Below are 124,053 nucleotides of genomic sequence, written 5' to 3' on the forward strand. Positions count from 1 at the left end.
TTCATCCCATCTGCATCTTCAAACACAGTAGAATCATAGAATCTTTTAGGAAAAGTGGCGTCCCACCAAGTCTCCAGGAATGGGACATCCACTACCTCCAGTGGGCAACCTGTTCCAGTGTTTCACCATCCTCATAGTAAAGAATTCCTTTGTAATGTCCCATTTAATTCTACTCTGCTCTAGCTTAAAACCATTCCTCCTTGTCCTAGTGCTACATGTCCCTATAAAAAGTCCCTCCCCAGCTTTCTTGTAGCCCCCTTCAGGTACTGGAAAGCCATTAAAAGGTCTCCCAGGAACCTTCTCAAGGCTGAACAACCCCTATTCTCTTAGGAGAGGTAGGAGAGGTGCTTCACCCTTCTGATCTGATATGACCTTTCTCTGGACCTTCTCCATCATGTCTGTGTCCCTCTTGCATTGAGGGCCCCAAAGATGGACATCCAGTCCAACCAAGATCATTGAGTTCAAACATCTTGAGGCTGGGTGAGTAAGAGCTCCAGCTCTCATCTCAAAGGCATCACCATTAAGTAGAAATGGGGGGGAAAGATTGAAAGCCAGTCCAAAGCAGCTCTAGACCAGCTGCTTTTGAACTACCTGGGAAATGTGAGGAAGGAACCTCAACTTTCTTAAAATGAAATCAGGTATTTGATTTTTCTCTTTAAATAAATTGTTTTGACTCTTTCAGTCATTTCTGCAACTAAAAGCCACGTACTAATTGTTAGCATTTGGGTGTTGTTTTCCCCAGGTGACCTCTTTGCTTGACATGCCACATGTGTCCTCCTTCTAGAGCAGTGTGGACTGTGTCCCTGCATGGGAACGGCCTCAGGGATTGCTGCAAGCTGTGTGCTTGGGCAGCACTAACAGGTTGCTGCTCATGGCCTTGCACCTTCCTCCAGCTGTCCAGCTTAGATCCAAGAGCCTGCAAAAGCTCCTGCAGGCTTTGCTTGAGGGTAACAACATAGTAAACTAGATCTGACCCCACCATCAAGTTTAAGCTGAACATTTTTTTTCTCCACCCTTGAGAATATTAAGCCTCACAATACCACTAAGTCTGATTTTTGAATCTCTTGCTCCTTGCTGGAGACTGCGGCAGTGGGGTACAAGGGCAGAGCTTCATTCAGTCTTCATAACCTCTCCAGTTTTCTAGACTTGATTTTGTTTCATGACAATTGGCATATGATAAACTGCCTACTGAAGGCCATTGGTAAGGGACTATCTTCCTTTGCCACATGAGAGATTTTGCCCTGTCTACAATTTGTCACAGGCTACTCCACGGGAAGGCAGCTTTACCTGCCTAGTTGCATACTAGGATATTGCTACTCTGAAAGATGAGTTTCTTTGCTCAAGTGGCAAGGGGAGAGAAACAGAAAGGTCACCAGATTGTTTTCATTCCTCAAGAACCTCTTTGGGGTTACATCAAGAGGGTGGCCAGGGCCACACTTGAGTCTTGAGACGCGATCAAAAACCTGTTTCTGGTCTCATGTTGTAGACCAAGCCCAGGCCAGTCCCAGGGAGATTTCAGAAAGGGTTTGCTTGACTCAGACTCTGCAAGAAATCCTAGTGAAAACCTGGAGCATTCTCTTCTCCAGGCCGAACAACCCCAACTCTCTCACTCCCACAGCAAAGGGGTTCCAGCTCTCCCATCATTGTTGTAGTCTCCTCTGGACCATCCACTCCAACAGGTCTATGTCTTTCATACACTGGGGACCCCAGAATTGGACACAGTTTCACCCCATGTCACAGCAAGGCAGAGCCCAAAAGCACCAAGTAGTGCTCACATCCCTTCTCCTTCCTACAGCTGCCTTCTCCTGCTTCAGCTCCTGAAAGCTGAGGATTAAGGAAGGGGCTTTGTGCACAGCATGTGAGACAAACTACCTCTGAATAATTTAAAGTACATTTTCTCAAGGCATTGAGCAGACTTGAGCACGTCTGATTTTTCATTGCTTTGTATTATGCATGTAAGAGACTCCAAATTACAACTATTGCTACTCTAATTTCTTTTAAAGTAACTGCCTATGGGGCACGGTGTATACAATTTAATTTTCCTTCACAGTTAAATATCCTTTATTTCAGTGCTGATCTCCAGCAGGGAATCCTGACACCCATAAACCAGGAGATATTTTTCACTCTCCTACAAATGTGACTCAAATATGTACTGACTGCAGAAATTATTTTCAACCTGCAAATAAAGAAGGCAGAAAGAGATGGCATTTACCCTGACAGATGTCTTGGAGTTTAATATTAATGACATTCCCAGGTTTGCTCCCAGGAGGTGGCACTAACAGTTGTGGACTTAATGATTTCATCAAGAACAAGAAATCATGAAGTGGTGTCACTGGTTTTGTGGTATCATTTATTCTGGGTCAAGGGGGAAAAGAAAGTTAAAGAGTCTTATTTCATTCGGTTTCCTTTCTTTCATCTTCTTTCAACAGTGTGGTCCTGCAGTGAGTCTGAAAATGTTGGTGAAGTGATAGGATGAGAGGAAATGGCCTCAAGTTGCACCAAGGGAGGTTTAGGTTGAACATTAGGAGAAACTTCTTCACTGAAAAAGTTCTCAAAGACTGGAACAGGTTCCCCAAAGCAGTTGTGGAATCCCCATCCCTGGAGGTGTTTAAAAGAGGCAGCAATGTGGTGCTGAGAGACATGGTTTCACACCAGACTTGGTAGAGTCAGGTAATGGTTGGACTCGATGATCTTAAAAGTCTTTTCTAGACTAAATGATTCTGTGATCAATTCTTTGATTCTCTCACTGTGAGACTGCTATAGTTAAGAATAGGTTTTGTTAGTAACATACCTCTTAGTGTGGCTCTGGTGTTTGGCAGCCCAGCCTGCCCTCTGCTTTGATGGGGCCAAAGCTCTAACTGACCCATCAAATCAATAAAACCAGACCAGGCTTTGATTCAGGTTTCCAATGCTCCCAGCCTCACACATCCTAACCAGCCAGTTCTGCAGTGGATCCATCACTGTCATGGAGGAGATTTTTTCTGGAAAGAACAGCAATTTGATATTAATAACTGGCACATCACTCCCCTCTAACAAAGCACTACACAAACAAGAGGGATCTCTACAGAGTTGCTATCAAACACCAGAGGCCAGAAGGGAAGCAGAAGAGCCCAAGTACCACAAAGCAGCCTGGGGCACAGTTTGCATTAGTTGACAGCTGGTAAGATTAAATTGTTTGGAGAAGAACAGCAAAATCTTTTTCCTCCCCCCAGTACTATTTTAATCAGTGGGGCAGGAGAAAAGTGAGCCACAAGGCATCTATCACCAATTAATATTTTTATAGATAAACATTTATAAAGCAACAGATATTTCTACAGAGACTTCAAATCCCACCATAGGAAGCCATAGAAAATGAGACCAAGGGCTTAGAACAGGTGATGTCTGCGTATGCCGTGGTGATAGAAAATACCCATGCTGATTGTGAGACGGTTTCTAAGAACACATGTCTTCAGAATGTGTCCTAATGTCCTTAGGACGAAGTTCTTACTATGAGGGTGATGGAACACTGGAACAGGTTGCCCACAGGAGGTGCTGGAGGCCCCATTCCTGCAGACATTGAAGATCAGACTTGGTGGTGCACTGAGCCACCTGATCTAGTTTAAGATGTCCCTGCTTGCTGCGGGGGGGTTGGACTAGATAACCTTTAAAGGCATCTTCCAGCCCAAACCATTCTGTAGTTCTGTTATTCTGTGTGTTAGTGTTTGTAAAGCATTTGGAGATCTGACAAGGAGCAGTGTAGCAGTATGGATTATTTAAAGCCAGACCCTGCTCCCAACAAAAACATCAGCAAAACTGGTGCCTGAAGATGGTTTTCAGGATTTCTGGGTGCTTCACCTTCCTACTTCAACAATATTTAACACTGCACACACATCCACATGCATATATATGAAAAGTAATAAATAAGACTTAATAATTACTTTGATCATACAGCTGCACTATTCTGGGAATCATTTTATTGCAGCTTTAAGGAACAAATTAGTCTTGTCAATAACTGCTGAGTGACAAGTGTCTGAAGTGTCATCTCCTCCTGGATGGTTCCTTCTCCCCCTCCCCTGTATTTAAGAACAGAGCAGCACTTCTCATTTGCTCTTTCTTTACATGGAGAAGCAGAGCAGACAGATTGGGGTGTGGAACCTTCCTCTACTCTCTTTCTTACCTCCTCTCTTTTTTCTCTCTCTCTTCTTTCCATCTCTCTTTTCTCTCCTCTGCTTTTTCTCTCTCCAACAAAATCAGGACAAGATTTTCCTTTCATTTCCTCCTCTGTTCCCCAGCAGGTAGGGAGGGCTGTGCAGATTCAGATTTTGCTTCCAGGTATAGGCAAGTGTTTTGGATGAGAAAACTCAGCATCCCCCAGAGCCTCATCCTTCAAAATCACATTTTGTTCCTCGCCTGAGGTCTCATTAAACTCGCTGCCTCCTCCTTGTTTGATGTCCTGTGTTGCAGGCAGTCGCATCCATGCTCTTACTCATACCTGCAGCTAAAATAAAATGCTTCTTTGTAAAGAGACTGCTTTGCACAGAGCTGACAACTGCTCCTGCAATGGAAGCTGTGGATACAGATGTAACCCACAACAGCACCTACCGCTCTCAACATGCTCTCAGCCCTCACTAGGCACTGGCCTTTTTCTGGCTGGGGACCATGCCCTCTGCTAGCTCTGAGACAACATTTTTCCCAGTGTCAAGGCTCACCTTACTGGGAAGGAAAGCTCTTTAATTTGTTTTTCTGGCAGTTGCAAAAGAAATGCAGCACAAACAGTTACTCCTGCAGGGATTTTCTAATTGAGATATCAGGTGGTTTAAGATGAGCTGGGGCTAAGCTGCCTGGAAATCAACCTGACAGAGGAGGCTCAGCTCTCCCTTGGGTTGTGAAAACCTTCCCAGGGTGCGATTTTGGGTTAGGAAAAGGTGTGATGGAGAACTTGAGCACTGCAGACAGACCTGTCAGCCTCTCCCTCCCACTCGGTGTGCTGCAAGGTGCAATGTGACAGAGATATCACCAACCACCCCACAGAAAACAATGGATATTTGAAATATTTTTGTGTCAGCTCTGGCAGGAAGGGCTGGCACACCTCACTTCTCATCCATCCTCTTACACAGTCCCCGACAGCCGCTGCTTTCTGCTCTCTCACAGCCTGCCGGAAGAATGACACCAATCTGATCCTGCTGTTCTTTAGTCTCTTGACAAACATTATTTGCAAATTACAGCCCTGGAAAAGATCTCACATCCCCAGCAGGAGCCAGGGGAAATGAGGAGGAGATTGTGAGCTCAGCCCCACACAACTGTAAATATGCAAGGAGGAAAGTGCTGATGGAGAGGTTAAGCCTGACCCCCCCCCCCCATCAGGCTCTCAAAGCAGATGTTCAAAACTCTCAACTGGGGTTGTTTGGTCTGGAGAAAAGGAGGCTGAGGGGAGACCTGCTCACTCCCTGAAAGGAGGCTGGAGCCAGGTAGGGGTTAGACTCTTCTCCTAAGGAACAAGTGATAGAACAAGAGCAAATGGTCTCAAGTTGCACCAGGGGAGGTTTCGATTGGACACGAGGAGCAATTTATTTCCCAAAAGGATTGTCAAGGCCTGGCCCAGGCTGCCAAGGGCAGTGGTGCAGTCCCCATCCCTGGAGGGATTTAAAAGCAGTGTAGATGTGCTGAGGGACATGGTTTAGCAGTGACCTGGCAGTGCTGGGTTAACTGCCAGGTCCCTTCTAGACAAGCAATTCTATCATTCTAAGTCACAATCCCTGAGGAGAAAGCTGTCCCCCACAGTACAAACCTCACTGCCACATTAGCAGCCCCATGTCCCCTTGGGTATATTTGGGTAAATGGTTTTTTGCAGCCCTTGCTAGAAACAAAAGACAATGCCAGCCCCATCACCAGCCCACAGGCACAGATCCAGCCCAGGTAAGGCACCAGAGTTGTGTGGGGTGTCTCCAGGAGATCCACCCTACAGCAGAAGGTGACCCCATGGAGGGATCAGTGATTGATACAGTGAAACAAAATCCATCCCCCATCATTTATTCTGAAGATCAACTTCATCTCCCCTAAGAGGGGAGAGATGCAAACTTTGCTGTGCTTGCCACTGGTTTATTGGGATGCCCGAGGTGTCATAGCTAAGGGGCTCTGAAGCTCAACACAGCCCCTTTCTGCCTTCCTCTTACACCAGCAATCCTTCCTCTTGCTGAACCGGGTTAATATTTCCCAGTGTGAATAATTAATACAGCTGGAAAATTAAAGTTGTAGGTGTTTGGTTTCTTTCCCAGGAGGCTGCTGTTGTTTGATTTTGTGGTTTTACCCACCAAGCTCTGCCAGCTGTAGTTGTGGGCTTTGTAACCGGCCCCTTTCCACATCCTGGGAGCACCACAGAGGTGCTCAGGTGCTTAATTAGGGGCTTAATTACCTTGAAATATGACCTCATTTCTGTTGATTAACAGTAGCCCAAAATTAAGGCTTTCCTTAAGGAAAACCCTTGCTTAAGGGCAAAAATATTTTGCTTGCCTGCTAGAAATTGATGACGAATTGAGTGAAGTAGTCTGCTAAACTGGACTCAACATTAGGGACAATCCATCTGTATTTAGAATCACATAGACAGAGAAAGCTTTTGGTTGGAAAAGACCTTTAAGATCATCAGTCTGGTGCTAAACCACAACCAAGCTTGTGATCCCTCCCTACTGATATCACATCTTTGAGAGCTGGCTGACTTCTGGGCATTTTTCAAGTGCCATTTGTTTCAGTTCTGCCGTTTCATGTCTCTGCTGCAGGGATTATGTGGGGTGATGAAAATACAGAGCAATGAAAATGCAGTTCTGGATTAAAAATAACATCCCCGTGGAGCACTTCATTTTAGAGTCATTTTTCACACAAATTATGGGAAAGGTCTCATTTAATCCTTTTCTAGATGGAAGAGGGATTGTATCTCTGTAAACAGGGATGTAGCACCATAAATAACGCCTTGCAGCTCGCTGTCCCTGCATGCATACACTTCTCCACAGAGTGAAGATCTGCTTGCAGATAAGATGGAGAGTTTATAAAGCAGGATAATTAATAATGCTCTACATCATTGCCTACCCATTCTTCCTGCCAACCTGCAACAGGCCCAAAAAAATGACAATTAGTAGGGAACATGACACAGAAATATGGCTCCAGCAAAGCACTAACATCTTCCTAAAAGTTATTTATCTCTTAGGAGCAACTGGGAAGAGAACTGTTCCCAACAGGTCTGTGTTCTGAGCCTGTCCTACCACGTCACACACTTGCCTGCTAAATCTGATGTTAGAGCAGGTCTGGGGCTGATGGATGTCTGTTGTGCTTCATTTGCAGATGTACGATTAAAGTCGGTGATCATAGAGTCATACAACTGTTGAAGCTGGAAGAGACGTTTGAGATCATCAAGTCCAACTGCCTGCCTAGAGCTCACAACCAAAACAATTCTATGATTCTGTGTGTCTCAGATGGGGAAGATCCTCTGCTCAATGAGAAGAAATGGCCTCAAGTTGCACCAGGGAAGGTTTAGACTGGATATTTGCAAAAATTTCTTTACTGAAAGAGTGGTGAGGTATTGGACTAGATTGCCCAGAGAAGTGATGTACAAAAGATGTACAAAAAATGTGTAGACATGGCACTTCAGAACATGGTTCAGTGGCCATGATGATGCTGGGTTGATGTTGGGACTCGGTGATCTTAGAGGTCTTTTCCAATCAAAACAGTTCTATCATTCTATGACCCTGCCAGCCCAGGTCAGGAGAACTCCATCCCACCCCAGCTGCTATCTTCAGGAGCAGGACAAAACTCCTTCCTTTTTGACCCTTTAGACACTCTTTCAACATCACTAACAATCAGACAAGTTGAAATTTTGCTTTTAAGATGGCCATGGCTCACATTTCTCACCCCAGAGATTAGCCAGCACAAAAGCCAGCAAATCCCCTAGCCTATGTCTGGAGCTTATGACCATCATTTTCTGAGCTTAACCACATATATCCACAGAAACTTTACTTCTGTTCTCCTCCCTCAGGTGGGTTTTGCACAGGCTCAGAAATGTTTTACCAAGAAACCTTTCATCCTCACTATCTGAGGCAAAAATTCCCTGTTTCCCAAAATATTCATGCCAAACAAGTGGTCCCCATCTGCCCCATCATCCCCTCCTTGTGCCACCACGAAACACCGTCATGCTTCTTCAGAGTCACTTCCTGTTATTGTTGTCAAATGGTGTGGAAATAATCTTTTGGGGAACTCACTTGCTTTAAGGTGAGTGTTTTATTACTATTGTTTGCCAAGCATCCTTTCTTCTCTTTTCTTTTTTTTTTTTCTTTTGAGAAAAGCCATCCTTTTATATCGTTGAAAAATTCCCACAACAAAGTTCCTCCTCTGAACTGCTGTGACAGACATCACTGCCCTGACCTTTCTGCTTTTTAAGAAATGGGAAAATCAGAAGAGAAGAAATGAAAACCCTGACAGAAATAGAACAATTCAGGAAAAATGATTGTTAATAGTTATTACTATTTCCCCATCTCATTTTTTCAGCCATGTCTCCTGAGCCTGTCCTACATCTTTGGGATGCTATTTACAGCTGCTCATACTGGTGCTGCTACACCCAGGAACAGCAGCTGCACTTTCCAGCCCTACAGATGGAGGGGAAGGTGCAGCTGTTGTAGTAGTTATGTGAGGGGTGGTTCCTGGATGTGGTGATGCTGGAAGAAACAGAATGCTTACCAGCTCCTTTGCCAGTGCTTTTGTATTTGAAGTTGTCTCTGATTTTAGCAGAACAAACCCAATGGACCAGGTGATTCCCGTGGCTGAGTGTCCCCAGCTTGACAGAGTCCAGCTACCTCCTCAGGTTCATGAGCAGGCTCAGCCCCAAGGGTGTTATCCATGATGGTACCTGCATGATCATGGTATTAGAAACCAGATGCAAAACCAAAACAACAATAACAACAACAACAACAAAGAAATTAGTATGTAAGGGGAAAAAAGCTAAAAGGAGCAAAAGAAGAGTGATCAATGAGTTATCACATGGCACAGTATCACAGTATCACCAAGGTTGGAAGAGACCTCGAGGATCATCGAGTCCAACCTGTCACCATAGACCTCATGACTAGACCATGGCACCAAGTGCCACATCCAATCTCCTCTTGAACACCTCCAGGGACAGTGACTCCACCACCTCCCTGGGCAGCACATTCCAATGATGACTGACTCTCTCGGTGAAGAACTTCCTCCTCACCTCGAGTCTAAACCTCCCCTGGCGCAGCTTGAGACTGTGTCCCCTTGTTCTGGTGCTGGTTGCCTGGGAGAAGAGAAAGGCAGCTGCCTTCCAAACCAAGATCAAACACCAAAGAGGTCCTTCTGAACAAACACAATTAAGGATGTTGTTGTTTTCTTCTTCTTCTTTTCATGATTTTATTTTTCTCCCCTCAAAATCATCAGTAGTTGTCTAATATTGCAGAAATTGCCTCTTTACTAGTGACAGCTGTCAACCACCCCTGGCTGGGGCCTGTGGGGCTGGAGGCACAGACAGCATGGGGTGTTGGCTTTTTTTCCTTTTCTATCTATTTTTATCATGAGGGAGCTATAAAGATCAGAGTTGGGCAGAAATCCTGCCTTTTCAGAGACTATGGAATGAAAAGCACCTCTGGCATTTCAGAAGCAGTGTGAAAAAGCGAAAGTGAGCAGGGAGCGCTGGATATTCAACCACACTCAGACAAATCATAGGATCATTTAGGCTGGAAAAGATCTCTAGGATCATCAAGTCCAACCATCAACCCAACACCACCATGCAAAGTGACATTATGAACTGTAAATTCCAACTTGATGTGAGGTGGGCATGTTCAGCAGATGGAGACCTGACACATCCTTGTTTCCTGTCAATCCTCCACTCGTGCCATGGTCAGTTGTTTTCATACAATGCACAGTGTCAGTGAGATGCTGGTTATTGTAATTGGCACCATAGTGCAGCAGGTCAGCTCCAGTGCTGGGATGGAGCCAGAGAGCCCTGACTGCACCAATATGATCATGCCAGGAGCAAGTGGGAGGCTTGTTCTTGTACTCAGATACCAGACAGGCACTGGATGAATGATCTTTTCTTATTACCATGATCTTGTGCAAAGAGCATCGAGGGTCTAGAGAACAAGTCCTTTGAGGAGCAGCTGAGGGAATAGGGGCTTTTCATTTGGAGGAAAGGAGGCTCAGGGGAGATTTTATATCTCTCAACAACTCCCTAAAAGAAGGTTGGAGCAAGGTGGAGACCAATTTCTTCTAAGGAATGAGTGATGAGACAAGAGGAAAAGGCCTCAATTTGCACCAGGCTGGACATGATGAAAATTTGTTCCCCAAAAGGGTTGACAAAGCCTGGATCAGGCTGCCCAGGGCAGTGGTGGAGTCCCATCCCTGGAAGGATTTCAAAGCTGTGTAGACATGGTCCTGGGAGACATGGTTTTGTGTTGAACTGGCAGTGCTGGGTTAGTGGTTGGACTTAATCTTAAAGGTCTTTTCCAACTTAAATAACTCTATGAGTCTAACCAGATGTCTCCACAGCTGCAGAACCTGTTTGTGGTCCTGGTGCCTGCACACAGCTGGCACATCTCTCCTCAAGCTCTCTGCATCTCTTCCCTTTTTTTAAATATTGATATTCAGATGTCCATCAAGATAAGAGCCTAATGTTAATTCATGCATCAGCCAGAGCCCCAAAGACAACACCTCACAAGGAGGTTGGGCAAATCCAACTTTTGCTCCCTATGAGATTGTCAAGAATGAGCTTTGCCCATTCGTAGATACAACAGGTCCTTGCAAGAAAAGAATGTGGATTTCTTTAAGGAAGATCAAGCAGCATGGGGTCCTGGGCAGAGGTGGGATGGGGGGAAATCAGTTTGTTAAAACATGATGATTTAGGTGTGGCGGTACAAGGTGAGGCTGGTGCTTAACAGGGAAAATAGAGGGCGTATCATCTTTGGAAAAAAGGGGAGATATCCCAGGAAGAGTTTAAGCATGTTTCTAGGTCATGCAGGGAAAAAAAATTAGAGAGGCAAAAGCCCATTTAGAACTTAGACTGGCCACTGCTGTAAAGGAGAATAAAGAATATTTCTATAAATATACTAATGGCAAAAGAAGAGGCAAGGACAACCTCCACTCCTTTTTGGATGCAGAGGGGAATATGGTAACAAAAGATAAGGAAAAGGCAGAGGTACTTAATACCTTCTTTGTCTCAATATTCAATAGTGGGACAGGTTGTCTTCAGGATAAGTGGCCTCCTGAACTGGCAGATTGAGCCAGGGACCAGTATAGTCCCCCTGTAATCCAGGAGGAAACGGCAAGGGACATGCTGGATGAGGCACATAGTCCCATGGTCTAGTTGATTGGATAGGGCTGGGTGAGAGGTTGGACTGGATGATCTTGGAGGTTTCTTCCACCTGGCTGATTCTATGATTCTATGAAAATCTCAGTCCAAGCAGGAGATCTGCTGTCATGTCTAACCCCATCAGATGCTCCTTGTTAGAGGAGGAAAGGCCTGTGATTAGATTGTGCTGTAACCTTCAAGAAAAACTGGTCTTTGATGAAAAAAAATGATTAATTGCTGTCTCTTCTGGGCAGATCACATTCATCTGAGGCAAGGCAGCAGCCAGCAGCCAGAGCTGTTTGATACTCTGCGGGTGGGACAGATGAAGCCACAGAGTGGAGCCAGGTAGTCAGCTGAAGAAGTTAAAAATCTCTTTTGTGTGTATATATACATAAATACACGGGTATCTTGGGCTTGAAACCCTTTTTCTGCTGTCCAAAGAACACTGTTTTCTATTCAGTGACCCTTTGTGAAATCCCCTGAGCTCCCTCATGCTCCTGCTCATGCCTTGGTTTGCATGTGATGTGTTCAGGACATTGTGTGGATGATGCGGGAAGTTAGTGATGTCCCAGAAAAGGAGGTTTCATTAACAAATGCTTCATCAGTGGCAGTTTGGTGACAGCTTTTCCATGGATTGTGGCTGAGGGAAAGCAGGTATAACACACATAGTCTGCTCCCTGGACAGTTCTGTGATCAAGAACTGAGAATCATAGAATGATTTGTGTTGGAAGGGACCTCTGGAGATCATTTAGTCCACCACCCCCACTTCCCATGCCCCCCTACAGTCAGCAGGGACATATGCAACTAGAGCAGGTTGGTCAGAGCTCCAGACAACCTGACCTGGAATGGTTGCAGGAATAGGGCATCTACCACCTCTCTGGACAACCTAGAACAGGGTCTCACCATCCCCATCCTTCTCTCTAGTCTAAATCTCCCTCTTTTAGTTTAAACCATCGCCTCTTGTCCTGTCACAACAGGCACTGCTCGAAACTCTGTCCCCAGGTTTCTGATCAGCACCTTGGAGTCCTGAAAGGCCACCAGAATGTCTCCCTGAAACCTTCTCTTCTCTGGGCTGAACCAGCTCCAACTCTCTCACAGTAGAATGCTTCCAGCCCTCCCACCCTTGCTGTGGACTCCTTTGGCCACACTCCAACAGGTCCATACATACATATACATAGAATACATACATAGAATAAACCAGGTTGGAAGAGACCTTCAAGATCATCGCGTCCAACCCATCAACCAATCCAACACCAGCCAAACAACTAACCATGTCTCTCCTGTGCTGAGAACTCCAGTGTTGGTCCCACCACTGCTCAGCAGAGCAGAGAAAAGGGGCAGAATCCCCTCCCTCCACCTGCTGGAATGAAATTTGTTAGCAAACTGTTTCTAATTACAAGTGCTTCCAGGCCCCAGCTGTCCCACACATGATGCCAGGCTTTGCTGGTGGCTGGCTGGCAACCAGAGATGGAGAGCAACACTTTCCCAGCTCAGCTCCTCTTCCCAAAGCTCCATCCTGGCCCTGACCTGTGGGAGGAAAACAGATTTTCAAGGGGGTTATGATCTCCCACTTCTGGGCACTAAATGCTTCTGATCCTCTTTGAAACACATGCACTTGCTGAGGATATCCCTCAGCCATAAAAACCTGTCAGATCTTTCTGATACCCAGGTACTCAGTTAATAAAGATTGTCTATAAAGTCAGACACCAGACATTGTGGGTTTATTAAGATCTAAGCTCTGCATTCAGGTTTATTACACCCTTTATAAATTATCCACCCAAACCTCTTTGTTAGGTCTATAACTACACCACAGCCCACATCTAAATGTATTGTATTTCCAAGACAGTGAATTACCTGGTCTGGTGAAGGGGATGGCTCCAACTTTATTTAGTCTGGAGAAAAGGAGGCTTGAAGGGAAATCTTCTCACTCTCTACAACTCCTCGGAAAGGGGCTGTAGCCAGGTGGGGGTTGGTCTCTTCTCCCAAGGAACAAGAGATAAGACAAGAGGAAACAGGTTCAAGTTGTACTAGGGGAAGTTTAGGTTTGATATTAGGAAAACTTTCTTTCCCAAAGGGTTGTCAAGGCCTGGAACAGGCTGCCCAGGGCAGTCCCCTTTCCTAGAGGGGTTTAAAAGCCATGTAGATGTGATGCTGAGGCTCATGGTTTAGTGATGGTTTAATGGCAGTGCTGGGTTAATGGTTCAACTTTTTGGTCTTAATGGTCTCTTCCAAAGAAAAGGATTCCATGAGTATATGAAATTCAAAACCTTTATCAAACTGAGTACCTTTTAGGGAAGCAAAGACATTGCCCAGCAGCTGGTTTGGGAATCATGATGTAAAACAGTCTCTGGGGGTGTCCAGCACAGCACCTGTACAGAACCCAACGCTGCTCATCTGCAAAGAGAAAAATGCATTGTCTTACAAAAAGGACCACAAGGACAGTGCTCTTGAGCTGACATCAGGCAGAAAATGAGGGACACCCACAGGCTACAAGTCTGCTGGTGACATGGTGGTGATGGAGTTGCCAAGGTCCTGAGTCCTGCAGCAGCTCCTTGTGATTACTGATGATTTATTTGTTACAGCCCCGGTGTGTTTTGAGCGTGAAGGAAATTAGTCTTTGGTCTCGTGTAGGAGTAAAGCTGGTGAAAATGGGGCAGGAGTTGGATGTTCAGGACCAGTGTGATCTGTCCTGACCACTTCTGTCTGAGAGAACAATGACATGGCTTGAAAACAAGCCACCACCCTCCAGACAATATATAAGGCAATTATAAATATGTGGAGAAGACTTGAAGTTTGGCAGCACTTGCCTGATAGCACCTCACCCTGACAGCTGACCTTAGCAGGCTCTGCAGCATGTAAATCTTGATCGCTTCCTCTGTTTGGGAAGCAGAAATGTCTGTGTCCTGACAGCTCAGGTCCTGCATGGTTTGCTGCTGCTATAAATATTTTACAACCTCCTGCAGTGTTGCTGGAGGAGATGGTGCATATCCTGACCCCTTCCCACACACAAACTACCTAGGCAGCAAACAGACAAAGTGGCCAGATCTGCTCTTGTAGCAGCCAGCCAAATGCCACCATAAATGAGGAGCAGCACTAAAACTGCTGAGATCTCAGCAGATGTTAGTGCAGCACCTACACTTCACAGGCCAAATCTCTCAGCCAGAGAGCAGCTGCACGAGGCCAAGGTGGAGGAGGAATGAGCTCTCCTACATCCCACCCAGCCTGCCTCAAAATGCTTTTGAGCTTGTGGCTTGAGAATAAAAGAGCCACCTTGGAAATGACAATGAAAGCTGAGTTTGTCCTTTAAAAGACACATCTTTGAATACATTGTCACTTTTTTCTCCATGAAAACTGTGTGTGCTCACACCCCAGAAAGCCAACCATGTCCTAGGCAAGCAGGTTGAAGGAGGATATTCTGCCACCCCTCTGCTCCTCTCTGCTGAGATCCCACCTGCAGTGCTCAGCCCTCCTCTGGAGTCCTTAGCACAGGAGAGACATGGACCTGTTGGAGCAGGGCCAGAGGCAACCACAACCATAATGGGAGGGCTGGAAGCCGTCTGCTGTGAGGACAGGCTGAGACAGTTGGGGCTGTTCAGCCTGGAAAAGAGAAAGCTCCAGAGAGACCATCTGGTGGCCTTTCATGACTCTAAGGGGCTGATCAGAAAGCTGGGGACAGACTTTTGAGTAGTGCATGCTCTGACAGGACAAGGGGTGATGATTTGGAACTAAAAGAAGAAGATTCAGACTGGAGAGAAGGGAGAAATTTTTGACATTGCAAGTGGCGAGACCCTGTCCCATGTGCCCAGAGCAGTGGTAGATGCTCCAGGCCAGGGCACTGAGCAACCTGCTCTAGTTGCAGATGTCCCTGCTGAGTGCAGTGGGGTTGGACTAGGTGATGTCCAGGGGTCCCTTCTGCTTTTCTTAGCAGAAATTAAAGCATATTTGTGTATCTATTTTAAGAGACCGTGACCTGGAAACAGCTTCTTGTGAATCTTGTAAAGTCCCTTACAGACCTTATCTGCTCTGCACCTCATTGATTTGAAACATGTTTTAATAGCCATGGTTGGACTTGATGATCCTAGAAGTCTTTTCCAATTGAAACAATTCTGTGATTCTATGATTTTTAATTCCTATGTGAGCTGCTGGGTAATTTAAGCCAGAATTGTGCATTTGATTAATTCTGTAACTTTTATCTCCAGCTGACAGTTCCACATCCAAACTGCTGGAACAAGTTTTTGCCTTCAGCCCTGAAAGATTAGATGAAAGAACACACTCCCATTGCTGTTGATGGAAAAAGCTGCCTAGTCATGGAAGCAGCCCAGAAATGGGGATAAAAATGCTCAAAACAGATAGCAAGGAAGGCAATGCTGTGACCAGAGCATGATGCAGTTAACAAGGCAATTAGAAATCTAGGGAAGAAGAGGAAAAGTTGTCCGAAGGGTTTCAGCCTCGGAGATTCCTGGTGGACTCTTTCACAGAAGTTATCATGTCTGCAGAAATTCAGATTTTCTCTGAATAGGTGGAAACTGCTTCTTCTCTGGCACAGGTGCTCCCTGTGCCCCCCTGGAGTGGGACATTATGGGATGCTTGGGTGGGACAAAGGGATTTTCCAGCAGCCAGTAACAAGCAGCTTTCATTTATGTACTCAGGCATGTTCAGTGCTAGGAAGTTCCGTCCAGCCTCCAAACCAGTGATGTGACCCATAGAAAAAGATAATTTGATATTTTGTTCTTTCCTACATAGAATCAGAGAATCATTCATATTGGAAGAGACCTTTCAGATCATCAAGTTCAACCATTAACCCAGCACTGCCAGGTCACCACTAAACCATGTCTCTCAGCACCACATCTACACAGCTTTTCAATCCCTCCAATGATGGGGACTCCGTGACTGCCCTGGGCAGCCTGGGAAAGGCCCTGACAACCCTTTTGGGGAAGACATTTCTCTTAATATCCAACCTAAACTGAGGGGGGAGGGGCAGGGGCAGTGGAGTTTGATTGGAACCCAAACCAAGGCATCAACACTATCACTGCCTGCTGCTGGAAGATGTGACCAGTGTCCTTCTCCCTTGTACTCCAGGGTTAAAAAAAAAAAGGAAAATAAAAAGGGAAGAGAGAGAAAACATGGTCTTGTTTTGTTGCCATAGCAGCCTTCTGGATTATTTAGAGTGATAGCATTTGTAAAAATTCAACAAAGGGTGGAGGATCTCTTGGAAATGGGAGCAGATGTATCACTGCGTGCCATACGCCACTGGGACAAAATCTATTGGCAAAGGCAATGCCATCAGCAGGAAAGGCTGACCCGCATTGTGTGGTGGAAAATGTCACTTTCCCTAGATTACAGGGTAGGGCTCTAAGGCAGAGAAAATGAGGTTCTGCTCTGTAATTGCTGGAAGACATGCTCAGCACAGAGCCGAGCCGCTGCCGGCAGAAGGTGAGCTTTTTCACCCCTCCAGAGCTTGATGAACCACCATGTAATAAAAAGAAAAGGTTGTTAGCATTAAAAATTAATTAACCTCGCATGCAGCTTAATGGAACTTGCTCCTGAGAAATCCTGCCTGCAGAAGTGATGAATTACAAGGGTCTCTGTGAGAGCCATGAGTAAGAGCACCCTTGGAAAGCCACTGGCTTTATGCCCCAAGATGCTGCTGCAGCAACCACCGGAATGACAATAGCTCGGTGCTACCAGATCTAACCAAGGGGCTGCTAAAGGGGGTTTGGAAGACGCAGATGTCGCTAAAAAGGGGGATTATCCTGAGCAGGGCTTGGGGCAGAAGCCTGCCAGTGCCAAGGAGGGTGGGGGAGAAGCAACCAGAGGCTTCACAGAGATGCTGTGGGAGGAGGGTTGCTCTGTGGTTGCAGCCTTACCACATCACTCCAGAAAAGCATGGCCTGAGGTTCCCCATATCTCCAGTGAACACACGGGTCATGCCCGAAAGGCACCTGAGAACAGAATCAAAGCCAGCCCATCCAGTACTTGAGAGGTTGGAAGTCCAGTGAGAGGGAAGCTCTCAGAGGTCTCCTCTTGTTTGGATGAGATAGAACCACAGGAAAGACTCACAAGTTCACCAAGTCCGAGCCCAAACCTAGCACTGTGAAGGCAATGAGGAAAGCTTTGGGCAGCCCTGGCACCTGCCCCAGCACTTCCTTAGATCTAGTCTAAATCTCCCTTTTTAAACCCATCACAAACCCTGCTAAAATTGTGTCCCCAGGGTTTTTATTGGCCCCTTTAAGTCCTGAAAGGCTGCAAGAAGGTGTTTCTGCAGCCTTCTCCAGGCTGAACAACCCCAATAGTGCATCACCTGGGGCACTGTTGTTTAGGAGGAACTGGCTTTTGTTCTGCCTCCTTTCAAGGGAAGCTTGCTGGAAGTCTTAATGACAGCTTGCACTTTGGAGCATAACTTTGGTACCCTTGCAGCTGTTCTCCCCATCCTATCAAGGCATCAGCCACCTCACATCTGCAGGACTGTTCTCTGAAGCTGCCTTTGATGGAAAGGCAGATAAGCAAGAACTCCCATCACCTCTCACTTTGTCAGCTGGTGCTGCTGAGTATCACTATGTGCTCACTCCCTCTCTGTCACAAGCACCACACCTGGATTCATTTGCTCTTAAGCTGAATCCTCTGCCACAGGGAAAGGCCCCAGGGAAAATTTACCCACTTCCAGGCATGGCAAGATGTCACTGTGTATGGGAGGAATCAGGAGCCCACCATGGCTTTGGAAGCCAGGCAGAGCAGTAGGAAATCCCAGGAGAATGCCATGGCCAGCTCCATGCCACGTTGGAAGTGTCATGTGGGGTGCGGGGCAATGAGATGAGGCTGGTGGGAAATCAGTAGCTGTGCTGAAATTACCATTCTGCACATGAAGGCAGCCCCCTGCCAGCTGAGTGTGGATGTGAGGAGTTACTTTGCCCTACATGAGTGTTTGTAGGAATCAATAGCTATTATCTAACCACAGCAACCATAGCAAAGCCAAATAGATCATTTTTTCCTTGGAAGAGACAAAGAAAGGAAGTTTTCTTGCTGAAAGAACAATCCTGAGCACCCAAGCACGAGAGGCTCTGGTTCCATCAGGCTGCCTCCAGCAACCCACTGGTTGCTCCTGACCCTACATCCTGGAAGCAGGAGGAGAACAGTCAGAGACCTGATGGAGCAGGACCCAGGGCTGAGGACCAACTAGGAGAGGAAACAACCAGGACCATGTCCATGGGCAGCAGCTGAAGGCACAGACCCTGTTCAGCCTTCTCAGGGGCTCACTGTACACCTAGGGCTTTGCAGGAGCTTCTGCTTTGCTGCAAGCAACCAAATCCTAGTTTTGCTTCCCCACTTCCACAACTGCAAAGACGTCTCCTAAAAACTGGAGAACTGAAATGAAGAAACTGCAATTAAAACCTGCATTAGTTGCTTATACTAGTCTCACAAAATTTCACTCTCTAGACATTTCTTTGATGGTGATGGTTTTCAGATGGACACTGTTCCCAAATGTCATGTCAGCTCAGACAATGCTCCTGCTACATCCTTCAAACAGCCAGACCCTGGACGAAGCCAAAGCTGTGCAGAAGCCAGGGACAGCTTTGGCAGCTTGGCAGGCGCTGGCTGTGCAGGGATGAATAAAAGATTAATCTCCACTTGGGCAGGAGAAGGGATGGAGCTGCTGCAGGATAGGCAGGAAGTGGGAAATATGGGGATGAGCAGTGAGAGAGGATCAGGGAAACTAGCATGGTCACCAAACAGAAACCTTTTTCCCTGCACAAAATGTGCCTTTTGTCCCACCTCAGCTGTTCAGATCTGTCATTTCATGTGGCTGTTCCTGGAATGTAGGGTGCTGGAAGCATCACAGACACTGACAAGTCCTGGCAGATCCTATGGCCTGTGATATAAAAGTGCCACCATCCCACCAGTGTGTGACATTTCCTCCTTTGAGACATCTCATGTTGTATCAGGGGAAGTTTAGATTAGATGTTAGGAAAAAAATTCTGCACCAAAAGGATCACTAGGCACTGGAACAGGCTGCCCAGAGAAGCAGTAGTCACCGTCCTGAAGGGGTTTTAAAGACATTTGAATGAGGGGCTTAGGGGCATGATCTAACAGTTGTGTGCAGGGAGATTTTAGGTTATGGTTGGACTCTATGGTCTTTTCTAACCAGGACATTCTATGATTTCATGATTCTATGCTTCCACAATCTGCAGACCTGCAGGAAGTCTTTTGTGGAACCCCAGACAGTGCCAGGTCTGAGGGACCTGGGCAGGTGTAGATTGGCTGCCTCAAATCCCACTGGGCACCAGGAGAATATAGAGTGGAATCAAATCGACTCAGTGGAGTGATACTGGGAGCTGAGGTCAGTTAAAATTACTGCATTGCTTTCTGGAAATGGGATCAGTGAGAGGGCAGAAGGTTAAGCTGAGAATAATTGAGTGGCTTGTCCCAAGTATGTGTATGGAAAAAAGAGGTGTGGAGTGTTTCTGCAGAGGAGAAACTGGAGCTGTTCCCCTGACCCTTGCAAAGCTTTAAACAAGTGAAAGACCCTCAGGGAATATTTTCTTTGGTGGATTTTATACTTCCCCCCCCGGCCCTGTTTGGGAGCCAGCTATACACATACCACCTCCTCAAATGGCTTCTGAGCTATTTCCATGTCCTCATACAGAAACGGTGCTTTCAAAATACTCACCTTTAGCAAGTGTCCTCACTGATGCCACACTGCTCTGCTTTCTGCTGCTCCCTGGGCCTGTGAAGAGGAAAAATCATTCCTGTCTCAGGGCAGGAAACTCCTGGGAATATGTGGAGCTGGGTACCCCCAACTTGATGATGCTCCTAGCCTCTTGATGGGGCGAGGAGACACCCACTGCTCTCATAGATTCAGAGAATCATTTAGGTTGGAAAAGACCTTTAAGATCATCAAGGGCAACCATTCACCCGGCAATGCCAGGTCACCATTAAACCACGTCCCTCAGCACCACATCTACACAGCTTTTAAATCCCTCCAGGGATGGGGAATCCATCACTGCCCTGGGGAGCCTGTTACAGGGCTTGACAGTCCTTTTAGGGAAGAAATTGTTCCTACTGTCCAACCTAAATCTCCCCTGGTGCAACTTGAGACCATTTCCTCTGTTCCTAGGGAGAAGAGAGCAACCCTCACCTCACTCCAACCTGCTTTCAGGTAGTTGTAGGGAGTGAGAAGGTCTTCCCTCAACCTTCTTTCCTGCAGACTAAACAATCCCAGTTACCTCACTTTTAAAGACCTGTTCTTCTTTGGGCATGTTCCAGCACCTTAATGGCTTTCTTGTAAAGGGATGAGGACATAGTTGGAGGCAGAGGGAGGGCAGAGGTGAGGAAAGGAGCTGAAAGATTCCTAATGGGTGTGCACAGAGCCCCTGACCCATTGCTGGTCCCTGCACATGGATAGCCCAAGGCCAGCTGAGATTTATTTAACAGGTCCAGTGCCTGCTTGAGATGTCCATAGGGATGATGGATTGAGCTGCAGCTGATCTCAGTAGCAATTCTGCCAGCCCAGAGGCCAGTAAAAATTACCTTGTCTGCACTTTCCAAAAGAAAAAGTTGCTTTATTAAATTACCAGGCTGTGAAAAATGTATAACATGTTCTTCTCAAGAGATGAGAGCCACATAAAATTTGGGTTCATTTTGACAAGATACCTTCAGTGAGTGTAAATCACTCATAGGTTAGTTAACCTTTCCTCGCAGGCAGTTCCACAAGTTAAATGACAAAGCTCTCCCTCATCCTGAAGATTTTTCTCTGAATTTGTGATGAATTTGGGTATGCTAATGTATTTTTTTTTCTTTCTTTTCAGGGCTAAAGCAGCACAGCAGCTTTACTGCCATCGGTGCAGGATGTCACTGGCTCTCTACCTTGTTTCTCCTCAAATATTAAATAAAAAGAAAAATGAAAATCACAGAATGGAAAGAGAATTTTATTAGCCATGGCAAATGATGCCATGTTTTGGCTGCACACTCAAAGCAGGAGATTAGGCACCTGCTGGTGCTCTCTTCCATTTACCATGCAAAAAGGATGGGATGATGGATATGGATTTGAGCGGCAAGCAGGGGCCAAGGAGCAGCATGGGGAGAAGGGAGGGCACACACTGAGCATGGACGGGGTCACCAGAGCCCAAATATCACAAAGACCTCAAAAATCTCCAGAGAATTCAGAAATCCACAGAAAACTCAGAAAGCCCTCAAACTGGCCCCAGCCCCATGGTTTATATCTACAATAGGAATAGCATCCAAAACTCATGGGACTGGGAGATGTACAGGCCCCCTGCCCTGTCTCAGGTGGGATATTAACCTACTCTCCCTGTGCCAGCTCTGTCCCACAGGGCTTTATCTCGATTGAGGTCTGGAGGCAGTGATGACAAAATGAGTTCTTTTAATTCAAAGAGTAATTATCTGAAATTATTATGTACTTGTAAGGCTCAGACACAGATTATCTTCTCCAACACCCACCTGATGGGAAGGCTTTGGGTAATCATCTGTAGTACCCCACAACCACCACTATGCCCACAGGAGTTTCACCCCTTTGTGACTGAAGGAGGAGGATGAAGGTCTCTACGGGGTTTGAGCCTGGCTCTGCTCAGCTTTACTCAAGGTAGGGAAGCTGCACCAGGGATGGAGAATCCTCTTTCTGTTCCTCAACTCCAGCTGCAGCATTCTGTTCATGAAATCACCATGATACCATAAAAATATCTCTATAAGCTTAGACGTGTTTTACTTATGTCTTAAAATCTGTAACGTAAAATATCGTCATTTTTAAGCCCACTTTGTAGCAGCATTTTCCACCTTCAGGGCAATGCGCTGGGGCTGGAGCTGCTCCCTGTGCTACTCACCCCTGCAGAAATTGAGATAAAAGGGGGAAAATAAAAAAGCTCTCTGGTTTCCTACAAGCAGGCTGGATGTGTCATTAATGTCAGGAGGAGATTTTATGGGCTGTTGAAATGGTTTCTCCAATGGGCTAATAATAAAAGATGGTTTCTCCAGGCTTGCTGGAGCTGTGCTGGTAACAAGAGTAGGGATTACAGCGAAGGTGGGATGAGCCTAGGATGGGGCAGCTTCTTGGTGAGGTTGGCAATGCCTCTCACACCGCATTTGGGAAGTGATATGTCAAGTACATGATGGAACACATCCTGAAAGATAAACTGTCAAGAAAAGCTGTACAATGACACTGTTAGCAATACAGGGGTGATAGGAGAATTGGAAATTTAACATTCAGGGAAAGACAACCCTGCAAATGCACTGTTGATGGTTGGACTTGATGATATTAGAGGCCTTTTCCAACCTTAATGATACTGTGATTCTATGACTCCTGCTGTGAAAAGAACAAAACCAATGTGCTCCTGCTCTCCCACCTATCAGTCCCTCCCAACATAATCCAAGGTTTCTCTCAAGCTGTGCAGGGATCATATTTTAACTGTTCACTCCCAAGTTCAGATGAGGTTTCTGTAGGAGCTTTGCTGCCTGCAATTAACACTTGTGACTATTTTTATAGTGGGATCTCAGCTGGGTGTTTGAAAGTCCTTGAGTGGAGGCTCAGACGTGCACTGCAGCTTTGGGAAGTGCATTGCCCTGAGCCTGCAGGATTCTCCTGCCTTCCATTCCCCAATTCAACAACAGCTCCACAAATGCTTCAGGCTTGGGGCAGAGTAACTGGAAAGCTGCCCAGCAGAAAAGGACCCTAGGGGTGTTGATCAAGAGGTGGCTGAAGATGAGCCAATGTATGCCCAGGTGGCCAAGAAGACAAACAGCATCCTGGCCCAGCAATAGAGTGGTCAGCAGGAGTAGGGCAGGGATTGTGTCCCTACACTGGGCACTGGTGATGCCACACCTCAAATATTGGGCTCAGTTTTGGGGCCCTCACTGCAAGAAGGACATTGAGATGATGGAAGCGGTCAAGAGAAGGGCAACAGAGCTGGTGAAGGGTCTGGGTGCATGAGGGAACTGGGGTGGTTTAGCCTGGAGTAAAGGAGGCTGAGGGGAGACCTTCTCACTCTCTACAGCTCCCTGAAAAGAGGTTGGAGCACAAGACAGGGGCTTGGTCTCTTTTCCCAAGGAACAAGTGGTAGGACAAGAGGAAACAGCCTGAAGCTGTGGCAGGAAATGTTTAGGTTGAACATGAAAAATTTCTTCCCCAAAAGGATTAATCTAGGGGAGGAGGTACTAATTTTTTTTTGTATTTTCATCAGTATTTCACCCCATTTTGGTCACCAGACAGGGCTCACTCTACTTCCTCAGGAGCTTTATTCCCTGGAAGCCAAAATTCAGTGTTCCTGCTTTTGAAGCTGCTTGGGTGATGAAGGATAATTAGTAAGGAAGCACACGTGTTAAGACATGCAATTAACACCCATTGGGTTATAATTTACGTCTCATCATTCTGTGCAAAGTAATTAATATAGTAAAAGATTATTTATACCTAAGTGCCTGGAAGGCAAAGCTAGCTCTGCAACAGAGAGGAAAGCCAGCTGCCCAACTGTGCCCTAACTGGGCTGGAAATGCAGTACAGACAAGGAGAGGCAGATTCCAGCAGAAATCCCTCTTGAACAGATACTGATGGTTTGGAGATCTTCTCTTCTGGGCACCTTTAAGCGGAGGAAAAGTTCTGCTGAAGGGCAATGCAAGGCACCTTGCTGGTCCCAGCTCAGCCCTCTGCTCCTCTTTGGGGCTGCCCATACTGTGTGACATGGGTCCCTTAGAATCACAGAATGGTAGAGGTTGGAAGAGACCTCTGGGTATCAAGCAGTCCAACACCTCCTGCTAAAGTAGGGTCACCCACAGCACATTGCCCAGGATCACAACCTCCAGGTGGATCTGAAATCTCTTTAGAGAAGGAGACTCTACAACTTCTCTGGGCAGCCTGCTCCAGGGCTCCAGCACTCTCACTGCAAAGTGTCTCCTTGAGTTCAAACAAAAACTCCTGTGTTCTAGTTTGTGCTCATTGCTCCTTGTCCTATCACTGGGCAGTACTGAGAAGAGTGTGGCCCCATCCTCATGATCTGCACCCTTTAGCTATTGATGAACACTGAGAAGATCCCCTCTCAGTCTGCTCTTCTCCAGCCCCATTTCTCTCAGTCTTTCCTGAGAGGAGAGAGATGTTCCTTGACCCTGCTGAGGCTTTGGGCAATAGGACATCAGATTTATTAAGTCCTAATGCAGAGACCTTGTTTCCCATCTGGTAGCAGTTTTTCCTTGTCTTCTGGCCATAAGCCTAGAGCAAGTGAAGCAAAGGCTGGACCTTCAGCAAGCTTCCAACAGCCACCGGCAAGGTGGGGTAGAGCAGAACATGAGGCAGCTGGGACAGGGGACTTAAGCCAGCCACCAGTGTCACTTGGAAAGGAAAATGAGACCAGATCTCAGCTCTAACTACAGTCGTGCCTATCACCAGTTTATGAGCAAATTAGCAGGGACTAATCTGTTCTTCAGAGGGTGCCCAAGCAGTTAGACCCCACAGTTTAACAAGCTTTCAATCATCAGCTCTGTCCTGCAGCTGGTCCCCACCAGCACAGCAGCCAAACACAGCATCAGTGCAGACTCCTGCTGCAGACTCCTTCCAGATCATGGAAAGAGGGAATTATTAATCCTCAGCAGGCTAGGGAAGGGTGCAACATGTTCAGGATGCTCTAGGATGAGGTTTCCTTGCCCTGTCCCTGTTGTTTCTGGAGCTGTATGCCCTGGGACGGAGGCTGAAGGCAGCAGGGATGAACATCACCCGTTCCCCTGCCAAGACTCCCTCTGTGGCTGCTCAGAGGCAGATTTTGTTTGCCTTGGCTCTCTGTTTCCATGGCAATTTGCTTGGGAGCACCACTGCAGAGGGAGCATCCACACAGGATGTACCCAGAGAAAGCAGGGGCAGCAAGGATGGATGCAGGGTGAGATGGCGCTGCTGTGTCTGACCCATGTTGCTCTTGTGAGCTGGCACTGGGGTGGGCTGCTGGGTGTGCCCTTTAAATTGTGGAGAAGTAGCACAGTCTTTGACTTTATCATTCAACTTACAGACTGCTGCACAGCTTCATGTTCAGCTTCAGCTCCTGTTGGGCTCGTATGCCCTCTACATATATCATCTGGGCATCAAGGAGCTGTGTTAACCAGTAGATCCCCAACCAAAGGACCAGATGCTGCTGACATCCTCCAGCAAGGACAGAACAGCTGGGCAGGAGAATAAACACAGCATCTTCGGCACCAAAACAGCTGTAAGGGCTCACCTGACCACTGTCATTATCCGTGAGACCCCACCTGCAGGGCTGGGTCCACCTCTGGAGTGCTCAGCACAAGAGAAGCATGGATCTGTTGTAAGGAGGCCATAGCAATGACAGGAGGGCTGGAAGCCCCCTGCTGTGAAGACAGACTGAGAGAGTTGGGGTTGTTCAGCCTGGAGAAGAGAAGGCTCCAAGGAGACTTTCTAGTGGCCCTTCCGCACTTCAAGGGGCCAGTCGGAAAGCTGGGGACAGACTTCTGAGCAGTGCCTGTTGTGACAGGACAATGGGTGATGGGTTTAAACTAAAAGAGGGAGATTTAGACTAGATATAAGACATCTTTTGTACCATGGCTGGTGAGACCCTCTAGAGATGCATCATCTCTGGAACCATTCCAGGTCAGGCTGTTTGGGGCTCCAAGCAACCTGCTCTAGTTGCAGATGTCCCTGCTGACTACAGGGGCGTGGACTAGATGAGCTCTAAAGGTCTTTTCCAACCCCAAGCATTCTGTGATTCTATGATTCCACCCAAGACAAAAGACAAAACCCGGATCCTGAGAGAGCCAGGTCTGTCTGGAACAGTCATAACGTGCTGAGGAGGAACACAAAGTCTCCCTGGGGCTGTGGCCTTGTGCAGAACCTCTCAGAGAGGCTTAGGCAAGTGACCTACAAATAAGACGTCTGCAGGTGCCACAAACAGGTCCTGCTTGGGCTAAAACGAAGCCTCTGCAGGAGGTTTGGTGCCAGAATTGGCGCAAGAGACTTTCAGCAAAACCATGTTGGAGCAAGTGTAAAATAACAAGCTGACTACAATAGCACCTTTGAAAATGGGAAGCTAAAGAGCTGTTCCCAGGTTTGCCATGTGAAATGAATCTTACCAGGAAACCAACCTCAACAGCAGAAGTCTGCTCTGCTTCTTCAGCCACAGGTTGCTGCCAGCATGACCCCAAGGCAGAACGGACACGGTCAGGAGTGCTGGGGAGCCCTGTTTTCTGCTGTCAGGCCGGAGCTGAATATTTCACCTTTGGAGTAGAAATGAGTATGAAAAAGCAGAATAAGTCATTTACTGGAGGCATCCTGGTGCTGAGTCCCTGATAAATCTGTCTGTACTTGTACTCACCACAGAAGTTGCTCTGGATTCTGCTAGAGGTCTGCATGGGGATATACCAGGCACCAAGCTGACCCACAGCCATCCCAAAAGGACCAAATTTGGTTTGCCTTTTTTTTATTCTAGCACAGCCTGCACCAAGAGTGATTGCCAAGGACCCTTTTACAGTCATTCCAACTCCTGGATAAATGGTATTTTTTTTAAGGCCATGAAGGATTATTGCCCTTCATCAGGACTGGAAATGCTCAGCTGATGTCAGCACAGATCCCACAGTTTTGTCCATCTGGCCCTGAGCCTGCCTTGGCATCACCGGCCCTGGGATTCATTGTTGGGCTGGTAACAGATCAAGAGCATCTTCAACCCTCTGAACAGCACTTGCTCCTCAGCCTGGTCCATTGTCTCTCTCAGAGCTCATCTGCACCACGGTGGATGTTCAGTTTTTGCCTTTCCCCATGACAACAGGACCTCACGTGTGCATACATCTCATCCAGGGTGCTTGTGCTCCTCCTAAAGGTCACTGCAATCAATCAGAGACATTACATCTCCATTCAGGCAACATGGAAACTTGAGAAGGCCTCATGAAATAAGGCATAAAGCTCATTCTTCAGGGAGAGATAAGCACTAAGAGGTATAAGAGGGACAGCCCAATAACAGCACCTTCAGCTGCAAGGACCCCAGCTGGTGGTGATTTATGTTGCTCCATGATGGACATGAGGCAGAAACAACCAGTACCTCTCCCTCTTCCCTTCCCTTGCTCAGACAGGACTTAGTCAGGAAGGATGAGCCATGGAAAGCTGTCCAGCTCTGTGCAGTGTCTGCTCAGCTGCTGCCCTGGGCTCAAGTGGTGCTTGACAGTGCTGGTGGTCATGGGAGGTGTTTGTCAGCAGATACTTTTCACTGCTGCTTCCAGAAATTGTGTTATAAAGTGTAATACAAGGCATGGAATTGGGAGGGGGGAAAAAAGAGCAAAGAGAGCTCTCCAACTGCAGCTCTGCCAGCACATGCCTGCTCTGAAGGCCACATGGGCCACCTCTCTGGGGTAGGGAGCTGACTGGTGCTTCTGGATCTCAGTGCCGGTGTCTCAGGTGAAGAACAGGAAGCCCCAAGGATCTGTTGCTGTGTGATGCTCAACCCTGTTGTAGGCATAAGTCAGTCCAGAAACACTTGGTGTGTCTCACCGTAGTTGGAGCCAGATGGTGATGAGGGCTTTGATGTGCTGATAGGGGTAAATGGCCCAGTGATGCTCCTGCTGAGTACCATCTTCCCTGCCCTGAGATGGGTTTTTCCATTATTTTCCATGACTGTCATCACAAGACAGATTTTTCCTGTGTGGAAACTGAAGCAAAGCCACCAGGATGCATAGGATGAAGGCAGGAGGAGCAGCAGAAACAGGCAATGTGTTGCAAAACCCATTTCTCACATGTGGATGCATGGCCAGGCACTGCATAGGTCAGGCATATGTCTTGGAATGCCTGGGCACAGAGCACCCCATCTCAGGGTAGATGTGATGAGGTTTGGTACCCAGCCACAGCTTCTAACCCTGCATCTTCTGCTCTGACATTCCTGCATGTCCAACACCCAAATATCCAGCAAACCTCTGGGAGAGAAAATACTCTGGAACATTTTGGAAACCGCTACAGGGAAGGCTTCAGGGCATCTCTGAGTTATCACAGCAGGAACATGGCCACATCTCAGAGCACCAGCACTGAAGTGCCTTGTGGCATTTGTCCTCCTGGCCCAAGGCACTAAGAGCTGCTGCTCCAAGAAGAGCCTCCAAAGCCAGTGGCTGCAGATGTGAGGGCAAAAGCCAAGCAGCACTCAGGGCTGGCAGCTTCACATCTGGATTCTGCTGCAAAGGAAGTAATTAACAAGAATAATCACACCAGAGCAGCAGCACGCACAGGAGCTGAGCACATTTTATCAAGCCCAGTGTGCTGGCCAAGGAGATGTCTGCCTTCAGCAGCACCAGCAAGAGCAAACAGCAGATGGATGTAAAAACGCTCTGCAAAAGGAGAGACCAAGGCTCTGGGCAGAGCTTGGGGACCCTCCCTCCAGAGCAGAAACCAGGCTGATTTTTCAGAAGAGATGAATAATTCAGTGGTGGCCTGGCAGACAACCAGCACTGTCCTTTTCTAAACCCTTCCCTTTGCAGAACAGCGATAAACTACCCCAGTTACTGGTGTGGGGAAAGAAGCAATGCTCTAAGAAAAAGATGAACAGGTCCTCTGTGGCTGTCCCCATCACTGTGACTGCCAAAACCAGAGTGGGGCCAATCCTGGCATCCATTACCTCTTGTCCCATTTGCTCCCTGGCATGGTGGCAGCTCCTGCTGCACTGGCCCTGCTGTATGGTCACAAAACTCCTCTCCACCACCTCATCCTCACAGGATCTGAAAAATCCATATAAAGTTAAATGAAATCACCTGAAGCACCCCTGGGAGCTTACAGGAAGGGCTCAGGTCCCCCTCTTTCTTGCTGGGGATGCTCCCCACCTGCCACTGCACTGGGGGACAAAATCAGGTGCAAATGGTGGGACCTATGTGGGGACATGGAACCTTGTGAGGGAAGGCAGGGGGCAGCAGCCACTCACCCAGTTTGCACAGAAGATTTGCAGATGGATGTTCAAGGCATTGAAGTTTGAATTTTTGATGGTGTCTGATGGTTTATTTTTTAATTAAAGCTGTGCTTGAGCAGGAAGGGCTGGAGCTGTTGCTTCTATGGCTGCTCTGTCCCAGCAGATGCTTGTGGTTGGTTTGGATGCTCCACATCCCATGCTCTTGGGTATGATCAAGCTAAGAGGGTACTATGTGAGAGTCTGCTCCACATCCCATGCTCCTGGGTATGGCTGAGCTGAGCAAGTACCTCAGGTGAGGCTGCTTCACATCCTGCATTCCTGGCCATGGCTAGTGGGACCTCCTGACCTCACTGCACCAACCCAAACCAGAACTACTTGGGAAACAATTCCTAATACAGAGGCTCACTGGTTGGATCCAGCTGGAATCAACCTGAACCATTTCTGGGAAAGAGAGACCAAGAAACTCCTGTTTTGGATGGATGGACATATCACAGTGGTGATGGCTGAATTGGTCCCTCCTTGCGTTGCTCTCCACAAGAGCCCTGTTCTTAGCCAGTCGCTAAATCAGGGCATAAAAGCAGATTTAATTACATTAGCAAATGGCTCCCAGGAAATAATTGCCTCTTTTATGGAAGTGACCTCATTAGGCACCATTAAATTGAGCAGTAACAGAGACATCTGGTGTCTCTGACATCACTGCACCAAGGGAGAAGATGCGACCATGTCCATGCTGCTCTTCCCAAGGCTTGGCCATGGGTTATTTTTCTTCTCCCACAGTCTGATCTTACACTCATGGCCATGTCTGTGCTGAACTGCCCAGTGCTGGTGTAGGATGGGCTGTACCAGGGAAATCTGGACCACAAGTTGTGCACAACCCCACCACACAGTGGGCTTTGACAAAGGGAAGATGGAAAAACCCAGATGAAGTCCTGAAGGATTCAGGGCTGCATAGGCTGGAAGCACATCTAAATCCATAACAAGGCAGCACAGTGTAAACAGAGAGAATTAATTATCCTGCCTGCATTATTTATTATTCTAATGATTTCTCATTTTCTATAATGATTCATTATTTTGTATCTGCTCCCTTCTGTGGCTCTTCATTCTGAGTGCCAAGTGAACTTCCAGCCCCAGGTAAAACAAGTCCTCCAAAGTCCTAGAAGGCCATTTGGTGCCCAGTAGGTCATCCTTCTCAGGAGAGATTCCATACCATCCTGGACACAATCCTAGGCAACCTGCTCTAGGTGACCCTGGTTGAACAGAGGGTGGGTTGGACTACATGGTCGCCAGAGATCTCTTCCAACCCCACCATGCTGGGGATTCTGGGATCCTGTTTCTGACCTGGGGTGAATGAACAGCCTCCTTTTTGGGGATGAGGAGGAAATTGGTGATTGTGCTCAGCCACACTAAGTGACCACACTGGTCTGCTCTTCTGGGGCTCTTGCTGCTTCCCACCCTGACCACAGATGCTACACCTTCCCCTGCAAATAGTTCTCGTGAAGGTGCAAAAGGGATGGAGCAGAAAGAGCCCAAGCACCTTCCTTGGAAAACCTGAATCTGTGTTTGAGAAAAGTTGTTACCTGGGAACTGAAGGTGGAGAGTGGACAGAAAGATGAGCTGGGACTGCAAACTGAGTCGATAATGCAGGATGAGTTGGGAATGTGGAATGAGCCGGGGCAGCAGGATGAACCAGGGCTATGGGATGAGCTGGGGCAGTGGGATGAGCCGAGCCTCGTCCTTAGCTGGAAGTAGGATGCAGCGATAGCAGCAAGTTGAAGGTCTTCATGTGACAGCCACCTGCCTTTCTTCCAGCTCCTGCAGCAGCTCAGTAACCCACAGAAAGCAGAGATGGGCAGTGGAGAGCAGAAGTGCCTGTGAATGAGCGTGAGCAAACAGAAACAGAGCAGGGAGGTGACTCCTGCTTTTCCCCGTCTCCCGTCGCTGAAGCTGGAACCGGCATTTTATGAGTCTATCGAAACCAACATCAAACTCAAGGATTCCTCCCCAGGCAGGACATACCATCAAGGATTGCTGTCAAGAAGCCGGTGGCTCCAGTAGCCTATTTCCCCAGAGAGCTCCGTGTCAGCCCGGGAAAGCAGAGCAGCCTCGGCAGCACTGCAAGCGATTGCCATCTAGAGGCTGCTGAGAAACCGACGGCCTCAAGCCTGCCCACAGCCCGAGCTGGGCAGCACCTGGGCACGGCGGCGTGACTCCATGCAAGGCTGAAGATAGCTGTAATGTCCCATGGAATCCACCCCAGCAGGTGCCCTCCGGCCCCGAGCAATGTGGTGGCTGGGATGGGATGAGGAGAAGGTGGTGGCAGTGAAGTCTCTGCCCTTCAGCCTGCGCTGGGGCAGACTGAAAAAGAATGGAGCTGACAATGGTTGGATTTGTCAGTCCCCAGGATGAATCCCAAAGATCTGTAAGAGCAAGGGACAAACTGGTGTAGGACAAACTGGATCAGGGATGCTTTTGTGCCTGCTCCCGAGCTCCACTTCATGAGAGGGCAAAGGGTAAAGATGCTCCAAAAAAGATTAGGTTGCAAAGATGCAACACCCACCTCCACCCCACCCCAAATACATCATTTCAATATTGCATCACCTGTAAGGTTTCTCTTTCAACATCAGGGTGAGCCTGCAGTCTGTCCTACCTCCCATTCTCAGGTTCTGATGTGCTTAGGGAAGGTGTGGAATGCTTCGATGTTTGATTTTTCAAAGTTAATTGCAGTTTAGATCTCTATGCTTCTTGGTATCACAGTATCACCAAGGTTGGAAGAGACCTCAAAGATCATCGAGTCCAACCTGTTGCCACAGACCTCATGACTAGACCATGGCACCAAGTGCCACATCCAATCCCCTCTTGAACACCTCCAGGGATGGTGACTCCACCTCCCTGGGCAGCCCATTCCAATGACAAACAACTCACTCAGTGAAGAACTTTCTCCTCACCTCGAGTCTAAACCTCCCCTGGCACAGCTTGAGACTGTGTCCTCTTGTTCTGGTGCTGGTTGCTAGAGAGAAGAGACCAACCCCTTCCTGGCTAAAACCACCTTTCAGGTAGTTGTAGAGAGCAATGAGGTCACCCCTGAGCCTCCTCTTCTCCAGGCTAAACAATCCCAGCTCCCTCAGCCTCTCCTCATAGGGCTTGTGCTCAAGGCCTCTCCCCAGCCTTGTTGCCCTTCTCTGGACACGTTCAAGTGTCTCAATGTCCTTCCTAAACTGAGGGGCCCAGAACTGGACACAGTACTCAAGGTGTGGCCTAACCAATGCAGAGTACAGGGGCACAATGACTTCCCTGCTCCTGCTGGCCACACTATTCTTGATGCAGGCCAGGATGCCATTGGCCTTCTTGGCCCACACTGCTGGTCTTCCAGTAAAGCCCCAGGCTGCTCTCCTGGGGCAGCATCATGTTTCATGCCTTCACCAGACCCATACTTTGCAGCTATGTGAAACCCAACCAGGCACCAGTTGTTTCCAGAAGCACAAATAATCAGGGTCTCAGCAAGTTTTTGAGACCACAGTTGCCTTGACATGCCTCCACCTTCTGGGCTGCATTTCCTTACCAACGTGTTTATTGCCTGTGCTGAGAGCACTGTTGGTCACCAGCACCAGAATCCAGCCTGAAGCATGGAGAGGACGCTGATGGGGTACTTAGGTGATAAATGAGTCGTGCCTCTCATTCATGGTGTTTGTGGAGCATGAAGTACTCATTTTTTAAAGCACCGGCTTCCAGAAAAGTCAGCAGTCAGTTCCTTTCTGTAGGCATCTCACATCTGTGCTGGGCTGAGGGTGCAAATACCACTGCAAGCCCAAATGCTTCCAACCTGGTCTATTCTATTCTATTCTATCTTACAAGAGGAACTTAAGGCCTCCAGCAAAGTCTGAGATTATGCTTAAAACCAGGCATAATTTTAAAATATGAAGATTATTTCAACACAGCTCTGCACCTCAAGTATTGTTTTCTGCCCCTGATGGCCTCTATGCAAAGGGGAAAATTTAAAATAAATTAAAAAAAAAAAAAAAAGGTGGGAGAATGAATTTAGCCATGAAAGCTGCTCAGATGCTTTGATGGAGGGTTTATTTACTCTCAGCACTGGGGATAACCATGCTTAAAACAAAGCCCCACAATGCACAAACACACAAAGACAAAGCACCAGTGAGATGTTCAACATTCATCCAGAAAAAAACCCCACACCTTTCCTGGAATCTATCCCTGACCTCCCCAAGCACATGGTTTCATTCCTCCCTTCATACTAACAAAAAAAAAACAGAGAAAAAGGGCACAGCAGGAGCAGCAAGGTGACCTATGCCAGACCAGCTTGGTCTGGTTTCTCCAAGATGCTGTACACTGCAAAACAAGCCTTTTCACTGTGCTAATACATTAAAGCTGGCTAATGCCCATGAGCATACCTGCAGCATGAAGGAGGGCAATGGGCTGAGCAGCACTTTGTGCCATGGCAACAGGGAGTATGGCAGAACATCATCTTGTGGGTTATGCTTGCTCAGGCAGCAGACAGCCCCAGTGTCCTGAATCATGAAGTACCTCTTCAGAGGGATCCGGGCAGGCTGGGTTGACAGATCAAGGCCAATGGGATGAGGTTCAACAAGGCCAAGTGCTGGGCCCTGTACTTAAGTCACAACACCATGCAATGCTTCAGGCTTGGAGAACTGGCTGGAAACTTCCTGGTGTAAAAGGACCTGGGAGTGTTGTTCACCAACCAGCTGAACATAAGCCAGTGTGTGCCCAAGGGACCAAGAATGTCAACAGCATCCTGACCTGGATGAGGAACAGTGTGGCCAGCAGGATTAGAACAGTGATTGTCCCCCTGTATTCAGCACTGGAGAGGCCACTTAAGTACTGGGTTCAGTTTTAGGCCACTCACTCCAAGAAGGGTGCTAAACTTGGGGTTCAGCTTTATAACCATAGATGTTCACCCAGCAGCATTCATTTTGGGCTGATCATGGTGATACTTCACTGTCTAAATCTCTTCACCCTTTGTAGGTAGAGTTATAACCACCTCCTTAAGGAGCAAGCCTGAACAGAAAGGCTTTCTCCCAGACTGCAAATCCAAAACAGCATCTTGGTCTTGCTGGAGGACCTCACAGAAATAGCATCTTTCTTTGCCTACCTTAGGATGCACATGAAGCCACCTCACATGTAACTGGGAGGGCTCAAAGCTTCAGCCTTGCCACTCTGTGGTTGCTGGTGAGCTTACCCCAGTTTTTAACCCTTTGTAGCCAAGTCTTCCATGATACAGACTTCAGGAACTCAGATCTGCCTAGAGAGAAGGGCTGGAAGAGTTAATTAGCTGCCTGCTGGCACTCAGTGACTATTGCTGTGTGGAACATCCCAATTATGGTACTATTAACTTTAGTTCTCTGGAAATTCAGTGATTAATAATACTAATAATTCTACTGACCCCAAAGTAATTGCAGAATATTAACAGAGAAAACTGCTTCTAATTAAGCAATACCAAATCCTTCCATTTTCTATTTTTCTAAACCTCTACTGCCCTCTCAACTATCCCAGCCTAGGGCTTCCTTGGCTGAGGAGATGGGATGTGTGATGGGGTAGAAACTGCTTTTTTCTATCCCTCCAAGAAAAGTGACATCCCTGGAATGCTTCAGCATTTAAAAACTCAAAGCCTGTACAAACCATAATCTTGCACTCCATAAATGACTTCTGATGGGAAGTCATTGTCTTAACCCCCAGCAGCCAGCACTGGTCTCTGAACACATTGCTGCAAGCTGGAAAGCAGCAGAGACACTGGAACATCAGCTCCCTCAAGCCTGGAGTCTTTCCATCAACCCAGGACTTAATCACAGAGCTGAATCAAAACGGTAAACATTTCCCTCTAGGAAAGCTCTTGAGGATGATAAAAGAGTCTGGACGGCTCCCAGCTTTGCATGGAGGAGGCAAAAAGATGGGAATGAATTGAAAGGAGATGAAAGTTTATCAGGAAAAAAAAATACATCAGGAAAAAACTCACCAACTGACCTACCACATTTCTATAGGCTTTTCCAGAGCAGGACAGGCTAAAGAGATGCACTCCTAGAGCATGCAGGATGCCAGGCATAGCAGTCACATCACAAATTGTCCCTTTGATGCTGGTTGCCTTCAGAAGGAAAATGTTTGTGGTTTCTTCTTCCTTCTGCTGCAGACAGCACTGAGGCTGGGGGCTGGGATGGGGTGTCTGGGTACTCAACAGAAATGCAGCTCAGGATCTGCTGGGAGCCACACTAAGAGCTTTTGCAAGCAGGGTAAGAGGCAGAAATGTTCCTCTTCCCAAACTGGGAACTGCCTTTCCCTGCAGGGTGGTCAAAGAAAACCCAAACCCCTTCAAACAAAGGAAACAAAACAGCCTAGGGTGTTTGGAGGTGAAGAAAAGGCCTTAGGTCCCTTTAGCACTGCTGCTGTGCAAGCATCACTGCTGGCTGGCAGGACTCTGACTCAGCCCCAGGCAGCCCCAGCTCCTGCCTTCTTCCTGCCAACCTCTGAAAATGATAATTTAATAAAAGTTAGTGCCAGCCCTCCTGATCTGAACGGCATACCTTTCCAAATGCAGAGTAAACAGAAGTCCAGCCCCAGTCTGTGCTGGCTGCTCACAATGGTGCCAGGTGAGGCCTGAAGCAGAGCAACAAAGAAAGCTGAGGTAAGCCCTGCTGATACTGAAACCTAATGAGGACAATGGCTGGGTGCTGCAAAGCACCTTGCTCTGGGCCCTGCAGCTCAGTGAGGACAAAGCCCAGGTCGTGCTCAGCACATGAACAGCTGCAACAGCTCCTCCACATGGCCGTTTGGCAGGGGGCAAATCCCTTTCCTGTCCTCCTGTGCCTCAGACGATCAGCGAGGCAAAAGGGACTAAACCACCACCAAAATACAGAACTAAAGAACTGAAATGCTGCAGGCTGAGAGTTTCCTCCTCATTTTTTTTTGTTGTTGTTCTAAAATGCAGCAATGGAAAACAGAAGGGTAGAGAAATAATACTGTCCCCAAATTGACAATTTCCATTTGAAAAATGACTAGGGATGAAAAGAAAATTTCATCTTATACAATGAGGTTCTCAAACTTCCCAGCTTTCATATATTGCATGAATACACTTCATACATATGTATTTATATGTGTGTGGGGGTATGTATATAAAGGCTTTGTATTTCAAAGGTTAGTCCTCCTCTTGGCAAGGGATCAACAAACATTTTCCTCCACAGTTTACCTCCGAAACACAAAGTGACAATTATCTCATTCAAACACATCACTATATGTAAGCAGCACTTTAAAGGCACCTTTCTGAGGTCTTTTGTTGCCATTTTATGCTGTTTCATTCAAAATTCAAAGAAATGTCCCAGAATATAGAAAATGCTCAAATTTTGCTTGCCTTGGAGAACAGAGAGTTGTCTCTAGAAAGGTCAAGAGCTATTATGGAATTTTGCTTTTCTTCATAGGTATTTAAGAGCAATGATAAGAAAAGTTTTACAGTACATACAACTTTTGAAAATTTAATAAATTGTGGGTGAATAAAATGTTGGGGGGCAATTTCAACCCACTACATAAATAAAATAATTCAACTGTCTTAGTTTCTGGGAGGAAACAACTGACCACTAGCTAAACTGCACTTAGCAAGGGCTTGGAGCAAAGCAGCCTCATCATTTAAAGGCTAAGCCTTTAAATAACTGGGTGGGTGTGTGTGTGTGTGTGTGTGTGTGGATAGGAAGAAGGAGGAGGAAAATAATAAAACCAACAACAGAACACCCAAAACTCAAACTAACCAACCCTTAAATCTTGTTCTCCCCTTTTAAACCCCAAATCTTGGCATGCTAGAGCATCATGAGATGGGATTGTCTTTACCATGCACATGTCCAACAGATGCATCCTGCCTGAAGGGACAGCCTCTAGTAGGTGGTCATGTCCAAGTGGGCTGGTCAAGACAATTCCAGGAAAGACAAAAGGACCTGAAAGCCCATGTAACCCCTGCACAGCTCCTTGCTTCTCCCCATGGAACTGTAGCTGGATCTCCACAGACTGTCCTCCATGCTGACCAGCCCACCACACTACCTGGGGCATGATGAAATGTCCAAACACTCTGTCAACACCCATGTGCAGATGGTCCACAATTGGTTTGTTCAATAAGCCAGATATCTGCAAGCTTCTGGAGCTGGTATTTTTTGTCAGGCTGGTTTTGGGGTTTTGCTTTTACTCTGGCATGCCAGATTTATGGAAACAACATCAAAGGGCCTGAAAGTGCCAGGGATGTGCGATATGTGTGCTGGACCAGCCACTACCCTCTGGCTCTGCCAAGCTGATTGATATTTATTAAAGCACTGGCAAATACAGGAGGTGATAGCTACATTAAGATCAAATTCACAAGTCAACAGTGAAAATGCATCAAGGCTGACCACTTTTCACCAGCTTCCCAGTAAGCCTTGCTCCTTCCCTCCCAGAGAGTGAGGAGAGAGGGAAGTAAGTGAGAGTCAGCAAAACTCACCAAATACATCAGAACAAAAAGCATGCTGAAAAGCATGAATCAGAAAATACTCACATGGCTGCAGGTTACCCATGTCTTGGTATCCTTAGGCAGCTGAAAGAGTCCAGCCATCAAAGGAGAGATGACCTCCCTCATGAGAAGGGGCTGAGACACCTGGGGTTATTTGGCCTGGAGAAGAGCAGCCTGAGAGGGCATCTGATCAGTGCTCAGCAACAGCTAAAGGGTGGAGGGTGAGAGGATGGGACCAGACTCTTTTTAGTGGTGCCCAGAGACAGGACAAGGGGGAAAAGGCACAAATGGGAACCTAGGAAGTTCTACCTAAACATAAGGAGAAACTTCTTTGCTCTGAGAGTGATAGAGCCCTGGAGAAGGCTGCCCAGAGAGGTTGTGGAGTCTCCTTCTCTGCAGAGATTCCAAACCCACCTGGTCATTGTGATCCTGGGCAAGCTGACCCTGCTTTAGCAGGGCGGTTGGACTAGATGATCTCCAGAGGTCCCTTCCAAGCCCCACCATGCTGTGATTCTGTGAAGGCACTGTTGCCACAGCTCAAAGTTAGGGGTCGATGTGGGGACGAAAAGCTGTGACAGGATGCAGGAGGCCTGAGGAACAAATAAAAGGTGATGGTTTTTTGGAAGAGACTGAAATGACCATTATTTCATCCTGCCAAATCTCCAATTAGGATTTGAAAACTTCAGAGACAGAGGCCAAGCAGCAACAAGGAAGGTGGTACAGAGGTTTTGTTCTATTATCTGTTAACACTTTCATACTAAGAAAAATTACTATGAAACAAGCAAATTAGTGGAAAAATTGAAAACACAGGATCCATTCTTTAAAACACACAAAGTATTTTTATAGCTAACTGCAAACATAGCAATAGACATTTACAAGCTCTCTTAGTGCATATTTACACTTACTTTTCTGTTTTCTTTCCTAGAATTAAAGCTGCTGTAATCTTCAAAGGCTTTAGGGCTGTTTCAACAGCTGAATTACAAAACAGCTCAGGCCTAAATTACAAAATAGATTGGATGGTTTAAATAAAGAGGAAAAATTAATCCACAATTCACTTCAACATAGATTCATGTAGGGAGGATTATTCACCTGACATATTTTCTAAGGTTGTGAAATGGCAGTTGTTTGTTGGGGTTTTATTATTATTATTTAATTTTATTATTTCTTTATTCTTGGACATTTTGGTTCCTGGAGAAAAGCAGCTAACCCATCACTCATTGCTCACCTTTTAGATCCCAATCTTGCTGAACGAGAAACTGTGTTGAAGCCATTTGTCCCCCAAAGCTCCTCCTCTACACCTGGAAGATAACTAAATGACAGGACAGGAGTCCTGAGTGACTTGATAAACCCTGCTCCACATACAAAACAAAAAGGGTGGCTACTTCCTAGCTCACTCCAGAGACTCTCCATTTACTCCTGCATCTCCATCGCTGATGCTGAGCAGAGCCCAAATTCAACAAAAGTGTTCAAAGACTTCAGAACTTGGAACAACACAGGTTCTGCTTGAGCTTAGAGAGCAGCTAGTCACCCTTCTCTTAAATCTCAGTACATTAACACAACTCTAAAGGTGTAGTTGGGCAGCAGAGTGCAAATCAGAGTGGTTTTGATGCTTCTGAGAGCCTAAGAGATGATATTATTGAAAGTCAAGACTCTAAAACCAACTTAGAATACAATCTTTTTGGAAAAAAAAATGTATTTTCTTCATAAATACAGTACAATTACATTTTACAATGTCTTTTTACTTCCTAGACATAAAAATGCTATTTTTTAAAAAAAGAGTTCCTATACAAATACATGAAAAGAGACTCCCCTGCTGCCCACAGCCCCCCACCCCGGCATGGAGCAAAACCATCGGCCACGGCGTGAAGCAGCACAGTGAATCCCAGGCTAACCTGTGCCAGCCCTCACAGAGAGAGAGAGGAAGCCAAATTATCCCTGGGGATTTGCTGGCCCTGACTGCACCAGCTTTCTGTTGCCACCATTTTCTAGGCAATGGGAAAAGCACGTTGTGCGGCCACGGGTGTTGGGATTCACTGTATGGGTGTCATGGTTCATGGCGGGTGGGCTCCTGGAGCAGGAGGTGTCCTTGGAAATGGTTCTGGCCTAAAACTCTGCAAGTCTCCTTGCTCAGGCAGCCTCCAAAGCAAAGCTAATGCCAGTTTTCAGCCTCACTCCACAAACCTGCCAGCAGAGGCCACACAAAGAATTTCAGCCCCCTGACAGTACTTTGCTGACCTCAGCCACTCTTTGCAGTCTCCCGACGAGCATCTAACAGACCCCTCCCGAGCCCATAGATAGAAAACTGCTGCTCTAGACCCCACAAGAGTTGCCAGGTAGGAACTATTTGAAGTTAATGATGACATTGGGCCAGATGGGAACGAAAGTCTCTAGATTCCAGGCAGTTCTCTGAGATGCCAAATCCCAAAGAACTGCCCAAGGGAAGAACTTGTGAGTTTGGCCACAGTAAGCAGTGAAAGGAAGAGAGGAAAAATAACTAGATTTGATTTTCTTGTTTTGCTCTACAAAGAAGAATATGTGGCTTTCTTTATAAAAGCTACAATTCTGTTTCTAATACCCGAGTTTAAGAAAAACTCTTAGTCTAAACTTTTGGTTTGCAAAGAAGGTCATTGCAATCATCATGTTTCTAGTAGGAGGTGATTTTTAACAAGCTCTATGGAAGGAAAAGGAACTAGGTCTGCAGTTTGTCTCCTTAAAGCAGTTTATGTTAAAAAACAAACCAAAAATCTGTACAGAGGGACTGAAGACTATAGTACACATCTTCCTCAAAGCAAGCAGCTCTTTTACATTCACATCAGGATGGCTCTGAGGAAGTTCAAGGGAAAGAATACATTCCTGATGGCTCCAAGTTTGTCCGCACAGGAAAATGACATCAAACTTCCATGTCCAAAGTTTTGGGGGTTCTCCTTTTGGAAGAAATCAAAACTATAAATGAGGCCAAAGAACCTGACCTAAGCAATGTAAAACTGCACCATCTTCTTCCAAACTAGCTTCCACAGGCACAGAATGGCTAAGGCTCCTGCAATCCTGATGGTTTGGACTGTCAGAGACCACCTGGCTTCCATTTCTGGAGGAGACGGTTGCTGTTCATAATCTGTATTTTACTCATAGAAAGCTATTCTGTCCTTTTTTGTTTGTAAAAATAGATTAGAGTGGCACTCAGTTTGAAAACAATGAGCTGCAAGGAGGATAAACATATTATTTTTACCTAGTCCAGCTGGGAAGCCAGTATTGATCGGGGAAAATCAGTTTTCTAAAGCAGCTTTTATCTCTAAAGCACGTAGACATTTTTGAGTGAACGTGAATAAGGCAAGTTGGAACTGTTTATCTAGAGCCCTGCAGCTGCAAAACTTCTCTCCTACTGATGAAAAGTACTTGTAAAGATGGAATTTAATTTTTCCTGACTTGAAAAGAACAGAAAAGCACTCAGATATCTCTCCTCCCTTCTCACACAGACACTCAATGGCATTTGATCTCCCTTACTGTTCATTCTCAGCCCAAACCACAAAATAGAATACAGAAAATTATGCTGAAATGGCAAAAAGATGAACACCTTGAGCTAATGAGAAAAGCTTTTTCTGCATTTCCAACTGTGAAGAAGGAAGAGAAATCACTTCACATCATCCAGAGTGGGCATTACTTCATAAAATGGGATGGAATTAAGCCAAGAGAAATAAATGTGAGGCATTGTCAGGGATGAGAACAAAGAGACTGTGAAGAGTTTGTCTAGAAAAGAGGAGAGAACTAATTTGGATTACTGGAATATACTTAAGGAAGGTCTACCACATTGCCCAGAAAGATATTGTCCCACAGGGCAGAGACAGTCAAAGTCTCAAAGTGAAGCTCTGAAGCATCTTAAGTAGTGGTGATGAAGGAAGCTCATCCTGCCTGTTAGAGCAGACATAGGCAAAGCCAGGCCATGTAGGCTTAGCTCACACCTCACCATATGCATTTTCCCCAAAGATCACGAACAAGCAGCACATCTGCTGGAAATGATGGGAAGTGCTTTCCTTGGGGTTTAAGTGATTATCACTAGAAGACAAACAGAATCCAACTCATGGCTTATCTTTAGCACCGCTAAGTCACCAGTGCAGCAGAGAAAAGGCACCTCCTTTAGCCTCCCAACCCTCCATGGGAAAATTCATGTATTTTGATCTGCTAAGGACACTTCAACTGGATACCATACCTGTAGTGTCAGCTAAGTAGGAAATGAGGACATTCATTAACTGTCTGATGATTAATTATTGATTTTCCTTATGTCTGGGGCAAAACAATCTGAAATTAAAATCTGGCTACTCTAATGCTGCACAGAAAGCTGACACCAGCCAGGTTCCCAATGTGTGACCATTGGCTAATTAAAGATTTTAACATTCAAGTAAAATGTAGTACTTTTTAACAGAAATTAATATTGAAGTGTTTTAATAAAATGCAACAGTAACAAAATAAACTCATTTACTTCTACTGGACTTAGTATCTCCTTGTACCATCTGCTAGTTCCCCTAAGTTTGAAAATGTAGCTGATGACTTAAACATTTAGCTTTCTTCTGTAATGCCTCTGGGACCTTCTTTAATCTGCTCTCTCCAATCAGATGGAGAAAACAAACAAACAAAAATATCTTGTAAAGAAAGAATTGACTATCCGAAATTTTACACAAAGCTTCTCTTTAAAGCTCTACCTCCACAGCTTTGCTATTTGAAGAAGGATTTTTATCTCCTCATGAAGGAAGGACATAGAAAGTAGGAGGACATTTGAAATACAGACAAATCTGCTACACAGAATGGTCTCCACAGATGCAGTAGATGACGTTGCCATCACTGAAAAGCAACAGGGCTTGCCACTAGCACTATGGTACATTTGGAATAGTTCCACTAAAGCAAATGGAATTACAATGGCAGAAGTCTGATCTAAATGAACCTGTAAACTCTCCTTTTTAAATTTATGTAAAACATGAATGCAATATATTATTTGCTATCCACTGTATATATTATTGAAAAAGTACTTAAGTATTAAAGTGTGGCAAATCTTGCAATGAAACTAAAAAAGTGTGAAATTGGACATTAATCACCGGAGTCATTTCCTTTAACAAAAATATAACACAATATGGGATGTTAAAAGAGCAGAATGTTACCACACTGAAAATGGAAATCTTTCCAGCCTCTGAATGTGAAAAAACCTACTCTGAGCTCTTACACTGAGTATAAAGAGAAATATCCCTTGATCACAGCTCAGATTTCAGCAGTTTCTCAGAACACCTGTATTGTAAACCCATGTGATGCTGACAGCTAAGGCCCTAGTTCTGATCATTTTAAGGCTGTTATGCTCACCTTGCTGCAGTCACACTGGACATTTAACCAGATGTCAGAGCAGGTACTTCTGTTTAAGACACTTTAAAAATACTGAAATGAAATATCAGATATAGTGCACCTAAGTTCTTGGGGTTTCTCCAATGTTACCAGATCCAGTACTTTAAAAAGAAGAGGGGAAACTTTCAAAGAACAAGTGTTACGGGTTTTTTATAATTTAGAACAAATTATAAATTAACCTGTCCATACTTTTGAGACATAATATACAAGAGCAAACAGCTGAGTGTTCTTTTATTACTCAGGTACTACATGGTTTTTTCCCCAATAAAAATGTCTTTTTTAAAATGTCTTGCTATTTTATCCCAGCACAGATCCCGGTCCAGCCTTTCAGATGAGGTATTCTACCATCTCTCCATCTGGGAGGTCCTGCCCCATGGCCTGAACAGGAGCTTTTCTTTCCAGAGTGCTGGAGTGGAAGAGTGGTCCATCTATGTGATGAGGAAAAAAAACAAAAAGAGACAGACAATCAGAGCTGTAAATCCACTGGGGTTAGAAAAATGATGGTAACAATTTAAAAGTCATCATCTATCATTGCCCAAGAGACAGCTGACAAATTATTTTATTTTAAAATATTCAGTTCTTCAGGTATGTAGCCAGCCAGCCAAATAAAGATATTTTATCAAATTCCCTTTGGGTATCTCTTACTGATACACAATGGCATATAAAACTGGAGCGACTGCATTTAAACCAATGTAATCAGTGTAGACTTCCTCCACCAAACCTGTTTCCCTGTCTCCCTTGATGCCCATGAAACAGCATAGCATGGGCAAGACACAGAGCAGAGCAGCCAAATCCACTCTTCCACAAAGAGCAGCATAATTGCAATGCGTCTGTGAGTAGAAGAGGCAAGGTTGTGTAATCTGCATTGATTTGGCAGAGTGGGCTGGAAAATGAGCAGCTCTTGCCAGCTCGGAGCTCTGTGGGAAGCAAATTCAGCTTCTGTGACAGTCACTGTCAACTGGATCTACTTGTGCCAGCGCTGAAGTCGCTCCTGTGGCTGGGACAGTGTAACAATGAGACAGCGTTATCACCAGTCACCTTTCCTCCTTCTGCCTTCCCCCTACTGAGTTCCACTTTGCTATGAATACCAACCAAAATGCAATGGCCACTTTCTACAGCTCACATGCTGTTTAAACCCTGCACACTAATCAATTTACTTCAGAGTAGACACTGACTCAGAGACTACCCTGAGATTTGCACATACGCGTTCAATTCTTCAATCTCACCATCCCTCTCTACCCCGTATGTCCGTGCTTATGCTACCAGTCTTGAAGCTTTTTTCCTTCAGGGTGTTTGAGACCCCTCAGGACAGTCAAACTTGCCTCTGAATCCCAACGTTCCCCACAAAAACTAACTCTGGATTTTTTGAACGAAGAAAGAGATGGTAGGACCTGCACCACAGAGCAGAACCGATTGTGGGTCAGTGGCAAGGGTCCCTTTAGAAGAGCAGCTAAGCTTTGTTACCTGTTTTGTCTGCACTGTAGGCCAGATTGGTACTGGGAAGTCGTCCTGCTGTGGGGGCTGCAGTGGAAGGTGCAGCTTTGCTTTGTTCGCTGCCCCGGTCAGTCTGGGTACTGCAGTCTCTGCTGCCTGTTTTCGAGTGGGCTGACAGCAATGGGGTGGAAGGAAGGACAGGAGAGGGGGTGGAGGGAATGGATTCAGAGCGATATTCTGTTCCCAGCAGAACACCTTTGTGGAAAAAGGGAAGGAAATTTCACAATCCAAGAAAACTAACTGGTACAGGGTCTACACCTCTCTGTAGTGCTTGCTCTAGGATCTGTGCCTCAGCAGACAGTGCTGATTTGCCTCCCTATAGTACCTTTCACCTCTGAGTGCCAAAGTACCTGAAGAACAGCAGTATCCTCATGTTGCTGCCTGCAGCTGTTCAGGTGGGCACTAACACCTTCCCACTGTCTCTAAGCAGTGGTTGGGTAAATCCACACACTCTAAAATCAGCTGTGACTGATTCTCATTCACATTGCAAGGTCTTTCAGTCCCACAGGAAGGGCTTTTGGACCCAACTTCTCCTCAGACAAATAATAAATCATCTAAGATTTGCTTTGGTACAACTTTGCTCATTTTCTCTGAACAATGGTGTCCAGCCATTCCAAACAGCAGTCATGTTAGTGCAGGCACAACACTACAGAATAGCAATCCTGATTAGTATCTCTGCTCCTACTCAAGAAGACTTCAGACACTTTCAGACAGCAGAAACAACCCAGCTGAAAGCAGGTGTTTGGGAACTCTGAAAACAACTCTTAACTCTTAGTCAGGTATTATGTTGGGAATGGAGGCTTACGTATTTTAATGACAGAACCTGGACATCACAAATCACTCTTTCCCAGGAGCAACTATAACAAGCAGTTGTCCAAATGTGTCCCATCTCGTAGTCAGCTTTCATTCATGCTAGGCCAGCCGGTCCATCTGTCCTGCACTCTCCTTCTCCTGCTTCCCTCCCCTCTAAGCAGTGACTTTGTAGCTCTGCATTGTCACTGGTATTTAAAACTTACCTAGGCTGCCTTTCCAGCTCTTGTCCTCCCTTTTCTCCTCCAGGATGGGAGTGCTGCTCAGTGTTGATGAGTGGGACAGCAAGCCCGAGCCAGCATTTGAGATGGACATGAGGGACTTGGCCGGTCTCATGGAGGAGAGCTGGTCTGTCTTACCAGGCTCCTTCCGGGAGCGCTGCTGCAGGACTTTGATCATGGCATCCTTCTCGATGATCTGAGCGTGCAGAGTCTTAATCCTTTTCGAGAAGCACAAAGAAGGACAATGTTTTTGTACTCCTGCCTCCTTGGACTGATGCTTCAGTGCCCCCATGGCTGTGACAAGGACTCACTTAGGCATTTGGGGAGGCAGAGAGGAGGATGTCAGTGAGCTTACTGCTCACTTGCCCACCAGAGCAGATCATGCATAAGACTTTCTGTATACATGCACAGGAGAATGGCACTGAGAAACCCACCTGTCCTTGGCTACTGGAAGCTGCTCTAAATAGCCATGAATGGGCTTTGAGACAAAGCAGAGGGTTATGGGCAGGACACGAAACCAACAGAAAGGAAGAGACTTAACACACTTGGAGGCATCTGCACTGAACCTAACCGCAGGGAAAACAGGTCTGAGAGATTGTTAAGAGGTAGCTGGAGTTTGGGATCTGATGAATATGCCCCAAACAGAGAAGAGGAACAAGCCAGATGCAAAAAAATCTAAGATAAGATTATTTTATTTTTGCATTAGTCCTCAGTATCAAGACAGGTTTTGAATTGCTATGTAGATGCTTCCTTGGCCAAATGAGTGTCTGGCATTCTGCATTCTTGCTATTGGTGACAACACAAGAATTTCTGGTTCTGAGGCGTCTACCCAGGCAATTAATTTAAAACATCTGTCCTAAAGCAGCCAAATAGGATCAAACTGCATTTTACCTTCCCTCCATGTCGAGACATCTTCTGTTGGCAAGCAAGATCTCTTCCTCCTCCTTCTGAATGCGAGCTTCCAGCGAGGTGTCATAACTAGGGTTAGGCGAGTGGTTGATCACTGTCGTGTCCCTGAGAACAAGCAGTAGAACAGATAAGTAACAAACATGACTATCTGCTGAGTTTGGGCTGGGTCAATCTACTGTCCATCTTAGGCCAATCTATAATCTGATTCTATGATCTATAATCTAATGGGGGGTTGGACTAGATGATCTCTAGAAGTCACTTCCAACCCAGTGCATTCTATGATTCATTGTACTACTGTAAACTGATGGATGAGGCAAATCCAAGGACACGGGGAAGAAAAGGATGGTACCACCAAACACTTTTCTTTAGTTAAAACAGCACAAACTTCACTTCAGATAAAAAGTTTTTTCCCCATCCCCTTCCAACAACAGCATCATACAAAGAATCTGAATATCAAGGCAGGGCTAAGCATGGAAGTTTCTTAAGCAGCCTGGTCCATAAAACTTGGGAGTGGGCTGAAAATAGTTTTAGACTGAGTCTATATAGTGCCTGATGTAAACACTGTGATAGCAGTTCTGTTCACTAACCACAACATCGTGGAGTATTTCACTCTACTTGTTGCTGTTCAGTCAGAACAGAGTCACTGTGCTGTGTCCTGTATCACTCTATGACTCATAATATCAGGAACATGATACTGACAGAGATGTGCATTAATATAACTAGAAAAAAAAAATACAACACACAAAAAATATGGAGCTACCAAGAGCTCCAACTGACTGTAAGAAATCTCTTCTCTCAGACCCTGCAGGTCTAAGAACTGTCCAGTCAATGTGCCTTTAACTCTGCAAAAATTCAGATTGGGAACAGCAAAGCACCAATGTGAGCAGCCCAAGAAGGTAATTTATTAAAGACACCTAATGCCACCCAGACTCCTGCCTGGACTGTGCAGCATCCTTCCTGCAGCTTCAGCTTCACAGAAAAGGGAAATTTGTGCACAAGTTGCCACTAAAATTGGTGGAATCCCTCACAGCCTATATTTGTGAAGGTTCCAACGGCATATTAACTTGCAAAAGTATGGATATTGATGGAATACTCTTTTTTAGGGGAGAAGCAGCTAGAAGGAAATGGAAAAACAGAGGCTGGCTCACTCATTTAGAAAACTTGGACAGGCCTAACACATCCTCTCTCATTCCATGATAAACAATAGACCAGGCCCCTACTTATCAGTGCATGCTGAAAATGTAACATGGCCTCTAAGGGCAAGCAGTAGCAAGAGCCTGTAGAGAATCTCTGGGGAGGTGAAAAACCATATACAAAAAGCATCAATACCCTAAAAAAAAAACAGCCCTCTTTTGGAGCAAGATAAGATAAGTGTTTAAATACTAACACAGCAGATCTGCAACTTTATCCCTGTAATTCTAGTATGATCTTACGAGCTAGGAAGCCAGCTGTGATAATATCCCTGTTTGAGTCTGGTTCTTGAAGCAATCTAAAATAAAATCTGCCATCGAGAACCAGAAAGTAGAGAGCAGTGAAATGATATGTAAGTAATACCTAACACTAAAGAGCTGCACTCTGATAACAGCTCTTGTTTACCAATTAGCTGAAGCACTTGGGCCTATTTACAGCCTTAAGTGTTTCTGTACAGTTGTGTTGGAATGTAAGCTTGTTACCAAATTTCAGACACCCTTCCCACCCCCACAAGCAGTGCTCTCCCTACACAGCAAAATGTTTTAAGCAGATTTCCCAGTAGATGTTTCTGGTTAGTAACCATGTTGAGGACAATACCACAAAGTAATTTGCAAAAACATTCTGGAGAACAAGCAAGCCATTCAGTGTGAACAACATGAATCACCAAGCTCACCCCATCTCACATGACTTCAGCAAGGACCGATTTCTGCTTTAAAAAAATATATAAATAAACCCACCCCTCTTCACATATACCTATTTTTGTACCAACAGCTTCTAGGAACAACTCAGAACAATTGCATTCTGGAAAGTGGCTCCTGCATACGGAGGAGTCTTCCTCTGGAAAAAAGCTTCTCATTGTTGGCAATTGCATGGCTCCCAGGAAAGGCAGCCAAGCTTCGCTTGGGATGCAGAAGTCTGAGAATCTGTTCAGACCACAAGGCATGGTGTCATGGGAAGGTGGTATGACAGCATTCCTTGGTGGGAAATACGGCATTGAACTGGAAAAAGAAAATAATCTTTGCACTACAAAAAGTCTTGTTTACCTCTGAGCAGCCACAGTTGCAGCTGCATCCAAAGCAAACTGTCTCATCACACTCTCCTCCAGGTATTTCTGTTCCCACTTGGTCATGTCAGCTTCCAGAGCAAGAATCCTTTCCTCCTTCTCACGCAGGAGTTCCATAAGGGCGGTGGCATTGTACTCTGAGACATTGGCAGCCTGAGATGTACCCTGACGCTGATTTTCAGAAGTGAAAAAAACAACAACAAAGTCTCAGGATGCATCTGCAAGAGTCAGGGTTGGTTTGTTTGCTTTTTGTCTGAAGGACAGAAGTTGGTCCAGAGCAGTACTGGTGTGATGCAAGAATTCCCTAGAGCAAAACCATGTTGGGCAGACTAGGTGATGGTAATGGTCTTGTTGAGAGCTTAATCTGAAACATCTGCAGGGGCAGTTCAGCCTCCCTCTGTCAAAACCAGGAAACAAACTCACATAATGCAAAAAAGGCTCCTTCTATTTTCCACATATTGGAGCTCAAAAGTCATAAAACATCAAACACTGCTCCCAAGAAAGAGAGCTTTGCTTCCAGCACCCACGCTAGAGTGCTTCCTGGTGCCATTCCAGAGCTGATCGATTTTAACAAGCAAATATCTAAGGTAGAAAATATTCCTCTTAAGGCCTTTTTCCATGTGCAAAGCCCCACGTGTGTCTGAGAACTAGATTATATACTGCTCAGGTCTGATGGCTGCACCCCATCCCTAATTCATGAGGTACACAGACATTCCAACACCATTCCAGCAAAGCACTACAAGAGTTACCACACATTTAAAAAAAAAATACGTATCCAAGAATGTTTTTAAAGGATCTGGTTATTAAATCAATATGATCAGTGTATACCTGAGGATTAAGTAGCTGGGGATCAAAAATAATCCAGGTCTAAAAGCAAGATTTGGAAGACAAGCAGTGTTTCAAAACAGGCGAGTAGAACTTTGCTGAGCTAATAGTTCAGCTGATCAAAAGCATAGTTTTATATGTAAGATATTTGACTTAAAGAAATAGCTTAAAAGGCAAGAAATATGAGCAGACAAGTTATTTCATGTTCAGCTCAGAATTCTTAACCATGACAAGAAAGTGTTTTGGGGGTTTTTGTCTTGACAGAGTAACTAACCTTCTAAAGATAACCCAAAAATTCACTGCCCTTCTTTCTTGTGTGGTGTAGGGCAGAGTGTACAACCCTACAAGACACAGTAGGTACCTGCTGCATCCGGAGAGACTCCAGTTCTCTCTCCAGCCGGGTCCTCAGCCTGTGTTCCAGCTGCTCCCGTTTCTCACATGCTGCCTGCAGCTGAACCAAGGCCTGCTGCATCTTCTCCACCTTCTCAACATAGACCTGCTTCTTTTTGAGCTGAAACAAAGGAAGAAAATGCAGTAGAAGTCAAACAATGAGAACAAGTGACTGAACTTCTGGCTTTGCATACACTGCAGAGCACGGAAAGACCAGCTGGGAAGAACACATCCAGATGACCGGTTGGACCTGCAAGAATGGGTCTAGAGTGCCACAAAAATGAACAGAGGGCTGGAAGCCCTCTGCTGTGAGGACAGGCTGAGAGAGTTGGGGGTTTTCAGCCTGGAAAAGAGAAGACTCCAGGGAGACCCTCTGGTGGCCTTTCAGTATTGAAAGGGACTGATAAGAAAGATGAGGACACCCTTTTTACCAAGGCCTGTCGTGATAGGACAAAGGGTGATAGTTAAAACTAAAAGAGGGAGATTCAGGCTGGAGAGAAGGGAAAAAAATTTGACACTGAGGGTGGTGAGACCCTGGCCCAGGTTGCCCAGAGAGGTGGTTGATGGCCCAATCCTGGAACCATTCCAGGTCAGGTCGTTTGGGGCTCCAGCTGCAGATATCTCTGCTAACTGCAGGGGGTTGGACTAGACAATCTGTAATGGTCCCTTCCAACCCAAACCAGTCTATGATCCTACGACAGCCGTCAGCATTCCTCAGATTGCTACTCTGGACTCAACACTCAGGACATCACAGGTCTTTTTTCTTAGGTATATTTGTTCATTTTGTCCTTAGAGACCGCATAGGAAACTGAGGTAATTATCTGTTGCAGCAATGGGCTAGAAGGGGCACCTGGGTTCACAACAGAGAGTGTCTGTGTGATTTGACCCACGTTACCAAGGTAATTGTAGCAAAGACAACACTTGGAGCTGGTTTACAAGTTTGGAACACTTTTAAGTGCAAAACTGAAAACTGCTGGCAGAGTTTTTAGGAGCTTGAGCAGAATTTCAATCAAAACTTGCTGGAGCTTACTCCAGTCCTGCAACAACAAAATAATTAACAGGCCATGTCTAGCGTGTGCTTTGATCCTGTGTTCTCTCCACACTGCAGGCAGATTTATTCTAGTAGTCCAGACATTCATCTTGGTCATCTTGACCCAGTGTAACCTGAAAGGTTCTACTCCACTCCTTGCCCCTGTTCTCCTATCCTCCTCCCTTGATCATCCTGCAAACCAAGCTGCTCTCCTCATGATAAGCAATGAGACTCCCAGTAACTGTCTTAGCAAGGTTAATCCACATCCTGATACTCTGCACACCTATGGACATAATTTTCTGTTAAGGAAAAGATAATCACAAGTGGCTGGTCTTCTGCAGCAAAACTGGGGCATTGCTTTTTAAGTTATGGTTGTCATAAACCCTGAAATACAAAAACAGCAGGAAGAAGGAAACTTTTCCTAGCCAAAGTCTACAGAAGCACAATGTCAAACACAGGCTCCCTTACATGAGTTCAAAGAGCTACTCTACAGTTTCATGGAAGAAAAGTCCACTGAGGGATAATAAAGACAAAAAATGCCACTCTTGGCTCAGAAGTCCTTGGAAGTGGAAGGGATTCTCGGAAATAATTGCTGTTTGTTGACCCATTCTGACTGTGCTCCCTAGGACTCTGCCGTAAGTTTCTGTGAAGACAGGACACGAGGCTTGCTAGGCTTTGATCTGAACAACACAAGCCATTCTTATATTGCACCTTTCTTCTGAGAAGGTCTTATGTGTTTCTTCAAAATTTTCCCTTTTCATACTCCTGTTCCTTCAGGCAAACCAGAGACTGTGATGTGAATAGCAGAGAGAGCAAAAAACCCTCCAAACACTATTAATCCCAGACATAGTATCCTTCTCTTCACAAAGTCAGCAGGCATCTAATCTCACAGCATGAATGTTGCTGCCCTAGAGGATTTTCCCCAAACAAGTATTTTATAATAAAAGTTACAATAAATAGTGAGTAATCCAGCCAAAGGCTTTCCCACCCATACATGTGCAGCAGAAAGGTATTTTTATTCTTGGATTGCTCATGATTTCAAGCAGGGAGGGACAAGAACCTTTCACTACAATTTAATATTCCAGTGCTGCTCTGCAGAGAATCAATAAAAATGTTATACTTAATAAATCTTTTTATTCCAAATCATAGTGCTTAATAACACTGATTTAAGCTTTGTCAGATTCTAATAAAGCAGAGATTAATGCACTAGTTTTACACTTAGATTAATAGCAGCTCAAAGTTGTTCTGTAACTAGCCAAAAATTATAAACTCTGTGTCAGCAGAAGAACCCAGCAATGGAGAGCACTCAATATCTTGGTTTTGCATATGAGCTTACTGACATGCACAAGAGTAGGAGCAACCTAATAAATTCACCAGCAGCAGTGTATTATGCATGGTGCTGAATAATAACCCCTTTAAAAAAAAAAAAATTCTCCTCCCTTAGTCTGCTGCACAAAAAACAGGAAGGAAGGAAGGATGGACATTTGATCTCTTATTATCTACCACAAAGCATTTGAATTTCGGAGAAGGTTTTTAAACATGCAGGTAAAATTCTCCTCGCAGAAGGCATCACTGACAACATTTTACTAGTTTCATAATTAATAAACCTGAGTATGCCTGTGTGTGAATTAACATTTTGGCCTGTGCTCAAAGAATACCAAGAGCCCAGCCAAAAAAAGAATGAGAACACAAAAATTCCACTGAAATATTCACTTTGAAAATGCTTCCATCAGCCGAACCTGCAGGTGAAATGTCGCAACACAAGCTGTTGCCCAACGTAGCGGCGCTGCCTGCACATGCCTAACCCATGCATCAGACCTAAAGTACAGGCATGGCTTGTTCCATGGCTTTTCATAAGGACAAGGTGGATTTTTCATAGCCCCTTCACAAAATAAACTTCAACTTCCAGCATCAGGAAGAGTTAGGAATGTTAGAAATCCCCAAATCATATCCATTTTTTTGGGACACATGTTCAGTGATCTTTAAAGGCATGTCTGCGCTCCAGATCGCTCAGCTTTCCTCATGTGCCTTTTGACATAACTGCCCTTCCTAGATCAGATTATTTCATTTCATGTACTCGTTGCACACCACATATTCTAGCAGTGTGGTTCATTTCCAGCTCTGCCATCTACTACTTTAAGTACTTCTGAGGAACAATTTACCTGTATGTGAACCAGGATTCTCCAGAAGTGCTACCAGTGAAATTTTCATCTGTCCTCTCAATGTAATCAAGGATCAGGGAATAATTCTTTCAAGCACAGAGGGATTTCATTACCATACATTGAGAGCATGATCATGTCTTCCTACGACAGGAATTGGATACAGTTTTCTGAGCATTGCCAGGATGCTGCAGACATAAGTGAGATGGGAGAAGTTAAAAAAGGCAGTATGCTGAGGCTTGTTCCTGGTCATTTGCCATAGATTCCCCACCCTCTCTCTTCCAGCAACGAACCAAAACTCAGTGCCAAGGGCCACAGCAACACCTACCATGGGGGAGATGGCATCAAAGGACTCTGGAATTTTCTGCTCTGCAAGAGGCCTTGCAGTGAACACGTGCTCTAGACAAGAGTTCATTCCTGAAGCTTTACGAGGATGCAGTCACACCCTTTGGTATAGAATTTTAAATCCATTTGACAGGATAGTAATTTTCCTTTTGATGGTGCTGCATTTGACTAAGAAGCAAGCTCATGCACATGTAATGTATTCTAACTGTTTTGCCTTGAAGGGTGTGCTCTGAAAATGCAAAGCATTTTACTCACAATAATGTCTTTATTACAACACCTCTTTAAGATGGTAAGATCTCAAATAACTTCAGCACATGTCTGGAAAGCACAGCAGAGAACTTCAGCATGACTGTATCCCTTCCTAGCATTCCTACAGCACATGGCACAACTTTGTGTGCATATCTTCTCCAGGTCAGTCCCTGAATGCTTTGGAAAATGCCCCAACCAATAAGCAGAGGTCAGGCCACAACTCTTATCAAGAAGATTTTCTCATTAAACCACTGTAAACAAGAGCAGCCACTCTCCAGTTCAAACTCACTACAATGTTTACACAAATTCTGTATCACAACCGAGGACAAGAAATTACAGCAGGCAAAGACTGGGTTGGGACTGCAGAAATCCAGTACAGAATAATGTGAATTGACGGAGAGAATACTCCTGAAACATTCCTTGGCTTCCTGATCAAGGACTTCTTTCTTCATTTTATTTCCTCCATCCCTTGTCAAGATTACTTCCTGCATTTGAGCACCAGCTGGGAGAAGCAGAATACACTTGGGATTCAGAGGCTCCATTGCTCACAAGAGTCTGGCTTACCTGGAGAACAATCTGTTTCCAAGTTAGGTAGAAAGATTCACTGCCTGAATATGTCTACACACCAATATCCCTGAACTGCACGTCTTCCAGCAATGGAAAATGAATCAACCACTCTAAATAAATTCACTGAACCCAGAAAACTGAAACTGGGCCTTCTGAATCACAGGACAAAAGATTTCCCAAGACAACATAACACCCGGCAGCAGGCTTCCCTGATACAGAGACCATTTGCATGGTCTGAACATAATGGCCGAGGAGAAAACCTTCCTTCAGAAATAGGGACATTTGCTTATTACTACAATTGCCCATCAGAAAAGGGCCTAACATGCCAAAATCAAACAAACTCTGTTCTTGCATTTGCTTTAGGCTTTAACAAACCACTTAATCTCTTCCAGAGATCCTGGGCCCTTGGCAAAAGTAAGGCTCTGAAGAGGGTAGGAGATTTCACGCACACAACACAGGGAGCAGGGGTATACAGGAATGAGGAATTTTCACTGTCAAATCACAAGAAGCAAGCGAGATGGAGGCTGTAACATTCTCTGGACTGCAGCTGCCTCTGCAGGACAAATGGACTCTGGGACATTGCAGGTGAGGGGGAAGGAAGGATCTTCTTTTTCAAAGAGATCCATTGCTTCCAGATGCATTACTCAGCAAAGAGTTTTTCTAGGGAAGGAAGCTTCCTGCCCGGCTAGCAGTGATTCAGAAACTCTCACAGGCATTTTGACAAACCCAGCCATTATCCTCTTCGTCTTGGACAGCTCCCATTTCAGCAAATTGGTAACACTCGGCAGCATCTGCTCATCTCCCACCCACTACTTCTGATGTCTTTAAAGTCCTTTGTTTAACACATTCAGGGTGTTTTCATTACATTCTGGGTTTATCCTAAAGCTGAATCCGTTCAGATGCAGCTGAAAATGTGTTTCCCCACAAGAATGTGCCTGCTATGGCAGAAATGCAGTTAAAAAAACAAAAATGAAGAGACAGCAAGCACATTTAAACCACCTCTCCCTTATGCAGTTGGAATATATTCCTCTAGGATGCCTTTGAACCCTCAGTTTGTTTGAATTCAGGCCCAGTAAGGCACCACAGGCCTCAGCAAGAACTCATGCTGAAGCAATTTGGTAACACTACCCTTTTGCTAGGGAATTGCATTTGTGGCAGGGGAATGCCATAATGTCTTCTCTCTGTTGGTGTTAAAGTAAGCTTTAACTCTCAAAGCCATCTCCAGAAAATGACCGAGAGGCAGAATATGAGAAATAGTGACAGGGCAATAAAAAGCTAGCCCTGTGTTACGAGAGCACAGGTCATTAGAGACTTGCACACGCATCAGCTACAGGGAAGAAAGGGAGTTTTCTCTCTCCACCTTACCCATCCACAAATGATAAGCCATTCAAAAACTGCCCTCTTTAAAAGCAGCTTTGGCCTGAAAGGAATAGTTATGTGGCTCTAAGAGTTTAAGCATTTAAGTGAGATAAAGCTGTGGAGGCTCAGATTATCTTTTTATAGACACAGAGAAGTGACTGGGAAAAAAACAGACAAGCCTTCAAACATGCAAACTCTCCTTTGGGTCTCTTCCCTACAAGCTAGAGCTCTGCTCTGAAAGTATCTCTGACAATAGATGTCACTTGGAAATGAATATTTCTACATTTCCCCAGAGACAGAACATTCTGTGTTATCAGAGCTAGTGTGCTATTTCTCTCCACAATAGCTGAGTGGGAAATGAATATAACAACTTAGCTCTGATAGCTGGTTTATGCTGAATTCTGATGGCTGAAACATCTCACAGCTTCCACATACAAGTCACTTGCAGAAAGGTATTTAATTCAAACTTCTTCCTCCCCAATTTGCACCCATTAGAGGTGATGTCTAGCTGCTCTTTCCACTGCAAGGTGTGTGCAGGAACATGGCAAGGAGTAGCTATTTATAACTTCTCAGTGGTAGGCACTATTTTTCAAAGCTGTCTCCTTGAGGCACTCATTAAAACAGTGGCTTGTAAAGCGGTGGAGTGAAGGAATGAGTTACACTGCTACGAAAGAAACCACAGTCTTTTTTAAGTTAAACTGTGGTCTTCCACAGCATGAATTACCAGGATAAGTAGAAATGACCAAGTTCAATAAAAGTTCTGGAAATTCCTTTTTTTTAATATAAAATCTAAAAACAGTAGCAATTGTACCCTCTACATTCAACAGCTGTGGTTAGATAAAGTATTTGGCATCAAACTCTCTCCTGCAATATTACAAGCCTGGTGAGGACTCAGAGTAAGGCAGTGTTTACCCAGTCCTGGGCTGGGCAGGATGGTCCTTTGTGTAAACTCAGCAGTTCTGCCCTTGACCCACAGCAAAGCAAAGTTCAACCATATGCTCTCTTTGCTGAAGGCCCTCAAGGTGGATGCTAGCAGATGTTGGGTAAATCATGGTAATGTGACTATTTTCAAAGCTCACACATACAGGCCATCTGTGACCATCTACCACCTGTAAACCTGCTGCATGCTGCAGTCATTCAAATGTTCACATCAAAAGCTTGATATAGGTTAGACATCAGGAAGAAATTCTTCCCTGCAATGGTGGTGAGGCACTGGAACAGGTTGCCCAGAGAAGTTGTGGAGGCTCCAAGCCTGGTAGTGTTCCAAGACAGGTTGGATGGGGCCTTGAGTAACCTGATCTAGTGGGAGGTGTCCCTGCCTATGGCAGAAGGGTTGGAATTAGATGATCTTTAAGGTCTCTTCCAATCCAGACCATGATATATGTTTTGAAACCAACAAGAATTTTACCTCAAATATATTCACCTCAAGTTCATTGCTTGTAATGATTTGAAGTTTTGATGTAAAAAAAACCAAAAAACCCAAAGCAGACTAATAGTTCACTAGAAAAACTTTTAATAAGCTGCTGACTTACGCATAAGTGCAGAACACCTCCCAAAGAGAAGAATTAAAATGAGAAGTGCAAATAGGGGTCAATTACTGGATATCTTTATACAGAGAAGTAGTAAAGTTTAAATATTACATATAAAACTTACTTAGCAAGCCTGTTCATAGACATATTTAAGCTTGTTTTAAATATTTGTGATCACTCACCCATTTTAGCACTTGGCAGAAACAAACTCCACACTGTTGAAAACTTTAATGGCAGCTTGTTCTAAATTTCAAGTCGCCTCACCCCTGCTAACAGACCAGGGAACGTCTACTGCTTCCAAATGCTTCACACTATACTTCACTATCTCCAAGATCATTTCCTTTCTCCATCGCATTTAGCATCTCTTTCTCACTCCCCTCCATCTTACTTGGGTGCTAAAATCCAGTATATATAAAAGCTCCTAAATCTCTATAGGAGTAGACAAGTATCAACATTTTACAGATGGGTGGTATTGTCCAAACAGGCAATTCAGGCAAAGGATTTTAAAAGGAATCTGGCAGTTCTAATTCCAATGCAACATTGAAATTCAGTTACAGTGATGTATGGCTTATGGCTCTCATTCAAATGGCAATACCCTTTTTATGAAGACTCTGGTGCATATAAGGCAAGGCAACTCTGATTAGTAGGAAGTCAAAACAGAAGGGGGAAAAAATAAAGCTGAAAACCTTACATTACAGGATGCAACAACTGAAATAAGCACACCCCCCTCAGGCCCTGCGCCAGACTGGCTGCCAAACCTTAGCCTAAGAAACTCCACCCTCTTCGGCAGTCTGGAAACTCCTGACATTTACAGGGACTAGTAACTCAGATTAAGCAGGAATTAAAGAAATACTTGACAAATTATCCATGTATCTTGGTCACTGGAAGTCACTAACTTAAGCTGACATTTACAGGCCCTTCTGAATGGTGCCCTGAGCGATGAACAGTTTGCTTGCCTGTCTTCTGTAAAGTCACCAAACAGCTTGGAGTTTTGAGAAGTTCCTACAATTTAATACTAAGGAGGCAACAAAGGCTTTATAATCCTAAGTATTTCATTAAAAAGCCATTTAGGAAACCTGCAAAAGTGATTCTTTACCGCTTCTGCTTCCCCTTACTCCCCCCCCTCACCTCTAGGAAAAAGCACAGTTAATTCCTGCTGCCTCACTGAGACGCTTCCATATTTATCTACAACAGGAAGGGTGGCACTTCCTGCACACCCGGGGATTCGAGCAAAGGTTGGATGCTAATGACCACAAGCCCTCATGCAGGGCACTTTACTCCAGATCAGCAGATCTGTGGGTTTTAAGCTATCATGCAATGTAGCCCAGAGTTACTTACTTATTTTACTATTCCACCTAGGCAGAAATACTCTGCAACAGCACTGAACCCAATTCTTCTACTGAAACAAGAGAGGTCTTTTGAAAAGAAAACACATAATAATTATTACCCCTAAAGGCTTCAGCTTCACTGTGAGGGACCAATACTGGTTCCTTCACAGAGGCTGAGCCTAGACAAGTGCTGTGTGTGCTGGTCTGGATGATTACAGCACCTCTACACAGGTTGGCTCCAAGTATGTGAAGAGGTCCTGGGAAGCCCCAAGGATGTCCTGTGTACTTAAAGTTAGTTACACAGCAGATTTTAGCGTAAGGTGCTGAAAATTGAATGAAAGCCAGAGCTCCAATACACCGCAGGATCAAATGACAGAAGACTTTTAGAGCCAAAGAGAATCATGTCACATTTAAATTACCCTATAACCTAATGCTCCCTGTCCCCCTGAGCAACAAAGGTGCAAGTCAGCCCTGCCAGGAGATGCTGCAATTAGTGAAATCAACTGACTTGTCAACTGTGTGCAAGGCTGAGTGTGGCCAGAGAGGTTTAAGCATTTATCTGACTCTGGTCTTCTTTTTTTAGTTCTGTAATTTGCATTGCACAGAACCTGGTTTGCCCAGTGATGGACCACAGCCTGGTGATGCTAAGGGCTGTACAAATGAAAGCTCACTGCCCTGAAAGCTCACAGCCTGCGTCTGGGGCTGGAGGCAACAGGTGGAAACATGCATGTAGAATAGGCCAAGCCAAGCAGTCTGGGTTAGTGTGAACAGCAGTAGGCTCTGCTCCTAGCCCCTGCCAACTATGTTGTGAGCATCACACCAAGGAATGCTTCAAAGCTGCCTTGACAGTGTCTGCAGTGAAGGTGAGGACAGTGTGAGAGAAAGCAGAGAAGTGCTTGTTTGGGGTGGGGAGGAAGGAGTGGTTGGAAATTGAGAAGGACAAAGATATCCTCTCAGCAGCAAGGGGAGAAGGGAAACAGAGTTGGGTAAACCACGGGCTCAATGACCTTAAAAGTCTTTTCCAAACTAAACTATTCTAAGATTAGTATGGAAGAGCAACTGTCTGAATTTGATGTGGTTGAGAAAGGAGAGTGAAGTGGAGCACTGGTGAAAAAGGCTAATAAGGTGTGATGGCAGGTAACTCTTCAAAGATATCCTGAAAGAGCTGAGCAGGTTAAAAGAAGGGTTCTGCAAGGGGCAAAAATTAAGGACAACGGAGAAAGAAACACAGGAAGGTTCAGGGGAAGGACTACTGAGGTAATTACAGATCTTAGCAAAGAGCAGGCTAGAATTAATGAGGCAGCTACATTGGTACCTGGAAAAAGAGGAAGGCAAGCAAGACAAGAGAAGGATGTTCAATTTGTATTTGGTCACTTCTGTCTTGGCACAGTGGGATTCTAAATGGAGAAGAGAAGCAGAAGTAGGCAAGGGGAGGGCTTGAGGAATGTCTCTGAAGACAGCAAGATGCAGGCGGATATGGGCACAGCGCTCAACTGCAGGTGATGGTGAGTGCTGGCAGGCAGGAAGAATGCAGAATTGAAGGAGAGAACAAATCTGCAGTGGAGGAAGTGTGCTTGGTCATGAGACTTCCTCCAGAGACTCTCCATGGAGGAAGAGTAGGAGTAAAGGAAGCAGAGGCTGGGAGTGGGAAATGGAGCTTTTGAGAGGAAAGGAGTAGGCGGGAGGAAAGAGGACAGGCACTGTGACACAGAATGGCAGCGAGGTGAGAGCCATGTGTGAGTGGCAGGGACAAGACTACAAAAGAAACTGCTGTGAACACTGCCCAGCTAAGCAGCTCAAATGTATTACCCTCTCCTGTGAGGAAAGGGAGAGAAAACAACCAAGGTCATGCCCAGTTTATTATAAATACTGGGCACACATGGTGATCTGCACCATGCAGCGTGATAACCTGTTGTAAGCAGAACACCTGGCAAGGGGATAAGCTGCATTCATTTGATATTAGTTAAAAGTCAATCCAGATCTGAACTACTGCCAAGTTCAGGAGGTTGCCAGGGCTGGGAGTTCAGTTCCAGCCCACTTTTATCAGTGGAAACAAAAAGAAAATGAAACATGGCTGCTTAGACGAAAGCACTTCCAAGGAAATACAGATTTGTGGCTTATCTGTGCACAGTTCAGTGGTTTAGCAAACCAACACAAAGCTAAGCTGATAGAAACAGCTTTGAAGCCAGCAGATTACCTTACAATATGCACAACACAAGCTCATTCTCACAGCCACTTTTACTGGAATCCAAAATACCCTAATTTCTCACTCCCAGCATCCTTACCTCCTCCTCCAGTTTCACCACCTTGGCCTGAGCGTTGTTCAAGGCCTGGTCTCGGATCTCGATGTGTCTCCGTTGGTCCTCGTTGGTGGAGCGTGCAGCAGCCAGTTCTATTTCCAGTTTCTCTTTCTCCCGCTGTGTTTCTTTGTCTGTCAAAACAAGTGAGACTCATCAATGGCCAGTACTCGTCTCTACTCCAGCTTTCAGGAGTCTTTCACTGCAGAGGTGAAGGAAAGATTGTACTGGAGCTTCTCACGAAAGAGAATGTAAATCTAGTGCTAAGGGGAAAAATAAGTATATGGCTTTCAAGGAAGAGGACTTGTAACCCTGAAAAACAAGCATGGCACCTCCAACTAACAATGTGCCACAGCACTAGTGAGAAGGAATAGAAGGTGCATCACTCACACAGTTAGGTAATTTGCTCTGATTATGCAGATAGGTAGTGAAACCTGGCACTTCTTTACCTCTGAGCTTCCAGCAGCGGAAAACAAACTGGGTAATTTAAATATCCTGGGCCGGGGAGAGGAGATAGCAGACTTCTGTGCCTGAAAAACTTGTGCTCCTTTTTTTCCCACTGAACCAAGAAACAAGAAGGCTGTTCTGCCTGGGGCAGCTGTCCTCGTTCTCAAAGTAACACCCAGTTGTCCCACTTTACTGGCAGTACCTTCAGAGGAGTCAGAAAATAAGTGAGCAATGAAAACTCCTCAGTCTTTTTCTACTGCCCTTAAAACTGACTCCCTCAGCCAGAATTGAGGCACATACATCTGTCACTGCTCAAAGCAGTCCTACAGCTCAAGAAAGCCTTTTGCCCACCACTGTCAGTTCATATCTCATGCTTTAAAGTCACCCCAAAGACAGCAACCAGTCCTTTCCTGCTGCTCTCCAGAAAGAGTTGAGGCTAGTGGGAGCAGCTATGTTTGAGGAACAGGGCAACTGCCTTCATGGAAAAACATAAATAGGATAAAGTAACTGGGGACTGGAGACTATCACACAGGGGTGTAAAGCAAAGCCACAACACAGAGCTGACGTCCTCCATGTATGCTGTCATTCCCAGCTCAAGCCAACCAGCTACAATGATAACATTAACACACTTACTGGGTACAAAACCACAGAATACTCCCTGCAGTGATCTACACCCAGCGCTGATGACACCAGAGAAACTGCATTCCAGAAAGCAATATCCCACGACAAAGGAATGAGGACAAGGAGTGGAAGGCTTGAAAAACAGGAACTAGATCCTGGGTGTTAGGACAGACTGCATATGAAGCACACAGGCCCATTTGTGCAAGCATGTGCATAACTATATTTACAGGGCCACAATTATTCCCTTTCTTCTGCCAGCAGAGAGCCAGAAGCAAAGCTTTAGCAACAGAGTAGCTAAAGATTCCCTCTGCTAGGGAATCAACGCAGCCCACACACAGGTTGCAAAACAAACCTGTCCACCAACAGAACTCTGCAGAGCAAACTGGCTGCAGCTCAGAGCTAGCCTGTGACATAAGACAAGCACAAAAACTAATGTCACCTTCTGCCTATTCTTCCCCATCTCTCCCATCCCAGTATTTCTCCTCCACCCAAGAAATGAGCTGCTGAAAGTGCCAACACACTAAAATATATTACAGAAAATGGGCAGAGATGAGATGGGGTGGCATTATGCCAGCAGGTATCAGTCACTGCTGGCAGTCTATTTTCTTAATCTCTACATGCCAATAGCAAGGCTTTTGGGGGTTTGTCCCAGATTTTCCCCACAGGAGTACTGCTTCACTTGACAAGTGCCTCCAGCACCCCTAGAAATGCTGGGGCTGATGACATGTAGCACTATGGTTTCCACATCCATCCAAAAGGAGAAACTGAATGTGAGGCTTCATAGCTTTGACCTCCACACCTATGAACCTCAAAGTCCATCCAGTCTGGATGTGAGACTAAACTCACAGACTTTGCACTACCACAGGGAGTTTTGAATTCACATTCTGTCAGCCATCTGCTTACAATGTAAGCCACAAGGAATATGCTAAAGACAACAAAAGAGAGACAGCAGCACTTGTCAGAGTAGAAGCAGTGTGTGTTACACCACTGAAAATCCCTATTTTGCAATTTTATTCATTATCTTTTTATATCTGTACACTATGAGATGAGAGAAAAGCTGGCTTTTAGTTTGCCTTGGAATAAATCCACTGTTGTGGACAGAAGTAATGACCCTTACCCAGCTCAGCACACTGCAGGCTGTGTTCATTCCCTTTATTTCTGTTGAACTAGATAGGGTAGTGGCAAATTAAAGAGGAAAGAGATAGAAGACCTACCAACTTCCAGTCCTACTGGCCTTAACTCATTCTAGGACTGTTGTCAGTCTGGACAGGTTTAAGTCCAAAGCTATCAGGGGACAAAACAGGTGGACAAAATACCCTGCAGGTTATGGGTTAAATACACAGTTTAACTGCAAACTCCACTGGCTCCAAAATTTCTAACAGACGCCATCAGAAGGACACTACACTCTTCAATCCCTCCTCCTTTCCACAGGCACTTTTGGACTGTCACTGCCCTGACTTCTGTCCCAGCAGAAACCTGACAAGACTGAACTATGGTAACCTGCTGCAGTGTTATCCTTCCCAGGATGACTGGAGCGTTTCTACTGACCCATGATGACTACGTAACTCACTCTGTGCGAAGAGCTGAGAGATGGTTTTGCGATTGTCTTCAGAGCCTTCAAATTCCTTCTCAGCAAGCTGCTTGTTGGCTGTCTCCATACGTTCTGTAACATATTTCAGCAAAAGGAACTTTAATAATAATTACGAACTTCCAAGCATTAAGTGACATCTGCTCAAGACATTTCTAATGCAAGCAAGGGGAATGGATCTCCTAATTCTACACAGCAGAAAGTAAAATGCCTCTCAGAAGCTGGCACGCACTTTTGAAATGCTTCTAGTTATGTCCTTGAGAAAATATTCTCCATGTGACAAAACAGGTTAAATAGAGTTCCAAAGAAATGACTTTAAACCATTCTAACACATAAGAAGTTTATTTTTTTCCATTCTTATAAATCCTAAGATGCCTTATTTTTACCATCCAGCTAAATTTCACCAAGCAATTAAAAAGATCCCCTTATAATTCTCAACTAAATCTTAATAGTGAAAAGATTAAATCACTGTTGTCTGATCACCTGACTTTAGGGAGAAGTGTAAAACCCTGAAGTACAGCTTAACAGTTCTGCTGCTGCATCTATTAGGAACTTACATGTCTATGAAAATAAGAATGAAATGTTTATGCTGTGCTTTATTATGAGTAACATTTAATGTAGGCCTTTGTGTACTGTCGTCCTCAACAACGCTGGGCAACATATAGCCTTCCTTCTTGGAGGCAAAACAATTCTGGGAGCACAGCCTTGGTAATGACATGGGGCAGTGAGAGCAGATGACACAGAAGCATAGAACTGCTGAATCCTTGTGGTTGGAAAAGACCTTTAAGACCATTGAGCCTGACCATTATCTAACTCTACCAAGTCTGGTGCTAAACCATGTCCCTCAGGACATCACATCTCTGCACACCTCCAGGCATGGGGATTCAGCCACCTCCATGGGGAGTCTGTTGCAGTGTTTGAGAACCCTTTTAGTGAAGAAGTTTCTTCTAAAATCCAACCCAAACCTACCCTGGCACAAGTTGAGGTTATTTCCTCTCATCCTACTACTTGTTACTACATAGAAAAGACTGATCCATACCTGGCTCCAACCTCCTTTCAAGGAGGCATAGAGACCCAGGTGGTCTCCCCCTCAGCATCCTTTCCTCCAGGCTGAACAGGCCCAGTTCCCTGAGCCACTCCTGTCCATGCAGGACAGTCAGAAGTCTTTCATTAAAAAAATTAAGTTTACAGTTTAAAAGATTGATTGTGCACCTTTAAACATCTCCAATTGCAGATGTTTTTTGCCTCTCAAACTAATGCATAAACTTTTACCTCTGTTAAGGTCAAATACCATTCAACATCACTCTTCACTGCCAGCCATCACATTGCCTCAGCCTCTTAGCAAGAGCCAGACACTAATAACATCTCACTCTGGAAAAGGAAGGGAGATCCAAAAAACCAGATGCCTAAACTGATAAGGACTGACAAGACCTTCAGGAAGAACAGACATTCTGCAGTTTGTGTGTCAGTGCAAAAGGGTCACTGGACAGGAAATGAAGTGAACGTGCCCGGTGTGGGATTAGGCAGTCAGCAAAAAAGTCTTTCCATTTGTATAAACTCAACAAATTGTACAAATTGTCTCTGGGATATAAGACAAGGGAGAATTCCAGACTTGCATCTGGTTTATGGTATTTGGCTTGTCAGATGTTTCTTCTCAATGAGAAACAGGCTGGAAATGTGAGACAACAGCACTCTCCTAAACCTGTCTTTTCCATACTGCTAGCAAGAGCTTAAAATCTGAGACTACTGAATACACCAGAGTATCCTGTCATCTTCTGCTCATGTCAGCTGGCACAGTGAATTCTGCAGCAAAACACTGACCTGCCAAGAACATACAACAATTTAAAATAAAAATTTTTTAAAAAATAATCACTAAAATAAGGAAATTTTACTTCATTCACCTCGTAGATCCCTGTTGAAATCATGAAGCCTACGAATTTCTCCTTCCAGCTTGTTTCTCATGGCCTTTTCCAGGGCATCCCGCTTAGAGGATGATTTCTCCAGGTTTTTGTATGCCTCTGAAACTTGCTGAATTTCTGTTTCCAGCTGCAGTGGAAGTGAAAACAAACACTATTTTATCACTAATAATTCTTTTCATTCTGTTTCAGAAGGGAGATTGCTTTCTTCCAAGTTTTCTTTATTGAAAGAAACCTACACCTATAGCAAAGTGAAAACAACCATCTCAGGTTTGTGATGGATTCTTCTGTATAAAGAATACTAATGGCTGAAGCACAGAGCCAGGCTCTCTTTCCAGGTTCTAACAGTTCCTCATATATGAAAAAAAATTAAAAAGTGCAAATGTAGTCTGTTTTTTTCTAAGACTAGGGCAGTTTGGCCACTACTGGTTGTTTGGGGAGGGGAAAAATGTAAATAGCTAATGTGATATCAAGTTGATTAAGTAAAATAAAACAGAAAGGCAGTTAGAAAAAATGCTAGTGGCGCATGCTGTCTTACTGATGAGCTTGCAGATCTGTAATTGTTGTGGCCCCAAATTCACAACAAAACCTCCTGACATTCTGTGTTTACACTTCTACAACTTAGAAGTTGTGCTTTTTCAAGTTCCATTTACTAAATGGAAAGAAGGAACATTTGCAGCAATGTATGTTAAATCCTTCCTTTAGCCTTCAGTGTAAAGATTCTCTGGCCACCCAGAGGACAAGTTCACTTGTAGCCCTCCACACGAGTCATGAAGTATGGATTCACAGAACAGCATTGTCTATAGTGAAAGATCAACAGGAGGGTGGAGGGAAGTACATTTTTATCCTTCTTTCATTCTCAGGAAGCTGTCAAACATTTCTTTAAAGCATTTCCTGGCCAGGAATCTTAAAAACAAAACAAAACCCCACAAAGCTAACATATGTCCCTGGAAAGAAGTAACACAGGGAATGATGAGTGTGGAGAGCCACACTGGTCACCTGGACTCACAAAAGCATTTTAAGCAGCCACACATTTTTAAGGCCCTGAAGACTGCCCAGTACAAAATGCACAGCAAGGCCCACAAAGTCCTAAATTGCAAGTAGCAATTCACAGCTGCAAGGCAACAGCAAAGCTGACCTGCTGCACAGCTTTAAACCCCTGGTCAGCAAGATGTTACTCCTATGAGGCTGGAGTGCAAATACCTCTACACATGCATCCTAATGATGGGTCTTAACAGAATACTTTCGGTTTAATATGTTTTAACATCACTTACTCTACTTATTTCAAAGCCAAAGGTGGCAAATAGCTTGGTTCAAAACAAGCTATGAAGTTTTCATGGAGCCTATGTGGTATTGAGAGTAACAAAAGTGTGTCAGTCCTATGGCCCAAACATCTGATGTAGCCATAACAGCCATACTTGCCCTGCACACTTTTCTGCCAGCCAGTTCGCTAACGATGTCCCCTGTTGCCTCCTTCAGTGACTATGATCTTGTGTCATTCCAAATAGACCCTTCCTGCAAATCTATAAAGCTTTTTAAACTGATGGGAAAACTAAACCAGCTGCTATCCTGGACTTAAGAACACTAGCTTTAATTTAACCAAGCAAGCCAAGAAGTTAGCCTCTTCTAGACAGCTGACGAGGATGCTCTTTTGAGCACAGTCAATAAGCTGTTAGAATAAAACTGAAGGCTTTGATTCTGTCTTCTGACAAAGTCAAGTTGCTGCCCAGAGGGACAGGCTACAGACTAAACAATCTGCATATAAAAGACTCTGAAGTAGATGATCAGTCCCTTAGGCAAGGAATTTAACAGTTGCAGATTGGATGATTCAATTATGGACAATACTAAGACACAGGAGAGTGCCTGACATCCAACCCCACCCACCTTCTGCAGCCGGGCCACTTTCTCATAGCAACCATCCAGTTCCTGCCGTAGAGACCGATTCTCTTCTGACAGGATTTCCACCATCTGCTGGGCTCTGGAAACTATGGCAAAAGGATCTACTGGCATCTGCTGATACGGAGAAGGTATCTGCTGAGCCCGGGACATTACTGAATACGAATCGCCTTGCTGCTGCTGTGGGCCTAGGAAGGGCTGGCATAGTCGGTACAAATCTCCCTGATGGACTTGGTTGGACAAGAATGGCTGCTGGGTCCGTGGCAGAAGGCCAGGGTCTCCCTGGCTTGGAGTCAGAGGTTGCTGGTGCTGGGAAGGGGACAGCCTGGATGGTGGTGGAGACTGAAGCAAAGTCAAAGATCCCAGGGATGTCAAGGAAGAAGTTGGGCTGTGGTGGTGAGGTGGTCTTTGTTGTAACTGCAGCTGCACATCTGGGTTCTGCCTGGAAAACAGAGTGCAGAAGCTTCAAAGTCATGCAGCAGACAGTGCACAAATCAAGTTACAAGGCATAAGATGACCTGTGTAGCTCCTGTGCACACATCTTTCCACACAAAAGACTCATATATGAAGTTTTCCTCATTTTTGTAAGTTTCTTTAAAAAAAAAAACACAAACAAACCACCAAAAAAACCAAAGCAGCTTCAAAGTCACAATTTAATTCTCAGAAAATAAGTACACAAAGATCTTTCTTCTTGAGTTTATTTTGCACAGAAATAGTAAGAGAAACTCCATCAACAACTACTGACTAAAGTTATTTTTAGAACTTTTCTCCACACTTTGTGGATAAAATGGCTAAACTGAGCACTATTAGGAATGAGCTTTTTTGTTATGGTCTGAAATGTGCAACCTCCCAGAGAGAAAATAAAAGGACTTCAGCTTTCTGGAATATCAACCAAGAAGCTGCAGCCTGGTCAAATGAGACACTTAAAAAGATCTGAAAACAAACCTAAGAATGAGAAGCAGCCTTTTGATTCAGAACCACCCTCAGTCCTGTGGAGAAGGTATGTTTACTGCTCCTAACAATAACCTCTACAGGATATCAAAGACAGACCTAGCAATCCATAACACGCTTGAGGCTGTCACAGAACTAACTCCAAGCTACACCAGCTCACATTTCCCAGGCACTGGAGATCCCCAGCTCAATTTCTGTTGCATTAGCCAAGTAGGAAATCTCTCTTAAAAGACTGTGTGGGTTTATCGTTCTTGGATGACCTAAGGAGGCAGGGTTTGCTTCCTCCTCCAAAGACATCCAACCTTTAACTTCTCTATATGTTCTTTATTCTAACAACTGAAGTCACTCTCCACACTGTAGCCAGTATCTTCTTAAACACAGAGCACAGCCTGGTGCAGACCCAGTTTGGCAGCTCAGTATGTTCTGAAACACTCCTGTTGTGATAAAATTTCCCAGCCTTTGGGATACAGTTCAACCCTGCAGTTGGAAAAGCACACACTGTTGCTACACCTGGCCAGAATAGCTTCTGTCATGATGGCTGCTACAGAATACCTGGATGTCTGCCTTCACAGGAAGGGCCCTACATACTGGCTTTGCAGAGTGCAGCAGCAATACTGGGTGTAGAAGACAGCCCACAGCATAGTTCTCCCACCACACCAGGAGCATTAGTGGCATGTCAACTGACAGCAGCAAGCGTGAAGCTGAACTGGGAACTAAAGGGTTACACAATGGCCTTCTCAGCTGCTGTGCAAACACTCAGCATCATCCTTCCTGTTCTCTGCAGAAAGAACGCATACACTCTTCATAGAGTCCAAAGAGGAAACGTCTGCATTACTCACATCTGGTTGGCAGCACATGTAGGACCTCATACTCAATTCTCAGCCCAAGGTTTGCTGTTTCAATCTCATGCATCTTACATCTCATTTTCCTTGCTTTCCCACAGAAAAGGTGCAGAGCAGCTGTCAAGCTGATGCTCAAATTCCTAACAGGGGGACAGATCTAGCCATTATTCTTTGGGGAAGAACAAATAATTACTGCTCTAGTCACTGTTTTTCTTTCTCTCACACTTGGGTGACTGTGATCCCTGCCAGTAACATCATTTCAGGAGCTGCGTTACCCCCCAGAAATGCTCATCTGCAGTGTGAGGATCTCAGGGGTCATGCAGAAGAGAGATGTGTAATTAATTTCCTCAGGAATGCTCAGTTTAGTAGAAGCAATTTGGTTCTTCCCCTCCTGGGAGGTCAGCTCAGCCACCATTCCATTTATTTCATTACCATTAGTTGCCAATTCTCACGATGAAGAATGAGGCAAATCACATGCCACACTCAAGGTTACCTGGTTTGTCACAGGTGGTTTCCAGCTCCTTTCCCAGTTCATCCAGTTATGTGCAGAGTTAAAACCTTTCATCTTGAGAAACCCCCCATCAGCTTGAGCTGATTCTTTACCTAATGGCCCACTCCTCTACTTTGATTTTACAATCAATTAGAGAATAACCTTGCTGTGACAGTTAAACTGTGGTGACCTGCAGAAGTTTGATCAAGAAATACATTGCTCCATCTGCCTCATGGATGCAAAAAAACCACCTTCCCAATTTGGAACCTACAAAATACTCTCTTCCAGTCTGAAAACACTGGGAGACTGAGTTTGCTGATCTCAGTGTGTTAATAATATAAGGCTAATGAGGACTATTTAGATGCCAATTTGAGCTACTTGACTAAAAACATCTCATCACTCTGCCAGCAGAGAACCACAGGCAGAACCTCACCATTTCTGCAGGACCTGAGCCCTAATGAACACGCGGACGGCCAAAGGAAAACAGCAGCAGCTACATTCTGAAGGGACAGTCTTTGTACTGACAGGCCTGGTAATGACTTTTTTTTTTTTTTTTTCCTTTTAAATAACCTACTGTAAGGAACAACTCTAGGAAATCATGGCTGGGTATTTCTAAACAAAATACATTTCCAAGATTTCCAACATCTTGGCGCTCGCATCCGAAGCCTCTTGTCATCTTGAAATGATACCAACCTCGTGGGTTCGAAACACGAGAGCTGGGAGCCTCTAGTTCTGTTGTAATACCAACAGCGTTAGATCTTCCAAAACGTCACAAAGGGGTTTATATTCCCAGCAAAACAAGATAACACAACTGGGGTAATGCATCCTATTACATTGAAAAAAAAAAGGCACAAACCCATGATTTTAAATCCTTGTAACTTCACGGTGACAACCAGACCTTCTACATACGGCATTCAAAGAACTTTTCAGCATCCCCACTACTTTGTCTTATGAAATATTTATATATATTTTGGGGCTTTAAAATACCTGGCTCTGAGACCTCGTAACTTAACATGAGAATTGTGGAAATTATTCTCTGGTAAACCAATTTGGGACTGGGAGATTCAGAAATAAACGTGCACAACTGAACTTCCAGATTTGCTTTGTTTGGAAAAGGCCTTTAAGATCATTGACTCCCAATTATTATCTAACTCTACCAAGTCTGGTGCTAACCCACGTCCCTCAGCACCACATCCCTGCATCTGTTAAACACCTCCAGGGATGGGGAATTCGACCACTTCCCCAGGGAGCCTGTTCCAGTGTTTCACCCTTTCAGTGAAAAAATTTCTTCTAATAGTCAATCTAAATCTCACCTGGGTGCAACATGAGGCCATTTCCTCTCATCCTATTGCTTATTACAAGAGACACCAATACCCACCTCACTCCAACATCCTTTCAGGTAGAAGGTGGTCTTCCTAGATCCTCCTTTTCTCCAGACTAAACAATTTCAGCTCCCTCAGCCACTCCTCTCAAGACTTGTTTTCTAGACTCCTTGCCAGCTTCTTTGCCCTTCTCTGGACTCACTCCAGCACCAAAATGTCCTTCTTGTAGCAAAGGTCCCAAAATTGAACCCAGCACTGAAGGTGTGGTCTCACCAGTGCAGAAAGACAATCAACACTTCCATTGCCCTGCTTGACTACTGATCCAGGCCAGGATGCTGTTGGACCTCCTGGCCGGTATCGAGATTTTTTGAAACACTTAATCCAGACTGCAAGTTTTTAAGGTATACATCACTACTGGGGTCACCTAATAGAATTGCTGATAGAATAGTAGTAAAAACTTCCTTCCATGAGAGCTCAGTCCTTGAGTAACCCTGCAGCAATAATCAAAATTACATCCCAACTAACCACTTCATGCAAAAATGCAGCAGCAAGACTCTCCAAATACATGGAAAACAGAATTACACAATCTCCTTCCGTTTGCTGCAGTCATAAAAGAGCTGAAAACCCCACATGAAGGAAAAAAGCTCAGAGCAGTAATTTCCACAAGCAAGTCTGAAAGCACAACTTTAAGAGCACAACTTCTTTTTGGAGACTGTATCATGCACAGATCTCTGCTTCCCTGGTGCGTATCGGAGAAATGCACCACACGGGCCAAATACAAACCTGGATTTATGGTCTTGCAACCACAAGGGTCACACTGGCGTTTAAGTCATGAAGACAGAGATTTGGAGTAAGAGCAGCTCTGCAAGCAAACCTCACCATCAGGAGTCTGCCAGGATTGCAAACATCAAGTCACGCAGAAGATTGGCGGGTAGAGCCACAAAGTGAGGGGGGCAGAAGAATGATGAGATCAGGAAAGGTTTCTGGCTCGTTAAAATTTTTCCTGCCTTCCCAGCACCTCCTGCCTGTTTCATGCTCAAGAAACTACAGTTCCCCTCTCCTCCCCAGCTCTCCTGCACAAACCAGGAAACCCTGACTGCGGGAGGGAGCAGACTCCACTTGATTAGACCGCTGAAATCAAACCCATGCATTTTTGTTCTGCTCCCTAGTCATACCTGATTATCCCCCACTTTGATGCTGCTCAGGGGAACGCAGTGCACAGAAGTGATTTACTAATTATGGGACAAGTTCTGCAGAACTCCTTCTCCGAAAGTTTCTGTGAAGTCAATGGGATTAATCACCACAGCAGGAGCTCAGCCATTTGGACTCCCAGCAGAGGATGGCACTTGAATCAGAGAGACAGCGAGCTTCCTCTGCACCCAAAACTACATCAACAGGAGTCCTTTCTCCTCATCTCTCATTGTTCTGGCACAGGAGGGCTTCCAAACCCACGGGACACTGAGCCCAAGGCATTTCTCTTCTCCTCTTAGACCTGAAGGTTTGTTTTCATTGCCGATGCTAAAGTGCAGTTATTAGGGAAGAGAACAGGATTTTGGAGCTTCACATGCTGCCAGTCCCACTCTGAACCTTCTTTATATTTCCAAATAACAGCTCAGATGCCTCAGGCATGCACAGTATTTACATTAAACCAACATCATTAGGAACATATATGTGTTCCCAAACTTACACCGCCCAAGAGCAGGTGAGGCAAACTGTTTGCAGACTGGTTTAAACTTACCACACAGCCCCATTCCTTTCCCAGACTGGGGAGGGTGAAGCATGAGAATGCTGTGAATTCCCCAATGTTTATCTTGCTCAACGAGTTTTATTTAACCGCATCGTTAGGTCACCCTCAAATTCCCCTGAACAATGAGGGGAAAAACCCGCAGAAAAGGGTGTGGCTTCACCAGCAGAAAGAAGGGGCTTTGTTTCCTTGACGCACAGTTCAAAAAATGCACACATTTACCAATCCAAATTAACCCAGAGGAACGCAGAGCTGCTGCACAGGAAAGCTGGAGGCTCTGCAAACACTTTATCACTCCAGCCAGGCTGCAAAGACACTCGTTAGCACTGCCTGGTGCGAGGCAAACACGCTCCCCAAAGTTGTCTTTAAAATCCTCACACCATTACCCAGCTGCACCTTTAGTAACACAGAAGGTTTCTTGTCTAAATGACAGTTTCTCTTAAAGTGTGTGGGAGAGGGAGGGGAATAGAGGACTTGCTCCTTTCCCTTGCTACCCTGCTCTGTAATTTATGGATTAGTCTTGCAATTGTTCTACTGCTGCAGCATTTGCTTGCAAAGGAAACCTCTTCTCTGTGAAGCTATTTAGGTTAAAAAGTAACCTCATTAGATTCTCAATGCTTTGAAGACAAATTTCAGTTGCTTCCCCTACTGGAAACCTTGCCAGCTGAACCTTTCTCCTCCTCCCCACTCCCCCCCCCTCCATGTTCTTTCAAAGCAGCCAGGATCCATCCAATACAGACAAAAATCACCCTGTCTAGAGGAGCTGACTGTTGGCGTGTTTTCAAATACCTCTCCTTGAACAGCAAGCGTGCTATGTTTCAGACTCACTACATGTAATATTATGAGTATTTCTGATGCTGCAGAACCATCCAGGATCTCTTTCCTGTGTGCATAGAGACTTGAGGCCTTTGATTTTTCAAAATCATTTGCAACGAGCTTCTACAATCATTACCCCCCTAAACCCTTTACTTCCCCTTTTCCTGGCCTCTTTATTATTTATTTAGCCAGATCAAAGGGCCTTTTCATCAGGCTTGTATGCTGCTGAAGTCATTTCAGATCACAAACAATGGTGGACGAACTCTGAAAATAGCTCTCCATAGGACTAGGAAGGTTTTGAGCAGCTTCACATTCCCCTCAGCACAGACTCTGGTCCCAAATCAGACTGGGTTTCAGGATCCGCTCAAAACACAACACAATATGCGCAAGCACAAATGCACAGAGACCTCAGCATTTCTCCTGTTGCTCCGTTGTATCACCCTTTAAGTTTCAAAATGAGGCCAAAATCATTATACCAAATCCCACCTGGTCTTGGAGAGTGATAGGAAAGAAACAGGTATAGCAAAGCCTGCTCTATTTTTAGCCCACCTGAATAAAACTTCATCTTTACTCACATGGACACCAGAGGTTGGCGCAAGCCAAATCAGCTCCTTATCTTAAAGGAAGCCAGAACAGGCTGAGATTTCAAACGATGCAAAGGAAATCAGCAAAACCAAGGCTGGGATGAGATACAAAGCAAGCTCCACTTTCCATTCCTACACTTGGGTCCACTAAAAATAACATCTGAAGAACTCTATAAAGAAAACTCAGGTGATTTTTGTTTCCTGCACCATAGTTGCTTACATTTCACTTTCTCCTTTCCTACATAGCATCTAGATGCAGTTTAACCCTAAAATAAATCTTTTGTCTGAGCAAATGTAATTAAAGAGCAGCTTAAGCCTTTCAATAAGTAACTGCAAGGTTCTCCAATGAATCACACAATAACTCTGGCTTTTGTGAGACTTGGAGCTTCAGCATTAAACTTCCCCATGCCGCAAAACCAAGCCGGCTTGTTTTGGTTTGGCTTTTGTTGTTTGTGGTGTGGTTTTGTTGGGTTTTTTTCAGGTCCCTCTAGGTAAGCTACTGAAATAGGATACAGTCCTTCCAGACACAATCTGTACCTGAACTCAATATGTCACCTCACATAATAAACCATCTTCTATATCATTTATTACAATAAAGATGGGATCTTTCCAGGAAGAAAACCTCACAGGAGTGAGGGCATTGGACTGAGTTCTATGCTTGTCTTCCTCATGGAGTTCTAGGATCTTGCTTACCTGACTGACCCATACTCAGGGGGATGCTGATACCTCATCATAGGCCCATCAGATCTTCCCTGCTGGCTCATGCGATGATCACTATAGAAATGTCCCGAGTCCTGAGGTTTGCAGTTCATAGATGGGGTGGACACATTTTTGTAAGGATACTCCGGAGGAGGACCCCGCTGCTCCATTCCTTTCATGCTGGGCTGGGAAGGGGGCGGTACTGAGTTCTTGTAGAACTCATTGGAGCCAGAATTTTTGTAAGGATCACTGGACTGCTGAGGAGAAAGTGGAGAGAGGGGGGAGAGCGGTGCACTCGTGACAGGAGCGTGGGCCTTGACACCACTGGTGGCCAAGGACAGCTGCATCAGCCTCTCACTCAAGGAGCGGACATGCCCTTGCTTGAGGTCCTTAAGTCCTTCATCCTGATGGACCTTCCCTGGGCTCACCCGCTGAACCGTGGGCCGCCCTTCAGTCCTCATTTTTTGGTTAGTGACCCCTGTTACATAAAACGCTGCCCCAACACTAGCATGTGGCTGGCCCCTGAAATACTGTGACTGGACTTTGGCTTCCTCATAGGTCGGGAGATCCTCACTGTTCTGAAGTCGCGGGGAGAGCTGCTTCTCCATGATGCTGTTGTCCACCTGTATCTCCTGGCCCTGGGGCTCCTGACGGGCAGCATGAGTCACAAGCTGGTGGTCCTGGGAGCTCAGCCCTTCGTTCTGAGATGCTGGACTCCCGGTGCTGTTGAAAGGGGGGGCATTTCCTGTGGCTTGCTGGTGTAAGGCAAGAAGGTTACGGTTGTCATTTGGGTTTCCGTATCTGAGCTGCTCCTGCAGCAGGCGTTGTAAAACTGTCGTAGCTGCTTGCTCTTCTGAATTCCTCATCTCAAACTGTGGTGCCTTTTGGGTGGAATGTAAAAGCTGCCCTTGACCTAAGGAAAGGAGACATGGTTATTAGCGCCTGAGTGGATCAAGCAAGAGGCATTTAAGAGCAATGTCTTGAAATACAGGAAAAAAGCAGGTTAGATTACCAAAGGTTCCCATAACAATAAGGGTCATTAAGGCCCTTGACCTAAGAAGGACTTGCATGCCAGGGGGCAATGCCTGGGAAGGTGATGAAAGGTGACTTGCAAGTTTATAGCAATATCAATCAAATGCAGGCTGTGGGGATGCATACCAATCCCTCAGACAGCAAGGCTGCTTTCAGGCAGAAAGGAGACATAACTCACAGAATGCAGGTTAAAATGCCTAAGCCCTGTTTGCTTTACACTAAGGGCTATCAACAGTGAAATACACTTCCCATATTTGCAGGCAGACAAGGATTAAAGGGTGAAATCAGCAATTTGTCAGTTTTAAGAAAAAAAATATAAAAAAAGAGAGAGCAAGCAGATGGTTCAAAGTAAGTAAAGATGTCTCTAGGTTAGATTGTTTAGAGCAATTAATGAATACCTTGTTAGCCAGCAGGTTTTTAGAGCTGTGAAATAGCCAGAGTGAGATCAGCACCTGAGTCTCCCTGCTGCAGAAAACACTACATACTGGTGAGGACTCTGCAGCTTCCTGCTGTACAAAGGCAACCAAATCCTCACACATCTAAACATCAGCAGCTGAAAGCATGCAAATACAAAAGGAGGAGAAAGTGTTGTCTGATCTAAGGTACAGAAAAAGCCCTCTGAGTGGCAGGAAAAAAACCACTGTGTACTAGTGGGAAAAACACAAAGAGCCAATGTCAAGCACACCCTAAATACAGATTAAATCAGTGACCAGCAGTGATTATACTTTGCACAATCTCCCAGTGGAGTCAGGAATTTGTCGTGGAAACTCAAGCCCATTGGCCTTGCATGAGCTGAAATACCCCAAATTAACAATACCTTTGAGACATTCAATTAAAAGGAGAGCTATTTTTGAGAATAAGCTTTAAAGAATCATAGAATTGTTTGGGTTGGAAGAAGACCTCTAAGATCATTGAGTCCAACCATCAACACCACACCACCATAGCCATTAAACCATGTCCCAAAGTGCCAGGTCCACACATTTCTTGGACACCTCCAGAGATGGTGACTGCACCACCTCCCTGAGCAGCCTGTTCCAATGTCTGACCACTCTTGTGGGGAAGAAATGTTTCCAAATATCCAACCTAAACCTCCCTGGCACACTTTCAGGCCATTTCCACTCCTTCTAGCACCTGATACTAGGGAGAAGAGACTGACCCTACTTACTTGCTGTGCAGGGTGCAGCTCTGGCCTGGCAGTAGACTGCATGTTGGTATTCCAGCATTTTATTTTGAGACCTGTGTTGTCCCTTAGTATAAGAGCACTTGTTCCTAACAGTTTGTTCTATGGCAGAACCATGGATGGACTGCAGGAGTCAAGAGACCTCAAGGGTCTGCTTTGTTTTGTGTCTCCACAACCACCCAGTTTCCTCCCTCAGGCCAGCTCACAGCAGTAGTCTACCCCTGTAACAAAAGACCTCAAGGCATCAGGCAGGCAGAAGCCCTCTGCAAATGTTAATGAAAAGAAAGTTAAAATCCATCTCACTTCAGGCTGTCACATCAAACCAGGAATTCAGGCTCTGGTAACTGGCTTGGAACATGATTCTTCTGAAATACTATTTGAAGTGACACATACCTATTTCCTTCACTTAGAGTTCCTTGGCAAGAAGGAACAGTACTGCCACATGGGGGGACACACACGGCCTTCCTCCTGCAAGTCCAAGCTCTCCACTCAGAGATGGCTTCAGTCTCCTCTTCTGTAGGCCAGATCACTTGACACTTTCTTCGCTTCCAAAACAATTCTGTGGAAAGCATTGAAAACATCGTTTTAATCAACAGATGAGACCCTTGAAATAATAAACCTTGGCCCATTCTAAATTTTTCTTTTGTAGCTTTGTTTTCTCCCACAGCTCATCAATTTGGATCCCTTTAGGATGATCAAACCCCCCTGTTTCTAGCAATCTTCTCCAGCTGCTGCTTTAATCATGACAATTTCTGCTCCAAGATAAAATGATGCCAAGTAATGCTCTGTCCCATCTGTGCCTCCAAGTGAAACAGTGATTAAAACTCGCTAATTCTTTAACTCCATTGTTTTAGTTTTTGCTCAGAATGAAAGCTGCAGCACAGATGATGATACTGTGTGCTCATGGCTCCTTTTCCAGTGGTGCTGAGTTTTTCAAAATACATCAGCAAAAATCCTTTGATGAAAGGTTTTACACTTTATAAACTTCAACAAACTATGCCTCAGAAATGACAGTGAAAATGATCAGTATATGAATATTAGTTTTATTTTACAGGCTGGGAAAGTGAAGGGAAGAAAAGGATACTGACAAAGCATATACCAGAAATATATTGCCGAGCCCAGCTGTAATTCCCAAGACATTCTTTAATTACATTACTTTTCTCCTTTAGAATATAAAGCACTGAAGAAACATTAACCATCGAGAGGAGAATTGGAGAAATATATTTCAAAAACAGTATTTAGGCACATTATCCAGGAAGCAGTTGTATCTGCTAGTGAAACTGTCCTAAAGAAAAAGGCAAACAACACAAAAGAAGCGGAATGTACTTGTGCACACAGTGCGCTTGTACTTCCAGGGCAGGCAAACAAACCAGAACTAGTGAAATCAGAAATATTCATTGAGATGTATAATTTAACTTAATTTCCTGGAATGTTGCAAAAAATCAAGTGAGCAGATGTAGTGAAGGAATGCAGACATGGATACTTCTGTCTCTGTCTTATTATGGCACACATCCACACCCAACAAAAATTATCTCCGATCTGCAAGTTAAATACTTGAGGTGTCAACAGCAATTTCAAGGCACATGAACAGTATCTAACCAGAGAACAAGGCTGTGTTGTGTGGTATGGTACTTCAAGATGGTGGTTGAAAAAAACCATCTAATGTCAAATTCTTTACTGGTGACTTAGCTTGAGAGGGATATATTGAAAACAGCTGCCAGAAAATAGGCAGTAAAGAACCTTTAAACCAGGCACTAAGATAGCAGATAACTAGAGCAATTGCTAGCCTCTTGTCCCAGTGTTGCACAAGTTAAGGATTCCTTGTCCCCCTCATACCAGGATCATCACTGACTCCACTTTTTTTTCTTTAAAAAAAAAAAAAAAAAAAGTTGCCCTAAGCAACCTTTTTTATTAGAGCATAAAAAGGCTTTTATTATGCAATATGATGCTGCCTTTCCACCCAAAGATTTCTTTTGTCTTAACTGGAAAAATCTAAGGGGGTAGGGGGGAGGAGATGTTTATTTTTTTTAATACAAAGATACAACCCAGCTTGAGATTCTGCCTCTCTGCCTCACAGATTTTCTCAACAGACAAATTCAATCTGTGCATGTTTAACTCCTTCAAACATTCAGGGATGCAACTCTGTGTGCAAGCATTTTACACACAGCTTTGACTTCACAGCAATATAAGCTCATTCTGCTGATCTGATGATGGGAGGGCACAGTTCACACTGAAAGTATTTGCTGGAACTGAATCCTACTAATTTTAGTGCGGAAGCAAACTAGGAATCAGCCTGGAAATCCAGAACAGAATGTGGACTGATGTACCATACGAAGACATTCTGGCCAACAAATCCACTTTTTAAAATACCAACTGTTAGCATTAAGCCTCTTTTGCACACACCCCCAGTTCTATCCCATTATTTCTAATTAACAAAGAAAATCTTGTGCAACTAACTTGGGTGGCAGCATTCCTGGAATCTACTTTCTGAGCGAGCTAGAAACCCCTGGCAGAAGCAGTGAGTTAACTCTTCTATGTAATGAAACACAAAAATGAGCAGCACAACCGGTACTGAAGCCCATGTGTTATTTATCTGGACATCAAATTCTGCTTGCATTCAGCTCTTCCAGCAGTTTCAGTTCTCAACCTGCCAAAGATGGAAATTAGTGAGGTGCACTAGCAAAGCTGTTATGACAGAGCTGGAAGGAAATCGGAATAGATTCTGCCGACATTTTAAACAGACAGATCGGGGGTTTAGCCTCAGTTTTTTACAATGCATAAGGCTGAATTCAAACTCCTAAAAGCTCTGCAAAAAAGTAGATGCCGCACTCTTCATAACCACAAACTCTAGACGCACCTTGCTTTCCAAGTGGAAAATTCAGGTTTAGAGCAATTCTATCCCAAGAAACCACTGTGAGACAGATTTCCCCAGACTGAATCAATTTTGCAGCCTGTCCCTGAGCACTGCAGCCCTATCATAGATTCTGAATCATCCAATGGTTTGAGTTGGAAAGGACCTAAAACATCATCTAGTTCCAACCCCCTTGCCATGGGCAGGGTCACCTTCCACATGACCAGGTTGCTCTCATCTTACTACCTTATTTAACTTCTAGTCTGAAATTATTCAGGATAACTTAATATTTGTACATTCTTTAGTGAAATGTCAGTCTAGAACTAGTAGCACTAACAGAGGAAATGCAAAGAATGTTGCATATAAACATGCTGAGATCAAGAATGGGCATCAAAGAGGAGACTGCATAGGTACTATTTAAGGAAGAAAAGACCCATGTTTGCAGGGCATTGTGTAAAACACTCAGTAGCTGAGGCTTCTGCCTTAAACATCATGTAATTATGCACAGGAACTTTGCCAGTCCCTCGTGAGGAAGAAAGATTAATGAAGAATTTCAAATTATACCACTGCCAGGCTGTAAGGAACCAAAGCAGAACATTTCTGTACAGCATGCAAATATTTTTCAGCATTATAAAAATAAACAAGCTTAGACAAGTGAGCTACTCACCAGTGTTTCATGAGTGGCTATAATGCTATAGCTCAATTAACACCATGGAGCAATAATAACCTCACAAGAGAAGAGAAGCATCTTTCTTGAGCTTGTGAAATGAAGAGGAATGCTAGAGCTTCTGTGAGGACAGCCTGCACATACTTGCCCAGAATTACTGCTTAGCCAAGAAGCTAATTAGCTTACACATCAGGTGGGATGGGAACAGGTTCACCACCTCAAAACGGCTGCAGTACAGTTAAACACTTTCAGTTTTACTGCTAAATTTTGTGTTGCTCATACACAGTGACAGACTTCAAACTCATGCAGTGAATGTTGGTAAGAAAGATTAGTTCTCTGTTTTCCTGAAAAGATATGCATGTGCTACTGCTTATCCTTGGCTGGCAACAGGTGATGGGATGCTATCAGTGAGATGAAGTCTTCAGTTGTTTTCTTAGGTGCAGAGTTATCTTCAGACACACCTGCACACTATAATAGAGAAGTGGAACACAAAATGGAGATCATACAATCATTGTGGTTGGAAAAGACCTTTAAGATCATTGAGTCCAACCATTACCTAACTCTACCAAATCAGGTGCTGAACCACATTCCTATGCACCACATCTGTCTTTGAAACACTTCCAAGGATGGGCATTCAGTCACCCCCCTGGGGAGCCTGTTTCAGTGTTTCAACCTTCCAGTGAAAAAGTGTCTTCTAATATCCAGTCAAAACCTCCCCTGGTACAATTTGTAAGCATTTGTTCCCCCCCTGCCTTTTTTTTTTCCTTCCCCTCTCATCCTATTATTTGTTACAAGGGAAGAGACCAACTCCCACCTCACTATGACCTCCCTTCAGGTAGTTGTAAAGAGAGCCAGGTCTCACCTCAGCCTCCTTTTCTACAGGCTAAACAACTCCAGTTCCCTTAGCCATTCCTTGCAAGACTTGTTCACTAGATCCTTCCTCAGATATTGCCCTTCTCTGGACCTGCTCTGGCACTTCAATATCTGTCTTGTAGTGAGGACCCCTAAACTGAACCCAGCACTCAAGATGTGTCCTCACCAGTGATGGGTGCAGGGGGGCAATCTCTTCCCTGGTCCCTCTGTTAGCATAGAGAGGATCAGCTGTGAAGTGCCCAGGCAATCAGAGAGAGCAGCGCAGAGGCTGACTCACCCACTGTTTAATGGAAATGTGCCTTTGCTATGTGGCCTGTGCAAAACCCAGCAGCCTCACTGCCTGGTCCTGCACAATTTGCTTAACACGGTCTGTGAGACTAGGAGTTCCAGACTCACAAGGGCAAAGTCCAAAATTATTTAATGAAGAGTGCAGCTTATCACTGAATGCTCTTTGTTTCATTTCAGTCCTACCCAAGGAGGAGGAAAGGACAGAATACACACTAGGTTAGCCCTTCAGAATCAAGGTTCCCAACATCTGTTGCCAACACCCAGACCCTCAAGGAGCACACAGCAAATCCCAGAGCTGTGATACTGTTTTAGCAGCTGCTCCTAACCCAGAGTGGGTCTCAGGCTCCTGCCGTAAACACCTCCCCAGCTTTCACTGAACCATCCCACCCCTGCTTGCCTCAATCTGCTGACTGCAGCTCAGGTGATCTTGGAGGGTGGCACTGAGCAGGTGCATGGAGCAGCACCAACATTACTCATCTTCATACCTGAAGGACAGAGTCACTGGGCAAACAAGAAAAACCTCCTTCTTTTAACTAAAATCAAGAACAATGTCACCCAGAGGGGTGCAAATAATACACATACTCGGTATATTAGATCATCAGGCAACCACAGCAAGAGGACATCACAACACCCAAAGATTGATCATGGTTCTAACAACTCTCTGGGCCAAATCCAGTCAACCTTCAGGAAGGACTAGACTGCCTCACTGAGAGCCACTAACCATTCTCCTCAGATACTCGTGGTATCAGGATCTGGGCACAAAATGGCCCGAGAAAGCCTGGAAGGGCTTAAGAAAAAGCAGCAGGGCACTTGGCCTGGCTTGGGGTAAATAAGTCACAGGACATAAAAAAAGAAAGACCCCCTCTAAATAATATCTCTAAGGAAAAAATCTGAGATTAATTTACTTGACCTTTGAATTACTGTTCTCTCGCTATAAAGCATCGATTTCTTCACAGGGAAATTGCTGTAATCTTCACTAACATAATTCAGGTTTTATGTTACAAAGGGAAAAAAGATAAAAAGAAAAAAGAGCAAGAAGAATAAACACTTACAATGAGGCTGAAACAAACAGGAATGCTTCATGGCTTTGAAGCATTTTGATAAGAATGCTATGGAATTTCAAGTTGCTCCGTAAAATTTCAACCATCAGACGGGCAGGAGGATTTATCCTCATTATCCCAGTCTAATAGCAAAACCAGTCTAGGTACATTCATCCAACTGGTTTTATTGAGAGTATTTCTACATGAATACGCCACACCATTAAAATTCTTAATCTGTTGTGCAGCATTATCCATCACTGCTCACACATCTGCAGAGAAACAACCCCTTAGTGCCCTGTCCTGTGCTTTCTGCATATTTAATGAAACACTAATTCCAGCACAGGTGACAGGAGCTCTGCTATTAACTTCATAAAGGCCAAGATCTCACCTTTTAGATGTTGCCTTGATAAAACCAGATCAAGCTCACACAGGTTTAGTCACATCAGGTCTTATTTCTGAGGACTGACTCTCAGCGCACAGCAAACAAGATTCATCTGCTTCAGACTTCGCAGATTTCCAGTAATTACCCTTCTAGAACTGGGGAACTGGTGCAAATCCAGGCTGCAATTTTAAGTTTTGTTTTGTCTTTTAAGAAAGCTCCACTTCTTGCTGCTGCTAGCACTCAGGCAGCGCCCCGCTTCTGTCGTCAGCAGGCCCTGTCCCACAACTATCCCAAGTATGCCTCCGCACCATTTTCATTGCATTGTGTGGTTTCTCCATTCCTTTGCTGATTTAGTCCAGGCCTCTCCTCGGGGCTCTCAGATAATGAAAACCATGTGAGAGTAAAATGTAATCTCCAAACACGCAAACTAGTTTCATGTGCATTATCAGAAGGCAGCAAAACGTTGACAGTGCATCATTTGTCCCTACAGATAGGATCAGGCTGGTTTAATTGCTGGTGAGATAAAACCAGATTAAAATCACCCTCTATATTAAAAATAAAGTCAACATTCGACCCTAAAAGTCCTGAAAACAATGGAAATACAATCCCCAAACAAGTATCCCTGTCTTATGCTACCTTAAGGTAGTTTTTCCTCAATATCAGTTGCAACACCCTGCAAATTTGTATGCAAAGCCGACACAAATAAAAAACGCAGGTGGAGAAGTGTGTAGAGAAGAGAACAATCACTCTGGCCTAACTTTAGCATGGAATTTTCTGGCTTTTTCTAGCATTACCACAATTTAAACTATTTTAAGCCCCCATACGGAGGAGCTCTTTTACAGAATTTAACAGGACTAGCCACAGAATAGGGAAATCGAGCAGGCATGGCTCCTCCTCTGTTCAAAGCGCTGGTGAGTTTTGTCTTTATGATAAGAAACAATTAAAATACAGGTAACTTCTCAGGATCAGTAAGCTAGACAGCTGGCAACACTCAGTCTGAAATGCTGAAGGAAGGAGACACCCCTAAGAGGCTGAGGGGAGATTTCATTGCTCTCTACAACTACCTAAAAGAAGGTTGTAGTGACGTGGGGGTCAGTCTCTTATCCCTAGTATCAAGTGACAGAATGAAAGGAAATGGCCTGAAATTGTGCCAGGGAGGTTTAGTTGGACACTAGGAAAAACTCCTCTAGTGAAAGTGTGTCAGGCATTGGAACAGGCTGCCACCAAAGGTGGTATAGTCACCATCCTTGGAGCTGTTCAAGAAGTGTGCGGACCTGGCACTTCGGGACGTGGTTTAACAGCAATGTTAGTGTTGGCTTGATGGCTGGACTCAATCTTAGAGGTCTTTCCCAACCAAAACAGTTCTATGATTCTAATGCAGAGCTGGGACAACACAATATCATGAAGCAAGCCCACTTTGTGATCTCATGGGTAGCACAAGTAAAAAACAAAAAAGCAGATCCATCTTTTTAAAAGTAAAATCCAAGACAGGATCCAGACCACCACATTTTTTCAGAAAGTAAGGATGCAATAAAAGTGGTTTTGGTGTTGCTCTTTTATCATAACCACCTGGGCTTTTCACATGCACCTTGTAAAAAACCTTTAATGACTTGTAAGATGATTAATTAAGCCTCACCACCACATTGGGAGGAAGATGTTACTACCTTCGCTTTAGTACAGCATGGATTGGCTAAGTCCTGGCCCTCATTTAGGGTTTTGTTGCCACAATTATGTCACTCAGGGAACTGATTTCTTTCAATGCAACTATTCCAGCAACCACTCAAAAGCAGATGCAGTTACACTGGGAAATAATTTGGTTTAGGTATATTACTTAGGAAACCTTTTGTAAGCCATACCAGCTTAACTTCTTCCTTGCTTATATTGACTTCATCACTACTAGAGATTTTCCATTGTTATTGGAGCAGCAAATATTTTAAGCACAAATCCTGCCTAAATAGTTTTGATCAAGGATATAGGTAGGCATCCCAAAACTGGTGCAAGCAGAAGGCAGGGAACCTTTCCAAGTATTTTCTAGGAGATACTTCTGCAAGGTATTCCCAGCAGCTGCAGAAAAAGAAAGTTAGAGCTAATGATACTCCCTTAATGAAGGAAATGTACACTATTCATGTTTTGATGGTGCAGTGTCAGCAACTAGGAACACATCATTATCTTATTCCACTTTAGCACTGGGATGTACTACAATGTACTACAGTGAACTTCTCTGAAGGCACAGAAACCACAGTTAACACAGATCTCAAATATTTAACCTTGCCCCAGCTTCAACTCAGAAACAGCAGGAAATGCTCAGGCCTCTTTGGGGCTGGAAAACCTGATGCCTTGTTTCTGAAGTGCTCCCTCAGAGCCATCTGCCTCACACAAGCACCATCTCCACCCTGAACTCCAGCCTTTTGAGATGGCTCCATAGAGACACCCCTTCAAAATGCCACCTAAGCAGTTCAGTATGGGGCCAGTGGCCTCTCATACAAATTTTCTCTTGCCATCCCCACTTGCCCAAATCAGAAATGCACTGATCTTTCACCAGGTGGTAAATCCTATCTTCCCCCACAGCTGCTAAGACTTTTTAATGACATTTTCTTTTTTCAAACAAGATCTGAATGCTCCTCACCCAACCCCAAATGGGCAACAGCAAAAGCTGGGGGTTTTATGTAACTTTGGAGTGTTCTTTTCTGCCTGCTCTCTACAGTTACCTGAATGAGAATGGAGAGACCACATAACCACTCTCAGTCTCTTCAACCTTTCCCATTCTACAGTAAAAAGTGTTTCAAGTTGGTTTTTACTTACTATGAATATCAGCATTCAGTTGTGATGACTTCAGTAAGATACAGGTAACCAGCTCCTTGTGCACTTCCACAGGCTACCTTAAACTTTTAACTTTTGGTTTTAAGTTCTGTGTCTCCAGAAATACAGAGGAGGTTTCAGCTTGCTTTCTTTTCCAAAAGACAATGGGAAAATTAGGAAGATCTGTTTTCCACCCTGTTTTTCCCAAGCTCCACGACAAGACTGGCTAGCCCTAGTATGAAGCAATAAAATTTGTTTCAACTGAACACAGAACCACCCAAATTAGACCAGCAGGAAAAGTCCACCAAACCCTGAAGCGAACAAAGTCACTGAAATGTGGAATTACTTTCCTTGAGGGTTACAGTAAATAATCCAAAGAGATTATGTAATTCTCTACACAAACAAGTTGTGCAGAAGCACGAAGCATTTTAAAGTAAACAGAGACTACTATGATACAACTCTTAGACAAGGTCTAACAAATGCTCATTAATTCATTAAACAAATACTTAAATTGGCTTAATTCACAGACATTCATGTAAGATCGGCTCAACAACTTGGCCTACAATTAAACACTCAAAGTGCTTTGCTAATGCAAATCATAGCAAGACCTTTAAAAAACAATTTTATTAGATCAGTGAAATTTTTATGGTTTAAACAAAATCTTCATTCTGCATTCTAACCAATACCGATGGACGTTCTACAGTCCAACAGTAATTACCAAGGAAAATGACCAAAGACCTCTCCAAAGTCCCAAAGATATTAAAATATTTAGTATTTTAATAAAATAAAAGGTTATTTTAAGCTTAGACACAACCAAACTAGACATCAGTCATACTGAGAGAGGATGAGACAGTAAAAAAAAACACCAAGTATGAATGGCAGTATTTATCTCTGAAGCCCTTCTGCAGGGCCAAGAATGCAGACTGCGTGCCAGTAAAATATGAGACGATTCAGCTCTTAGCAAGAGGAAAGAGCACTCCCTCTTCCAGTGCCAGCCCAGCAACACAGGAGCTGCTCACAACACAGCATGACACATCCAACAACCATCATGAAAGGATGACCACAGCTCATGATCCTTGGGTTCTCCAGCACATGTTCTTCCTTCACTTCAGCTAGGCACCTCACATAACCACTACTCCAGCAAGACATCATTTCAAGACTTTAAAAACTGACTTCCCACAGGCCTTTTAGTTTTCTTCTCAGTTTCAGACTTTTTCTATTGATTCCTCTATTAATTTTTCATTTACCAACCTCCTCCTTATATCAAATGTCTAATTTGCCCCCAATCAGCTATTTCAGATGTCCCCATCCCTGGAACCATTCCAAGTCAGGTTGTCTGGGGCTCTGAGCAACTTGATCTGGCTGCAGATGTCCCTGCTGACTGCAGAGGGGTTGGACTAGATGACCTTTAAAGGTCCCTTCCAACCCAAACCACTCTATGATTCTATGATTTATACACAGGTAAGTTTCAAACATATGCTTACTTTAAAAATAACATCCAAGTCTCTAGGTAAACACAAATTTCATCAACCCTGAAAAATTCCTTTCACTTCCAGGTAGAGCAGGCAAAGTAAGATAAATATTATATTGCATATTTAAAAATTAATTGCTCCTAGGAGCTCCTTTATGTTATTATTCCCCAAAGTTGTTGAGATTTTTTTCTGTCCTGAAGATTACATTTCAAGGATAGTCTAGAGAGCCAAGTAATGTGGAAGATGTGGATATTTGCTGACTTTAGAGTTTTCCATACAGCACAGTATTTTCACACGGATACAATTTCAGCATCAGATCTGTTCAAAGCATAAACCAAATACTTTTGGACAAGCTGAAGGTATAGCCATAGTGTGGAGACTGCAGTATGCAACTCTTCCTGTGGCCGGCACTGCATTCCAGAGCTGTTTGGGAATACACTCTCTCCTGTGTAAAAAGGGTTTAACAAGCTCCTGCAGCCAAACTGGACTCACAGGGCAGCTATGAAAGAATTTTCATAAAGACAATGGCTGAAAGCCTGCAGCATGATGGTGCTATGGGCACATACAGAGAGATCAGGCCCAAGAGGTAGAATAAAGACTAATCTAGAAAGGAACTGCTCATCAGAAAGAAAAGAATTCCTGAAGGCAGAAAATGAGCTTACAGAAATCAGTTGTGGCCCAGATTCAACACAATGGACTAAATTATTCTGACAAATCCTCTGGTGCTTCCTGAAACTTTATAACCCCAGCAACAGGCAATTTGGAACACTTCTATGAAGAACCAAGAGACTCGAGTCCTCTCTTGTATTTCAGTGGATAGAAGAGGAGAAAGAGAGCCTTGAACCTTCTTGCCAATCACCAAGAATGGCTGTTCTCACACTATTATAAACATCTGGTCTCCATGGAAGGGGGATACCTAGCAGCAAACATTGGCAACCAAGAACATTCCACTCCCACTATATCGTCCATAATAGCAAAGAGAGTAAAAAAAATCATAAGGCTGTTTTGATGAGGAAACCTTTGAGAAGACTTCTTCAAAAGTGAGTGTCTGAAAATATCTTCAAATATGGGAATGTGCAACAATGGTTAGACAGAGAAAACAGGCATCTTACTTTATTCTGAAAGCATTTACGCTTCACCCCCAAGTAGGAACATCTAATAATCCACCAACCTGTTGCCAAGAACAAGCTCATAGGTTTTTTTTTTAACTCAGAACAGAACCTAACACACACCATATTTTGCACTGAAGAGTGACTCTCAGCATTTACAGGTGTTTGGAAGTAGGTTTCAGTTTAATACAAACCCTTCACGTGTGAACTTTCTCATACTGAGCTTTGTCTTCCTGTTGGGTCACAGTTCTGCAGCTCTTTAAAAACTGGCAGTAAGAATGCAGCAAGAACTGCAAAATAGAGCTTTGCCCCAGAGAGGTATGAACAGATAAACTCACTCACAGAGTATTTATATATTAACATACACCTGGACTGTTGATAATTCCAGAATTAAAGACTCATCTCAGTAAATACTTCAATATGACAATAAACCAAAACTACATCATATCTGACTTCACATTAAGAAAATAAAGCCTTTAAGGAGCTGGCTTTTTGTTTTGGCTGCTCATTCATTGCAGGGACAGTGAGCCTTAGCCATGGACCAAGAGAACTTTGGGTTAGGTGCTATACAGAATTAAATGGTCAAAGTTGTTCCATCAAAAAAAAACACCACAAAAAAAAAAATAAAAATCACATTGCACTCAAGTGGAGACAAAAGGAAGGGACAGATGAGGGAGAAGTGTTTATGCTTTGAGAACTTAGGGCCTGTAAATTCTCAATCCCACTGTCATGATTAGGAAAATGTGGCAGTAGAGCAATGCAACCTAATTTCTAAATAAACAAGAAGATTGGTCAGCCTGCTGATGAAAGACAGGATAAAGAGAACAAGAGAACTATTAAATTATCTACACTTCTGGGATTCCTGCTATTCTTTTGCAAAGTGAATGGCTTATGCTAATCAGGAGCCATCTGAAATACATCATTCAAGCCTTCTTGTACAAATATAGTTCTTATTTATCCAGAAAGATCCCCACCAGCTGGCAATGTTTGCATACAATGTTAAACCCAACTTCCAGAGCTCATGCATTATGAGTCATTTCACATTTAAAAACATTAGTTATCTTCCTTCTTCTTGAGGATGCTGCATCCCATCAGAAGAATTTGAGTGAAAATCAAAACTAACACACTGTGTTATCATCCTGCTTCCTCTAGCACAAAGAAATTACAAGCTTTTGTTATTTGGTAAAGTTTTCTTTTCCTCCTAATGGTGCTCTGTCTACAGAACATCTTTGGAGAAGGGACAAAAGGATTTGCACCAATCCCTTCTATATGAATCAAGTATTTATGCTATGCCCTCTTTGAGCACTTTCATCTAGTAACCTGTGGAATGTGATCTCCTGACCTTAACAGTCAAGCATGTCTAAATCAGCTGCCCTTTGAGCTGTAATACAGACTACAGAAAATTTTTATACATTTGTATTGCAGGCATAGAAAAACCTTCTGGCCCAGCTGCAGCATGTGGTGCTACAAAGCCACACAGCAGTCCAAAGTCACTCAAGCACGCTTCAGGAAAGAGCAACACTTCAACTCTTCCATGTTTATGGCACAATCTGATGTCATGTGTCATGATAAATAGGTAGAATGACAAACCATGCTATCAGTAACCAGCTACCACAGTCTGTCATGCCAAACAATACCACAATTAGGAGGTGCCAACACCACTGCAATCCTAGGAGCCACTATACAACTCATTCTGCCCAGCATCCTTTCTGCCTATACTCCCCCCAGGACAAGCAGCGCCGAGTCCAAAACATCTCCAGGTTCAGAAACTTAGGAGAAAACCAAAAGCTTAGGGGAAAACCAGGTGCTCCTCTCCCACCTCATCCTTTCCTCAAGGAAGTGGGAGAGCAGAAACAACATCATTCTGTGTTGTGTTTGTGGCTCCCAGGACAGGGGTCACATTGGAAGTAAGTGTCCTGGAGAAAAAGAGAGAGTAACCAAGTGTCCCAGATGAACCTGCAACTCCAGTCAGCTCATGACCCTCCTCCTAGGACAAGCAGTCACTGAGGTAACCCCTGGTGAAAGTCTGACCCAAAGATTTAACAGGAGCATGGTCCTGATGGTAGAGTTCATGTTTCTATATCGGCCCTGCAAAAACAATGTGATGTGGCCCATTACTCACATGGGAGCAGCACAAGAGTGTAGGGCAAGGCTCTAAAGATAGTTCTTGTTTTCCCACCCTGACTTGATAGAATGGGTCAGCCTGCAGAAAAAGTCACGGGTAGCAGCAAAAAGTGAAACAGCAGCTAAAACCATTGCCATGTCCTCTGCCCCCGGAAGGATCCTGGTCAGTCAGCTGCCCCAGGCCCCTTACAAAGTGCCCCACTGGCTATTGCACCTCAGCAGAGACTTAGGTGCCCTCAGTTCTCCAAGAGTCCATCAGCTCACAGAGCGTGCTGACTTGCTACTCCTCTTTCCAGGCAGGAACAGGACACCTTTTCCATTTTCTTTTCCCACAGACATCACTCCAGCAAAGAGGATTGGGAAAAAAGAAAGAGGAACAAGGACCACAACAGACCAACATGTAGTGTGTTCTGTATCATCTACAGGAAAAGTCTACTCGGTGGAGAAGAGCATGGTATCAAGGCCAGGATCACCACATGAACAGCCAAATCCTTCTGCTGGGAGATGCTGTGTATTCACACAGGGAACAATATACTTCTCCCTGCAAAGACAGGTTCTGCTTCCAGCTCCACAAAATTCCACAGGCCCTTCCCTTGCACAAAAGACTGGCACCGATGAAACCCTAGCCCTAAAGAAGTGGGTACAGAGCTGGGGGAGAAGGAAGGTTCACAATTCACAGTGGTTTAATCACTTGTAAAAACGCAAATATTCAGCACTTGGCCCCTACAGAAAGGGGTATGCTACAAAACACATCTCCCCACACAGACACTGGGCCTCCATCCAGTTATTATGTGCACATGTCCCTGCTGTGTTTTCAGGCTTACTTTAAAACCAAAAATCGTGAAACAAAGAAAACATACCCTCACATTAACTCTGCTCAGTCCCAAGCAGGTTCCTAGCCACGTTCAATCATCTACTATGGTGTGTTAATGATGGGTTCAACCCTTTTACACCTTGTGACACAGTAGTAAAGCACTTAAAGCACATTCCAGGGCGAAACAAGAAATCTTAAGGGAATGCAAGAGCCCTGCTTTCACGTGTGCATACAGAAAAGCACATACATGCTTCTCTGTGGAGCATGACAAGCAAAGACAATCTCAGCACGTGGATTACAGCACAACGACTGCAACTTTTTTCTCAGAAGAAAAGAGCACCATGAGAAATGTGGCTGCTTTCAAACACAGCCTGACACAAGCCCACTTCAGCCCAATTCCACAGAATTTTACTTTGTCCCAGCACACACATCATGATTAATTTTTGGTATTTACAGTCAGTGATGAAATGGGTGGACAAGTGTGTTTACATTATATATTTTTTAGTGAAGAGTAATACTTATAGGAGAGAGAAGTGATGGGCAGAAGCTGACAGAGAAGAGAACCAGGCTAACTCCTAGGTTTATGCTGCAAGAAGGAATGTGAGTCCCCTGCGCCACGCGCTGTGAGCCATGAGTCTCTTACCTACTGATCTGCTGAAGACAAAAGGGTTTTCTTCTTTTCAGAAACTGGACACTTGTAGCTCGTTGGGTCAGTCACACAAAGCTTCCCTGCTGCCAAAGGTATTTTTTCCCCCTTTTGGTTTTTGTTGTTGTTTGGGGGTTTTTACCCCAGAGAGTAAAGGGCAGAACAGCGGATTCAGCAGGGGCAAAGGGTGGAATTCGAGACTCAACAGGCGAACTGCAGAGCTCTCTCCAAAAGATGTTGTACTTCAAGGCGCTTTCATTTGCAAATCCTTCATCCTCAGTGTCAATAAAACTGGAGGGAGGGGAGTAAACTTTTTTAACTGCAGAAATACACCGGACTCCACAGAAATGGGAAGGTGATATTAAGTGGATTTGTGGCTCGACTTTCTTTTATTAAAAATAAATATACTTTCAGACGGGCAATGAAGACAGACGGGTAAAATCCAAAACAGCTAGACAGGACCTGCCCGCAGCCCTTGGCAGGAGGATAGCGGTATCTCAGGAGCGGCAGAATAAACACAAAACGCGGAAAATCTGCGTCCCGGTGGAGACGGCCCGGCGCAGGCTCCGCTGTCAGTGGCAGCAGCCGCAGCCCCGGCAGGGCAGCTCGGCCCGCAGCATTGGGGACAGGGGAGGCTGGGCTGGGCTACTCCGCGCCTCCTTCTCCGCGGTTACCTGTGCGCAGCGGGGCCGGGCGGCACACGCTCCCCGCGGCAGCAGCTCACACCGGCGGTGCAGGGCCCGGCAGCTCCGCTCCCTCCTCCGCCTCCTTCCGCCGGGCTCTGCGGCGCGGCCGCCCCGCGAGACGCTGCTCGGCCGGGGCGGGCAGGAAGCGCCCCACGGACCCGCCCCGGAGACCGCCCCCCGCCGCCGGCACCGCCCCCGCCCCGCCTGCTTCCCTCCGGGGCTGTAAGCTGCGGGAGGTCACTGCTCGCTGCCCCTGCGCGGCGGCGGAGCTCGGCCGGGGAGCGCATCCCGTTGGGATGCAGCAGCACCACGGGGCTCCGGCCGTGATGCCCATTAAGCCCCACGGCAGCCTGCAACTGGGCACGGAGGGGCTGGGAGCGGTTCCTATGGCAGTCACTTGGCCACTTGTGGAAGCGTTCCCAAGAGTTAGTCCCAAGGGTTCCAAACCATTCTGCTAATCCAGAGGAGTGAAAAGGGTTTATCCCGAAGTACACCAGCCAAGGATCTGACTCACCCGCTTTTTGCTGGCCAAATGCTGAAAATAATTGGAAGCATGGCAAGAACTGACCATGACTTAAGTGCAGAGAAGCAGGATAGTAAAGGAGTTTCCTGTATATAATGTTCTGCTTCAAACTACAACATACATCATGTAGTTCTTCAAGGCTCAATCTATCCTTAGCTAAACATCCACTGACCTCTGGTGCTCTGCCGCAGCTGGATTGAATGGCTGCTGTGGAAAGGGGATGGAAGAGACTTCATTTTCCCCAAATGCAGCCACGACTTGCTGTGTTTCATCATTTTACCCCATGACAGAAGATGGCAGCCACATTCATAGAATCATGGAAACATGGAATCATAGAATTGCTTCAGTCAGGAAAAAACCTCTAAGATAAAGTTCAACCATCAAAGCAACACCACTATGCCTGTTAAACCATGTTTACAGATCTTTTTTGAACACCTCCAGGGACGGTGACTCCATCACCTCCCTGGGTAGCCTGTTCCAATGCCCAACCACTCTTTCTGTAAATAATTTTTCCTCTTGCCCTGTCCCTACTGACTTTGGAATAGAATCTCATACTGATAGAATTGTTTCAGTTGGAAAAGACCTTTAAAATCATGGAGTCCAACCCTTACTGAACTCTTCCTAGGTGGTTCTTGTTGAAGGCTTTAGTGCCTGGAAACATGCCGTAGAATTTCAGCTTAAAAAATAGTTTGGTTTTAAACATGTAGTGTTTGAAGTTCATTTGAACACCAGCTCTGTGTGTGTCTCCCCAGCCAGTAAAAGGATCCCAAAATGCTGGTAAAAAGAAAGTACCTGTTTGGGATGATTTAACAGCACTTGGTAATGACAATGACACCGTCCAGTACCAACCTCTGCCTCAGAGAGGCAAACCTCTTGTTCTGAAACTGGGGGAGCAACTTTAACTTCCCCCAGCCTGCTGCCTGTAATCAGGGCAAAGCCCCAGTCTAAACAAGAGATAACAAACTGGTCCTTCAATGGGGACATATTTGTGTATAAACAATGGTACTTTGCTCACAATCCACCTCCTCCTCTGGCTCTTGCATACTAAACACTCAAATTTTCCTCCTGTGAGCTCACTCCTGTCCACAAACTCCAGAAGCACATCTTCCAGTGACAGCTTCTACTTGCCTGCTGTTCACTAATTTGGAATTTCAAGAAAGAGCAAAACAACAAATGAGAGAAGCTGTCATGGTGTGCCACTAAGGCCCCACCATGCAAATATTAAGTCCATTACATAGTTCCAGTTTGGTAAGGCTTGGCCATAAGATGACACCCATTTCCTGAAGTACTCAATGTGCAAAAACTGGCCCCATGTCAAATTTTTGCTCTGTGAAACTTGGCCTACCTGCTGGCGTTAGCTGAAGCTCTGTGTGAGAAGAGATAATACGATTCAGCCATCTACCTTTAAACTCCTCTAAGCAAACAACTCCAGTCTAACATTCCTAACTCTTTAATATTGAAAAGAAAGGTCTGGGGAAAAAAAATCAGGTAATCAAGATTCAGAAACCCCAACTGCAGCACATACACCCATCGATTTTCCCCTTGTAACTGACATTCATTCATTGGAACACCTCAGTGGAACAAGTGTAGAAGCACATGTAAACAGTTCATTAACATCCCATAACCTTACAGTCTACAAATGCCAGAAGAAGACAGACAAGGCAGAAGAAGCTCATGAGGCACATATTTACTGGATACCGAGGGGCAGAGAGATCGCCGAGTTGAGCTGAAGAGTTACAGACTGCGCTTCAATCGCACCTCTTGTCTCCCTCCCACAGGCTCCAGGAAAATAGTGGGGAGTGAGGAGACAAGGCAGAGTCATCAGGAAAGTGAGAATGCTGCTTAATGCAGATGGTGAAGAGCAGCTACCCTTGCCCCCAGGCACATTAACCCCAGCTCCTCAGCCCCTCTTTATTCCACAGAGGGCTGTCACTGCTTGTGTTTAACCCACACAACTGGAGATAATGGCTTTATCAGAACTGGAAAAGAACAACGACACATGAAATCCACATTGTCTTCCTTAAAACATTCTCTCTGTGCATCCTCCCTTTGCCCAGCTCCCCACCCAGCCCAGTCCTCAGGAGCTCCAGCACTCATCTGAGTATCTGCCAGCAGAGGAAGCAAGCAGTTTCCATACTCACATCACGCCACAATGTGGGAATTCAGGAAACAACACAAGAAAGGCGCCCCTAATAACTGTTCCAGTGCTGTCAGGCCAATTTATGCAATCATACAAAGGTCACAGGAGATGTGTTAAAATGCACGAAAGAGCAACGCTGCAATGGCAACTAGTTCAAAGTGGAAAAATAAATCTTGGGCTGACAAAGTGTTTGGATGACCTGGAATTGCTCCACCTACAATTTCTTAAGAGGTTGTCCTTCACATTCCTTAAAATTCCTCCATCTTAAAGTTCCTCCCTCCAGGAATGGCTGTAACTCAGCCTGCCTTTGTCTACAGCAGCTGGAGCTCAGGAAGCTGTTGCTATTATCCTTCATGTAGAGAGAGAAATCACCGCTCCGTCCTGCGTCCATTCAGTACAGCTGAGAGGGGTGGAAATTCATTTCCGTGGACCTCTGATCTCAGGCCAGTTTAACAGAACTTTTCTTCTTGCACATAAAAATAAACCATTACCAGTGCTCAGAAGTGCCATTTAGCTCTTGGGACCAGACAGTTTGTCACCGTTACCACCAGCACTGGAGGTTCTACTCTGTAAATACACTGGTGGGTAAAATAATGACTCTGCGGTAAACAAGCCATAATGCAATAGTAAGAAAGGCTAAGAAGAGGAGATGAGGCCAAGTTTACTAGGTGAGGAAGAGCAAGGAATGGGTAATTCTGATAAGCATGATTGCTTTATCTTTCTTGACATAGAAGCCAAACAGTTGGACAGTTGTATTTCATCAGAAAAAAAAAGGTAAATGAACAAATTTATCAGGAGATACAGATCAACATTAATCAGACAGACATGAGATTAAGGCATGAATTATATCTAAAACAAATTATCATTCACCAACACACAGTAAAGACAGATAGACCAGCAACTCCAAAAATTACTACCATGATACCTGACATTCACAGAAGCACTATAAAAACTCTCCTTTTCAAAACATAAAAGCAGGAATAGTTACGCACTAAGTATTCCTCTGTCCTTCACCAAGTAATCACTGTCTCTCTCTACACTAGTCTATTATTCAACCAATCTATATAATAAAGCTTCAATGATCAAAAAAATTCTGAAAGGGGAGAAGTAATTGTGACAGGGACTTTTGCACAGCCAAGTTCGTGTACTATGATTTACACTGTAACGTTGCTCCTGCTCATCTCAGGTATTGTATGCTACTGAGTGCGGAGATGGCACCTCCAGTGGAGTGTAAGTCAACTTCAGCAAGGTTCCTTGGGTGAAGAAAGGGCCTGCACAGAAACAGGGGAGCAAAGGAACAGCTAACCATGGTGAAATGCACTACAGAGGTCAGCAGTGATGTGTCACCCAGGAACTGATTGATCAGGTACCACCTGTAAAGAGAATTATTCTACCTGCTGAACCTTGACCCCTTTTTAGGCAGAATTTCAGAAGAAAGCTGTGCAACCTAAAGAGTGATGAACACCTGCCAGCTGTGGAAAAACACATAAATGTTTATGCTTTGTTCTAAATGCATTCATGCCCCAGTCCCCTAGATTTAGAGGTAGTTTTGGCAACATAAGAGCAGCAGGATTAGTCTGGACAAAAAGGATTTCACAGAATCACAGAAACATTCAAGTTGGAAAAGACCCTCGGGAACACCAAGTCCAACTGATAACCCTACTCTGCAAGGTTCACCCCTAAACCATATCCCCAAGCACCACATCCAAACGACCTTTAAACACATCCAGGGTTTGTGACTCAACCACCTCCTTGAGCAGCCCATTCCCATGCTTGACCACTCTTTCCATGAAAAAAAATTTCCTAATGTCCAGTCTAAACCTACCCAGTTACAGCTTGACGGCGTTCCCTTTTGTTCAGTCACTAATTACCTGGGACAAGAGACCAGCACCAGCCTCTCTGCAACATCCTTTCAGGTAGTTGTAGACAGCAATGAGGTCTCCCCTCAGCCTCCTCTTTTTCAAACTAAACAGCCCCAGCTCCCTCAGTCGCTCCTCGTAAGACTTATTCTCCAGGCCCTTCACCAGCTTTGTTGCCCTCCTCTGCACTCACTCCAGCACCTCAGCATCTCTCTTGTATTGAGGTGCTCAAAACTGAACACAATACTCAAGGTGTGGCCTCACCAGAGCTGAGTACAAGGGGACAATCACCTCCCTACTCCTGCTGGACACAGTATTTCTAATACAAGCCAGGATGACATTGGCTTTCACCTGGGCACACTGCTTGCTCATATTCAGTTGTTTGGCCATTAGAATCCCCAGGTCCCTTTCTGCCAGACAGCTTTCCAGCCACACTGCCCCAAACCTGTAGCATTGCTTGGGGTTGTTGTGACTCAAGTGCAGGACCTGGCATTTGGCCTTGTTGAAGCTCATCCCTTTAAAGTCCAATTGATCCAATCTATCCAAGTCCCTCTGCACAGCCTCCCTACCCTGATGCAGGTCCAACACTCTCACCTAACTTGGTGTCATCTGCAAACTTAGTGATAACACACTGTATGTCTTCATCAAGGTCATCAACAAAGATGTTAAACAAAAGTGGTCCCAATGCTGAGCCCTGAGGAACACCACTTGTGACCAGCTGCCAGCGGGATTTAACTCCACTGACCACCACTCTTTGGGCCTGTTCTCCTAGCCAGTGCTTCATCCAGCAGAGCGTGTGCTCATCCAAGCCACAAGCAGCCAGTTTGTCCACAAGAATTCTGTGAGAAACAGTGTCAAAGGCTTTTCAGAAGTCTAGGTAGACAATATCCACAGCCTTTCCCTCATCCAAGAGTTGGGTCATCTTGTTATAGAAGGAGATCAGGTTGGTCAGGCAGGACCTGCCCCTCATAAACACATGCTGACTGGGCCTGATCCCCTGGTTGTTCTCTATATGGTGTATAATAGTGCTTGAGATGATCATTTCCATGACTTTCCCTGGACCTGAAGTCAGATTGACAGGTCTCTAGTTTCCCAGATCCTCCTTTCTACTCTCCAGTCCACTGGGACCTTCCCAGTTAGCTAGGATTTCAGGTAAATAATGGAAAATGGCTTAGCAAGCACATCTGCCAACTCCTACAGCACCATCAGGTGTAGCCCATCCGACCCCAGAGACTTGTGTGCGTCTAAGTGGTCTACCAGGTCAGTGACCACTTCCTCATTTACTGCAATTACCTTATTCTGATTCCCCTCCCTGACTCCTAGGACATGAGGCTGGGTGTCCAGGGAACTACTGGTTCCAGTGCTTAAGACCGAGGCAAAGTAGGCATTGAGCACCTCAGCATTCTTCTCATCCTTAGTCACTATGTCTCCCCCTGCATCCAGTAAAGGATAGAGGTTTTCCCTAGTTCTCCTTTTCTCTATAGCTAGGTTGAGCTCAAGTTGTGCTTTGGCACTCCTAATTTTCTCCCTGCATAGCTTCACTACATCTTTGTGGTCCTCGTGAGAGACCTGTCCCCTCTTCCAAAGGCCATAGACTCTCTTTTTGTTCTTGAGCCAAAGGTCCCTATTCAGCCAGGCTGGGTGCCTTCCCCACCAACTCATTTTTTGGCACACAGGGACAGCCTGTTCCTGTGCCTTTAAGACTTCCCTCTTGAAGTATGACCAACCTTCCTGGACTTCTATATCCTTCAGGATGACCTCCCAAAGGACTTAGTCAATCAGTCTCCTGAACAGGCCAAAGTTTGCCCTCCGCAAGTTCAAGGTGGCAGTTACAAGACACTGCTCTTCTCCCAAAGAACAACCTGTGAAGCTTTAACTGATGCCTACTGTATGTTAACAACCTCAACATACAAAAGTTGGCCATCTCTCCTGTTTATCATCAGTCTTGCTTCTCAAACCTCTTTGAAATGAGATGTGTCTTCAAAATCTGCTGAAATGAATTAAAGGATTCCCTCAGCTTCCAGTAGATTTGGACCAAAGTGAAGTCTGAGAGTAAGGCACAGAGGCCCTGCACTTCAACAGTCTTTGTTTGCTCTCAAAGACTAAAGAATGTAAGAAATCACAAGAGAGTAAGATGCACAGCAGGTTCTGCAGCAAAAAGTATACTTGATAATCCTGATATTTCAATGACCATAAAGATTAAGAGGGGGAAAACCATGGTTAATTTGAAATCAGAAAGCCTACCATCCTCAAAATCTCCAGGACCTAGAAAGGTGCAACTGTATTGGTAAATACCATGGGGATGGGGCAGAAGGGCTGCTTTGATTTAAAGCTTTTGCAACTCAGTTTGAATATTGATGTCAGAAGCAGACTCAGAACTGAGAAATGAAAGAGATCCACCAGAAGTAATCTTTGGCTGCAAGCAACTTCCAACAAATTCCAATGGGAAGGTTAAAAGTATGGTCTCAGTGAAACAAGGAGCACTGAAACAAGATACTAAAGCTCTACAAATGGACCATCTTCCCCCACAACACAGAAGCTGTACTGAATAGTAAACAGATTATTTTGAGCATCAAAGAGAAATGAAAGGAGAAATAATGCTACATACAAACTGTCAAAATGCACTGGAACAAACCAGCAAACAAGCGGCAATTCTCATTCTTCCCAGCACGTAGTTGTGCTCCTAAAAACAATCCTTCTCCTGCAGTAAGCTACAAAAAGACTGATCATTAGAGACAGCAAGACATCAAGTTACAGATAACCGATTAATATTTCATTTTCATAGAAATGAAAACTAAAAATAGAATTATGGAGCAAGGTCTGATTGGATTTTACAATCAATTTCCAGAGCTGCTGCCACATTCTGGAAGAGCACCAGCACTCTCTGCTGGTGATTTCTGCTCAATCATTATCTCAAGGGACAATGAGGACTGAAAAAGCACTATATTTTTTATATAGAATGCCTTTTTTTTTTAATGGATTATATTTAAATAGATAGGGATCTAACTAAACAGCGACTCTGGGAGCTACTTATATTTTGGGAAACAATACAGACATTACTAAGAAGAGTATTTATACTGGGCGATCCTCATTCGCTGGAAGACATTTCACTGCCACAAACAAACATCTGATGTTTAATTCTTCCCTCTGCAAAAAAGCACTTGTGGTGTGCTGGAGTACAAAGGCAAGCTGGTGTGAGAAGTTCCCATGATGCCAAATCCCTTGGCTCCACCTTGACTTTCCATCAGTTTTAGAGCTATGCCAAGAAAAGCAGCTCTCCTTAAAGAAGTCCTACTGTAATATCAACATCTTCCCCTATAGCAGTCACAGTGGAAATGCTACTGTGTTTTAATCAAAGTAAACCTGCTCCCAGCCCTGTCCCTGCTGCACCCTTTGTCAGGAAGCTGGAAAAATTTTGACTCCCCCTCCCCAGCATGCACCCAAGCCTTGTCCACAGCCCTCCTGGATTGTTTTTCTGCATCCAAGCCACGGACTCACAGGAACAAACAGATCAAGAGAAAAAAAAAATCCACAAAACCAAAGCCAAGTACCTAAGTGACAGCTGTCCCACTTTCCAAACTATGCACAGATCAGGCATCAGGAAGAAGGGTTAAAGCCTGGCAAATTGAATCCATGTGCAGCTCATGAAAGTGTGGGAAACAAAAGAGACAATGTGAGTTAAGGACAGAGTATTCATTAGCAAAGGGCTCAAGTTTCTTGGCTTTTGCCGGTCTGCTTCCCAATGGCCATTTTTCAAGGTAGCTTTTTGTTCTTTACTTTTGAACACGGTCCTGGAAAGACTTCATACTCTTCTAGCTAACAAACTACAGTTCAGTACATGTTGAACTGCTTAAAATTATTTGTCTTTTTAATCCTCTGGGGGCAAGAGGGGAGAACAATGCCAGGGATGGTTTTTTTCTGCTGGGCTTTGGATCAGAGCTTTGTATGACATTTCTGATCCCAGGACCTCAGACACCTTCATAAATATTCATTTAAACTATGGTATTAAATACATCAAGAAACTCAATGTTTAAAAAATAATAAATGAGACTCCATAATGCAGCCCTATCAATTTGTGCCAGAGTAAAGCCCTTACTGGACAATGGCTGCCAAGCTCTGAGCCACTGCCCCATTTTAGCTCTGCACTGCTGGGGTTGGATCTGCCATCCCTCCCTTCGAACACTTCCAGACACTCAGCAACCTCTTAATGAGAATGGCTTCAAAGTGTTTGGGATGCTGAAGAGATGCAGTTTACAGGAGCAACATACCTTGAAGAAAAGATTCCCTGGAGTCTCCAGTTTTTCCACTTGAAGGGCTGAATTAGATGACATGGAAGCATGAGTGGTACCACTGAGGGCCCAGTGCTCCCAAAACCCTGTGGTAGGTCTACACCCCTCCATCACAAGACAGCAAATCCCCTGGTATATAGGGCCAGTATTTTGAAAGTAATTCTGTATCTGACAGGACATAAATACCACCTTAGAATCTGCTTCATAAGGTTCCCAGAGATAAGATAAGTCTTGAAAATCTGACCTTTGGTTCTTTGGAAAATCTGAATTTTGGTAATCCTGGAGATTACAGGGGAACTGATTTGCTGTTCAGTCAAGAAAAAGCAGCAATTAGGGTGGAGTTCTGGAAAACACAGTTAAAATAGCAGGTTAGAAATTGAAACCCTGGGTCTATTTCACTGTTTCCATCAGTTGATACCTGTACATTAAGTGCAGCAAGATGCACAGCGTTTTACTTGGAATGTTTTACTTTATGAAGTAAAAAATGGGATGAACAATTCCTGAATTAGAGAAACAGCTAAAAGCCCTAAAAGAAACAAATGTAGTGGTAAAAATAAGTGTGTTCTAACACATTCTGCTCCTGACAAATCACAACTTCAGAAGAGCTTCCCATCTGCAGAGTCCCAAGGAACTTTTTAAGCATTCAGGGATCACTGACACTTGGCTGAGAGGAACACAGTGACAGCCAAATGCCAAGCACAGGGCTGTAAAATGCTGCATGAGGAAGAGAGATTCCTGCCTAAGGGATTGCAGCAAGTTTCCCATTGCACAGAAAGACAAAAGGTTTCAAACTTCAAGTTTTCTGCTTTTCAAGGAAATTACTATTTTGGACATGACAGGACCCAGTAAGAGATCACTGATCTGCAAGGAATGAGAAGATGCTAAAAGCCTTGAGAACTTGAGTAACAAGAGGAAATTAACATGATTACTATGTTTTAATATTATTAATTCTACATGCCAGACTGCTCTGGAATATTCTCTTCCCACATTCATACCCACACCTTTACTTTGGTACCACACAAATTCTGGATTCAGCTCTGTCCCTTGATCATTAATGCAGACTCCTAAGCTTCAGACTTCAAAGGAACACGCGCATAAGAGTCACTGGCACAGGACTGGAACAGTGTCAAAACTTCCCTGTGCAGGAACCTCCAATCCTGTTTGACTTCACTGTCCAAATATCTTGTTCTATCAAGACTAGGAAATCCAATTATTTAGGTAGGGCTTTCCACAGATTAAGTTAATAAGGGAACCCAACAGTGCCTCATCTCCTTCCGCCTTCCAAGCACTGGTAAATGAAAGGAAATGGGAATGTCTCCTGGGGTAAGGGAAAGACGTGAGCACTCTACAAATGTGCAAGGGAAGAAACCAAAGGCTTCATTGTGTGGATATGCACTTCTCCAGGAAGCCTCTTCCCTTCTTCTCCCTCCTATATGCTACACAGGTTAGTGTTCTTAGGGAAATTTGGTTCAGTTGTAAAGCTTCAGCCACAACACACCACATCACCAAGAATAGATGTGTTTTCATTTTCTTCATGGCTTTTCTTCTGTATTTTTCATTCCTTTGTCCCTCCCTGATCTCTTCTGTTCTCACCCTCACTCTTTCTGATGCTCACAACGTCTCATGCTTCCTTTTTTCTGTTGGTTCCTTTCTGTCATTTGTAGCACACTTCCAGTATCACCAGCATTACTTGGAGCTCCAGTCATGCCTTACTAGTAAATGCTTCCAGCATGAGAGACTGAATTACAATTTAGCACCGTACAAATGAAGAAATGAAAGGACAGACAGATTAAGATATAGGTCTCTCCAAGACCCTCAGGGACTCATTTTCATCTAACTTGCAATCAACATCCCACTGAGTTATATTTGAAAATTACATCAATATTCCCCAACCAAGATTAAGCCTCACTGATAGACAGTCATAGAAGCATGCTGGCCTTTTTCAGCTCCATTTATGGCTGCCAACTTTCAAGAAAATCACTCAACACCAAGCTAACACAGGTACAGTTTCCTGAGTGGTAAGAAAGCTGCCACAGCTTATCAGATTCAGATATTTTCATCGACAAGACAGTCTACACTTGCTCTGAGCTCAGTTAGATGTTACAATGGTGAAGTGTGAGAAGCTATTGTAGATAAACATGCTTCAAAGTGCCCTCATCTGCCTCATGATCCCTAATAAAATGTCAGCTTAAAGTGACAGTACCAGTGGTAGATGGTGTCAGCATGCCATGATTTATTTCCTGAGAAGGTGAACTATAAAGCCAAACTCAGAAATTTCTCTGCCTAATGAGAATGTTGCAATTAGGTCATCACTGAACACTGTGTGACCACAAATTGGAGCAAAAACATTCCCACAGAATACATAATATGTGACAGCAGGTATTTGGAATGAGAACAAGGATTTCATCCATGTAGCCCTGCTGCTGAATTATGCAGATAAACAGTGGTCCTGCAAGAGTCACTTCCAACAGGGACAGGCAGGTGTTGGGATACACAGACCCTGTTTAGCACTACCAATCTAAAATCTGAATTCCCAAACATGAAAGTTCACGTCCAACTTTGATGAAATTTAACAGCGTGTTCAGAGCAAGTTTTGGGGTCAGAATTCTATTTAGGTCATGTATGAAGTGGATCCAGGCCATGACTTTCCTCGTACCTCCTGGACTCTGTTTTGAGCAATGCTCTTAATGTCCAATAATTTCTGCTAAAACCCCAGATCAGTTCTGCACCTAACTTTGCTCAGGTCAGGCTGTACATTTTGGTGCACCACTGAACACAAGATCTTTCTTCAAACAAGAAGATACAGGATTTCAGTAGGAGAACACTCTCTAGACTGGTCACTGAAAATCCCTAACCCTCTCCCTCCCTTGGGTCCTGCATAGGCACCAGGAAGTACCTGCTGTTGGGGCAGACAGGTCAGGAGAGTGAAGATTTGTGAGTCAATGGGATACTGTTCTGATCAGGGAGATTAGGTTACAAGGCCTTGTCTTTGAAGACTGGCTTCTTCAGCATGGCACTTTGTTTTACAACTGGAGATTCCTTTTAATTAGATTGTACTCTTAATTATTTATGACTCATATTACCCGCAGAAACTGCCCAAACCCTAAGCCTTAAAAAGGATAACTAGAATAATCATATTTTCATCTCGTTTGTAAAGCACCTTGAGCCTTACTGATGAAAAATGCTAGAATAGGATTAGATGCTTAAAGAATAATTATCCCTAAATAGTGGAATAAAAATGAAAAATTAGCTAAAATGGTATTTGCTATTTTATACAGCATTATGTATGAATTGAGGGTCATTCATCAGAGGTGACACTAAACATTTTAACCTGAAAATGGAATGGGGATCTTTATGCATCTCACAATGGGAGATTCCAGGTGAGGGTGACAAGGTCCAGAGTCAAAACAGCCCCCAGGTGCCCGCACTATGGAAGCACGGGGCTATCTTACCTTTAGTCAGTTCTTGGGATATTTTACAGCATCCAGCAAAAGCAATGGGCATTTAAGATCACCTAAGATACTGTGTCCACCACAACTTCTCCACACTAAAGATCTAGCCTCTAACCTCACCTCCCCCAGAAAGTATCCTGGAATTGAGACAGATGGAATTTATGGTTCTGACAACCATGTGGTAAAAGTCATGAATATTTATGACCCTCCCTTAATCAGTCTGGTAACGAAAGGCACAATCTTCCAACCTGAGGGCAGACCATGAAGCAGCAGCAGGGATGGCTAAATCCAGAGACTCAAGCGGCTGGTGAACTCTCCACTCTCTATCAGGAAAGGACGAAAATGCGAAGCTTTTAACTTTCGCGGGATTATCACCTTCAGATTGGCGTTTTGTTCTCTCAGAGATCAAAGCAGGACGATTTGGAGCCGTTTCTGCTTAATTCAGAGTTTGGGCCGATGTGGATCAGCTCCTGTGGCTGTCTGGGCTAGCAGGGGCAGAGATTCTAGAGGCATGAGGAAGGGACAAAGCTTGCAGCTGGGGCAGAGGGCTGTGGGTAGCAAAACATCCCCGTGCATTACTTGGACTTGAAAATGGATCAGGGAGGGGACCGGACAGCGCTACTCTCTCCTTTACACCAACTCTCTGTCCCCATTCCCTCATTCATCAAACAGTCGCCATCACAATCCCTCACAGCCTTCTCCTCATCTTTTCCCTTGCCCATGAAAAGACTTCCCCGAGACCACTGGCGGGTGCCTGCGATGACCCCCAGGTACTGGACGCGATCTCGGGGGGCTGCGCGCAGAGCCACAGAAGTGCCCCACACCCGCGCGCCTTGCCCGCAGAAAATGGTTAGCGGAGAGACACTGGAGCCTCAGCCCCCGGCTCTGAGGGCAACCCCCGACCTTGGGAGTGTCGCGGGGCAGCCCCGTCCCGGGAGATACGAGGAGGGGGCAACGTGGTGGGGGGAAAAGGACCGGCACTGACCTCAGACTGGAAGGCAGGGGGGCGCGGACAAGAGCTATGGGGAAGACCGGGGCCAGCGCGGCCGTTAGGCGGGAGCCGTCGCCTCACGCCCCGGCCTCAGCAGCCCCTCCGGCGGAGGAACCCCAGCGCCGCTCCCACTGCACCTGCCCCCGAGCCCGGCATCCCTGCTGGGCAGGGCGGCCGCGATGCCTTCCTCATCTCCGAGGCCCAGAGGGGCAGCAGCCCCTCAAGCAGCCGGCCTCGCAGCGGCGGCCTGAGCCTCCCTCCCACCACCGCCAACAGCCGCTCCTTACCCCGCGGGCGCCTGCCCCAGCGGCCGCCCGCTCATCCATCTTGCTCCCCTTTCCTCCGAGGTGACAAAGCCGGCATGACAATGAGACACCGAGGAGCTCTGGGAAGTGCCTAGCCCAGATTCAATTATTAACTTTCAACAGTCGGCTGCAACTACGGCACCCGACATCCCCCACTGGAACAGCGCCTGCAAAGGCGGCCGGGAAATGTAGTCCTCCCGCTCCGCCGCCGCCCCGCCCGCCAGCCCGCCGGCGGGAGCTCCGGCCCGCCCCGCTCGGTCTCCCCGCCCCGGCGACGAGCGGGAATACAATCCTCACTGTGGGGCCGTAGGGCGGAAGGGAGCTCTTTCGGTAGACTTGTTTAGGTTTCCACGGCGTGGCCGAAGAAGGAGGGGTGGTCCAAGCGGTTCCCATGGAGGCAGCTCATCTCCAGCAGGCCAGGGACACACCTGGGGGGCTCAAAGTACAGAAGTCCTCGATGAAACACTGAGCTGTGAGACATACCGAGAAGGCAAGCGTCAAGGGGAACACAATGAAAAGGAGGGAATGGAGATGCTGATCCTTTCCTTCAAGAAAGGGGGCTGCCGCCCCCCCCCCCCCCCCCCCCCCCGCCGTCACGGCATCACTCACAAAATGGCCGTTGCCCACAGGAAGCCCCATTCCTTGGAAAGCAGAGCCTCAGAAAAAAGTTGTGGTGTTTTCGCAGTTACAAAGGTATGTTTGCCACAGATAGCCTCCAGATCCGCAAGGATTAAGTATGTCCTGGGTCCCCTCTGCAACATCAGGGCTGATGTCCCTTCATAAGAAGAAAATTTTCTTCCCTAAGAGAAGGGCAGTGGTGGAGTCCCCATCCCTTAAGAGATTAAAAAAATGAGTAGGTACAGTGTTGAGGGACACGGTTTAGTGGTGGACTTGGCAGTGTTTGGCTTATGGTCGAACTCAAATGATCTTAAATATCTTTTCCAACCTAACCAATTCTGTGACTCTTATGTTCCTGCCCATGGCCACCGAGCCATCAGTGCTATGGAGTTTTTTAGCTGGTTTTTAGAAATACCTTTTCCAGGTACTATTAGATTGCGTATTTTATGACACAGAAACTCTTTCTCTACATCTTGCAGTTAACAGTAAATTGTAAATCTACGGTGAGACACCAATGTGAGACCTCATACATTTTAGCCTTAGGGAAACTAAACTTCTTTATAATAAAGTCTTTCCTATTGGATTTTTTTATAATCTCAGCCATGGGGATTTAAGTGCTTTCTACTTCTCCTGAGTCTTATTATCAGCCCAATTACATGCTAAACCTATTAGCTTCATCATTCTATGCTATGAGTTTTTGTGACAGCTTTATCTCCAGTCTCTTCCACAGCCTTTCTAACTAGCAATGCTTCTTGCCCCTAGAACACTCGCAATGGAAGCAATGAAAAGTTAAAAGCAGAACTGTCAAAGATTCAGGTCTAGAAGAGTTGCCAGCAAACATGCCAAAATAATCTAGGAAGACCTGTGCGACTCCAGGGGGGTTAAAATTTAGTGAGCGAAGGAATCTTTAGATGCCTTAAGAGTATTTTATCACTAAAAAAAAGTATTAATAAGAAAAGCTTAAAAAATATCTACAAACTCTGTGACTCAGGAAATTAGCTGCCAGTCATCACATGGACAGCTCCTGCAGCCTCATGTTGACATATTTTATCCATTTTTCTTTACATACTATAAAGCTGAGCATCTCTCTGGCCTTGTTGCACAAGATTTGCTATGTTGAGCACACAAAGGTGAACATTGCTTTAGTTAAAACAAGCCATGTAGAAACAAAGGAACATTTTAGAGATGTGAGTAGCAAGCATCAGAAATCAGGTGGAAAAGTGCTTTTAAGCACAGATAACTGTGTTCACAAAGCATTACTTCTTGCCATATTTGATTATAGATAGCTTTGTTTTGTTGCTTTTAATGAAGAAGGTAAAAAATGCAACAGAGTTAGTGGTCACACCTCAACCTTTCACTGTAAACATGAAAAAAGAGCTAGAGAGGGAAAGGCTGCTATTGCTCTGTGGAAATCCAGCAGCACAGGGCTAGGAAAGTGACACTAAAATGGGTTGCGTTGTCACAAGGCCTTTTTTGCCAGAGCCAGACAAGACCGATCTGTTATAAGCCACGGTGGAATGTTTGTTTTTGTGGTATTGGATTTCCAAAATCCATAGTCTTTTTGTGGCCAAGCAGCTCACTCCTTTCTTTGCCTCGTTAACGCAGCTGTCGGAGGTCCGCACCCCTGCCTGGAAAACATGAGTAGCAGCGAGAAAGCAATCCTAGCAAGAATCTGCATCAGTCATGCATAAGCAGACAATGCTTGGGAGATTTACAAAGGAGAGGAGGAGGAGGAAACCACAGCACTGCAGTCATTTGCATTATTTCCAGTTCCTTTTCTTTCCAATAGTTGCTTGTAGCTTTAGAGTATATATTTCACACACAGCTTTATTTGGTTTAACTTCAGCATTACTGGGTTTGAATTGCATCCCACTGTGACAGAGCAAAATCTGTCACTAGACTGGTTCTGTATACATCACATTCTTTCCTTCAGTTTTGTTGATGTTATGTACATACATACACATTAACCTAAAAGTATACTCTGTTATGGCTTACTGCTTACCTCAAAGATTCTCTCCACCGTTTGTCCTGGCTCCTTTATATTATTCAGGCCCTGCAAAACCTCCCAGATAGCACTCTAATGCTGCTAGGAATTCAAGAGGGGAAAAAAAACCAAAACAACACAGCAGTGGCTGCTTCCCATCACTTTTCTCTGATCCAGCAGGATGCTACACCACCAGTTCAGCTGGACCACTGCATCCTTGCAGCTCTTACAAGCAGAGCCATGACCCTAATCCAAAACACTTTCGGCAGCTCAGAAACCAGTCTGAGTTTGGAATCCTCCTTTGGTTTAGAGACACCCTGTGGCCACCCTGACCAACCCTCAGGGTCCTGCAGCAAGCGCAGAAGCCAATGCAGATGGTCAAAATGTAAATTCATACTTCATGTTTGCACCAAGTTGGTGGTCCTCTGCTGACAGTATTTCCAATTTTGCAATATGCTCAAACCACACACACACCTAATTCATAGAATGATTTGGGTTGGAAGGGATGTTAAAGGTATCTACTTCCAGCTCCCTGCCATAGGCAGGGCCACTTCATACTGGACCAGGTTGCTGAAGGCCCCATCCAACCTGGCTTTAAACACTTCCAGAGTTAAAGGCTCCACCACTTCTCTTGGGAGCCTGTTCCAATGCCTCACCACTTTCCTGCTGTATTGTTCCACTCATGAAAATGATCCAGCTGTGGCATTTCACTGTACTGGTTTTAGTGCTTTCAGGAGCATGAACCTGAGCAAAGGTGCACTGCAGTTGCAATTGCCAGTGACAACCGAGGCAGGTAAAGCCTGAGTCAAAGTTCCCCCTCGATTAAAATTAGATACATCCATTGTCTACTCTAAGGCAAGTTATCTAGATGAAAAACACTTTTAAATTTGGGGTTTATTTACTAGACTTCTATATTCAAAATTTCATCTTACTTTAGTACTTGGTGGCATGGAAGTTCTAACATAACAGCACATCTGTAATTTCCTTCCTTACCAACAAAGTTCAGTAACAGCTGGGCACTTACAGATCCACAAAAGCAAAAGGACATTTACAAATATTCTAATTAGAGCAAAAAGGGAAAATACCACCAACCTCTGATGCTGGGAAGAAAATATTTTAATACAGACAGTTCTAAAAATCTGAAAGAAGGACCACATACAAACTGAGAGCACTTTAAATATGTTTATTCAGCAGCTATTACAATCAGCCTCCAAAAAACTGGAGTCCCCTCTTGTTTCTGAACCGTGTCAAGTGATGAAAATGCCTACTCAAGAACATTGAAGCTAAACAGTGCACTCCTTTCTGAGAAACAGACATCTCTAACGGGGATTAATCTCTTTGAAAAGGCAAAATATAAATATATACACTCTAAATTCACAACAACAGTTTAAACACACTATGTTAATTCAAGTGGGAGAACAGTGGACAAACCCACATCATGTAAACTGCAGTCGTAAAATATCTCTGCTGTCTTCTCCTCAAAGCCTGCCTGGTTCCGGTTTACATTTTGTGATCTGCCTGTTGCAGAGCTGGAATACAGAAGCGCTGAAGTGTTGAATCTCAGGGGCTGTGCACGGGACTGGGTAGTGGGACCATACTCTCTACACGTTGCTCAAGGCATCCACACCAGGAAGAACCTTACCTGTTATAATGCAGTTAAAAAACAGCAATAAAGTTAACACCTCTCTGCCCTCTAAAACCTAAGCTTTACATTTGCAATCACAACATTTAAACATACCCCAAAAAAAGAAAATACCAGAAATTTTAAGTTAAAAATGGCAAAGCTTGGCTCTACAAATACTCCTCTGTGGCTCTTCAGGCACATAGGCATTTAGTGTGGAAGAGTTTGACCCTTCAGAGCTGCAGTGAGAATCCAGAACACATCTGCAGTCGTGTCAGCAGACATACTTAATGCAGTCATTAATTCCCAGTTAACGATGGTAAATACCTATCCAAGTCTCTGTTGAGGTCAGACTCAAACACCTAAGATCTTTTTCCATTAAGCTGGATGGAAACAGATTTTATTGGATCTCAGGAGGTGCTGCGTTTTCCCCTCAACCCCTAGTGTGATGTAAATAGAATTTTGACATGTGTGATGGAAATTTTAAGAAATAATTAAGAAAAAGAAACAAAGCTGCCTACAGGTCTCATCTTCTACCGAGTCTAAATCAGACAGTTTTAGGTATTGACACACCTCATTCCAGCTGGTGGAAGCAAGCAGTATGCTCGTCTCTGAGTATGAGAGCTCAGGTTGAGATGCAATGTCTATAGCATTTGTAGCTTTTTGTCTGACTTCAATAATGAGGGGAGACCATTCTGGGTTTGCTTTTCTTTCAGCAAATCTCCCTTTTCTAATGCTCAAGCTGTGTGGCAATACTGAATTTTAATACTGTTCACAACTCACTAGTGCTGGGCTTTGGGATAGTTTTTTGTCTTTATATTTCTTCAAAACTTCAGAAGCTTTTCTAATTAGCCAGACTTCCGTTACATTTAAAAGATCACACACACACACACACACATTTTGGGCCAAAACTTAGACAAGTTTGTTCTTTTGAATAAATTGGTTGCACAGTATTTCCTCCAAGCCATCTGCATTCTTTCCCTTTACCACCACTCCCCAGGCAACAGAAACAAAAGCTCTGTCTTCCATCTAACTGCTGGAAACTCACAGCTGCAACGCAGGGTACTGCAATTCCTCTTCATCAGAGGAGCTGACAGCATTAGATAATTTACACATATTGGGAAACAGCTAATTACCAGAGGAAATGAAAACTCAATGTAACTCATTAGAAGAATCCTGTTAAATTCTCCCCATTTGGAGCTCCAAGTGCCCTTGTACAGGTTTGTAAGTGATCACTAGAGGGCTCCCAAAAACCGGGGTGCTGGAAAGGAGACTTCTGGCAAAAATTCCAGGTATTCTGATGAGATTTCCCTAACAGAAACAGGACATTTTCAGCAGTGGTTAGCAAGTCTCAGGGGATCAGCTACGAAAAAAGCAGCCTGCTCTCAAGGCCATTTTGATTTCTACACCAGTATTTCTGCTTTGTGGAAGTGCATTCTCTGCTGTTTACAAGAATATTCCCACTTTCTCACCTCTGTTCCTCTAGGACCACAACAGAAGAGCAAGCAAAGAGGAGCTCACAGCTAGTGGTGGAGCAGAAAAGATACTCATTCTTTTGTGTTTTCATGAATAGCAACACAATGCAGAGCACCCAGAACTACCTGATTTGATCAAACAGTTAAGATAAAAGAGCAGTTACCCTCTAGCAGTTCCAAGCTGGCACCACCTCCTGTGCTGACATGGCTAACTTTATCCTCAGTGTTCCACTTGGCACAGCAAGTAGCTGTATCTCCACCACCTGTGGTACAAACAGAATCAATGAGATGCACAAGAAATTCAGGTTTTGATCAGCTTCAGGGCCATAGCTGTAGGCTGCTCCTGCTCCCAAATACACAGCATTAGCACATCCTGCTGCTTTTAAAGCCCTGGGTCCAAGCTGAAGGACAGGTGAAAACATGAGGACAGAATAACAGTCTGAGAAGTATTTTTATCATGGTACTGGCATGCAGAAGCTTTCTTGCTGCATTCAGAAAGATGAGAACAAACATCTACTAAAAACAAACACCTACTTACCAATAATAGTGATGCTGCCCTTTCCAGTGACTTCTACCACTTTGTCCATCAGGGCTTTGGTTCCTTTGGCAAACTTGTCCCACTCAAAGACACCAACTGGACCATTCCACACAATTTGCTTGGCCCTTCCCACAACTTCAACAAACTTCTTCACACTTTCAGGACCACAGTCCAAGCCCTAGAACCAGTAAGGAAAGCCACAGATGTACTTAATGCTGTCACCCATCTGAAATCACCAATGGCTAGGTGGGATCCTTAGAAGCTTCCCTTTCACCCCTGGACACAAAGAGAATTTCTCTGCACTGAATACTGAAGAACAAAAAGATTTGCCAGCAGCAGCTGCTGCAGTAGGCTGGAGTCTGGTGTGGTATTTATCTTCCCAATGCAAAAAAGTAATTTTTCACTTTTCCTATGGGGAAAGGCTAAGAGAGGTAGTGTTGGTGGAGAAGGCTCCAGGGAGACCTTACAGCCTCTTTCAGTACTTAAAGAGGGAAAGATGAGAACGGACTTTTGAGCAGGGCCTGTTGTGACAGGACAAGGGGTGATAGGTTTAAACTAGAAGGGGGAAAGAGAAACATTTTTGCACTGCAGGTGGTGAGACCCTGACCCAGTTTTCCCAGAGAGGCAGTAGAAGTCCTATCCCTGGAACCATTCCAGGCTGTTTGGGGCTTTGAGCAACCATTTCTAATTGAAGATGTCACTGATGACTGCAAGGGGGGTTGGACTAGATGACCTTTAAAGGTCCCTTCCAACTCAAACCATTCTGATTCTATGATTTTCACATCAATGTCAGATGCCTGAAGCCTTAGTTAGAAACTTTTGGCAAAGCTACTTAAACTCTAGTCAAATAAGAGGGATTTCTACTGCATTTAGATCTGAGAGCTTTCGAGTTTTGCTCTTTTAATCCAAATCTTATGAAAGCTACTTTAGACTTAAAAATTCGGGACAACACATTAAACCAATACACTCTACAGTGCTTGACTGCCTTGAGAAACATTTGCAATGGATCACAAATGCTTTCTACTCCTTTGAGACACATCCTTTCTACCCCACTGCTGCCTCCTACTTCTTTCAGTGCCTTGCCTACTAAAACCTACCATCCATCCAGCAGGAATGCCTGAAGCCACTGTGGCTTCTCCAGTCTGTGCATTCTCATCAAATTTGTCTGCAGTGATGAAGTCAACAGGCAGAGTAATCTTCACACCATTCTTCTCTGCCTTGGCCATCAGGTCTTTCACAATTTTTGATCCCTCTTCATCAAACAGAGAGTTGCCAATCTATTTGAGAGAAGTAAGACAAGTGTTTAGTTACCAGTCATTACAGAAGAGACTAGCAGTGGTCAGGCCAAGCTGTTCAGACAGCAATTCTGGAAGACTCTTTCTCAAAGCACCTAGCTGGACATGGGCAGTAGTCCGATTTTTGCAATGCAATTGTCCAGTAACTTCTCAGTGCTCCCTACTCCTGCAGAGTACAGATAGCCAGTTCTCAGTACCAGAATACACAAGAGACATTCTGACCATATTCTTTACTAGAAGCAGATAAAACATGGCTCTTTTCATACCTCCATGTTGTTGATCACTTTGAGGAAGGTGAATGCCATTCCACCACCAATGATCATCTCATTGACCTTATCCAACATGTTACTGATCAGCTGGATCTTATCCTGAACTTTGGCTCTGGTGAGAGAGAGAGAAGGAAAAGAATTAATAATGTACCCACTGCCCAAAACTCCTCAGACAGAACTTACTCTCTAGTAATCTTTAGCTAAGACAGCATGAATCAGAGTGGTGGAGATCATCTAGTCCAACCTCCAACATGCTAAAGCAAGGTCACTCACAGCAGGTTGCCCAGGATCACAATGTCCAGTCAAGCTTGGAATCTCTCTAGAGAAGGATACTCTACAACTTCTCTGGGCAGTGCTCTGGCACCCTGACAGCAAAGAATTTTTTTCCTCATGTTCAGAAAGAACTTCCTGGGATCCAGTTTTGCCCATTGTCCCTTGTCACTGGCCACCACTGAAAACAGTCTTGCCCCATCCTCTTGACCCCCACTCTTTAGATATAGTTAAGCATTGAGAAAATCACCTCTCAGTCTGCTCTTCTCCAGGCCGTGTGGTGCTTTCAAACAACTACCAGGTATTTTCTCTCTGAGACACTCTCAGAGCTCCTCCTTTCACTCCCCAAGATGCAGTCAGCATTCATCAGCCCTTGGCCACACAATGAGTTTAGTACCAAGCTCCTAGCTGGGACATGCTGGTCACTTATACACCTCTCAGAGAAGGTGATTTTGTTCTCACTGGATTTACAATACTTACAGACTTTACTAACAGGCCTGATGTTTTAATGCTTTGGCCATCCTAGCTGCTGCTCTAACTTCAACATCTCATGAGGTAACCAATAAACTTCCCCTTGGTAATACACTTGCAGCTTCCATCAAAGGTAGCAAGAGGTGTCTAGCACTTATTGGTGGCTCACCTGCAGCTGTAAACCTTGAAAGGTACTAACAAAAAGAAAAAAGCAGTGTACAGTACAAGCAGGGTCATGGAAGAAACTTAAAACTATGTAAGAACTAAATATTACTTGTTAAAAACATCATAGGTGAAAAGAGCAGGATGTAGCCACATATTTCTATGAAGAATGTGGGAAACTTATGGTGTTACCCTTTGTGTTAATTAGCAAAGTATTTTGATTCACCTGGTGAACTGAAATATAGTGTCACAGAACCACAAAACTGGCTACACATAGCGAGAACCAGCAGCAATGGGAAAATATTTCTACACACAAGCAGTCACTTGGTTTTGTACCTCCAAGTTTCTCTGCACACCAGCTGCATGGAAGAGTGGAGGCCTGTCCAGCTACAGTAGGTGACCGTTGCATGACAGGTCAATTTGCACAGTGCTGAGCCTGCAGGATGCTTGTACTCTGAACTCTGGAGGAAAGGTCACCAACAATGTCTCAGGGCCATCGTGTCTATCTAACAGCTCTTCTGCTTCAGTTGTACAACAAAGTGCTCTGGGCTATCTCAGTTCTGGGAATGTAGAAGGCCAGGAGATAAGATGAGCAGACACTGATAGTATCATCACAGGAGTGTAGTCAGTTACCTCTTCTCAAATTCATAGCTCTGAGATCTTAAGACCTACCTACAAATCTCAGCTGTAGGTACAGTTAAAAAGGAGCCAAAGTTGTTTGAACCAAGCCAAAATAGCTTTTCATCTGTTACAGGGGAGTTAAAGGGAAATACAGAGTTGATATGTTCTTGAGTCTTACCCTCCAAGAATTGCTAAGAAGGGTCTCTCTGGACTCTCTAGGGCCTTAGCAAAATAATCCAGTTCTTTCTTCATTAAGAAGCCAGCAGCCTTCTGGGGCAGGTTAACACCTACCATGGAGCTGCAGAACAAAAGTTAAAAGAGTGAGGAAAGGAACATAATGCCAATCCTTTAGTCAGCTGCAGCCATGAGAATAGCTACCACCTGCTTGGAAACACAAAGGAGGATTCCATTATCCTGGTTTGGTAAGATGGCTGCACATTTTCCAATAGTTTTTGCACACATACTGGTATGCAAGAAATTCATAGTGTTAGTGATTCAAAATGCTGAGGGACTTATCAATAAGCACAGCAAAAGCAGACATGTCTTCCTCCAACAGCCATGGATTATGAAATCAAGCTCAGAGAGAACCAGTTGAGCTTGCAAGTACATGTACCTAAAAACACTCCATGAGAATAATCAATATGGAGCTATTAATCTTTTGGAAAAGAGATCTGCTGCAATTGCAGGATAATTTATACAACTCCTAAGCAAGTAATTTTTTTATCTTCAAAGTCTAAAATGTCAATACAAATCTTAAGCCCTTTGGCTGCCTCCTGTTCCCAGAGGACAGCTTGAAAGTGCAGATAGTAGTGACAACTGCCTCCACTGAACCTACTACTTGAGAACAAACACAGCAGAATGATAATGGGATCAGCCCATAAGGCAGTTAAAAGCCCTTGCAAGCACACCGTGAGTGTTTCTGTGGCACACATCATTCTGCAGTTCTGCCTGTGAAAGGAAAGCAGGTACACACCTGTGAGCACGGTGGGCAGTTCCAAAAGCATCATTTACATACACATCACCCAGTTTAGAAAGAGAGGCTCTGAAAGCCTCCACTTTTGCCGCATCAGCCTTGATCTGAAACAAGAAAGAAAAACAAGTTTGTGCTATTCAGGCACACAGAGCTGAAACCAAAGTCAAAGTCAGCAATTAGACTGTAAATCCAAAGCAAAGTCATCTGGAAAGACTCTATAGTCCATCCTGTGGCTCACTGCACTTTATCAGCTCTTTCCCAGTCTCACAGGAGCAACATAAAGGTTTAAATGGTATAAACTCCATGTTAGAATCCTGAGATTGCTATGACAGGCCTGAGGACTGTTCCCACTTCAAGCTTCTAATACATCAAAAGAGCAGGAATTAACTGCAGGCACTACCAACCTTTCAGTTACCCTCCAACAGACTCCAGTTTTGTGCAGTGAATACAGGTACCTCAGAAAGGGTGTGTAGAGACACATCAATGCTGGGAGGAGACTAAACATACTCAGGCTCAGTTACCAAACAAGGAAAATGTGGTCTCCAAGAGCCATGGGTAAAAAGATGAGTTCCTAAAAGACTACATTTAGTGACCATGTTGAGGATTAACTTAGAAACAACCTGCATGCTACAACGAGCCACAGTGAAAACAGCCAACACTGAGAAGCTGGAGATAAGCTTAGCATGTAATGGGCAAGAACAGATGCATTTATCTTAAAAAGACTTTTTCCTCTACCTTCCAAGCATCTTACCATACCCTCATGGGCCAGTTCATGAACTTCAGTTTTCTTCCCCATTATGAAAAAGACAGCAGAGCTCACTGACAGTGACTGTTCAGACCTAGTTTATAGCCACTTGCTGTAAACAGCCCAGAATGGAACTCAAGTGACCACCTCTCCAAGTACCAGTTTCCAAGCACCAGTCAGCAATCTGCATTACCATTTCCACGGCACTGACTTTCACCTCTGAGGACAAGAAGCAGGTCAGCCAACAGCAGCTCCTTTCCTGTTATGCTGAGCTGCAGCAAATGTTTCCACATGCCCAGCTAAAGAATCTGGGAATCACAGAAATGAAAAAAAAAAACCACAACAAAAAACACCCAAGGGACTGTTTCCCAAAGATTAAATTCCTGCCACACTCCTCTCCCTGACACCACCTTGGCTTTGTGGCACAGTTCTAGCAGTAAATAATTCCACACATGTTCACTTTCTCAATGCCATCTGTAAAGGCTTGTGTAGTTCTCTGGGGTACTTTTTAAAGTTACTCTGTCAGCCCATGAAGGGCACCACACCATATCAGCATTCTACTCCACGGCCTGGATCCAAAAGGAGCCAAGGCCTGCATAAAGTCAGCGGGGTCACCACTGCTAAGAAAAGCAGCTGTCTGAAGCAAGCATTCTTCCTGACCTTCAAGAAAATGTCAGAGGTCTAAGGCAGCTTGGTTCTAGATGACCACTCATAAGAGCAAACAGGTTTATAAAAGGGTTTGATAATCCCTCTGCTGCAGAGCATTTAAACACTAGCCAGATAATCACGGAAGAAGCATCATTCTTAGAGCCCCAGGGCAATAAACTGATTCCAACAGACCTTGTTTTCTGTTTTTGACATACCAAAATAATGTCTAATAAGCAGCAGCCAATTTTGTGCACAGCCCTGTTTTGCTTCTTTTTCCTTCTTTTACACTCATCTGTAGCCTTTCACTTCAGATGTTTCACTGTGGAAATCCAATGCATTTGACCCAATGCATGACTCAGTTTGACTCAAAGTGTTACTTTTGCACAGCATGGTACAAATGGTTGGACACACCGAACTGAGCCACTCTTAACATCCTTCCAAGAGCAAATTCACAAACTGCACAGGCTGCTGGCTCTGTGTGCATCTGCAGCAAATAAGGGCTAAGACCAGTGCAGAAACGCACAAAGGCTCAGCTTGACATTTCACCTTGTTGCCTGAAGCATCCTTCCCTTTCCCTTCTTCTTCTACATGGAATCGGAGGTTCTCTAGCAGGATGATGGAGCCAGGTGCAGGATTGGCACAGGCCTTCTCCACCTCGGGACCAACACAATCTTTCAGGAATAAGACCTCCCTGCAAACACAAGGTATATGCTGTCATCCCATCAGTGACTCTTCTTTTCAGGAAGGAAAGCATTCAAGAGCACTGACAGTGCCTGATGCACAGTGCCCTGCTCTTCTACTTTACCTGCCCATGAGTGCTTTAAGCTCCACAGCTACTGGGGCCAAAGAGAACTTTTCAGGCATGGGAACACCATCCGGGCGACCCAAGTGACTCATCAAAACTACCGACTTGGCTCCATGATCCAAGCAGTGCTTGATGGTTGGAACAGCTGCCTTGATTCTATAAGGGCAGAGAAGAACAGATTAAAAATTAATTCAAGCAGAGTTTAGCAGGCAAGGAGACTTAATGACCACTTGCACAAGAGCCCTGGAAGTTATCCCTCAAAACCAACAAAATACATGGAGCACAAGAGCTGGGCAAAACAATTACTTAAGAAGTTCATACTACCTCTGGTGATTCACATAGTTCAGCCTACCTCTCACCAAAAAATAGCAGGGCATCACCACCAGTCCAGGGATGGATGGGCTTCTTAGCAACATACCCTTGCTAGAAAAAGGATGTAGAAGCCTAACCACACCCCACAGACCACAGCTTTCCCTGTAGAGCTAACCCAACCCACTCTTCTAGGTATTGTGACAATCCTGAAGCAGAGTCTGGAAAGCAGTAACAGTCCCATGCAACATAAAAGACATAAGGAAAAATTGAGTTTGTAATCTAAATCCTATTGAATGCTTGTATTAAGAAGTGACAGGACACACTTGAACTTTACTGGGCTTCATAGTTTAGTCTGTGATCCTGAAGCAATACAGAAATGGCAGGAATGCTGAGCAGTTAGTGTATTGTGGTGAAAAAAACTGGCATCTGCCTGTTAAGTGACAGATAAGGCATCTGAGATCCTGTTTCTACACCTCGTGTCTGTTTGCTGCACCAAAACAATCACTCTAACATAAGGCAACAAAGTTAACACAACCCCGGGGGTAACCAGGAAGCAGAAAGGCTTCTGGATACTACCAAAAAATCCACGAAATGATTCACACACAGCCAAAGGGATGCAGTTGTGAAATGCTTGTAATATTTCAATCATATTTTAAAAATGAAGTTTAGTATCTGTACAATTAAGAGACTTTTCTATGTACTTTCCACAGCAGTTAGTGTACCTTGCTAATTGCTGCAGGGAGTTTAATTCACAATTGTCGGACCTTGTCTCAAAGAAGGTATGAGCAATGACAACTTCATCAGAGACTGGAACCAGGACTGGGCTAAAATCAGAATGATAATGGACTCTGGGGCTTTCATCTGGGATGGACATGATGGCTTACCTTTGATTGTTGGTTATTTTGTGATCCTTCATTGGAACATTGAAGTCAACCCTAAAAAAAGAACCAAACACAAGTAAACACAAATATCCTTTACAAAGAGTGAGGGAACCTGCCAGTGAAGGTGCTGTGTAGGAAAGAAAATTACAATTAGAGTAAGACTGTCAGCTCTGCCATGTATGCAAGGTCATTTTGAAATCAGTCTGTAACTACCTATTTCTGCCTCTAATGACAGAACACAAATGGAAAACACCTGATAGAATGGCTCAGTGAACCTGTGCCACCAATACATCCTGATGCTCAATGACACAGTGGTAGTGATGCTGAAGTAGAAAAATAAAACTGAGACTGAACAAGCTCCCCACAACCTTTTCATCTTAAACAGCATGTTTTCAGATTATCAGCTAGGAGCTCCTAGGGGAAAGGAAGGAAATAATGAAAAGTGACATTGTGTTCTCTAATGAGGCCTGTAAAATACTTAGCTGGAGCACTATGGCCAGCAGGAAGGCTACTTCAAATTTCTGTTCTCTACAACTTAGTGCTGTGGCTTTATCACACTTCCACTGAAGACCTGACCCGAGGTAGCTCTCCTGTGATGAAGGGATGGAATGGAGGAGTTCCACCAGCCATTTCTGACTAGCATACCTTGTGCCCACGTGCTGAGTAGCAGCAGCAGGAGGAAGCTGTGTTGCATAACAGCAGAGGCAGGAATTACTCACAGAATGGGGAAGGGAACAGCTAATCGACTGTAATAGCGTATCAGAAGGACGAAAGTGAAACAGGGTGTTACAGTTTATTAAAGATAGAGAAGGATGGAAGCTAAAGAGTAACACCACTCAGGAAGCAGCAGATTGCTCAGCACGAGAAACGCGAAGACAAAAGCTGCCAGTAAAACAGGAGTAGCCGAGCAGAAAGAAATTGAACTGTCAGCCCCACACTGCAGCGGACTAATTCTAGAAAGGGGAAAGAAAAGGCCATTATCGACCCATTAGTCTTAAAGGAGAGAACAGAAGAATGGTTGGCTTTACAGAGCACAAAAGACCTAGGTCCGCCTTCCTCCCCACCGCAGACCACTGAAATCTGAGCTCCCCCTGAATCCTCTCTCCTCCCCATTCCCAGCTTCGCCTGTAGCTTTGGCATAAGGGCAGGGAGATAAGCAAGTTATGAGCACGCCAAAATTGTGACAAATATGAGAAGATAGAGAGGTATAGATTTTAGCAGTACTGAGAGCACATGGTGACTCTTTTCACAGCCAACGAGATGCAGGCGGCAAACGCAAAGACTGGCAATTCATCTGCTGCTTCACTCAGTTTTAGTAGCCCATCACAGATTAACGTGCATTAACTATGAGTAACCCATCCTCTGCCAACGCAAGGCTGTTCTCAGAAAGGGAAAAAACAGTCAGAAAAAAAAAAAGTAAAAATCAAAAGAATCAGTTGTTACAGAGATAAACAGCTCTTTTGTTGTACTGGATTTAAGAAGCACATGCAAATTCTGAGCCAGCTTCTTCGGTCCTCATTACAAGGCTAGTTTCTGGTAGTCAAATTTCTAGCGAACTACTTCAAAATTAGGTAACAGAGAGATGAGATAAAAAGAATGAGTTATCTGACACAGACTACAAGGAAGAAAAGTTATGATGTTAGTATACCTGCTGACTCACTGAGCAAGGTACAGACACATAGTAGTGACATTATGGTGACCTTGGACAAAGGTCACCATAATAATAAGAGTATTTTGGATGTATCACAATGTACCTCGGTGCCATTATCTCCCAATATTTAGCAGCAATTCCAACAGAAGGCTTTTTCAGCAGGCTTTGATGTTTTATAAATATGCTATAAATCCCTGTTTCAGGGGTTTACACCAGGACATGCTGAATACCCGCAATTTGATTCTTTTTACAAAGCGCAGAATTATATTAAGGGAGGTGTCCAGAGCCATATTTTCACTTTTTATTCCAATGCTTTTGGGTTTGCTGGAAGGAAGAAGAGAACTGGGGAGTAAGTCTCGTTTTTAATGAAAATACGTCAGAATGGCTTTTTCCCCTCCAGCAGCCTGTGGACGAGGCACGTGTAAGCTCAGTAATGTGCCAAGGCAGAGTCTTGCGGCTTCAGCTCGCCGGTACATGATGCCTGCCTCCCTCCCTACCAGAGTGCACCTCGGGCAGCGCTGGACACCGTCCACGTCGGCTTTGCCAGGGCTGAGGAGGCCTGGATTTACACTCCTCCCCATCAATCAATCACATCCTACTCACAAGGGACAGAGACCTTTTTTTGATGGGTAATTAAGGATGCACGAGGCCTTTACAATACCCGGCGTACGAGAGAAAAAAACGAAACCAAAACCCCACAGAAATTAAAGTGCCGGGCTCAGACAAGAAGCTGCCGAGGACAGAGATGACTCGCTGCTGCCTGGGGAAAGCTGCACGGAAACCCGCCCGCCCCCGGACGGCACGCCGAGCCTCGCCGCACGTCCTCGGCCTGCTCGGACCCAGCCCGGAGGGCGGGCGGCGCTCCCCGCCTCCTCCAGCTCCGGGAGGCTCCCACGGCTGCCGGTCCTCCTCGCAGGGCCCGGCCGATACCGAGTGGCAACCCTGGCACAAGGGCACCAGGTGAGGCAGCAGGACCAGGCCATTCCTCCCGGCAGGAACGCGTGCGTTGGGCCCCAGTTCCTCACCTCATGACGACCCGCTTGCCCTTCACGTCCACCTTATCGAGGGTGAGCTTGTTGGAGAGAGACATGTTTGCTCCTGACCAGATCCGATCCTACCTGCTGCTCTCTTCTATACCGCACTCCCGTGCCACTACCCGTGCTCTGCCGCAGCGACTGCTAGCGCCACGGGCACCCAGCGCTCCCCGCCCCTGCCCGTTAGCGATTGGGTCGCACTGCCCGCCGCGCGGCGCTACTGGCCGAGCTACTTGCCCGTCGGCGGAGTGCCCACCCCCACGGAAGGGCGGGCTGCGGCGGGAGGCAGGTCACGTCCCACACGCAGCCTCGCGGCCCGGCCTAGCCTGGCCTGGTCGCCTACCGGGGGGCTGCCTCAGCGGCGCTGCTGTGGTGCTTGGGGACGTACGCGCCTGCTCCATGGCGGCTTCCTTAACAGGGGTCCTGGGAGGCAGTCAAGATTCCAACCACGAATTTAAATGTATATTTGGCTGTAGAATTAAGAATCAATGTGCAAGAATGAAAACTAAATCTGCAGCGCGCCACACGACTTGTTTTTTTTTCTGGGAAACAAGGCACAGCATCTCCTGCAGAGAACAACCTGCCTGGTCTCACAGCAATTTCCTTTCATCTTTTGGATATAATGCCCTATTTGTTTCATTTCCTCCTTCAGCGTTCACTGAAATTAATCTTCTTTGATTTCCAGCCTCTGAACATCCAAATTCTGGATGTTTGAGGGTAAATTATTCACAGATGTTGAATGCGCGTTGTTTGGAATTACAGAACCATAAAATGGTTTAGGCTGGAAAAGACCTTTAAGATCAAGTCCAACCACAAACCCAGCCCTGCTAGGTCACCACTAAACCATATCACCCAGCACCACATCTGCACATCTTTGAAACCCTTCCAAGGATGGAGATTCCACCACTGCACTGAGGAGCCTAGATCAGGCCTTGACAACCCTCTGGGGAAGAAATTGTTCCTTATGTGCAACCTAAACCCCACGTGAAGGTCAGATGGCTGCACAGCCAATAGGTATGTCTGCTGCAGGCCTGGTGTCTCAGCTGAAAGAACAAGACAAAACCCAGAATATTTTTAAGTGACCCAGACAGATGAACACTTTTCAAGATAACGTGTAAAAATTACTGTTCAAAGGCATACACTTCCCAGAAGTGTGGTTTGTGTGCTGCCACAAAATTGCCTGGTCCAACACAATGTATGTAGCTTATAAAGCAGTGTAATGTTCTGTACACTGTGAGAAAATGGAGCTCATTGTGTCTTGACTTCGACCCATAGGGTAGCTAGGCCTTTCTCTTTGCTGGTGGTGGGGGGGGGTTGTTTGGTTTTGTTTGTTTCTTTTGTTTGTGGCCTGGGTTTTGGGGTTTTTTTTGGTATGCCCACTAAATTTACAGACAGTGCTGAGGAGACTGTGAT

At 44.8% G+C, this 124,053-nt stretch overlaps 2 protein-coding genes across 6 annotated transcripts; both read right to left on the bottom strand.

The window, feature by feature from the left end:
- Positions 1 to 38,844: 38,844 nt before the first annotated feature.
- Positions 38,845 to 106,415, bottom strand: AMOT (angiomotin). Of its 5 annotated transcripts, none has more exons than XM_054169399.1 (13): positions 106,250 to 106,415; positions 77,351 to 77,516; positions 74,740 to 75,658; positions 67,286 to 67,739; positions 65,387 to 65,531; positions 63,468 to 63,560; positions 60,818 to 60,963; positions 49,938 to 50,087; positions 48,732 to 48,922; positions 46,480 to 46,602; positions 45,574 to 45,806; positions 44,528 to 44,752; positions 38,845 to 43,491 (listed from the first exon to the last, which is right to left on the bottom strand). In XM_054169399.1, exons 3-13 carry the CDS (start codon positions 75,609 to 75,611, stop codon positions 43,391 to 43,393), a joined length of 2,733 nt encoding a protein of 910 aa, XP_054025374.1. In that variant the 5' UTR covers positions 75,612 to 75,658; positions 77,351 to 77,516; positions 106,250 to 106,415; the 3' UTR covers positions 38,845 to 43,390. The 5 variants fall into 5 exon arrangements, with proteins under 5 accessions (XP_054025374.1, XP_054025376.1, XP_054025375.1 ...); XM_054169401.1 differs by lacking the exon at positions 106,250 to 106,415 and adding an exon at positions 100,782 to 100,803; XM_054169400.1 differs by lacking the exon at positions 106,250 to 106,415 and adding an exon at positions 92,697 to 92,834.
- A 3,621-nt stretch (positions 106,416 to 110,036) lies between these two features.
- PGK1 (phosphoglycerate kinase 1) lies at positions 110,037 to 122,792 on the bottom strand. Its single transcript, XM_009900389.2, has 11 exons — positions 122,632 to 122,792; positions 119,959 to 120,009; positions 118,763 to 118,918; positions 118,504 to 118,648; positions 116,565 to 116,668; positions 115,770 to 115,889; positions 114,065 to 114,179; positions 113,601 to 113,780; positions 112,504 to 112,681; positions 112,130 to 112,228; positions 110,037 to 110,511 (listed from the first exon to the last, which is right to left on the bottom strand). Exons 1-11 carry the CDS (start codon positions 122,694 to 122,696, stop codon positions 110,471 to 110,473), a joined length of 1,254 nt encoding a protein of 417 aa, XP_009898691.2. The 5' UTR covers positions 122,697 to 122,792; the 3' UTR covers positions 110,037 to 110,470.
- Positions 122,793 to 124,053: the final 1,261 nt, after the last annotated feature.

Source organism: Dryobates pubescens, chromosome 18, assembly GCF_014839835.1.
Source record: "Dryobates pubescens isolate bDryPub1 chromosome 18, bDryPub1.pri, whole genome shotgun sequence".
Taxonomy (NCBI): domain Eukaryota; kingdom Metazoa; phylum Chordata; class Aves; order Piciformes; family Picidae; genus Dryobates; species Dryobates pubescens.

Bases quoted from the DNA above. Each gene is read 5' to 3' on its own strand.
- AMOT (XM_054169399.1), bottom strand. From the start codon at position 75,611: ATGAGGAATTCAGAAGAGCAAGCAGCTACGACAGTTTTACAACGCCTG. The intron at 65,532-67,285 runs GTGGGTGGGGTT...CTTCCACTGCAG, and splicing joins AAGTGGCCCGGCTGCAGAAG to CTGGAAACAGAAATTCAGCA. The intron at 50,088-60,817 runs GTAAGGATGCTG...CCTTTGTTTCAG, and splicing joins TGGTGAAACTGGAGGAGGAG to CTCAAAAAGAAGCAGGTCTA.
- PGK1 (XM_009900389.2), bottom strand. From the start codon at position 122,696: ATGTCTCTCTCCAACAAGCTCACCCTCGATAAGGTGGACGTGAAGGGC. The intron at 120,010-122,631 runs GTGAGGAACTGG...TTCTTTTTTTAG, and splicing joins GGCAAGCGGGTCGTCATGAG to GGTTGACTTCAATGTTCCAA. The intron at 116,669-118,503 runs GTGAAATGTCAA...TTCTTGTTTCAG, and splicing joins AGGATGCTTCAGGCAACAAG to ATCAAGGCTGATGCGGCAAA.